Below are 144179 nucleotides of genomic sequence, written 5' to 3'. Positions count from 1 at the left end.
CCAATATATGGTTCACCGATAGGATATAATGCTCACCGTCGGGATATAATTCTCACCGGTACTTGCAATGACATGGAAGACACTTGGTAATGTCAAAGACATCATGTGGACACTTTATTTTGAAGTAATAATAATTGGTATGCTCTTATTTGCATATTTGCTTTTACCGGCAAATAGGTCCAAGTTATCTAGGGTTACACCGGCAGGTTTATCTTTTCCAGATCAGCATGGCACGCTATGGAGATGATTTATTATTGTTGTAAATGCATCAAGCCGACATGTTCAATCATTTATTGCATTAGATATTGTATTGTTTGTAAAATGTTTTTATTGTAATATCTTGTAGAGCCGACCTACTAAAATTGGTCCTAGGGTATGGTATAAATGTAAGATCTTATTTGTAAGATCAAGTGTGGAATGTGAAAAAGTTTTAAGGAAGGGTATATGCGAGATCAAGCAGGGATATACACAAAGACATCATTTGAAGGTGAAGTTAGGGTTTTGTAGAAGCATATCAGCATTACACTGGTACTGAATCCAGCATATGAAGATGCTATTTTGTGCAGTACATTCTCACTGGATTTAACCATCCAACTATAGTCAGTGTGACTCCCATTTATGATTGAGCAGTGAGCTCTAGGCTGTTGGCCTTTCTGCATGTGCAGACCCCTCTTTGTACACTTACTATCTGCAGTAGTATCATCTGATTATGGGTAAGGTTTCCCACCGTGGTTTTTCTCCTTATAGGGTTTCCACGTACAAATATTGGTGTCATTTGTTGTGGATAACTTTGTGCTTATGTTTCATGCATTAATTCTCACCGGTATAGCAATTTTCTGTTAACACTGTCTACCGGCATAATTAACTATCTTACTGGTATTAAGCATTAAGTTGGTTAATAAGTTTTTGGTTTGAATTTATTAGACAACTGATTCACCCCCCCCCCCCCCCTCTCAATTGTCTCTGGGACCTACAATTGGTATCAGAGCTTGGTCCTCTTTTTGTAGAAGTTTAACAACTTGAGGAGATCCAATGTCTACTAATTATTTCAGAAAGGATAGTCCTAAACTTGATGGAACCAACTATGGGATATGGAAAATCAGAATGGAGACTCATCTGAATTGCATTGGTAAAGACATCTGGAAAGTTACTAAGAATGGTTATACTGCTGTTGTAGCTGGTCAGACTGCTCCTACTACTTTAGCCAAAGATGAAGAAAATGACTGCAAAGCTAGAGAAGCACTCTTGAGCGCAATATCAGATCAACAAATCATGGGATTATCAAATAGATCCACTGCAAAAGCTATTTGGGATCATTTGGAAACACTGAATGAAGGAGATTCCACAGTCAAAATTGCAAAACTTGAAAGCTTCCGGGTCAGGTATGAACATCTGAAAATGGAAGAAGATGAAAGGATTTCTGCTTTTATGGAAAGAGTAAATGAAATTGTTTTGGGTATCAAATGTTGTGGAGGAACCTTGAGTAAAGATGAGATTTTTTCAAAAATCTTAAGAGGTTTGCCATCGGCATATAAAATGAAGGTTATTGTTATAAATGAGTTAAGAACAATGCCTAATACAGCAGTAACTAGGGATACATTGATTGGAAAACTTTCAGCTTTTGAAATTGAGGAATTTGGTCCTGTTACTACTATAAAAACCAATTTGGCCTTCAAAGCATCAACATCATCTACTCCATCCTTTGACAAATCAGACTAGAGAGCCTTTTATGCAAGAGAACTTGAAGAAACCAGGAAGGAGAATGAAGAGCTTGAAGAACTTGAAGCACTATTTGCAAGAAAAATGCCAAAAGGTCCAATTGGAAGTAAGTATGAAGGTAAAGAACCCTTTAAATGTTTCAACTACAATAAGATTGGTCATATGGCTTCAAGATGCCCTAATAGACATGCTAGACTAAGAGAAGAAGCTAGAAGGACATACAAACCTAATCCTGAATATCAGAGATACAGATTCAAGAAAAACAAAGATAAATCTTGTTACATTGCTGATGAAGGTGTGACTGATGATTCTGATGAAGATCCAGCAGACAATGGATGGGTCTTTGTTGCCATAACAGAAGATCAACCGGTACCTATTGCTCAACCGGTAGAACAAGCCCTAGTAGCTAAAGTTGAATCAAAGGATGAATGGATTGTTGACTCAGGATGCTCACATCACATGACTAGAGACAAAGGTAAATTCTTGAACTTTCAAGAATACAATGGAGGTTTAGTGAGATTCGGAGATGACAAAGCCTGTTCAATCAAAGGTAAGGGTTCAATATCTCTTGATGGTAAACATAACACTGACAATGTCTACTATGTTGAAGGATTAAAACATAATCTTTTAAGTGTTGGTCAATTAGTTGAGAAAGGTTTTCAGTTACAATTTAAAAATGGAAAATGCAAAATCATGAATAGAACTGGTTTGGAAATTGCAACCGGTAATCAGACTAGAGGTAATATCTTTCATTTGAATAACAGTGAAAAGGCATGCTTAATTGCACATATAGATGAAAGTTGGCTGTGGCATAAAAGACTATGTCATGTAAATTTTGATTGCATGATAAAAATCAGTACTTCTAAGGCAGTTAGAGATCTACCTAAAATTGTGAAACCTCATAATACAATTTGCAAGGAATGTCAATTTGGAAAACAAGTTAGAGCTAGTTTCAAAAGTATTCCTGAAAAATCCAATAATACTCTTGATTTAATTCACACTGATTTATGTGGTCTAGCTAGAACTAAAAGCTTACAAGGTGATAGATATTTCATGCTAATTATTGATGATTATTCTAGAATGTGTTGGGTTACTTTTCTCAGAGAAAAATCAGAAGCACTTGGGAAGTTCAAACTATTCAAAGCAATGGTTGAAAATGAAATCGGTAAGAAAATTAAATGTTTAAGATCAGATCAAGGAGGAGAATTCACATCTAGAGATTTTAATACATTCTGTGAAGTAAATGGAATCAAAAGCCAGTTATCAGCACCTTGGACACCACAATAGAATGGAGTTGTTGAAAGGAAAAACAGAACTATTTTGGATGCAGCAAGAAGTATGTTATCAAAAGAAAATCTACCACATGTGTACTGGAGAGAGGCAGTAAGGACTGTTGTCTATACATTCAACAAAGTTCACATCAAAGGTGAAACCAGTAAAACCCCTCATGAACTATGGTTTGGTAATACTCCTACTCTTAAGTATTTCAGAATTTTTGGAAGTAAATGTTATATTAGAAGAGATGAGTATATTGGCAAGTTTGATCCTAGAAGTGATGAAGGAATATTTCTTGGTTATTCATCTAAGAGTAAAGCATATAGATGTTTTAATAAAAGATTACAGAAAATTGTTGAGAGTACAAATGTAAAGATTGATGAACAATTCAGAGGAACTTCAAGGTATATAGACTGAACCGGTAACAGAAATTATGACAACCTACAATAAATCCACCGGTACAGAATGATGATCTAGTTACTCCGGTATCATCAGAGGATTCCATAGTAATTGAAGAACAACAACAGACTAAGACACCTCGGTATGTAAGACTGAATCATTCTGAAGATCAGATAATTGGAAGCAAATTTAAAGGAGTCATGACAAGAGGAAGATTGGCAAATGAAGAGGTATGTCTTATTTCTCAAATTGAACCATTATCTATCAATGAGGCATGTGAAGACAAATTTTGGATTAAAGCTATGGAAGAAGAATTAGGAAAAATTGAGAAAAATAATACTTGGACATTAGTTCCCCAACCAAAAAATAAAAATGTAATTGGAACCAAATGGGTATTTAGAAACAAACTCAATGAAGATGGTAAGGTTGTCAGAAATAAAGCAAGACTAGTGTGTAAGGGATATTCTCAGAAAGAAGGAGTTGACTACAATGAAACCTTTGCATCAGTAGCCAGAATTGAGGCAGTTAGATTATTCTTGGCCTTTGCAGCTCACAAGGATTACAAAGTTTATCAAATGGATATTAAATGTGCATTTTTGAATTGAGATCTTGAAGAGGAAGTCTATATTGAACAACCTGATGGATTTTCCTTGACAAATGACAATGATATGGTTTGCAGATTAAGAAAAGCTCTGTATGGATTAAAACAAGCTCCAAGACCTTGATATGCAAGATTGGATAAGTACCTTTTAAAGATTGGTTTTACTAAAGGAAATGCAGATAGCAATTTATATTACAAAGTAACTAATGATGATATCTTGATTATTGAAGTATTTGTTGATGATATAATCTTTGGAGGAGAAGATGGATTATGCAAAGAATTTTCTCTTGAAATGCAGCATGAATTTGAAATGTCTATGATAGGAGAAATAAAATTCTTTTTAGGATTGCAGATTTTACAGACTGATAAAGGCATATTTTTGAGTCAATCTAAGTACTTGAAAGAACTACTTAAGAAATTTGGGATGGAAAACTCTAAACCGGTAAGCACACCTATGACTACAAATGACAAATTATCTCAAAGGGATGAATCTACACCTGTCAATCCAACTAGATACAAATCTATGATAGGAGGTTTACTGTATTTGACACAAACCAGACCTGATATTATGAATGCAGTATGTATAGTTTCTAGATTTCAGAGTAATCCTAGGGAAAATCATGAATCAGCAGTAAAAAGGATTTTCTGGTACTTACAAGGCACAGCAAATCTTGGATTATGGTATCCTAAAGATGAAAATTTTGATTTATATGCATACACAGATGCAAATTGGGCAGGAGATGTGGATGACAGAAAAAGCACCACTGGAGGAGCTTTCTTTCTTGGAAAGAGATTAGTTTCTTGGTTAAGTAAGAAATAGAGTTGTATATCTTTATCAATAGCAGAATCAGAATATGTTGCCGTAGCAACAAACTGTACACAGGTACTCTGGCTTAAGCAAATGTTGAAAGACATAAAGGTAAAATGCAAGGAACCTATTACTATATATTGTGATAACACTGCAGCAATTGATATATCTAACAATCCAGTATTACATTCTAAAACAAAACATGTTTCTATCAAACTGAATTTTCTAAGGGAAAAAGTTGAAGAAAAGGAGATAAAACTAGTTTATGTGAATACTAAAGAACAGCTTGCAGATATTTTCACAAAACCTTTGCCTAAGGAAACTTTTGAGTATCTCAGAGATCAACTCGGAGTCTTACCTCCACCGGTAGAGACTTAGACAATTGATGATTGTCATCAACCGGCAGAATTAAATGGACAAATCTTTTATTTTGGTATTTGAAGAGGAAGCTACTTCCCAGGGGGAGTAGTTGGTATATTGAATTGGTTGGTATTTTGTATGAACTTGACTTTTTGTGACTTTGGCATTTGATGTCAAAGGGGGAGAGATATATGGAAAAACATTAGGGAAAGATATATGGAAAAATGCGTTATCTTTTTTAGGAGAGATTGGTATGTGAGATTGATATTGAAAATAAATCTTTGAATAATCACATGTTACTCCCAGGGGGAGAAATGGAGATTGTTGGTTTTTGTACTTGGCATTTCTGTTTTGGCACTTTGATGGTTTTTCCATCTTGTGTTGCCATCAATGCCAAAGGGGGAGATTGTTGGTATTTTGGTATGGTTTTGTCATTGATGTCAACACCTACTAAATACACCTACTTTGGAGATCCAGCAACATTCACCGACAAACAGTAAACTGTGCAATAGTTACCAGTATATGGTTCACCGATAGGATATAATGTTCACCGGTAGGATATAATGTTCACCGGCAGGATATAATGCTCATCGGTACTTGCAATGACATGGAAGACACTTGGTAATGTCAAAGACATCATGTGGACACTTTATTTTGAAGTAATAATCATTGGTATGCTCTTATTTGCATATTTGTTTTTACCGTCAAATAGGTCCAGGTTATCTAGGGTTACACCGGCAGGTTTATCTTTTCCAGATCAGCATGGCACGCTATGGAGATGATTTATTATTGTTGTAAATGCATCAAGCCGACATGTTCAATCGTTTATTGCATCGGATATTGTATTGTTTGTAAAATGTTTTTATTGTAATATCTTGTAGAGCTGACCTACTAAAATTGGTCTTAGGGTATTGTATAAATGTAAGATCTTATTTGTAAGATCAAGTGTAGAATGCAAAAAAGTTTTAAGGAAGGGTATATGCGAGATCAAGTAGGGATAGACATGAAGACATCATTTGAAGGTGAAGTTAGGGTTTTGTAGAAGCATATCAGCATTACACCGGTACTGAATCTAGCATATGAAAATGCTATTTTGTGCAGTACATTCTCACTGGATTTAACCATCCAACTATAGTCAGTGTGACTCCCATTTATGATTAAGCAGTGAGCTCTAGGCTGTTGGCCTTTCTGCATGTGCAGACCCCTCTTTGTACACTTACTATCTGTAGTAGTATCATCTAATTGTGGGTAAGGTTTCCCACCGTGGTTTTTCCCCTTACAAGGTTTCCACGTACAAATATTGGTGTCATGTGTTGTGGATAACTTTGTGCTTATGTTTCATGCATTAATTCTTACCGGTATAGCAATTTTCTGTTAACACTGTCTACCGGCATAATTAACTGTCTTACCGGTATTAAGCATTAAGTTGGTTAATAAGTTTTTGGTTTGAATTTATTAGACAACTGATTCACCCCCCCCCCCCTCTCAGTTGTCTCTGGGACCTACAATATGTGTGTGTGTATATATGTATATATATGTGTGTGTGTGTATGTATATATGTATATATGTGTGTATATATGTATATATATATGTGTGTGTGTATGTATATATGTGTATGTGTTTATATATATATATATATATATATATATATATATATATATATATATATATATATATATATATATATATATATATATATATATATATATATATATAGTTTAAATCTTAAAGAAGAGTGCATTCAAAGATATCCTATCTTTACATGCAGCTATTCAGGAAAGAAGAGGGCATTGAAATATTTGGGTCCATCTACATTTTCAGTTTTCCATTTGAGATCTCAGACTAGATAGACATATGTGGTTTCAGATGTTCAACGTGAGGTGTTTTAGTGTTTTGCATGTAATCTAAAAAGGGAAAGAGTGTGGCTAAAGTATTTGTGGAATATGTAGTTGGGTGCCTAACATTGGCTGGATCCATTGAAATTTTAAACAATGCATATGAATAGAGTCACATTTTAAATTCAGAAAATAATGTACATATAAGTATAAGTATGAATTGAACTAACTATTTATATGAAGGCAATGAATAGTTAATTCTAAGAAAATCAGTATATGTATATTTTTTAAAACAGTTTTATAGCAGATGGGAATTGTAAAGGTCTAATGATTTTCTTGAAACAATAAGTGAAAATCTTTGAAAAGAAGAAATATTGCAACAAAGAACAAAGTAGTATGCAAAGCATGGTGCATTTTTTGTTGAAAATTAAATGGAAACAAAATCAAAACATATAACCAAATAAGATAGTTAAACATTAAAGAGGACCCATCCATTTTGAAACAGAATTGCAAATTGAACAGACTATAAAAATAATGCAAATATACATGTCTAACAATATTTTTTGAGAATAATGCAGGTAATTACATGCACTCTTTACAATGAAATAATGTATTTTGAAAGCCAATATAGTTCACTAGACTGACAGCACATCAGGAAAAATTGTATAAAATAAATTTTGAAATAGTAGGACAAAATGATTTATATGGACATATATATCTGCAAATCTATTTTTTGGAAAAGGACGTAGATCAATACAAGTACTATCCAAAATACAATAATGATATTTAAAACTTGGAAATATAGCTATTCTAAGAGACAAACAGTAACACACAAAAATATGGTTAACTATATATGTGTGTGTAAATGTTAGTTTGTCTAGGCAAACAATTTTTTTTGTGTACCTACCTATGTTTGCATATGCTTAAATGCACATATTAGAAAAATATTATGTGTATATACGTATATATAAATCTATACATGTATATTTGCAATGGTATTAATATTGATTTGAAATGCTTGTTGAAATAAGATAATTAAACATTAAAGAAGACCTATCTAATTTGAAACAGAATTGCAGATTGAACAGACTATAAAAATTATGCAGATATACATCTCTAAAAATATTTTGGAAAACAATGCAAATAATTATACGGAACCTTTAAAATGCAATAATGTATTTGGAAAGCTAATACAATTCATTAGACTAATAGAACAATAGAAAATATGGTTTAAAATATTTTCAAAGAGCAGGATAGAAAGATTTACATGGACATATACATGTGCAAATCATTTTTTTTTAAAGAATGCAGATTAATACATGTTTGCTCCAAAATAGAATAATGAAATTTAAAATTTGAAATACTTACCTTCAGCTAAAGCTCAATAGAAATAACATTTATATATGCACATATACACATCACTTTACAATCAAACCTATATGCACCTATACACACATGCAGGCATATTAATGAAGGATCGGGTAGAAGTAATAATATAGCTATTTTGACACACAAACAGTAACACACAAAATATAGTTAAGTATATATATGTGTGTAAATGTTAGTCTATCTAGGTAAAAAAAAAATTTGTGTATCTGCCTATGTCTGCATATGCATAAATGCACATATTAGAAAAGATTGTGTGTATATATGCATATATAAATCTATATATGTATATCTACAATTCTATTAATATTGACTTGAAATGCTTGTTGAAATATAAGACTGTAATAATAAAAAGAGCCATGAAAATAGGTGTATAGCAAGATTAAGTATTGTAAGAGCTATTCGCAATCAAGCAAAACAATAATCAGTAATAGTTCTGAGAAAGCCCCAAAAAAATGTAAAGCAACGTGGTATTGATATGTCCTCATACTTAACAGTATATTGTTTTGAACAACCAAGAAAGAGCTTCCACGAACTAAATAGTGTGTAATCATTACAAATGCATAGAGAGGAGCTCCATAAAATGGAGGTTCCAAATTAAAATGTAGCTTTTCTACAGCATGGAATCATCTAGCTGCACCCATGCGAGCAATCTTTGCAAGTAAATTATTGCACTCAGCTTCAAAATCATCCTTTGCCACTTTGTTAATTGTTACTTTCAATCTACGTTCATAATTATATGTTTCAGTTGACACCAATAGTGTAAAGGTGTAGTGCATCAACATAGCTTTATCAATCATAGAACGAGGTGTTTTCTCTATCGTCATATCATACTATAGCATGTATAGTTCCTTGACAGATGTACCCAACAATTGTGCACCAACCTCATCAAATCCATTAGCCCAAAGGCTGCCTGTTGGATCTTGTAGTTTCATTTGTAAGATGTATTTATAATTGCGTTAAGGGACTTGTGTTTGGCATCTGGGGCACATCCATGAATTATCATTTAACTTAGTACATTTATTTTTACATTCTTTACCATTTATTTGCAATGGACAATCTGTATAATAAAAATGATCATCTTTTATGAATTTGAGTACAGTTGTAATAGTAGTTTCAATAATTTCTGGTGCAACACTCATGCGTTCAAGGATGGATGCAATTGTCATTCTACTATATTGGCTATTAATGTGATTTCTACATTCAAAGTGTGGGTGAAGGTATGTTGTTATTTCTCCTCTCGATCTTAGAGGTTATGTTTCAGGAATGCAAGGGTTAATATCTAGAGTTGTTGCAGCTGTCATATTGATAACCTTTCCATTGAAATACCCTATCAAGCATTCTGCACAGGAAGGATAACAAATGTTCCATATTTATGCATATTCTTCAAGTCCACACCTAATTCTTCTGATGTTGTTCCCCATAGGTTAACATCAATTATGAAAGTTGACATATCATTTATTTTAATTTTTCTCGTTTTCACGTTGGTCCCATCTTTTCTACGAATTATTGAAATCTCCCCAACGTTCACTATGACACCAATAACATCAACCAACGTATTGTTGTTGCAATTTATAACTTCATTAATAAGGGTGAAATGAGATTTTTTCTCTGATCCAGCAACATTAGATGCACAACACTTCAAAACTGAAGTTTCAGTCAAAAAAATCTCAAGATGGTTGTTCAACTTATTAAATTTTGTGTTTGCTTCTTTTAAGGAACCTTTTGAAATAACACAGTATGCTCCTTTTTCAACTCAGTGATAATGCAATTATGTTGTTTCATCAAAGCAAGTGACTCTAACTTCACACCCCTCATCATCTATGATATCAAAACTAAACACTTGCCCATTGGATTTTGATGTACTATATTGGTGCATTTTCCTCTTATCTATTACTCGCCCCTTTATTGTCCATTTATTTTGATAAGGGTTCAAGATTTTTATGGGACTTATATTATTAGAGGCATTGTTTTATGCAGATGAAAAATCTATACCAAATTTAAGAGCATGTTTAGAGGGGGGTGTTTCTCGTCCCAACATTTGTTGTTCTTGCTCTTTGAAGAGATACCTAGGTTTTCCAAGTAAGGCACAATTCATAATTTTCACTTCTAAAGTGAATATAATTATAGTCCCGTAAAAGGAACAAAGGGAATTATTGAATTCTATAAATGGTGTTTAAATCAGCAACAAAACAAGTAAAGACAAAGGAAGAAAAACATATTACATATCCTACCTTGTGTTCCAAACATATCTACAAACATAATTTGTCAACAATAGCATGGAGCCTATCTTTAAAGTCTCCATATGCAACATATTAGTATACTTGGGTTGCAAAACGGCCAATTGCATTAACGTACCATCAAACAAGACAATTTTGTATCTCTCATTCTCATCTTGATCACTTGCCATTCTCTCAAATGATAGAAGTTGGAGAAATGTTGAAGGGACATCATCTCCAGCATTGATAGATCGGATTGCATATGGTGTAAGCTCAAACTGTTGGTCAAGTCCCTACAAGGATAGTGCAGTAAACCTGAATACATATGCCAAGAAATTCTATTTCATATGGAACAACTCAGCGAACTTTAAATATGTTTTAAATTGGTGCAAAACATGTTCATATCACCAATAGAGATGTTGATATTTCTACATTATGAATATTGATATATGTATATCCAAGCTTATGTAAATTAATATATCTATATATGCATTTACATAAAAATGCTAGCTCCACATGAAGATTTGTATGTACTTTGCAATTTGAGAATGCATCTATGTATGTCCATGCCTTTCTATACAAACGTGTTTTTTAATATTGTATGGACATAATATATCTTGATGCATTGAAATATGCAAATCTTTAGAGCCATTCCGAGGGAAGAATGTACAAGTTTATTTACATATATTAAATGGGAACAATATCTTTAAAAGTAACTTAGTCAAACTTTCATAGAACTATTGTGTATTGTTCAAACACAAAAAACAATATTCCTAGCCTCAAATTTGTAAGGGCACACAATGTATTATCTTACCAATGATTCAGGAAGAGGCTATTGCGAGGCACCAGTAGAGCTTGTCGACGATGACATAGTGATTAAAACTCTTTAGAATTCAAGGAAGGGATTTTGTTCGACAATACACAACATCTATAGGACAATAAGAAGGATAAAAATAGTTTAAATATCAAATTCAAATAAATAAATAACAAAAAATGCAACATTAAAAATAAGCATTCATATATATTGGCATTAACATAGACATACACACACATTGTTTAACAAAGACAAAAACAGTAAACATATATACATATTATTCTCCTAATCATCTTTACATCAGAAAATGTTCAGTGTGTATGCACATGATATATATGTGTGTGTATCTTTGTTTGCACACACACACACACACACACACACACACACACACACACACACACACACACATATATATGCACACACACAAATAGCCAAGGCTCAAAGAGACTAGATAGATACATACATGTATGTATGTATGTATGTATGTAGGTATATGTCTATATATGTGTGTGTGTGTGTCTATATATATATATATATGTGTGTGTGTGTGTGTGTGTGTTTATTTATATATATGTGTGTGTGTGTGTGTGTATATGTGTGTGTGTGTGTATATATGTGTGTGTGTGTATGTGTGTGTGTACAAACATACATACTCATATGCATATATATACGACAATATAGATATGTATGTATGTATGTATGTATGTATATGTATATGTGCATATCTATATATATACAACAATATGTATATATATGTAAGTATATAATTTCAAACATGATTTTTTGCATATTATAAAGTTTACATCACCTATGGAGGAAAATTACTGGCCTAATATCGATTTTCCCAAGACAAGGCTCTCTTGTGATTTTGTGTGTGACATGTATATTTGTAACCAGGGCTTTAGGGTAATTTCTCCCTTATCATAGTTGTCGACTATTTTCTGCAATAGATCATAGTATGCCTCTAATATCCCACATCTTGTGTGGAATATTTTTGTAGTTTGTTGGGCCACCCATTTCAAATTCATAATTGTGTGCATACTATGCATTTTTACATGTTTGTTTAATTTCTTCAATGATCTTGTGACAATTTGTCAGAACACTTTTTGATAGAAGCTCAAATTTGACAAAATTTGGGCTAATCAACAGACACCAAATCTATTGTTGATTCTAGTTGCATCATGTGTTTCTAGGGTGGTAATGTACATGGATACAGTAAACACAAAATGTACCAAATTCATTCACAAAGGTAAAAGTAAGTGTGGTTGTCATTTAAGATTTGATTGTGTCTGTAGACGTATATATCTGACCATCTAGTTAAATAAATAATATTTATTTAATTCATTAAAACCACATTCCTCTATTAATTAAATTATATTTAATTAATTTCTCCACTTTCATCTATTTGGTTAAATAAACTAATCAATTTATTTAATTAAATTCATATAGCCAATTTCTAGCTTTTAATTAAATAAATCACTTTATTTAATTAAATCCCCTTCCCCTTTTAAGTAAATTCACATTTGATTAAAAATCCTCTTCCAATTTAAATAAATCAAAATTTTATTTAAATTAGGCAAATTGTCATCCACTTTTTGGAATAAATCACTTTATTTCAAAATTAAAATCTAAAATTATCTCCCACTTGCATTCTCCTAACAAATCCACTTGCATGATTAATCCTCTTCTACAACCTTCTAGATTCTTCTAACCTTCCTAATTAGCCTAATTCATCTCTTAAACATTTGCACATTCCTTAAGAGAAGTCACTTCTCAAAAATGTCTCAAAGTCTTTGAAGTGCATGGAAGGCTTTGTGTCCTCAGCAAGTTAACCTTCAAAGTCTTCCTAACCATTAATGGTTAATCCAACCTCAACTCATGGTTGGTGACTTTTTCTCTAACTTAACCCTCATTTAACCCAGAGGTCTCATCAAGCACTCATTGCTTTGACCCTAGTTATCTTATTAACCCTTGCACAAGAGTTTGCCCTTTGGGTAAAAGCTTTATCCATTGGTTAATCCTAATTAACCCTAACCACAATCTCCTATGGAGACCCTCATGTCTTCTTAGGAATTTAATGCCTCTTACATCTCCTCTCAAGCCACCTCTTGTTGACAACTATCACCATTTCATTGGTGAAAATTGTAAACATGGATTGAGTAACTTTCAATCCTATTCCTTGTTAAGATTATTGAATCTTAACCATCCATTCCTCTATTTTTTCTATAAATAGGACTCACTTTCCTCATAAGACATATCCAAGTTTTTATGCATCTACACTATAATCTAATTTCATCAAAGCATCTTGCCTCTCTTTGTTAGAATAGCATTTTAAACATTTAGAAGCATTTCATCTCATTCATATAGCATATCCATGTTAAGTATATCATGTTAGCATAAGTTTGTTAATATCCTCATCATAGCTTAGTATCACATCTTAATAATCATCAACATATCATATATATTTTAGATGCATTCTTGCATATAGATCATTTTTATCACTCATTCTTAGAGTTGTCATTCCTAAGTCATTTTCTCAATGATCTGAGAGTAACCATTGACTTGAGGGATCCTATGAGATAGAGAACAATGAGACGCATCTTGGGAAGTTAACTTGTTTATATTAGTTTAAACTTAGTTAATCTTTGTACTCAAAAGTTTCATTGGTATGTTAGCCTTTTGATCTTAATTTTCATATTTTGATCACACTAAATCTTGCATACATTTTTGGCGCCCACCGTGAGGCCCATCCCCAAATCTAACATCATTTTTTTACGCAAGTTAAAGACAACAATCATGTCAAAATACCAAATAGAACATCTGCAAGCTTCTATAACACATCTACAGCTTCCTTTAGCGCATTAATTGCATTGTTTAGGGCATAGAAAGCATATTGTAGTGCATACAAACTCCATTTTAGTGCTTAGCTCTATCAAATACTTCAACACGTAGGAACATCAGTCTAGCGTATACAAGTTTCAGGGTAGCACATAGGCTTTACCTTTTAGCACTTAGGAACCATTCTCTAGCACATATGTTCCATATTTTAGTGCATAGACCAGGCAGAGAGCAGAAAATTTTATAACAAAATCAGAAATCAAGCTTTTAAACCCCATCATCAGGATTGGATTTTTCTAACTAATTGTTTGCAGGTTCTAACAATTTTGTCCAGGAACAGGAATTAGTTTAGTTTTCTTTACTTTCTTTTTAAGTTGGTTAAAAAAACTCATCTTTCCTTTTTAAAATGAACCTCATGATTTCTGTTGGTGTCTAAAATGAACCTTATAATTTCTTTTGGTGACTAAAATGAACCTCATCTTGCTTGCATAGGTAAAAAGAACAACTCAAATCTTTCTTTTTATGCAAGTTAGGATCATATTTCTTTGGGCTCTAAAAAGAACAACACAAACTTTCCAATTTTTGCAAAGGGTTAAAATTGAACATCACTTTCCTTTGGTGCTCATTAAAACGAACCTCACTTTTATTTGGAAACTTAAAAATAACTTTCACTTTAATATTTCAAAGCTTTCAAATTGAAGATCGGTGTTGTTCATTTTGGTGAGTTTACTTTGGTTGACCAAGATTTCATTTATTCCAAAGTTTTGCTATCACAAACATAATGCTATCTTGGGTTAAAAAGAACCACGTCTATTTTGGAGCAACATCTCCAAGGTAGCTTTTAGAAAACAATTACAATATTGGATAAAAAGAAAGCATGTATTCCATGTTTTGAAGGTGTCAGGTATATGCTCTCCCCTTAATTGGGTGATCAAAAATCCAAACACACCATTTTCAACCTTTCTTTCAATTTAGCATTAAGATAAATCTTTTAGCAGGCCTTCCCTCCCAAGGTGCCTATAAGGCCAGTGTGAGGGGAACGACCTAAGCGGGGAACAAATTTTAGCCAAGTATTCAAACCCACTATAATCAAATGTGGAGGCTGATGAAAATCCCCTCCAATGGTTTTTCTCAGTGATTATCCTTCCCCCAGTATCCTTGAGATATGTAAAGCCTTTGTTCTAAAGGTTGGGAAGCCTCCTGAGGGAGTTTATCACTAAAGATCGAACAGAAGCCTGATTATGAACCCTAGAACTAGAAGCCTGGTCATGTCAGTTTTACCAAACATTTCTAATATCATAGTACAAGAGTGGGGAAGAATCTGTCCCCAAGACACTCACCGTATATCTCCCAAGAAAATGATCCAATTGAGGAGCAATCTTCTTTGGTTCAACTTCTGGACAAAGGCAAAAAAATGAGCACACCTTAGGGTGTGATAGGGTTGTTTGAGCTGACAGAGTATCAAGTGTGGGCTATTGATATTTTAAATGACCTTTGAGAATAGAGAGGTCTATCTGGTGTGTATTTCTTGTGCAAAACCATGAAAACAAATAAGGATTTGAAAAAATCTATTGAACATACACTATTTGTTTAGCATAGACAAAAAAAATTTCTTCTGTCTACTATTTTTTCAAATCATCTTTTTAGAAGATCGTCCAGGAAAACACTAGATTTGTTTCAAAAAATTTACAAAATCAGCAAACAGAGAAAACTAGGGCAGCATAGCACATTAGGAGTCCATATTAGCGCATTTATAAATCAATGCAACACATAGCTTTCATTCAGTAGTGCGTGCCTTTCAAACATTAGCGCTTAAGCAGACCACATTAGCACATAGAGAAAATAGCATTTTCACTGTCAACAAACATAAGATAGTGCATTCTCGGGGCAGCATAGTGCATTGGATTCATATTTTAGCACATATCAAAAGTATCCAAACACAGAGAGTAGGTTATCAACAGAATTGAAAATTTAGCACCTTTTCCAAATATCCTTTTGGGTCCTCTGTCAAAACCAGCTTGAACAAGAGAAATTTTATCAGAGCAGTATCATTTTGTGATTTTATTTTCACATTTCAACCATATTGATGTCACAATACTAAGTTAAGTTATCCAAAGTTATTCCAAACACATCAAGTTTCCAAAATTAAAGATATATTGTTCTTTATTAGGAAACTTTATCACATCATTTTGGGCATACTTGGTCATATCAATAGGGGCATATAGAATCGTTTGTTCAACTAAGTAAACTTAGATACCAAAAAAAAAGAATTTTGTCAACCAAAAACAAAACTTTTATCACTTGCATGACCACTTATCAACGGTTACAAAGGAAGAATCTTCATCAAAAAACTGATTTGAAGAGAAAACAACCAAGTCAAAAGGAAATCTTAAAAAGAAGAAAATTTCTCTACATTTACCGTAAAATCTTCTTAAAACACCGTGCTTTCTTACATTGCTTTCATAACTATCTACGTGGTAAAGGAACAAAGTTTGACAAGGAAGCTTTGAAAGCACGTGCCTTTGAACAAAAATCAGCATTCTCTCAACCTATCAACCAAGGAGGAAAAATCAATTTAGCTTATTTTTCTAAGGATCCCATCACTTGTTGAATCAACTTAAGTCATGCCCGCACATACATGATCCCATAAAAACATTGAGTGGGAAGAAGAGTTGGAATCAAGCATGGGACATAGAGAAGTTAACACTTGGAAAAAATACTTAAATATGGAAGAAGAAGAAATAACAGATGAAGTTATTGAAGAGGCACAACAAGACCCTGGCCTACACAAACTTCTTGAGAAACTCATCAAAACTGACAAACAAAAATACTTCCTCCTACTATCTAGCAAAGGTATCAAAATCCCTAAGGATTTTGACACTGAACAATCAAAACAAACTGAGAGCATCAAAAAGACAAAATCAAGAACACACACCTCTAACACTGATCATGACAATACACATGATCATAATGATACCAATGTTCAAGGTGACACTAATAATCAAGGTGATATCAACCATCGGGATACTAATATTGGAAACAATCCTCTCACTACACTCACGCAACAACTATAAGCACTTCAACAATAAATGGAAGACATGCAACAAGGAACTACCACGCGATATTCCTTGGATGATATTTGTCCTTATCCATTTGAAAGAAGTCTAAACATGGTACCATTCCCACCAAACTCTGAAATACCAAAGTATGACAAATACAATGGTAAAAGTGATCCTCGTGATCACATAAGGGAATTTTGCACAATGAGCTTGGAGTTTGCCCACAATGACACTTACATGATGATGTTATTTCCAAGGAGCCTAGGGGGACAAATGATGGAATGGCTTTCAAAAATCATACCTCCCATTAGATCATTTGAGGAGTTGGTGAACAAGTTTGTTTCCCAATATTCTTACAACATTCAATATGAGGTTACCATGCTTGATATTTTCAACACAAAACAAAAAAACAATGAATCATTCATGATGTTCTTGCAAAGATGAAGACGATTGATCTCTAGATATCCCCGCACCGTACCTAGAAAGGAGAAAATGGAAGTCTTCATAGACAATCTTAATGATGAGATGAGCTATCAACTTAAACTAAAATGTCTACTTAGTTTCAAAAAGTTGATCGAAAATGGCATCCAAATTGAAGAAGCCTCAATCAAAAGGGGAACTTTGAAGTTCTCTAAAGAAGGTGCTAGTTCATCAGACAACAACTATAACAATAATTACTACAACAACTCAGACAAATCCAAATTTTGGATAAGAAACAAGAATGGCTTCAATGATGGTGTAGTTGATGCTAACAATGTTAAAACAAAACAACCGATATTAAACTTATCTGGTATTACTCCACCAACCAACACTCAAGGAAATAGCAATCAAAGAACCAACAATCTAGGAAATAACAATCAAGGAAACATCAACCAAGGGAACAACAATCAGGGAAACAATACTAGCATGAAACCAACACCATATCAACAGAAGTTTGCACCTTTAGGACAAACCCTTGAATCGGCATTTTGAGAACTGTTGGCAAATAAACTCATTAAATTGCCAAACACAAGGGATTTTGAACCTCAAGTCAAACCATCATGGTGGAATGATGCGCACTACTATGAATATCATAGAAACAAAGGGCATCGCAAAAATGATTGCCTAAGGTTGAAGAATTTGGTTCAAGATTTTCTAGATAATGGTGGTATAATGGTAGATGGTCACAAAACCAATGATGAGCATGAGGCCTTCAAAAATACACTTCCAAATTATGACAAAGGCACATCATCATCCTCAAACAACAAAGGGGCTTGTATCAATCATGTATACAACAATTTTATCAATCACATATCAACATTTGACCATCAGGTCAATGTCATAAAGATCAAAGACAAACAAGAACATATTCTGGTCAATGTGACTACATGAGCTCAATCTAGATATGTATTGAAAGGGAGTGCCTCCAAAACAAAAACACATTCGAACACTCAATACAACCTAGTAGATCAATTAAAGAAGAAACCAGCTCACATATTCATATTAGAGCTTCTCAAAATCTCACCCACACACAAGGATATTGTGGAAAAGGCTCTTGTTGACATTACAGTTCCAAATAACCTGGATATTGATCGATTCCAAGCCATGGTGGGACATTTAACTATGCCTCATAATCAATTGTTCTTAGAAAATGATGATGTCTCTCTAAATCATCTGCATAATATTCCACTCCATATGAAAATACTAGTCTATAAACATCAAGTGAAAATATTACTAATATATGGAGGAGTCGGTCTAAATATTTGCACTCTAAAACTTATCTGTGCCTTGGGTTTCCCATAAACAACCATTGATCCTAAGAAAAAGATAACAATCAAAGCATATGATGATGAAGAAATGTCATCAAAAGGACTCATGGTATTACCTATTCAAGTAGGACCAGTTCAAAAGGATACTCTATGTCAAGTCTTGGACATAGACTTATCTTATAGTATACTTCTGGGTCATCCTTGGATCCATGAAATGCAAGAAGTACCCTCCACATATCATCAGTGCTTGAAATTATCATATGATGGACAATAAATTTCCATCACGGAAGACACAAACCCTTTTTCAGTATTGCAATAATCTTAAATAATTTTAGAATGTTCTTGTACCACACAACAGGGAAGCTCTCACTTCCCCATCATTAAACAGTAAGGATCAGCTCAAAACTCTATCTCTAGATTTTGAGAAAAATATGAAGTTGAAAGACAAAGGCATGGGAGAATACTCTTTTGAAACCCTATGTCTATCACAATTTCCATTTTCACCAAGGTCTCATGGGAAACCATCAACTTCAAGACAACAATCTTCACAACCTATCAAAATGTTTGATGGTATGTTCATTCAAGCAGAAATGCTAGCCGATGAAACAGAGGACAATGATGTCCTAAATTGGTCATACAAAGATGATGAAGACACATAAGCAGCAACTGTTGATATCACTCTCCCAACAAAACAATATGGCATTGGATCCAAAATCATGCAATGAATTGGATACAAAGGAAAGGGTCCCATCAGCAAATGGTAAGAAGGTATCACAAAACTAATTCAACCTCATTTACAGCAAGCCAAGGACAAATCAGGCCTAGGCTATGGACTACACAATCAACCACAGGATCAACAACAACATCATCAACCAAAAAAAAATTTAGCACGACAACAACAATCATCACAAGAATTGATACAAAATGAAGCAGAAGAAGAAACAATCTGCAAAAAAAAAGAAGAAGATGAACAACAACAGGAGGAGCTTGCTATCAAAAGGGAGGAGGCTACTCAGAATTTATATGAATAGATCCACAGGCTATATGCTAGCTCTAAGACTGACTCACATGAGTGGGAATGGGATTCCTCTGACGAAATATCTTGTGATGAAAAGGAGATCCTTATCATCCAAAGTTACACTCCAATACCCTATGATGGACAAGGTTCGGGAGCTAGACCATTTGAAGTTGGATCATAACATATCGATGACTCTAGTGAGGACGATCGGGTTCTGAGCAAAATAGATTTTGAAGAGGGTAGAATCATAGACTTTGACCTCACTAATGCCAACTTTGACAACTTATCCATCATGACCCTTACTATTATGGACCTTAACCCACCAAATGATCCCTTACCCTTAATACATCCTAAACTCATAGACAGGGAACAACCTAAACAACTCAACATACCTATCTTCCCAGATGATGACACTAGTGTCCAATACCTTTGTCCCATGAACCCGAAAACATATTCCACTAGTGAATCTCATAATGAAGTTCTCAATCAAGAGAGTGCCAAGTCTCTTAATCGCAAAATGAATAAAATCAAAAATCGATCTAATGGTGAAAACCATTTAATGGCAGCATTCAATCATAAAAAAGTAAAAATAAAGGACATATCCAATGGTGAAAACCTCTTTGAGTCTCCAGAAGATGAGAGACTTGACACTCTTCCTGAACATTATCAAGAGAGCTCACCAATTTTAATTGAACCCACTCAATTAATCAAAATCATCACTGAAGCAGCAACAAGAACCATACATCTGGCAAAGTCATTAACAGAACAAGAAATGTCTGATTTCATCAAATTCTTCAAAGAAAAGCAAATCAATTTTTTTTGGTCTTATACAATATGCCAGGGGTAGATCCAAATTTGATCATACACCACTTATCTATAGAACCAAAAGCTAAGCCCGTCAAGCAAAAACTGAGAAAAATGAACCCACATGTCGCCATATTGGTTAAAGCAGAACTGAAGAAGTTACTTGATGTAGGATTCATCCGGCCTATAGATTATGCAGAATGGATCTCTAATATTGTACCCATATCCAAACTAGATAAAATTATCAGTATTTGTATAGACTTTAGGGATCTCAACAAGCTTGTTTGAAGGGTGACTTTCCTCTACCTAGCATCAACACAATTGTAGATCTAACAGTAGGATATGCTATGTTATAACTCATGGATGGTTTCTTAGGCTATAATCAAATAAAGATAGACCCTGAGGACCAAGATAAAACAACATTTACATATCCATGGGGTAGTTACCGCTGGAATGTCATGCCTTTCGACTTGAAGAATGCAGGAGCAACCTATCAATGAGAAATGACCACAATCTTTCATGACATGGTGCACACATTCATGGGGGACTATGTAGATGACCTATTGGCTAAATAATTCACAAGAGAAGGACATTTGGAGATTTTGGATAAAATCTTTCAAAGACTAGAACAATTCGATGTACGACTGAATCCTAAAAAGTGTGTCTTCGGTGTAACATCTGGCAAACTCTTGGGATACATAGTCTCAGAAAAGGGAATCAAGGTGGACCCCATAAAGGTACAAGAAATCATGGAGATGCCACCTCCTATAACTATCATTCAATTAAGATCTCTACAAGGATGGCTACAATCCATAAGAAGATTCATTTCTCAACTAGCCGACAAGTGCCTTACGTTCACTCATCTACTCCACAAGATTGTCCTTTTTAGATGGGAAGATAGATGTGCAGAATCATTCCACCAAATCAAGAAATATCTGATGAATCCACCTATCTTAGTACCACTAATATCCAGAAAACCTCACATTCTTTACATATCAGCTACAGAAGTATCACTAGGAGCATTGTTAGCACAAGAAGATTTGGCGAGCAAGGAAAGAGCAATATACTACATCAGCAGGACATTGAATGGATACGAGCTCAACTACACATTCATTGAAAAATATTTTTTGGCAGTGGTATTCACTTCTCAAAAGTTTCAACACTATATGCTAACTCACATAATCAAACAGGTATCAAAGCTTGACCTGTTAAAATATCTACTCAGTAAAGTTGCTCTCATAGGGAGGTTAGCTAAATGGGTGATGATTCTAAGTGAGTTTGACACTCACTACACAGACAGAACGGCTATCAAAGGTCAATCAATTGTTGATCAGTTAGAAGAATCTCCATCAGAAGACAATCATCCAATCCATTTTGAATTTCCAGATACAGATATTCTCGCAATATCAAAAAAACCATGGGTCTTGTACTTTGGCAGATCATACACACAACATGGATCAAGAGTCAGTGTCCTATTCATCACTCCAAAAGGAAACACTATTCCTAAATCTTATAGATTGATGTTTTCTTGTACAAATAACATTTTTGAGTGTGAATATCTAGTAATAGGAATCAAAATGGTTGTAGAGTGGAAGATTGTAGAGTTTAAAGTCTTTGGAGACTCTCAATTAGTCATTAATCAGGTTAATAATGACTATCAACCAAAGGAAGACAAGTTGATTCCCTACAAGCGCATGGTGGATGACTTCAAAAAGTACTTTGTGGACATCAAATTTGAACAGATTCCAAAGTTGGACAACAAAGTTGCAGACGCCATGGCAACCATTGCCTCACTCCTGCAAATACCAGACAAACAAAATCATTATGATTTCTTGGTGGAAAAAAAAATTCACCCTCCTATGACAATTCTGAATTGCAAGTCATATGCCACATAGTCAGTTCCAACTCACCCCTCTATGGAAAGATCTATGCCTACCTAAAAGACAATATCCTTCCACTAGATCTATCCTGAAACTAGAAACACAACTTTATTTGTCAAGAAGATAGTTATACCCTAACCGCTGACACATTTTTCCGCTGAGGTCTTGATGGTACTCTTCTTCGGTGTCTTGATTGTAACGAATCTAAAACCGCCTTGCATGAACTTCATGAAGGTATTTGTGGCACACATTCAAGTGGTCCTACTCTCACCAACAAACTAAGGATGGGCTATTATTGGCTGACCATGGAAAAAGAATCATATCAGTTTTCCAGAAAATATCCAAAATGCCAAATTCATGTCAATCTTATACATGCACTGACACAGGAGCTGCAACCGTTCACTACATCATGGCCATTATGTCAATGGGGACTCGACCTAGTAGGAAAGATTTGTCCTTCCTCATCAAATGGACATAAGTTTATCATCACGTCCACTGAGTATTTTACAAAGTGGATAGAGGTCATCCCATTAACCACTATTACCAGCAAACAAATATCCTTTTTTATCCTGAATTATCTCATTTGTCCATATGGCATTCCTAGATCCATTATCACGGATAATGGAAGACCTTTCAAGAATCAAGATGTGAAAGATTTGTGTGAATGATTCCACATCCAGCATCATTTTTCCACACCATACTATCCACAAGAGAATGGCCAAGCAGAGGCCTCCAACAAAACCACCTTGAAAATCCTCAAGAAGATAGTGAACGAGGTTGGTCATGATTGGCATGTTCAACTCAACCCAACATTATGGGCCTATAGAACTAGCATCTATACACCTATAGGAGATACACCATACTCACTTGTGTATGGATTAGAGGCTATTCTACCCATTGAGGTTGAGATTCCATCACTCAGAGTATCACTGAAAGGACTCATATGGATGAGGAGTATCGGGTAAACAGACTGCAAGAGTTGGAGCTGCTAGATGAGCATCGACAACGTGCTTTTGATCATCTCAAAGCATATCAGCAATGCATGTGTTGAAGCTACAATCAAAAAGTAAAGCCAAGAACATTTCAAATTGGTGACTTGGTACTAAAGGAGAATCCACGCAATCAACAGGATCAGGAAAAGAAGGGCAAATTTGAACCAAATTGGCTAGGTCCTTTTGTCATCATATTTGGTTATGGATCGAGGGTATGTCAATTATCTACATCAAAAAGGGACCTATTTGACGAACCTATAAATAGTGTAAATCTCAAAAAGTTCTATACATGAGTTATCCAATGCATGGATAAGGGAAAAATACAAAAAAATCAAAAACTCAAGAAAAATACAAAAATAAAAGTGTGCAATAAAAACTAGTGAAAACCTAGCAACAAGCGCTATTTGTGATAGATCGACTCTTCCATCTATATGTACCTATATCATATCTTTTTGCATCCATTTGAACTAAGCCTATGGCCATCAAAAAGCTTTGTAAAACACAGCACAATCTTGGACACACTTAGCATAGTCACTATCCTTCATTATCCAAATAGTTATCCATATAAATCTCTCACCGCGGCTTGGTGATTAGTGTATATATCCACATCGAAAGAAGTGTCCATAGCTGGGGGCAAAATCCTGATCTCAGGGGGGCATTCCACTTTTGTTTTCATCAAACAGACAGAATTAAAGCAAACAAGGATCAAAGCATACCACAACGACAAATGTCAAAACCTAACCGTCAAACTTAAAATCAAAATCAGTTAGAATCAACACAAAAATAGAACGTGATGGATGATCTATTCTAAATCATGATTTGTTTAAATTCTTAGCATGAAGTTTGACTATTTGTATCTTCATTTTTGAGTTACTAGATCTCCTGAGCAACTCAAGGATGCATTGAGCTAGAGAAGCAAAGGAGTGATATTTTATTTGGTTTTCTATTTGGGAGGTGATCATTCATATGATGCAAATTTGTCTCGAGACATGATTGGAAATATATCATTGAAGACATTTCACATTTTGTAAGTAAAAATGATTAACTCGTGTCTGTGTTACACAAACAACACCTAGGTTGTATTGGTTAAATTATACCTTGATGCTTGTGTCATTTTGCAATATCAAAATCCATGTAAGTTGTACTAAGGTCATCATGGTTCAATTATACCATTGATGTTTGTATTAACTTCCAACATTTCAAATGCTCAATGATGACAAAAAGGATGCAAGCAATTGGCTAAAAGGAATGACAACATGACACAATTAGACTCACATAGATCATTATCATTTGTGCATTTAGTTGCATTCAGCATCATTATTATCATCACATCCTATATATATCATTTACCCATCACATAAATGCATTTACCATATCTCATATCGACATTTTTTTAATCAGGTAAGCATATATCAACTTCAAAACATATAGATAGCCATCATCATATAAATAACATCCATTGCATCCATACATTATCACATCATAAAAACATGCATATAAACACGCTATCAAGAAAATCTTTTGCATCCATACATCATCATATGCTCAAATCATCATAAAATCATCATAAAAACATCATAAATCATCATAAGATAGATCTCATCACATATAAACATCAATCATCATCATGGAACATCACATATGGACCAAGGGAAAATTGATGTCGTATCTCATATAATCTCACAACAAGGTCAAATTATACAAATAAATATCATGTTTGTATATAAGTACATCAAAAGTGATCAACATCACAAAGTAAGACAATCAAGTATGACTATCTCCAGAGGCAGAAGGTCTTGTAGCAGATGTCCTCGCTCCTGGGTCCCTGCCAGGAGGATCACGTCAAGTTCTGTCACACCTCTTCTCTTCATCCTGGAATGACTACATCCAGATCAGGTGGAAGCTATTGCGACATAGCTAGGTTCTCTCCGCTCTCGAGGGACCAAATCCTCGTATAAGCGTCGGTAATACTCGGCCTCCTTGGCCAAGTATTATATCTCCCTGAGTGTATCTTGAAGCAGGGTACATGCAGTTGCTTTATCTAATCTATCAGCAAGGGCCTCCACTCATCCTTGTCTCTCTATCACGGTATCTATCTCAGTTTGTAGCTGAGTAATTTGTCGCTCCTACACCAAAACTTGTGCCTGCAATTGTTGCACTGAGATCTGTAGAGCTCTAATTTGTGCATCTTGTTGATGAGAAGGCACTCTAATATGAACGGGAACCTAAGAGAAAGTCCTTGCTACACCTGTACCTATCTGAGGAGCCAGTGGAGGGAGAACGTTTGATCTCCTCCTCTATGTAGCCTGACTACTTCCCACTGTATCTCCCACTGCACCTAGCACAAGATCACCATGACCACCTCCACCACCCCCATTGTCACCCTCATCATTGTCATCCCCCTCATCATCCTCTTTGTGTCTATGTCCTCCTTGACCTTGCAGATGCTCATCCTCCTCATCATCAAAAGTTGGCATTGGCTCTGCTGGATTGGATAAACGGGCCACAGCATGTGCAATCCAATATGCTGAGTACTCCTCAGTCATACCTGCGTCTACCACTCTAGCTCTGTAATCCCAGATCTAGCCAGCTAGACTCATATACTTGGCCACTATCACAGCACTATCAATGGTAGGCCCCCACTCTGCTACATCCTACTGACGATGAGCATATAAACAGGGTCCCCATGATATCCCCTGTTATCGCCCATGCTGTCTATAGACCCGACTGTGCAAAAATATCTCAATGATAAAGGGCATCCACTCGATCAAGTACCTAGACATATATACATAGGACATCTCTAGCCCATCCTCTACCCATACCTCACAATCCATATATGACCTCCAGATGACCATGTCTATATCATCCAACACTCGATGCCAGTACTCTATTTTTCCCAACTTTCGCTGGACAACTACACCTGTGTATCCATATGCATAAGCTCAGCCAATTGGTCTATCCCTATATGCATGTGATCATGTTACCATTATATGCTCCCAAGACCACACCTGTAGCAATGTAACCCCTACCAATAAACTCGTGTATCCATGATACACGACCTGGTGAAGCTCCCTGTATAGGTGGACCAACATACATGACCCTCATGCAAACCTCCTACCCTGTGTCACCATATCCTCTAGCACCAAACCCCATCCAATGGTCAGTCCCTTCGACCTATGGTCGGGACATAAGAAACCACCAATGAAACCTACCAATATAGATGGTAGAGGAGCATAACTATCTGCTATCTCCTACCAAGGGATCTTGTAACCACTGATCTTCTCATCCTAAAATCCTTGTCATACGGCCTCAGTACCACCCTCCTCCATGTTCTCATATGGTAGCAAGTCTCCTACCACCAGAATCCATAGGATCCTATAGTAATCCTCAGGTGTTACTATCAGCTCCCCTGTCACTAGATGGAAGGTGTTGGTGTCGTTATGCCACCTCTCTGCCAAATTTGCCAACAAACCCTGATTAATGGTATATCGGGGCATGTCAAGAAGATACGATAATCTACATCTCTCAATAATCTCTTTTTCTACCTATGTAAATCGAGGGATCAGTCTCCATGGCTTCTGAAATCTCTCCCGAGACTATAGCACACCTAGTTTCGCCTACAAATCAAAACATATCCACTATTAGTCATCGATTTGATCACTTTTATCAATACAAATCAACTTAATCAATTACATTGCAAATGTAATACCAAGATCCCACTATCAATCTGAAACATACCAGTAAATCATATCCTATCAAAAGCATCATATAAGCAATAAACTTAAAGAATCTATATCAGAGTACAACATATTAGCAATTCCATATTAGTGAAACATATCAACAAAACATATCAGCGAAATATATTAGCAACATATCAGTGATTCCATATCAGTGAAACATATTAACATATCAGTATCCCATATCAGTATCCCATATCAGTACCCCATATCAGTGATTCATATCATGACTCATATCAAAACAATGACCCATATCAATAATCCATATCGTGACTCATATCAATGCACCATATTAGAGCAACATATCAAAGAAATTCGATCCACAGACCCATATCAGGCAAAACAACTCAATCAAACCCATATCAAGCAAAACAACTCAATTGGACCCATATCAACATCAAAACAATCCACACACTTCCATCACATCATATCTCAAATCATTCCAATTCAAAAATCATCTCAACAAACAAAAATTTCGCACTTTTCATCTCTACGTGCTAAAAAAGACCTTGAAAGCGCTAATCTTCTCTACAAGCGCTAATATTTTTCATTTAATGCACTAAAAATCATGGTGTATGTACCAAAAATACCCTATGTGCTAAATCAAACATCACATGCACTTTCTTGCACAACCTACATGCTTAAATATGTTATGCGCTAAATGTAAACTCGAATGTGCTATTATGTTTTGCGTTGTGATGTCACCAAAACGTATTGGTGGGTGAAAAATGTGTGAATGAGAGATCAAGAGGAAAACTACCCTTTCCCTCCAAGGAGAGATGAGAGTTTCACTATGAATTTTCCTTCAAACACTTTTCACCTATTACATTGGAAGAGGAAAGGAAAATTCACTAGATTCAACCTCCAAAGAAGAAGATAGAATTCTAAGTGAAATGGGAATGATAAGTTAATCCCCTTTTCCTATTTGAAATGGAAAGGAATTGATTAAATTATGCAGTGCACAAATGACAAAGAACTGATTATAACTTGAGATCAGAGTATGGGATGAAGTAGTGCACCTGGATCTAGCAATAATAGGTTGAGATGAAGTCGCCCTATGAATTTAAGGAAAAGTTGTCCGGACCATGACAGGAATGTACACGGTCCTCCAAAAAATCCATGAAATGAAAGGGGTTTTTCCGCCTCTACAAATCAAGCCAGAATCTAAAAGTATAGTTGCACACCTGCAACCTACACACAGAAAAGAGAGGAAAATGGGTTGGGATTGGGGGTTTGCCTTCAGGTCAAACCCCAGTTATGGAATTAACCAAGTAATGAAATAAATTACTTGCAAGTAGATGTAAATGAAAGACTGAAATGTAAATCACTTCAAGGGAGGTTGTGATAGCAATGTTGATAGAAATGCTTGTGTGGAATTGAATGTTGGAATCAATCTCATGTTCAATGGTTGAATCCTTGACTTGAATGCAACACCTAACCTTGAAGGGAGACTTGAGAAGGCTCAATACTGGAAAGGAATGCTTGAATGCTCTTGAATGCTTGATCTCAGTAAACTTCCCACTCATCTGACTTATCCAAACTTTTTTTCAAAATGAGAGGGAAAATGCAACTTAAATACATGTCAATTAGGGTTAATGATACTGATTTTCATCACAGGTCGATATCGAGGATTTTTTCCCATTCACTACACAACCTACAATGCATGCTTAGGAAAGGGTCCTACCCCAAAATAGGGCAGGGACAGGGGCGCGATGCCCCTATCCTGGGAGGACAAGAGTGCCATGCCCCTATCCTAGGGGGGAGAGGCCCCTATCCTGCCCCTTTCTCCAGAGCAAAGCGCAAACAGGGTGGTGTGGAGGCCAAAGGAGAAGCAAATTCCTAGGGTTGAGCAATCTCCGGTTTTTTATCTGGTTAGGGGATTCAATCTTGCATGTATGAGGCCCTAATGTGGTTGAAAATTGCTAGGGTCACAATTTTATGACACTAAATTTATCCCCCACTTTAGCGGGAGTATGAGCATACGCCAATACTGTCGGTAAAGTACAAGGAAACAAGATTGAAAGACTTTTATCACGTCAAGGAGGCAAGATCCGCCAAGCCCCCAGTGGACTTGGGATCTTACAACTTCGATTGACAAAGTAAAAGGGAAGATCAAGAAGGGGAGAACCATGACTGCAAGTAACAAAGTTCCCCTCACTATGAGTCATGAAAGCAAGGATACCAAAGATTAGAAAATGAAACAAAGTTCACTAAGTAATTCTAAGTATTAAGAAAGAAAATATGAGCGGAGTGTCCCATGTTAAAGCGATCGCGCATGCCTTATCGAAAGTGATTGCTTTAAGGTAGGATACACCCAAAAGAGAGAGAAGAGAGGGAGCACGTTATCGCAAGGATTTAGCCCCCAATCGAGGAATAAACCCAAGGATAATGAACAAAAAACATGAGGTAGTTTCACTTTCCTCAGGGTCAATATGTTGTATGATAACTCATGTATATCATATATGTATTTGCATATAATAATTGTCATTCCCCAAAGAAGGACACTACCTTAGAAGAAAGGGAAGAGAGGATGTCTTTTGAGACAACATGGAAGAGACCAAGAAAAGATCTTAATGCTTTGCATCGTCCCCAAGTAGACATTAAGGGAACAATAGAAGAACGGGGATACATATACAAGAATGGTCACAAAAAAGAAATAAAAGAGGGAGAGAGAGAGAGAGAGAAGATCTACAGTGCTAATATTGCTAATCTAGCATGACATCTTCCTCCCAATCTTGCTGATCACTATTTCAGGAAGGAGAGCAACATGCCAAAGGAGTGACATTGAGCACAGCAAATGGAGCTATCACAAGATCCAAACAAGGACTATGCTCATGTTTTAAGTCACTTTGTTTGATTCTAGGAGCTAGGATTAGGGTTTGTGAAAATTCAATTGATAAATGCTTGTCCACATCAACATATTCATACTCACTATCAGAAGCTCTAGGAGTTGTATATCCATCATGAATAACATTTGCACTCATTTCTTCATCAAAGTTTAGAGAAAGAGGAGAAAGAACATGAATAGGAGTAAAACCATCACATGTTTTGTGCATCTTATGATTAAATGAAGAAGATGGATTGCCCCCATGACCAATGGTTGTAGGAATGACATTTTGAGTTGATGTAGCCATGATGTTGGAGGTAAAAGTAGGAATACTAGTCATAAGAGTAGTCAAAAGAATTGAAGGATTGACTTGTGTTGAAGGTTGTGAATAACCTAGGGTTTAGGCACAACTCTTGATAGGCATGACATTAGAATCAACAATATGTGCAATGTCACGCAATATACCAATTCCATTCTTATCACTTTGAATCATGCGCTTAAGGCCTTCAATTAATGGAAGAGCTTCATTATTAGGGTATTCTTGGGACATCCATTGTTGAAAGTTATCAAATTGATTGTTCAATGTGGAAAGTTCATCTATAGAGACTCTAGTTAAAGCTTCTTCTTCATCATGGCATTCATCAATGGGGTGAATATGCACATGATTAAGATGGTAAGAATTAGCATGATCCTCATTAAAGAAGTCACCAAAATTAGGCTCCATCTCCTCAGTAATTAAACCTTTGGAGGCCTTAATTCTAATGCTTCATCTAATAGGGATAGTATAGGTAGGACTAATAGTGGTGAAACTCATGCACTAGAGGGAACTTTTGAATTTTGAATTTTGGAACAAAGCTTACAAAACTGATTAATGCAAAATTTAAGAAAATACTGATTAAACAATTTGAACTTTGTTGGAAGAAGAGGATGACACAATTTCCAAAAATAAAAAGAAATTGGAAGTTTAAAATTAGGGCCAAGGGAATACCACTTAATTTTAAAATCAAGGCAAACTATAATTAACCTCTTAATTTTAAAAAATTTCTTGAAATTTGAAATGTTGAATTTTGGAGGTATTTTCAATTCTAGAGGAATAAAAAATTGACAAAATCAGCCAATCTTCTAGATTTAGGCTATTAAATACAGTCATAACAGTCTCCTAAAATTTCGGGGAAAAAGTTGAGGACCGTGGTGGGAATGCACATGGTCCGACCAACTTTTTTCAAAATTTTATGGGATGAATATTATGATGATTTCAAAGCTAACCCCCAAAAATTGATGAATTTTACAATTTCTAAATGGCTGAAATTAAGGTTCAAATGTAAAAATAGGACCCTGTTAGGGTTTTGAAGAAAAAGAGGAATTGAATTGCAAATTTGAAAAAGGTCAAACCTAATGGATAGGGACACCTTGGAAAATGTTTAGAAATCTAAATTTGAATGAAATTGACTAAAATTTGCAGAAAATCCAATTAAATTTGAAAATTAGCGTTTTATGACCTAACCACTTAATTTTAAAATTTGAATTTTGGGAAAAAAGAGGGAAATTGAAAATTTGAATTGCAGGAATGAAAACAAGTCTGAGAACAATCAGAAATCTGAAAATTAAATGGAAATCCAATTTTTGCATAAGTTCTAGATGATTTTTGAAAATTAGGGTTTTAACAAGTAACCACTTTGTAAATTTGATTTGTAAATTGAACAAGACAATGAGGAAATTAAATTTGAAAAACACAACAATTTTCAAATCTAAGATAACCACAAGCAATTTTTACCAATCAGAAGTTCAATTTTAATTTTAAAACTAGGGTTTTTAATGATTTAACCACTAAGTTTGCATAAATTTGAAACTTGCAAATGAAAAATATACAATTTTGCTCAAAGGAAAGCATGCAAGACGTTGGGTTCACCAAAATGTAATGTCACCAAAATGTATTAGTGGGTGAAAAATGTGCGAATGAGAGATCAAGAGGAAAACTACCCTTTCCCTCCAAGGAGGGATGAGAGATTCACTACAAACTTTCCTTCAAATATTTTTCACCTATTACATTGGAAGAGGAGAGGAAAATTCACTAGATTCAACCTCTAAAGAAGAAGATAGAATTCTGAGTGAAATGGGAATGATAAGTTAATCCCCTCTTCCTATTTGAAATGGAATGGAATTTATTAAATTATGTAGTGCAAAAGTGACAAAGAACTGATTATAACTTGAGATCGGAGTATGGGATGAATTTGTGCACCTAGATCTAGTAATAATATGTCAAGACAAAGTTGCCCTATGAATTTGAGGAAAAGTTGACCAGACCATGGTGGAAATGCACACAGCCCTCCAAAAAATCCGTGAAACGAAAAGGGTTTTTTCGCCTCTGCAAATGGAGCCCGAATCTGAAAGTACAGCTATGCACTTGCAACCTACACATAGAAAAGAGAGGAAAATGGGTTAGGATTGGGGGTTTGCCTTCAAGTCAAACCCCAATTTTGGAATTAACCAAGTAATGAAAGAAAGTACTTGCAAGTAGATGTAAATGAAAGATTGAAATATAAATCACCTCAAGGGAGGTTGTGATAGAAATGTTGATAGAAATGCTTGTGTGGAATTGAATGTTGGAATCAATCTCCTCTTCAATGGTTGAATCCTTGACTTGAATGCAACACCTAGCCTTGAAGGGAGACTTGAGAATACTCAATGTTGGAAAGGAATGCTTGAATGCTCTTAAATGCTTGATCTCATGTAAACTTCCCACTCATCCGACTTATCCAAACTTTTTTTCAAAATGAGAGTGAAAATACAACTTAATTACATGTCAATTAGGGTTAATGAAACTGATTTTTGTCACAGGCCAACATCGGGGAAGTTTTCCCGCTCACTACACAACCTATAACGCATGCTTAGGAAAGGGTACTGCCCCAAAATAGGGTAGGGATCGGGGCACCATGCCCCTTTCATGGGAGGACAAGAGAACCATGCCCCTATCCTAGGGGGCACAGGGGTGCCACGCCCCTGTCTTGCCCCTTTCTCTTGAGCAGAGTGCAGATAGGGTGGTGTGGAGGCCAAGGGAGAAGCATATTTTGAGGGTTGAGAAGTCTCCAGTCTCCAATTAGGTTAGGGGATTCGATCTCACATTCGTGAGGACCCTAATGCGGTCAAAAATTGCTAGGGTTGCAATTTTATGACACTACATGTGTATGCGCTAAATCTAGTCTAAGCGCTAACCTATCCTTTGCATGCGCTAAAACCTAACCCTAGGTTTTTCAAGTGCTATTTCGCATTGCGTATGCGCTAAATCTCTAGTCCTACATGCTAAAACATGAAAATACGACCCTAAAAATTTTAAAATGTGACAAAAATCCATAAAATCATACAAAAAGACAGGGACTTTTGCAACTTACTGGTGGCCCATACGCAGCGGGTCTCTAGTATTGCCTGATGCGCTCAAAACAGTGAGAATGGTAGGGAATCAACATCATCTCGTCAGAGCTTCAAATGCACAAATCACAAGAAGATAAGTGTAAAATGAATTTTCTTTTTCACTTTTTACCTTTTTAGGAGGGTAAAAGGGAGGGTTAATAAGTGGGCATATATTTTTCCACTTTTTCACATTTATTAACCTAACCAACATCATTTTTTTCCGGAGATGCATCGATCGATGAATCTTTAACCAATTCGACAACATCATAAAATCATAAAATTCAAAAAAAAATTAAATTTTTCGTCAAAAATAAAAAATTCTTGATTCATCTCCCGAGGGGGAATCATCGCAATATCATTCATCAAATCCGCATCTGGGGCATTATATCAAACATTTTGACAAGCAACACCATATCGATAAAAAATTTGTAACATATCAAGCAATTTTTCTTTGAATCAACATGTGCACACACGTCACTTCAAAGAGGGGCAAAATGCAAACGTATAAATCTGACCATCTAGTTAAATAAATATTTAATATTTATTTAATTCATTAAAACCACATTCCTCTATTAATTAAATTATATTTAATTAATTTCCCCACTTTCATCTATTTGATTAAATAAACTATTCAATTTATTTAATTAAATTCATATAGTGTCCAAGGGGTTGAGCTTAACTAGTTAAAACACTGGGTTCTCATTGTGGAGACCCAAGTTCAATTCCCAATAGGGACATCTAAATTGGAATTCTAAGTTGTGACTCTTGGCCTTCCATGGGATGGGGAAGGTCTTGGGGTCAATCTAATCAAACATAATAATAATAATAATAATTCATTGATTTGTAATGGGGATGGGGCCCCCTATTGTGTCTCCACTGGTTCATAGCTCCGGTCAAGCTTTGGCCAATTACCTATCCAAAAAAAAATTAAATTCATATTAGCCAATTTCTAGCTTTTAATTAAATTAATCACTTTATTTAATTAAATCCCCTTCCCCTTTTAATTAAATTCACATTTGATTAAAAATCCTCTTCCAATTTAAATAAATCAAAATTTTATTTAAATTAGGCAAATTGTCGTCCACTTTTTGGAATAAATCACTTTATTTCAAAATTAAAATCCAAAATTATCTCCCACTTGCATTCTCCTAACAAATCCACTTGCATGATTAATCCTCTTCTAGAGCCTTCTACATTCTTCTAACCTTCCTAATTAGCCTAATTCATCTCTTAAACATTTGCACATTCCTTAAGAGAAGTCACTTCTCAAAAATGCCTCAAAGTCTTTGAAATGCATTGAAGGCTTTATGTCCTCAACAAGTTAACCTTCAAAGTCTTCCTAACCATTAATGGTTAATCAACCTCAACTAATGGTTAGAGGCTTTCTCTCTAACTTAACCCTCATTTAACCCAGGGGTCTCATCAAGCACTCATTACTTTGACCCTAGTTATCTTATTAAGCCTTGCATAATAGTTTACCCTTTGGATAAAAGCTTTATCCACTGGTTAATCCTAATTAACCCTAACCACACTCTCCTAGGGTGACCCTCATATCTTCTCTGGCATTTAATGCCTCTTACATCTCCTCTCAAGCCACCTCTTGTTGATAATTGTCACCATTTCCTTGGTAAAAATTGTAAACATGGATTGAGTAACTTTCAATCCTAGCCCTTGTTAAGATTATTGAACCTTAACCATCCATTTCCCTATTTTCTCTATAAATAGGACTCACTTTCTTCATAAGCCATATCCAAGTTTTTATGCATCTACACTATAGTCTAATTTCATCAAAGCATCTTGCATCTCTTTGTTAGAATAGCATTTTAAACATTTAGAAGCATTTCATCTCATTCATATAGCATATCCATGTTAAGTATATCATGTTAGCATAAGTTTGTTAATATCCTCATCATAGCTTCATCTTCATCATAGCTTAGTATCACATCTTAATTATCATCAACATATCATATAGATTTTAGATGCATTCTTGCATATAGATCATTTTTATCACTCAATCTGAGGGTTGTCATTCCTAAGTCATTTTCTCAATGATCTGAGAGTAACCATTGACTTGAGGGATTCTATGAGATAGAGAACAATGAGACACATCTTGGGAAGTTAACTTGTTTATATTAGTTTACACTTAGTTAATCTTTGTACTCAAAAGTTTCATTGGTATGTTAGCCTTTTGATCTTAATTTTCATATTTTGATCACACTAAATCTTGCATATGATGTCTAACCTTATTTTTTAGGATTGAACCTCCTTCACTTGAATGCTCATTTGAATCCTTCATTTAGTGTTTAAAGATGCTAGAATACGCATTCACAATTTATTATGAGGATTCCTGAATCTAGGCACATATATTTAATATTACAGAGTGGATTCAACATACAAGTCAAGCTACTTCAGTGCAGCAGTTAGCTAAACTATCAAGTAGAATAACAGAGCATCACTTAGATGAGTTAAAAACTGACAAAAATATTTCCAACTCCAGAGAAAAGAAGGAAAGAGGTAGGAAAATGAGGTAACACAGAAAAGATTAAATAAAATGCAATGTTATTTCTGGAGTGTATTCAGGCTGGTGTACTAAAGTAGCCTAACTTATATGTTGAATTTGCTCAGCAATATCAAAGGTACGTGCCTAGATTTAGGAATCCTCACAGTAAACCATGAATGCCTATCCTAGCAACTTTAAACACTAAAAGAAGGATTCAAATGAACAATCAAGTGAAGGAGGTTCAACTCTAAAAATTAAGGTTAAACACAATCAGATCTCAAATGATAGCCACACTTACTTTTACCTGTGTGAATGAGTTTGGTGCAACCTTTAATATCACCAACAACTGGCACTTTCCCTTCACTATCATTGACATTTTTAATATTAGTGGTGGTATATACATCTATGCAACCAATACAATTATATTTTAAACCATTTCTTCTGACACGCGTCATTTATTATATTTGTTCATTGTTATATTTGGATTTTATACATTTATTTATTCTTTTAACACTTATCTTTACAATATTTAATTTATTTAACAATTTCAAGGTTCATAAAATACTAAGACGTTTCTAGTTTAGTGATGGATTTGTCTCTTGTCAATATATACACCTTTAAATATTTTTTTATAAAAGATAATTTTCAAAGAGAAAATCCATCAAATTCATTTTCTTGAATTAGAATTTTTATTATTTTGTTGTAACTTGTAGCTTTGCTTATTCACCAATGCAGAATATGAAAATAAGTATTCAATTAGATACACTATGTATGTTTAATGCACCATTTATTTTGTTAGGATTTATATGCTCCAAGGATATTAGGTAAGGTTGCTTCTAGATTCAATTATGCTTGTTTTCTAATCCACATTCAATATCTTTCTTTGTGATGATAGATCATTGAATGTGTAATGATCAAATGATTGAAAAAAAATATAGTTGAATGCATAATAGATATTATGTAACCTAAAATCAACCAGAGAAAACTCATATGATATATTGCAAATTATTGTTAGAGTTTCTCAAGGTTACATAGTATCAACAAGAGCTATAAATGTAGAACCATAAATGCAAAGCAAAATAGAATAAGGACAAAGAGGAGAAATATCATAGATAAATGGCAAAGATAGATCTACAGCTCTTTCATTACATTCACAAAATTGAAGAAAATAGAGACCCCTATTTTGATTATTGCTACCACAACTACATTATTTTTCTAAATATTTTCTGCACTTTTTGTTAGACACATAAAATTATTGTATTATGATTGTATATACTCAACAAGCGAAGGAATAACCAAAGTCATTTAATTTCATTTAATTAGAAGTTTTAAAGGGTAATATTAAAGATATCACAATCAAGATTGTTTTCAATTTTTTGTTGTTTGCAGTGAAAGCTCATACATATGAGTATACTTGGATGATATGAACAACACAAAGAAAATAAGTCTATATTGCTTGACACACTACCCTTGTAGTTGTTGCATACTTTTCTTTATCAAATACTATCAAGCAGAATAACAAAACATTGCTTAGATAAGTTAAAAACTGACAGAAATATTTCTAACTCTAGAGGAAAAAGGAAAAGGTTGGGAAAATGAGGTAACACAGAAAAGATAAAATAAAATGTGGTGTCTCTGCTAAAGTGTATTTAGGGTGCTGCACTAAAGTAGCTCGACTTGTATGTTGAATTCACTCTCTACATTCATTCAAAGATTATTATTTTTTAGCAACATCAAACAACTGTTGCAAAATCTGAAAGGGTTGAAAAGAAAGCATTAGAACCTTAAAACAATCAAATAATTTCCTAATTGTCTATCAAGACAAATAGTTATCACATATTGGTCCTTTGACAGTGTTTCATTCTCAATACCTCAAAGATTCTTGAACCCCTCGTTGAATTTCAGAGTACTATACTGTGAACAGTAAATTATATATTAATGTATGCATATGTATCTGTGCATATATGTATATATACATATACACATATATACTCATATACATATATATAGTAACATGAATATATATACATACATATATACATATATATACATAGATACATAGATACATATACATATATATACATAGATACATATACATATATATATACATACATACATATATATACATATATATACATATATGTATACATATGTATACATATATGTATACATATGTATATATGTATGTATGTATATACATATATGTATATATACATTATACATATATGTATATATATACATATATGTGCATATATGTATATATATACATATATGTGCATATATGTATATATATACATATATGTGCATATATGTATATATATACATATATGTGCATATATGTATATATATACATATATGTGCATATATGTATATATATACATATATGTGTGTGTGTATATATATATGTACATATATACATATATATACATATATACACACATATGTGTGTATGTATATACATATAGTTATCATATATATACATATAGTTATCATATATACACATATATATACATATATACACATATACATAAATATATATATATGTATATATATTATATGTATATATACATATTTATATACATATCTATATATACACACACACATATATATGTATATGTATGTATGTATGTATGTATGTATGTATGTATATATATGTATGTATGATATATATTATATATGTATATATACATATTTATATACACATCTACATATACACACACACATATATATGTATATATATATGTATGTATGTATGTATGTATGTATGTATGTATATATATGTATGTATATATATGTATGTATGTATGTATGTATGTATATATATGTATGTATGTATGTATGTATGTGTGTGTGTACATGCGGGCATTTATGCCCAAAAAATTGTTAGCCTCGCTTACATTTTTTTCTCGGCGTAGTTTCCCGGGGAAGACGTGGACGTTTTCTAGGTTTTTGTTTTTTTATGGAGAGGACACTTTTTTCGGGTATTCCATTTTTCGTTGCAATGAAACATTGTATCAATTTTTGGCAAGTTGTAAGTAGCACATTCTTTGTGTATTTGTCAAGGAAGTTAATTTGACATTGATCTCGACTTGCCTTAAACATTTATGGATCATGCCTTGAACATTGATGGCTCTGCAAAGAGGGTGTTGAAAGGGTTTTTGTCATCTACACTTGTATATAAATGTATGCATATATATATATATACTCATATACATATATATACAGCAACATGTATATATATATACATACATACATACATATATACTCATATACATATTTATTTACGACAATATGTATATATGTGTATGTAAGTATATGTATATGTGCATATCTACACACACACACACACACACATATATATATATACAACAATATGTATATATATGTCTAAGTATATGTAATTTCAAACATGGTTTTCTACATATTGAACAAGCTTAGATGGGGTGATAAAATTTATGTGCATTAAATCCTTACAATTGTACACTCAAAAATATAACTATGGATGATGAATATAGAATGTGAAAAACTTAAGTTGATGCTTGAAAACAAGTTTTTTTTTGTGGATTTTTTTGTGCCAGAAGAATAGATTGTTGCCCCGTTCTAGTTGTCCTTGATGACAAAAAGGGGATTTGAACATAACAATGACATTGACAGGTATACATGTGTTTCATCTAAAGTTTGTCATTACAGTGATGACTCATTTTGGACATGATTTACAGTTGATTCCTACGGAAACATGATTGGTTTGTTTACATGACATTGATTATATGGTTTCATAATCAAGGGGCTTATGATAGAGTTTATGTGTTATTCAGAACGTCCCATTCAAGTTATATGGTGATCATGGTTAGTCACTTATATGGTTCATATATACTGGCTTACACCTTAAAATGCATGGTGATCACTTGATTTATATAGCACTTTATAGTGTTAAGTGAATATTATTCACTCATAGCATTTTGTTATGCTATCAGAATTGGTTTATAATTATATAGCTTTGATAAGCTATCAGGTTTCAATGTTATTTTAAAAATTTAAAAAGCACATTGCAAAGTACTTGTCCGCTTTATGAAGGTTATTATTTTTAAGTGCTAACCAAGCACTAGTCGACAGTTACTATTTTTTGTGACATGACATGTGACCCAACAGTCATTATTCCTTTAGATGATGTAAATGATTATGTTTTTTAAACAGAAAATGATGTGATTTGCAGTGTGTTAACTGGGCAAATTATGTGGCAATCATTTGCTCCAAGTTATGTATTGACCTTGCAGACTTGAGATGATTATCTACTCTAATTTGGGAATCGGGTTATAATATTTTTTTTCTTGAGCAAAAGAAAAGTATCATTTGCTGGTTTATGAAACCCTAAGGCCGTCGTCATGATGTTTTTCTTTTCAAGCAGTCATAGTGATTATGTTGGCTTGAGTTCTGATTTGGTTGCTAGGTATATTGGGCATACGATTGTGGAGATTCGTTTGGTGCCATTTTTTTATAGAAACACTTGCAGATTTTGTGGGATTTTGGGTAAACTTCTGGCATAGGTATTTTGGTTTGGTTGAGTTACTTTCAACAGGTAACGTTCTCATTCTCTCTCTTTCAACAGCAAATAAGTTAAAGATTTTTTTTCTTGTATGTTTTTTACAAATTAAAAAAAATGATGAAGATTTTATTTTTTTGAAAAAGAAAGAGAAAGGGTTTCGTTTTCTGCAAACGATTTTTGTTTATTTTGCAAAATGGAAATATTATTCAGTTTGTTTGAAAAAGGAAAATAGGGAATAGAAGTTTTTTGGATTTTGAATTCATTTTTTTCTTTTTAAATTTCCGAATAAAAGGAAAAAGATTGGAAAACAAAAGCAGTAAAAGATTATTGTAAAATTTGGTATATTATGTTTTCCAGAAAGAGGTTTTTTTCAACTTGAAAAAAAAACCCTAGTTAGGGTTTGGTGACTCTATTTGAGGGTCACAGTTGAAGACTTTGTTTCAAACAATACTGGGTATTTAAGGACATCTTTTTATGACAAAAGATGGTTACAGAATTTTTGACAAAAAAAATAGAGCATACATTTTTCAAAGATTTAAAAAGGATTTTAACTGAAATACATTTGATATTACTCTCTCTGATTGTATTACAGAGATTGAGATAGTTTTTGTATTATAGAGATTAAGATTACTCTCTTTGATTGAGATTGAGATTGAGATTGAACTCTCTAGTTGTATGATAGAGATTGAAAAAGGATTCATCAAATATCTTAAATTTAGTAATTTTATGTAAACTTGTACTTGCATTCTGATTATGTAATTATAAGGTTATATAAATTTACTTACAGTTATGTTGTATAAGGAGAAAAGGGGTTGGTGCTCCTGAAGTTGGTGCTTTGAAACTCATTGTACAGAGTGGTTGCTCTTGAATAATAAAAAGGAACTTTTGCCGAGTGGTTTTTCCACCCAAGGAGGGTTTTCCACTCATGAAATCCTAGTGTTATGTGTCAATTTGTTTCTACGTGTTTCATTAGTTGATATGCTCTGATACATTTGACTATCTTGTGTTGATGTTATGCAAAGCTTACTTCATTCACTATGTCTAAATCTACAAATTCTCATTGTTTTCAAAAAGGTCAAGTATGCAATTTATACATTGTTTAAAACAGTTCATTGTGCAATGTCAAGTTAAAATTTAAGCATAAAATGATTACTCAATCTATTTATATTGAATAATCAAAAACACATGCTTAAATAAGAGCTAGTGTATCACATGTTCTATTTTGGTAAAAGATTTTGTCAAGTTTTGGAAAAGTTTGAAAATTAAGTAAGGTGAGTTAAATTTGTTATTGACTTTGATTCACCCCCCCCCCATCTCAGAGTCAATCCACTTCCAACATAGACATATTTTCATCGAGTTCTAAAATAAGAAACATGAGCAAAGAGTTTCGTTGAGAGGGTTGTACTAGGGTTTAAGCCCTGCATATTTATCAACTATTTATTCACAATAAGAGCACTTTCAATTTCATATCTATAATAATTCGACAATGAGAAAATTTTGCAAACCTGCTTTGTGCAAGGATAAGTATTTTGGTGGCCATGAAAAAACCAGGTAGAAACTAAAGAAGTATGACATAAGAGTTCAACAGCAGAATGAACTGAAAATGGGTTTAATCTCCCTTCTTCACAAGAAAGTAAAATTCTAAACCGCGAAAACCCATATAAACGTTAAACACCATTTTGCGCAAATAAGTTTCAACAGAGGCTTAGTGACTGGGACGAAAATAGATATAGAGGAAGTGTAACCATAGCACCTAACCAGTGAGATATACAAGTTGCAGTTTTCATGTTTAAATCTATTTCAAATGCAATTCAATAAACTTAGCTTTTGAAATAGAACCTTAAACTGATGATGGCATACAAAACCAAACTCAATATATTTCTTCAAACTACAAAACCCAACTCAATAAATTTCTCTAAAGAGCCCAACAAACTACAAAACCCAACTCAATTAATCTCTCCAAACAGCCCATTTTTTTGCTAAAACCCTTTTAATAATTATCATCTTCAAAATAGAAATGGAAATTTTTTTCCCAAAATAAAACCCTGAACCAATGAAGATTCCTAAAAACGAGACAGTCGTTTTGTCTTAAAACCCTTATCTGCCCAATCAAGGAATAGTGAAAACCCACAACATATTGCACTCAAAGTAAAAGTTTTTGGCAAAACCATGGCTTACTTGTACACCTAACTCATGACCCTTTTGATTTAACCAACATCGAAAGTATCCAGCTACAAAGGAAAATAGTCGGCAACTATGATAAGGGAGAAATCACCCTGAAGCCCTAGTTACAAATAAACATGTCACACACAAAATTAGAAGAGATTAGTTACAAATAAACATGTCACACACAAAATCATAAGAGATTGTGCACCAAAAAGACATCTTACCTACAAAAGATAAAACCCCGGCTGGAGATATCCTTTGATAACACAGAACACAATTCCAATATACCTAACACTTGAAAACCCAACTCCACATAGAAGAGAAACCAATGAAACCCAAGTGCAGATTGCAAAAACCCTTTCAACACCCTCTTTGTAGAGCCATCAATGTTCAAGGCATGAGCCATCAATGTTTAAGGAAAGTCGAGATCAATGTCAAATTAACTTCCCTAACAAATACACAGAAAATGTACTACTTACAACTCGCTAAAATTTAATACAATGTTTCATTGCAACGAAAAATGGAATGACCGGAAAAACATAGAAAATGTCCATGTATTCCCCAAGAAACTACGCCGGAAAAAAATGACAGCGAGGCTGACAATTTATCGAGCATAAATGCCCACACTGAAGCCTATCAGCTTAATTATATTGTTGATATAATATATTCTAATGAAGGAAATGGGGCAGTTTTCTGTCAACATCTAGTTCTCAAGGGGAGATGGATACCACGGTTGTTACAATGGCAAGTGGTGCGCAAGGATCCACTTGGGACATACCCATCTCATTCACTTCACCCATAACAATCTTCGCCACTGGTATGGCATGCCTCTTGGCTTAATACCCACCTGGAATGTTCAATTATCTTTATATTCCTCCCTTGTTCTTCTTTCTCCATTAAGATTGCACATTCTCTCCTAACTTGTCACCCCTGAAAAAATGAGTATTTCAAAGGTATTGGTAGCTGTGAGTGTTGCTTCCATAAATATATTTAGAAATCAGGGCATTCACTTCGAACATCTAAATTATATGATGGATGAGTTTTCATTTGGTGTTGTTGTTGCTTCCTCTATTTTATCCCTTCACCACTCCGATGGAAAGAACTTTACAGAGAAGAAGAAGCAGCAATTAAACAGTGAAGAGTCGTTAAGACGTGTGATGTATCTCAGTTGTTGGTCTCCTTCATAAATGTTTCTTTTTTAAATGAATCATGTCCCCTCTAAACTATTATTTTTAATACCTACTAGAAGGAGAATGTCTGGGCATACCAATTACCATATTCCAATCCAGTCGGCCCCAATTTTGTACATGTTATTCTTTCTTTTAATGATAAGATTGCATCCATCTCACTTCCAATTCATTTTTGTTTTTATTGGCTCATATAATTTCTAGATATGTTTGCATTGATGGTGTGGATCGAACACGCAACCTAAAGGAATTTACTTAAAACTCTCTCCTATCACTGGCTGACAACTACCATTCTAGAAAAAGATTTTGTATTGGTTTTTCTAGAATTTTAGCCCCTGATGCATTATCTCAATTTAAAATTAATTTTGGGATCTTTGTGTTTCTATACTAATGCATAGATTTGCATCATCTCAATCTGCAAAATCTCCCAAGAATTAATAATAAGCACTAAAGATGGTGATTTGTATGAATAGGATGAAATAGATGAAAAATCCTTTTGTATGAGGTCGTGCGAGTCGGAATAATTCATTATGTGACTGCCCTATTATGCCAAAGCACAAACCAAAAGCAACATGGGTCAAAAAGTTATATCTCAATGCATGAACCATAACCACACCAATTAATTTAACTTCACTTAATACGAAAGTCAATGCTCCTATTCAAAATGAGATGCTTTCAGTTTCATTTGCCTGACTATGGGTTCTGACCTAGCTGTTGTGCCTTTTGAGGCACACCCAAATAAAGATGAAATATTGGAGAAACCAAAATTGGATGTTCATGAGACAGACAATGAATTGGTGGATGGATTAGGGATCGTGAACTTTGAGTGTATTAGTCAATCTAAATCAAAAAATTAAAGGCAAATATTACCTCTAGGAAAAAATAAGTTCGGAAAACAAACCAGCAAATAAGAGAAAAAAGTACTATGACTAGGATCTTGCATAAAAAAAACTTATTGCAGTGTAAGGGAAGAAACCCCTCCATTAAAGATCATTGAAGATAGTTGCTTGGAACATTAGGGGCTTAAATGCCCCTACAAAAAGGGCACACAACCAAAACCCCCTTTGAAACTCTACTAATCCATCTGGTAATATTTTAGGAACTTAGCAAGATGGAGGCAAAGTGTTTTCTCAATCATTGCAAAGGTTGGGATGGTTTGTTTATCGAATAAGTGGATGATGTTGGGGTTCTCAGATTGCTATGGAAATCTAGTTAGGTCAAAGCTAGGCTCATTCATGATGGTTTCTATATAGAGTCTTTATTTGGATCTCTCATAGATTTTGCTTAATGTTTATTACTTGACCAAGACTAACAATAAACTATGAATTTAGACTCAAATCTTTTCTTTCCTTGATCTTTGTCATCTGAGAAATGTTTAGTTATGGAGATTTCAATGTGATCCTATCACATTGATTTAAAGTCTAATATAAGTATAAATAGTTATAATTTAAAGTTGTGAGCATTTATAATTGAATCAAATATATTTTTAAATCTAAAAATAAGAAATCATACGATGTCACATCAACAAAGAAACAAAAAATGACTTAATATACAATTATTATTATAATTTAATGTAGAACTATATGATGTGAATTTACTTATTTCTTCTTAATATTAAACATGCCTAAATAATAATGCAAATCTTGTGTGTGTGTGTGTGTGTGTGTGTGTGTGTGTGTGTGTGTGTGTGTGTGTGTGTGTGTGTGTGTGTGTGTGTGTGTGTGTGTGTGTGTGTGTGTGTGTGTGTACATATATACATGTATACATGTATATATGTATACATATATATACATGTATATATATATATATACATGTATATATATATATATACATGTTGTAGCTAGGAATTTGGAATAACATCAAAGCAATAGATATTAAACTAGCTCAACCACAAAAGCTAAATTGCAATGATAAGAAATCCTAAAAACATTCCATAGAGATATGAAGACAATATAATCAAACCAAATGCAAACCATTACAAACGCGAATATCTCCTCCATAATTCTCCATTGTCCTTCTTTATCCTTCAAATTACTTTGTTTGTGGATCTCACCTACAAGTGCAAAAGCATAGTATGAAAGCAAGATTGACAAGATGAAATGACAATGTAAGGATACTAGAAGCGTGATTGATCGATGACTGAAGAAAATCATCCAATTTATAGACAAATTGGAGAGATGACAAGATTAGCATGAAGAGATTTGAAAGGAAATTTCAAATCAAGGATGACAAATATGACAAATTATGACAAAATTGACATTTTCTATGCAAGATTGATTGATTGACAAATTATGACAAAATTGACATGCAAGGTTGATTGATTGACAAATTATGACAAATTATGACAAAATTGAAATGCCATTCCCATGAAATTAGGGGAAATATTAGAAAAATTGAAGAAAATAAGAGAAATAGAAAATTAGGAATTAGGAGAAATTAGTAAATTGGAAAATTAAGGAAAAAGATGAAATAGAAATTAGATGAATTAATTAATAGGTTTTCATCCATTAATTAATTCATGAAAAAGACTTAGGAATAAATAAATAAATAGATTTATTTAACCCACCAAGAAGAAGAAAAGGATTAAATGAACAAATCATAAAACCCTAGAAATAAGAGGACAAGGAATTAGGTCAAGACACCAGGAAATTAATGTCGATTCGATCATGATTCTGATTAACAAAGGACCAATGCTAATAAATGATTGAGATTGGTTGACAAAAATCAATGACAAGTTGACCAAGATTGACAAGGAGATCAAATTGATAGGTGCCAATTGACGAGGAACAATGACTAATTGATCCAAATTGACATGATTGAAAAGGACAACGATCGATGATGAATCGATCGCAAAATGACAAGATTGGTCAGGACAAGGATCGATGACGAATCAATCACAAAATGAGAAGATTGACAACGACAAGTATCGATGACAAATCGATCGCAAAATGACAAGATTGACAAGGACGAGGATCGATGACAAATCGATCGCAAAATGACGAGATTGACAAGGACAAGGACCGATGATGAATCAGTTGCAAAATGACAAGATTGACAAGGATGAGGATTAATGACGAATTGATCACAAAATGACAAGATTTACAAGAGGACAAAACCCTAATTCTATCATCGATTAGGATTGACGATGTCCAAAATGATGATAAATGAGCACGCACATTGATGCGACAGAATAAGATCGACCAAAATCATGACTGAAGATTGTTATCGACAAGACCTAATTCGAAAGAGATAAAAATGAGGAATGCAGAAGAAGGACTCGATGCTCACAAATGATAAAGACCAAGTGGCAACATAGAAGAAATGCTAATACGACACAAGAACCCTAAAATGAAGCAATGCGCGAATGTTAAAGTATGACTCCGCAAGCGTTGACCATTTTTAGATGTCTACATTTTGTCGCTCTTTGAGACAATGTGATTTTAAGCGTTGTTTCAAAGAAAAATAATAAAAATGCCCCAGACAATAACAATGACATATGCATGCCCCCTCGAGGAATTGGCAGGAAAAATCTAGAAAAGAGGCCAATTGATCGATAAGAATGATAGAAAATGATAGGATCGAACGGATGAAAGATCGGAGGTCGGATACACAAATGACAAGCAGTGGAAGGTGCAAAAGATTGCGACTAGCATAAGATGGAGAGGATGCACGTCCATCTAGGGACTGATAAAGAGCTATAAATGAGACAAGGAGAAGGAAAAGAGCTCATTTGCACTAGCCAAAGTGGAGGAATTATTGCTCTGGAAAAGGACCCTTGCATAGAGATGGCGAACATTCCAATGGCAGCTCACCTCGAGGAACGTGTACGCACCTACAGATGACTGAACGACGCAGGAGCAGCAGTATGTAGCTCAAAAACCCATATGTCAAATTTCATGAATTTTGCTTGCTTGCGGGACATTGCGGGGCCCACAGAGGAAGGAAAAAGAGACTTATGCGCCTGTGTAAACAGGTTCTATGCCTGTGTAAGGTACACAGGCGCAGTTTGATACTGCACAGGTGCAGGATAGGGTACACAGGCGCAGTTGTGAACTTAGGACCCGAATTTGACCGAAAACAGCGCGCGGATGCTCCCAAAAAGGGGGATAAGGGTAGGATAGGTCAAAATAGATAAGAAAAACCCTGATTGGTACATGAAACAAGGAAATGCAGCCCTTAGGAGAAAACCCTAAAACTAACAAATGTATGCCCCAATTGTGATGCAGAGTCGACAGTATCCATTGACTACGCGGGAGAATAGACCCGACTGCTTCATGTTGCGATACAAACTCAAGAGTACTGACAAAGATACACTAGCAGGACTTGGATTATACTACATCATGTACATGCCCGAGATTAGGGCAAACATAGAACTGCTCACCGCATTAGCAGCGCGATGGCATTCAGAGACTTCCTCATTTCATCTGTTGACTGGAGAGGCAACAGTGACACTAGAGGACGTGTGGTGTATCCTCCGCATTCTGATTCATGGGGAGATGATAGTATATGACCCAACAACAGGGAGAGACTCATTGTGTAGATTATTTGAGTGCGATTTAGATGACCTTGATATCGTAGAGAGGGAGATCTGCTGGGAGACCATGGCAACAGAGTATGATCAGTGATATCTGGTGATAGCAGTGGTTATAGCATGCCTATTAGCAGGTGACAGATGAGGACATGGATTCCCTACTAGATGGGGAAGAGTGCTAGAGCGGATGGTGACAGAGGGGACTGTATACGCATGGGGACCATGTGTGCTTGCCATGCTATATTTTCAATTGCATCAGATAGCATACCAGAGGGTTCAGACTTTGAGCTGTGGGGTTACACTGTTACAAGTATGGGCATTTGAGCACATAGCCATATGTCGACCGATTGCAGAGAGACAGGTAGTACCACATCGACCATATGTGTACTATTATGGGGGTACGCTGAGACAGGGTCCATTTGGATACATACTGTATTGGCGACATGAGCTAGACAGATTGAGAGATTTCACATGGAGGCCATATCTTGATTGCCTTGGATGGTCAGATGATAGTGAAGAGCTACCGTATTGTAGATAGGAGAGATACCTGATTGGGCGACCAATGAACCGCCAGAGAGTGATTGAGATGTACCTACCAGAGAGAGTCAGACGACAGTTTGGAGAGAGACAAGATGTACCGATAGGGACTGCACACTTTGCCCAATCTCACAAAGAGACGAGTCAGTGAGGGAGGATGATTCAGCCACACATAGCATATACTGACTTCACACAACTACAGTGGAGATAGTAGGGTTGGAGATCAGATGTTGTAGATGTCGGGATGACAAAGGAGTATGAGCGATGGTTTGCACGACGACGGCCAGTGCCATTGACAAATCCTGATATTCTAGTACCTAGGAGACAGGAGGACTTCCCACTCACTGGAGAGGAGGAGAGAGATGATGAGGATGGATATGAGGATGAGGAAGATGATGAGGATGAGGAGAATGATGAGGAGGGAGATGATGAGGATGAGGGGGATGATGAGGAGGGAGATGATGAGGAGGGAGATGAGGATGAGGAGAGAGATGATGAGGATGAGGGGGATGATGAGGAGGGAGATGAGTCAGATCCGACAGATCACGAGGCATTGTAGGATATACCCATAGGGTAGGAGACAACGAGCATAGAGGAGATGTAGACATGTAGGGCCACCATAGCGAGTCAACATGATTACATTGCCACATTAGAGAGACAGAATGCTATCTTGAGGATAGAGTAGGATCAATTCAGAGCAGAGATAGCCAGACTGACAGCAGCTCGAGATACAATGATAGCCCAGGCACAGCAAGAAGAGCAGAGAGTGATCGAGTATATTGGGTTGATTAGGGATGCCAGTGCACATGAGATGGCACAAATGTTGGTAGAGACCGGAGATGAGATACGCTAGTTGAGGACACTATATGAGGGTGCAGTTCCACCAAAGTAGAGAGCAGCAACATATCGGTCACAGTCGAGGACAGAGAGCAGGCAACGTTCTCGGAGGTCAGTGAGCAGCATGGGGGTGAGTGGACCTAGGAGACCACCACAGCCAGGACCAGGGACAGGAGGGGCTTCATCTTTGAGACATGGCAGGGATGAGGAGGACAGAGGGAGCACCCAGTGACAGAGGCATGTGCTCCTTATGACAGAGACATATATAGTTTGACATTATATACTCAGCCTGCGGGCCATGCTTAGGACAGACAGTCCAATTTTGTACTCTGATATTGTTTTGATATATGATATGATATGCAGCTATATGATAGAATGCAATGTGTTATGGCTTATGTGTACTTTCCATGTATGGATGGCTTATGCACTATTTATGTACCATTGTGGAACATGTATGAATATATTTTTATGTGTTTTTGATGCATTTATAATATGAAATGGATAAAATGTTTTTGCATGGACTTGATATAATGCAAAGGTACTAATAAATGAATGCAGGATGCAACTTATGGTTTTGGAGATCGGAGAACTAGACTGAACTGACTGCCCAAACTGACGGAAGAAATGTTAGTAAGAAGAAATTAGACAGAGGACAGTTAGAGATGAAGAAAAACTTGCTTTCACCAATGCACAGAAGTTTGCAAAAGACAGACACATCGCACACAAGGAATGAGTGAAGCATCCTAGGGTGCATACATCAAGGGTCGAGGTATGTGCGGCGTTCACAAAATGAACGTACTTATCACAGACACCCAATGATATAGTTGCCCTAGTTTGTGACAAACATTCCACAAACAACAAACACAACAAAAAAGGAAAGGGACCATGAACCATCCCGGTCACTCTAAATCACTCAGTGACATCATCGAGCAACATAGGAACATGATTGAAGCCAAAGATAAATCAGTAAAAAGATAAGATGCACAAATTCGACCAAGTCAAACAAATAGTCTGATCGCCATTGTCAAAGGTGGAAAATAAGAATGATCATGCTATCTGGTTTCAGGGAATGCAGTACCCCATCTAAGACAAGACACAATCTGGTTTCGAGTATACCACACCCTGTATAAGACCCATGATAATAGTGACAAGGACAAATGATATTGATGTTGATTGATTGATATGACAATTTTGATCAGTGTGAATGTCTGGTTTGATTGAAAAGTTCATCTGTTAATGCGTGATTTCATGAAAGCACAATGTTTGATTGATTGTCGTTGGATGTATGCTCAGCGATCTGTCTACGCGCAAAGGGGACCTTTTATTGACAAAATGCAAAATGCCAAAGGAATTGTTTTTAGATTTCGATGTTTTGAAAAAAAAAAAAAAATTTGTTTTTTTAGGACTTTATTTGACTTTTTAGAGATTTTTTTTCAGGACATTATTTGATTTTTTTGGATTATTTCAGGACATTATTTGATATTTTTGGATTATTTCAGGACATTATTTGATTTTTAGGGATTTTTTCAGGACATTATATGAACTTTAGGGATTTTTCCATGACATTTTTTATTTTTTATGGATTTTTTCAAGACATTATTTGATTTTTATGGATTTTTTCAGGACATTATTTGATTTTTTTGGATTTTGTTCAGGACATTATTTGATTTTTTTGGATTTTGTCCCCAGTGTCTAGCAAGGCAAGGAATATGATAGGTCAATAAATAGGCTTGCTGAAATGTTGGTGGATAGAGGGAAGACAAAGGCCTTTTATCATGGAGACAATACGGATGCAATGCTTAAGGGCTATTGCGTGATGGGACAAGAGACTGGATATGACAATGTAAAGCAGTGACATGGCATGAGGGACATGTCAAGAGGTTTTTGAAACCATGTTTAAATTTTGTGTCCTTATGTCAGATCAAGATCAAGGAATGAAAAAGAGTGTATGGATAGTGATAAGATATGGATAGGATAAGCAAGACCAAGAATGGATAAGGGACATGGACTGAAGGTCGGGATAGGATACGAGATAGTGGCAGAAAGTTGCAATAAACCAGGGAATATGGATGAAAGGTTGTAATAAGCAAATGGATAAATGACCAAAAGCTATGATAGACTAAAAGCTGCAAACAAGATGCATGATGCTCATGAATATCCTCAGCCTTGTCAAGATCAAATGTGGAAAAGGGGATATGTGCATGAGGGAAAATAGGATATGAAGGGTAATGACAGGGGTTCAATAGGATAATGGAACAATGAAGGACAAAAGGATATGATAGGATAAAACCTATCCCCAAGTACAGTATGCAAGAAGTTCATAGATTACGCATGATGCCTGTTTGCCAGGTTTTCATCACGGTACTTGCCCAAGGCGCCTATTTGCCAGGTTTTCACCAGTGGACTAATTATTTTTGCTTTACTTTTTTTTTTTTCTTCTTTTTTTCACTTTTTTTTTTTGTATTTTGACTTTTTCAATAGAAGATGGACACATGATAGGGGATGGAAGAAGGACTCAAGCATCTTTTTTTTTTTGGATAGTAGCCTTGAAAAAAAAAGGACCACGACCTTTAAAAGTATGCTCAAAGACGTTGGTAGGATAAGGACATGGAAAAAGAGATGAAACTAAGGCAAGGATTTATGCAAAGGATGGGATCAAAGGGATCGAAGGATGGAAAATATGCATTGGATAATGGATAGGGTATTGGAAGAACTGTGCTTGAGTGGATAGAAATGTTGGCAAGATTGACATTGGCACACACCTTGAGGGGTGATGATCTGATGGAGGAAAAATGTATTTTGGATATTGAGATTTTGAGGAAGGAAAGGTTATGGATTTTGGGACATAAGGGCCCAAAATGGATGAAGAAGGTGATGGAGGAACAAATTTGAGAGGGTTGGATGGAGGAATAGAAACTTTGGATGCCAAGTTGGATGTTTCTTTAGGCTTTTGTGCTTCAAGGAGCTGCTTAGGGATCCATATGGTTTTTGATTTTTCATGCTTTTGTGGTTCCTTGGAGTGCATTGCTTGCACAAGGGATTTAGGAACCCATATATATTTTGACTTTGCTTTATTTTTCTCAGTGGGCCTTTGTGGCCTTTTGGGTATTTCTTTTTCTTTATAGATCATATTGTTCTTTGTTTTGACATGTCGATTATATTGAACATGTTGATCCTTGAATACATGTGGATTTCTAGACTTATGACTTTTATACTTGGTATCCAAATTGCTTGGAGGGGGAAAGGAATGCATGGATGGATATGAATGAAATGGACTTCTTTTGGATTGATGAAATTTACTCAAGGATGTGTGCCTTTGTTGACCTTGCATAGAGGAGGAAGAAATATAAGGACCTAAGATGGATGGAAAGTATGATGGGGAAGGTGTATGTTTTGATTTTGAAGGGATGTTGGATTTAGTAGGGGTACCCACATCTTGAGGAATTTCACTAAGGTCATGACCCTTAATATTTTCTTTAACATGAAGGGATTCTTTCTTATGGAGATCTACTCCTTTGCCTTTATGAATATATTGACTTGTAGGATACTCTTTTTTTTGGGAAGAAGACGCGAGTCCATTATGAGGTGGATATGATATGAGAGAAATAATGAGATCTTCAAGTGGATCGGATTGCACCAAAGTGGAAGAACCCATTATGCATGTCGAGGGTTCATGAACATCTTGCACTGACACGTTAGAATCATGAGGGGGGCTAGGATTGTGTAGTGGACATGGTTCAATGATAGGCTCTTCAAGAGATGGAATGGGAGAAATAATGGGATCATCAAAAGAAATGAGATCTTGGAGTGTATATGGAGCATTAAGACAAGGAGATGGAGGAACAAAAGGATCTTGTGGAGGATTTAAAGGAATAATTTGATCTTGACAAGGAGGAAGATCATTGGAATCCTCTTTAAAGGTGCTTTACTCTTGACTTTTAATGGGATCATCGGAAAGGATGGCAGGGATATCTTGATCTTTCTTAGGAAGTGGAATGCCAATGGGATTTGAAAGGACATTTATTTCATGACATGGAAGGGGATCGTTTGGGATTGGATGGACTAGGATATCTTGATCTTGCTCAGGGAATGGAGTGTCAATAGGACTTTGGATAGGATGGACAAGAATAGGGGAATCATCGTGAGTGTCTGGTAAGATGGGGTCATGGTCAACAATTGTATGGGATGATAAGGTTTCAGGATCTTGATCTTGATTTGTTTCAAGACATGTTTCTTCATGCTCTAAATTATCCTCTTGACATGGGGTTGGACTTTGGATATGCATGGGGGATTCTGACAAGGGATCAATGTTTTGGCATGAAGGAAATGCACTTTGAACATTTATGATGGATTCTGGCAAGGAATCAATGCTTGAGCATGAGGAAGAGGGACTTCGAATGGGGTCCTCTAAAACAGGTAATGGCAATAAAGTGCATGGTTGCATTGGGTCTAGTATTTCTAAAACATGACAAGGATGTGCATCATGAATTGGATTGTCTTGGCAATCAATTATGGATAGCCCTTGGATAATTTCATCCTTGGGTGTATTGTTTGATGAGGACAATATGGAGGGTTCTTGTGAAACTTCTAAAGGTGTAGGGATAGATGCCATTGGAGAGTCAATTTGTTTGTGGGGGGGTGAGGCATTTCTAGACATAAGTGTATTATTTTGATCTTCCTCAAAGAACTCACTTGGTAGTTTCCTTAAGATCCTTGCAATAAGGCCACCTTTCTTTCGAGGTTTTGACATAGTTGTATCTAGAATTTGAACTTGTTTGGAAAGGAGTTGGTTCTGGTCTGATGTCATGTTTTGATATTGGACTTGGTTCAATTGTTCCGACATGTTTGAAACTTGGCTTGGTGTGGGCTGCAACCTTTGTTTTTGAATGTTTGGTTGTGGTTGTTGACATTGATATGTTGGTTGAACTTGTTGATATTCCACCATTGGTTGTGTTGGTTGTATATGTTGGACCATTGGTCGTGTCTATTGGATATGTTGTTGACTCGAGATTTGATTGAATGAAATTTGAACAAATGAATTTTGATTTGGGACTTGATTGAAATTTGTGCTTGTTTTTTGAAATTGTTTCATCATCTCTATTTGAGAGATGAGAGCTGGTATGTCTGATCGTTCGATAAGAGCTTTTACATCAATTGGCTCAAATTTTGGGTTTGGACCTTGAAATTTTTTTAATGTTTTGGACATTTATGATCTATTCTTCTCAATGTTTTTCACTTTTTGTTCCAAAACCTCCTTTTCTTGAGCTAGTTTCTCCTCTAGTTTTTGTATTTGGACATTTACATCATCATGATAAGTTTGATCCAAGTTCTGAGACATGTAGAGATTGGATTGACATGATTGATGTCTCAATTGTGATGACATGGCTTCGTAAGAAGGTTGAGACCTCATTTCAACAAACATGTCACTATGCAATGCAACTAATGGGATTGACAAATGCAACCTAAAAGGATAACAATGCAACTTAATGTTTTTGGACTTTTTGAATTTTTGGAATGACAACTAGATGCAACTAAATGCAATGAAAATGTGACCTTGCTTTGGACCTTTGAGTTTCTATGGTTTGATAATGTTATGCAACTAAGTGCAACCTATTTTTTTTTTTGTTATTTTTTCAAGAATTTTTGGAAATGATATGCAATCTTAAGCAATGGTAATGCAATCTTTGTTTTTGTTGTTTTTCCAGGTTTGGACAAACTTTTTGGAATGAAAACCTAAAGACTCATCCTTGGGAAGTTGAAGTGAAGCCAAGACCTTAAAGGACAAAGGACCAAATGACGATAGGACAAATTGACAATGTCTCACCTATATGCTTGGATACTAAGCTAGGTTTGACACAAATGATATTAATGAAAGGACAAATTTTAGACAAGGTCAAGACTCCTTAACAACAACTTAGGGTATCATCCAAAGTTTTGATTTTTCAAGTCTGACAAACCAAATTTTTGAGACTAAATGCAAGAAGGCAATGATTATGACAATGACTTAGGATATGACATGAAAATGATCTACGGATATGATATGACAAGATGAAGCCAGGACAAGATGACAATACAATGATAAGGATATGCGAAGACCAATGACTTGGAATATACAAAATGCAACCTAGGCAAGACCTAATTTTAGCATGACAAGGATAATGCACGAATGTCACCTAAATGGAAATCTATCTTGGATATGACAATGAAATGCAAACTTAGGGAAATGATCTTGGACCTAAGTGCAAAATGAGGATGCTTGCAATGAAAAGGACTAAAATGAAAGGAGATGACAATATGCCTTAGGACCTAAGTTGGACTATGCAAAACCTAGCCTAAAGTGACATGAATTTTGAAACAAAGACATTCAATGTTTTGACAAGCCATGTTCAAATGTTGGATGAATACTTGGACAAATTTGGACTTTTGTTTGGATTTTGTTTTGAATTGAAGGTTGTTGATTTTGAAAATCCAAGTTGATTATGAGCACTTTTGAAAGTTTGTTTTTAATTTAACCTTTGACAATCATGGAAGACAAAATGTTTGTTTGACTTTGACTCAAGACAATCAAGCACATTTACAACAAATCCTATGGCTGGCAAGGGCAATATCTGTTGAATCCTCTAATCAAAATACAACACTCAGCCGGATAGCTAGACGCTTGGTAGCACTGGCTCCCCCTTACAGTGCACTTACTTCTCGGGCATACCAAGCTTCGAGTTCAAGGGGCATCACTTCCCAAGAACTTGCTATCTCTAACTAAGGAGTACATGAGAGGTGTCTTCGACATGCATGTATCACAACACCTGGGCCAATAGATAGAAGGATTTTGGCCTCTAAAAATAAGAGATTCTAGTAAGGGCATATGTTCGGGTGGGTATTGATCCGGCGAATAAATCGTCGCAATACCATTCCAGCACCCATTGTCTACAACTTTCATTGCATCCACAATTATTTAGAGTGGTTTGGAAGAGCTTGGCTTTAGCCCATCACCACTTTGGGTTGTTCCCTCTCACCAATGCCTATGCGAAGTGCCAGGCAGATCAGGAGGCAGGCCCAATTCTAAGGGTTAAAACATGCAATCAAACTAAAAGCAAACAAATCATGCATGGTGTTCATTAACCTTTAAGAAATTAAATGTTCAACTACTTTAAAAATCACAAACAAGATGTTTTAATAAAAGTCTTTGACCACGTCCTGCATAAGATTTGTTAGTAGTTTCATTTTCATGTCTTCGTCACACGTAACGCCAAGATGCTGCATAGAGAATCAGTACCAAGGAAAACCAGAATGCAAGAAACAAAATGAAAACAAAGTAATTTGCAAGTAAAAACACTGGTTTCACCTCTGTTTCTGGCCTTACATAGGCACAAAATGTCTCAACACAGGTGTAGAATGCCTTGACACAGGCGCAGAATGCCTTGACACGGGCACAGAAGTGTCCAGAAAGCTCTGAGTCACCCTGTTTCTTGATTTTTCACTTGCAAATCAGCTCAAAAGCACTCAAAAACATGGTTAGGGGGGTTAGTTCACGTCGGGTTCACCAAAAAATGTAGCTAGGAATTTGGAATAACATCAAAGCAATAGATATTAAACTAGCTCAACCACAAAAGCTAAATTGCAATGATAAGAAATCCTAAAAACATTCAATAGAGATATGAAGACAAGATAATCAAACCAAATGCAAACCATTACAAACATGAATATCTCCTCCATAATTCTCCATTGTCCTTCTTTCTCCTTCAAATTACTTTGTTTGTGGATCTCACCTACAAGTGCAAAAGCATAGTATGAAGCAAGATTGACAAGATGAAATGACAGCGTAAGGATACTAGAAGCGTGATTGATCGATGATTAAAGAAAATCATCCAATTTATAGACAAATTGGAGAGATGACAAGATTAGCATGAAGAGATTTGAAAGGAAATTTCAAATCAAGGATGACAAATATGACAAATTATGACAAAATTGACATTTTCTATGCAAGATTGATTGATTGACAAATTATGACAAAATTGACATGCAAGGTTGATTGATTGACAAATTATGACAAATTATGACAAAATTGAAATGCCATTCCCATGAAATTAGGGGAAATATTAGAAAAATTGAAGAAAATAAGAGAAATAGAAAATTAGGAATTAGGAGAAATTAGTAAATTGGAAAATTAAGGAAAAAGATGAAATAGAAATTAGGTGAATTAATTAATAGGTTTTCATCCATTAATTAATTCATGAAAAAGACCTAGGACTAAATAAATAGATTTATTTAACCCACCAAGAAGAATAAAAGGATTAAATGAACAAATCATAAAACCCTAGAAATAAGAGGACAAGGAATTAGGTCAAGACACCAAGAAATTAATGTCGATTCGATCATGATTCTGATTAACAAAGGACCAATGTTGATAAATGATTGAGATTGGTTGACAAAAATCAATGACAAGTTGACCAAGATTGACAAGGAGATCAAATTGATAGGTGCCAATTGACGAGGAACAATGACTAATTGATCCAAATTGACATGATTGAAAAGGACAACGATCGATGACGAATCGATCACCAAATGACAAGATTGGTCAGGACAAGGATCAATGACGAATCAATCGCAAAATGAGAAGATTGACAAGGACAAGGATCGATGACAAATCGATCGCAAAATGACAAGATTGACAAGGACAAGGATCAATGACAAATCGATCGCAAAATGACGAGATTGACAAGGACAAGGATCGATGACAAATCGATCGCAAAATGACAAGATTGACAAGGACGAGGACCGATGATGAATCGATCACAAAATGACAAGATTGACAAGAGGACAAAACCCTAATTATATCATCGATTAGGATTGACGATGTCCAAAATGATGATAAATGAGCACGCACATTGATGTGGCAGAATAAGATCGACCAAAATCATGACTGAAGATTGTTATCGACAAGACCTAATTCAAAAGCGATAAAAATGAGGAATGCAGAAGAAGGACTCGATGCTCGCAAATGATAAAGACCAAGTGCGCAACATAGAAGAAATGTTAATACGACACAAGAACCCTAAAATAAGGCAATGCGCGAATGTTAAAGTATGACTCCGCAAGCATTGACCATTTTTAGATGTCTACACATGTATATATATGTATATGTATATATGTATACATATACATATATATACATGTATATATATGTATACATATACATACATGTATATATATATGTATCTATGTATAGATATATACATGTATACATATATATGTATATATATATGTATATGTACATATGTATATGTATATGCATATGCATATGTATATGTATATGTATATATATATATACATTGTCATGCCCAAACTTTTGGGCAAAAACACAAACAACAAATTTGTTTTTTACACTAAATTACATGCAACCATTGCTTAAATAGTTGTGACAACTTATCAAGTTGTTCCAAATGAATTCTTAATTGATATTAAAATGAGTTACTAAAGTGAGCAATGTAATAAAGTTTAACAAGAAGCCTTAGGTCTCGATAAAACTCCTGGACGATAGGATTAAGAAAATTACTAACATAACAAATACGATAGCTCCTATTATCAAGTGGAACGAATAATTTTTAAAGGGGTAATATTAAATTCACTCATAAGTCCCTTTTATTTCAGTTGCAATTATTAGGACTTAATTAGCTCAATTGCTACTAAATAGACATTAATATAATTACTTGGTTCAATATCATTTATTTAATAAATATCAAGTTTCCTAACTAAATATGGCTTCTATTAATTCAACACTAATACTATTTTGTTGTATTAATATTATCTAATTGAGCAGATACAATTAAAGTGTCAAACATCATTATGATAGTTAGATTATCTGATAAAAGTATCCACTTGGGTTAACAAGGTTCACAATACTTAGTCCATTAATTTTATTTTAGAGAAAATATATTACGCCACTACAATATCCTCTTAAATATATAATTTAACTAGCTATATTAAATTATTCTATTTAATTTTACAACCCATTTAGATCTCTAAAATGTAATTATATAATTTAAATCAAGTTGTTATATATTACTTCTTCCAAACATCAACTATTAAATATTTCGTATTCAATATACACATCACCTCTTGCTTTAAGTTCAATCAATTAAACTTCTCAAATATATTTACCCAAATATAATAATATTGTAGAAAAATTCATTATAATTTCCATTAAATTCCAAACTAGCTTATAGAACTACATAATAACTCAAGTAAGCGACAATAATTTATAATTAAATTGCGGAATACTAAAAGAATTATTTTATTACCTCAAAAATTTTAATCAACAACTTAATTAAATCAAAACTCTCTAAAATAATTAACGAAGATAATATTAATCTCGAATAATCATTAATTGCTTTTAGAAACTATATGAATTAGTCCTAGCACTTAGCTATATTAATGCCTAAATTTTATTTTAACAATAATTAGAATGTAGTTAAATTAATTTGACTAAAGGGTCAATTAACCCTAAAAGATTAAACTCCATAATAATATAATTTTAAAACATTTTTAAATATATCCATATGTTTATTAAAAAAAACATATAACCTAATTTTTATTATAACTTAGCCCCTTTATTTTTTTATTCAATTTCAAATATACCCTAACCCGAACCGGGTTAAGGTTTATCATTTTCGTGCAGGTTAATCAAATTTTTGGCGGGGCTTTCAAGGAGGCGCGACCATGGAGGAGTGGAGGAGAAGGGCGGAGCTTCCATGGAGGGGGGAAGGGGCCCTTCCCGCAAGGACGGCCATTGTCGAACCTGCAGGTCGCGGCCCATAGCGGCAACGCCGCTGCTGTGGGGCACCGCCCACAAAGGGGGGTCGAAGCCTCCCCAACGGTGGGTTGCGTCCCACAGTGGCGGCTGCGGCTGTCGCTGGGGGTCGCCGCCCACTGTGCGGGGGGTGGGGGCGAGCTCCCCGAAACCCAAGGTTTTTTTTATTTTAAAAAAGAAATATAACATAATATATATATATATATATATATATATATATATATATATATATATCTGTGTGTGTGTGTGTGTGTGTGTGTGTGTTAAATATAATATAAGTATATATATATATATATATATATATATATATATATATATATATATATATATATATATATATATATATATATATATATATATATATATATATATATATATATATATATATATATATATTTTTGGTACATAAGAAAACTAAAGCTAACTTTACTATGCAGAAATATAGATGCTATATTTTTTTTTTGAAACTTTTTAAACAGATTGGTTTAAAATATTCTGATTTAAATCCATGTATATTTTTTTTATTTTAAATACCATAAACCAGAGATACCCTATTTGACTTTAGATTTATTTTCTGCAATTAAATGATTTACAGAATCCAATAAAGTTAAACAGCAACTATAGAAATATGATATTATTTAAATTAACTAGACTATTTATCTCTAGATTTTAATTTATGCAACAAATAAATGACAGAATGCAATAAATTTAAATAGCAACTATATAGATGTGATATTATTTAAATTTATCCTTAGAGATATGCATAAGGAAATAAACTGATCTTTTATTTTTGGAAGTCACATGCAAATTTAAACTTTCATTTTCAAAATACCATGTATACAATCAACATTATTTCAAGATCAATACATAACTTAAACTTCAACATAAATAATTCATTTTGCAACAAAATAATACTTTAATTAAACAAATAATGTATTTCCTTAAAGTATATTTAAATTACAATATAGTCAACCTTACAAATGGATCTCTCATTTCTAGCAAATGAGGACTTAAAATAAAATAGATATATTTCCTTTTCAAGGTAATTACAACATATAGTTTCCCTTTCACATTGATGCATCTTAAAATATAAAATACTCCATTCCCAAATCTTTTTCTACAAACAAATAAATCCAGCAACTTCTACTTATCCTTTTTCTTTTCTTCCAAACAACCTGCAAATAAATCATAGGCTATGACCATGGAGTGCTCACCTCCTAGCCTAGGCTTACTAGAAGCCACCCCCGAGCTTGGAGAACCAAGCCCTAGATAGATTACAGACATGCAAACACAACAAGCAAGGGAAAAATCACATAACAATCACTTTCCCAACCAAGGCTACACTTCATCACAACATGTGATGATTTCACATGGGTGGTAGTGGACCAAGTACCCCGAGGAGACTGCAAGCATGGTAGAACACAATGCCACCTCATGGCAAACAAAGTTATTTCATAAGATCGTTAACCCCACATTCCTTATGCCCCCCAAAGCATTCATGCCATACTTTCTCCCCTTATGACCCCCAAATGCACAAACTAGGCCATGCAGCAAGGGTCACAAATAAACCCCTTGAGTCCACTCTCATAAAGAGAGTCTCTCACTCGAGGGTTGTCAAACTTCTACCACCCGCAAGACCATTCTACTCTCTCAAGAGTAGAAGGCCTTGGTTACTCCCAAAACACAAAAATGCGTACAAGACAATAAAAGATATGTCACAAAGTAATTTTCACAATAGAAAATACAAGAAAACCATTTTTACATACAAACTAACTTTCCAACATAAACATGTAACATGAAAGAAACACAAGGAGAAGATAAACCAACCTTAAATCTGCCCAATGGTATACTAGAACTAATTTGAGGATGAGCTGCCCAAATCCGCAAATCTTCCTTCCACACTAAGACAACAAAAGATATGTCACAAAGTAATTTTCACAATAGAAAATACAAGAAAACCATTTTTACATACAAACTAACTTTCCAACATAAACATGTAACATGAAAGAAACACAAGGAGAAGATAAACCAACCTTAAATCTGCCCAATGGTATACTAGAACTAATTTGAGGATGAGCTGCCCAAATCCACAAATCTTCCTTCCACACTTAGCCAAAATCTCGAATCCAAAAACCAAACTTTTCAAAATGCATAGTCTCCAAAAATGGAGAGTGGGTGATTACCCACAAAATCTCTCATTCTTGCCTACGAAGACCTCAGTGAGAGTTCTCACGGGTTTCTAAAACTGAAAAAGGAAAAAGTAAGAAAAAGATCAAAAAGGATCTCTCATCAAAAGGGAAGGTTATCTAACCTAGATGGCACCTTCTAATTTTGAATTTTTGCACATCTTAGAAAATCCACTTTTTGGGATGACTAATCAGTCACATGGGAGTAGACACATGCCTAAAAATACTCCTAACCCATAGGTATACCTTATGAGGAAACACCTTTAAACTACCCCTAGGAGTCCATTTGACCCCTTATAAACCCATCTGAAGTTTATTTTCGGGTCAAACTTGAGTTGACCACTCCAAAGACTCTCTACCCAAGGAATTTTTAAAACCACATTCAAATGTTTTGAAAAAGCTATAGTTGAACAACTCCCTTCAAGAGACAAGTCAAAATTCAAGACATAAATCAACACATGTCAAGTGACATAATAAAATGCATTACAAAATTACACATGAAATTTGTCTCTTGTTGGATTTACACAAATTAATAAATTTAATTTAACACACACGCAACATTTACTTTCACAAATAAAATAGGATACATACGGGGTGTTGTATCTCCAAATAGGCAACCCCTGGCTTTACGAACGTACATAGGTCTAGGTTTGGTTCTCCATAATGTTTCCATGGTCACATGGATAATTTTTCCTGTGCATCTCAATTACACATTAGTAATTCCAAATAACCTCATATAATATTAAACACTTGAATATGAATACACATCAAACACTCTGCATACAATTTACATTTAAACAAATCGATATATCTTATATCCCAATAAATCCACATAAGCAATTATCATAATCCTCATAATTTTGATCCATACATAAGACATGCATCCTATTTCTATCTGTTAGGGTTTCAAGCAGATTCGAAGCAAATATGAACTAACAATTATATACAGATTTAAATACAAAAGATAAAGAAATAAAACAGGACACAGATAACATAGAGATTTAACGTGGTTCACCCAGAATGGGTTACGTCCACCATACACAGTCGTCCAATCTTTCTTATTATCCAGCAAAAATAGTACATCAACATTACAATGCCTTAAGCATCCCAACCGCTTATAACATGCATTTTTAGGGTTTTATTACAATGTCAGTTTTCATCAAAAAAAATACCCAAAAAAAAATTTCTCGGGGGCTCCCGCCCCCGAACCCCCGCTTTTCTTGGGGGCTACCACCCCAAACCCCTGTCTCAAGCCCGGCCCAGCCCCGGACCCTAGCAAGGATACATGCTAAGTGTACAATGCTTTGCTGATCAGTCACCACATTTCAACAATCTCCCACTTTGAGACTGATCAGGTTCCACACCGAGTAATCTCCCACTTGGAGACTGATACTACATGACACCATTGTACATGCAACATCCGCTTGATAAAACACTAGGACTCGACTGGTATAAATTATACAATTATCAATCAAGAAGACCAACAGAAACTGATGAAGAAATCATCTTTTCTTGTGGAACTGCCTTCGTGAACATATCGGCAGGATTCTCACTTGTGTGAATCTTCTCAAGCCGTAATTGACCCTCCTCCAAAACAGTCTGGATGAAGTGGTACCTGAGCTAAATGTGCTTTGTCCTTGAATGAAAAGCAGAGTTCTTCACAAGATGAATGGCACTCTGGCTATCAGTATACAATGGGCTATCCTCTTGTGTCTGACCCAATTCCTCCAGAAAACATTGCAACCAAATCATCTCCTTGCTAGCTTTTGTAGCAGCAACATACTCAGCTTCAGTGGTTGAAAGTGCAACAACCTTTTGCAGCCTAGAAATCCAACTGACTGCAATTCCCCCTAAGTAAAAACATACCCTGTAGTACTCCTCTGTGAATCAATATCACCTACCAGATCAGAGTCAACAAATCCACTCAGAGCAGCATTAGATCCTTTGAAACATAATGCCTTCGTAGTAGTTCCTTTCAAATACCGAAGAATCCATTTCACAGCATTCCAATGTTCCATACCCGGATTACTCATAAACCTGCTCACAACTCCCACTGTATGTGCAATATCTAGCCTTGTGCATACCATTGCATACATCAGACTACCAATAGCTGATGAATACGGGATGTTAGACATTTTATTAACCTCTTCCTGTGCCTTTGGGCACATCTCCTTAGTCAATTTGAAATGACTAGCCAAAGGTGTACTAACTGCTTTTGCATCCTGCATGTTAAATCTTTTCAACACCTTCTTTATATACTCACTTTGGGACAAATTCAAGGTTTTATTTTTCCTGTCCCGTGTAATCCTCATACCAAGAATTTGCTTAGCTGCACCCAAATCCTTCATAGAAAATGACCTGGCTAATTTCTGTTTAAGATTATTTATATGTTGCATGTTAGACCCAGCAATAAGCATGTCATCAATGTAAAGCAACAAGATAATATAACTGCCATTATCAAATCTCTTAAAATATACACAATGATCAGAATGACATCTATGATAACCGTGTTCAACCATGAAACTATCAAATTTTAAATACCATTGTCGGGGTGCTTGCTTTAGGCCATACAGACTTTTCTTCAACCTGCACACCAAGTTCTCCTTACCTTTGACCTCATATCCCTGTGGTTGCAACATGTAAATTTCCTCCTTCAAATCTCCATGGAGAAAGGATATTTTGACATCTAATTGTTCAAGATGTAAATCATCTATAGCCATAAGACTAAGTACAGTTCTAATTGAAGTCATTTTTACAACTGGAGAAAATATTTCATCATAATCTATACCCTTTTTCTATGCAAGACCTTTTACCACAAGTCTGGCCTTATATCTTTTCTGACCTCTTTCCTCCTCCTTTAGCCGATAAACCCATTTATTAGGCAAGGCTCTATTTTCTGCAAGTAAAGGGACTAAGTCCCAAGTCTTATTTTTCATCAAGGAGTCCATCTCCTCTTTCATGCCTAGCTCCCACTGTTGTTTGGCATCTACCTACATTGCTTCTTCATATTCTTCTAGTTCACCAGAATCGGTTAATAAAATAGAATACAAAGAAGGAGAAAATCTTTCAGGGGGTCTACTTGTCCTCGTAGAATGTCTAACACTTGCAGGAGTTTGTGGGACAATCTGTTGTTGCTGAGCATCAGGTACCTGTGGCATTTTATTTTTAGGAATCTCATTCAACACCACATATTCTTGTTTGTCTTGTTCATGCTTCTTTTCCTGCATCTGTTCTTTATACATGACCTTCTCATTGAATATAACATCTCTACTTCTAATTATTTTCTTATTTTCAAAATCCCATAACCGATGGCCATATTCATCTATCCCATATCCAATGAAGGTACATTTCTGAGATTTAGCATCAAGCTTGGTTCTATTTTCTTTATCAACATGGACAAAAATTTTGCAACCAAAAGTTTTTAGAAAAGAATAATTTACCTTTTTACCAGTCCATGCCTCCTCTAGAATACCACCATCCAAAGGGGTTGAAGGTCCTCTATTTATCAAATAGATAGCAATATGTACAGCATCTGCCCAAAAATGTAAGGGCAATCCAGCATGCAATCTCATGCTCCTCGCGCGTTCCATGATAGTCCTATTCATTCTCTCTGACACACCATTTTCCTGTGGAGTTCCTGGAACTGTCTTCTGCTTTCAAATCTCATTTAAGGAGAAATAATCTTCAAATGCTTTGCTACAATACTCACCTCCATTATCCAATCTGAGACACTTCAACTTTTTTCCTGTCTCATTCTCAACCAAAGCTTTCCATTTCTTAAAAGTTTCAAAAACATCTGATTTTTGTTTTAGGAAATATACCCATGTTTTTCTGATTGAGTCATCAATAAAAATAACATAATAACAAGAGCCACCAAGAGATGATACCTGAGCCGATCCCCATACATTTGAATGTACAAGCTCTAACTTCTCACTCTTCTTCTCTTTCCCAACCTTGAGAAATCTGACTCTTTTATGTTTACCATAAACACAATTTTCACAGAACTCTAAAGCAATCTTCTTTAGTCCTGGCAATAGATTTTTGGAGTGAAGGGTTTTCATCCCTTTCTCACTCATGTGCCCAAGCCTATGGTGCCACATTATCGAATCTGTTCTTGCAACATTTATTGTTGTTGTCCCTACAGTAACTTTATTTGTAGCAGCTAGGGTAGAGTAAGTGTTACTTGTACACAGATATAATGTGCCTACCTTCGCACCTTTAGCTATTACTAATGATCCTTTAGCGACCTTCCACATACTATCTGAGAGGGTAACTATGCAACCTTCACTACCTAGTTGCCCTGCAGAAATTAAATTTCTTCTTAAATTAGGAACATGTCTTACCTCCTGCAAAAACCAGTCATTTCCATTCTGCAATTTGATCTTTATCTTTCCTTTTCCAACAATTTGATAGGGCTCATCATCACCCAAATATACCTATCCAAAATCACCTTGAACATAATCTAGAAAATATTTTCTATGGGGTGTAGCATGAAATGAAGCCCCAGAATCTATTACCCAGGAATCATTAACATTATCCAAACATAAGATTAAAGCATCTTGTAAAGTATTACTTGCAATATTAGCTTCCTTACTGTCATTTTCATTTTTGTCTCCTTCTTTGTTTTTCCAAGACCAACAGTCTTTCTTTAGATGACCAGGCTTTCCGTAGTACCAGCAATCTTTCTTTCCTCTAGATTGAGAGTGTCCTTTCTTTGACTTCCCTCGTGACTTCTCATTCCTAGGGCCTTTTCCTCTGTCCTTTGATCTTCCTCTGTTCTCCACATTCAAAACACTACCCGATGATGTTGGAGTCTCACCTATGCTTTTCCTTCGCATTTCCTCACTTAGGATAACACCAATAATATCATCAAATACCAAAGTATTTTTACCAGAGACAGAGTTACTTACAGCCATAACCAAGCTATTCCAGCTTTCTGGCAAAGAACATAAAATCAAGAGAGCCCTAACCTCTTCTACAAAAGTAATTTTTACCGAAGACAATTGACTAGTAATTATATTAAATTCATTTAAGTGCTCCGCTATAGATCCTCCCTCACTCATTTTCAAATTAAATAGATACTTCATAAGAAATACCTTATTCGAAGCCGAGGGTTTCTCATACAACTTAGCCAATGTCGCCATCAAATCTACAGTCATTTTTGCTTTTGTTATATTGAATGCTACAGACGGTGCAAGGCACAATCGAATGGATCCCAATGCCTTTCTATCTAAAATGTCTCACTCTTCATCTGACATTGTGATCGGTTTCTTTGCCTTTCCTTCTAATGGCCGCCACAAATCCTTTTGATACAGGTAATCCTCCATTTACATTTTCCATAACTGATAATTATGGCTATTAAACTTTTCAACCTTGAATTTGGAATCCTCCATTTCTCCCACTCAAATCTGAAAGTCTTGCCAATTTACAGAAAACCTTGCTCTGATACCAATTGTTTGGGTTTCAAGCAAATTCGAAGCAAATATGAACTAACAATTATATGCATATTTAAATACAAAAGATAAAGAAATAAAACAAGACAAAGATAACACAGAGATTTAACGTGGTTCACCTAGAATGGGTTACGTCCACCATACATAGTCGTCCAATCTTTCTTATTATCCAGCAAAAATAGTACATCAACATTACAATGCCTTAAGCATCCCAGCTGTTTATAACATGTGTTTTTAGGGCAAAAACAAAGTCAGCCATTTTTAGGGTTTTATTACAATGTCAATTTTCATCAAAAAAAATACCCAAAAAAAAATTTCTCGGGGGCTCCCGCCCCCGAACCCCTGCTTTTCTCGGGGGCTGCTGCCCCCAAACCCCTGCTCCAAGCCCGGCCCGGCCCCAGACCCTGGCGAGGATACGTGCTGAGTGTACAGTACTTTGTTGATCAGTCGCCACATTTCAACACTATCATCATAGTAAAGTCCTGCAAATCCAATAATGACATACATCATCTCAAAGTTATCCTATTCTAGAATCATATAAAGTTATGTATCTATTACACATCAAAATGTACACCTCAAGGTGAAATGGTTCCGTAACCTGGTTCAATTACTTTTCTCACCAATTTATCTATCTAACATAGCCCATCCTATTGAATTATAGCATTTATTAGTAAGGTCAACCATGGTCAACTGAGTTAACCGGAACTTGATCGGGGAGGGGCTCTACATACATATATATATTTATATGTGTGTGTGTGTGTGTGTGTGTGTGTGTGTGTGTGTGTGTGTGTGTGTGTGTGTGTGTGTGTGTGTGTGTGTGTGTGTGTGTGTGTGTGTGTGTGTGTGTGTGTGTAATATACATACATACATATATATATACATATGTGTGTGTGTGTGTGTGAAGTATTTTTTGTAAAAATGTAAGGTCTAGAAAGGAGAAGAAGAATCTAGAGCTAGAAAGTGATAGTCCAAATTTATTTTAAACTTTCTAAACATATTGGAGTTATTACAACTAGCTTTAAAATGAATTGATAGATTACTTCAATACTAAAAACTATCAACTCCAAACTTAACTAAATAGTTTCAAAGTATGTAGAACCATCTACATATTATATCAACTTGGAATGGTGATTGTCAGGATGATATCCAAGACCATCCACCAACTATCCTAAAAATTGTTTTTATATTGTGATTACACCAAAGTATATACAAAGAGGTAAGGGGATAAAGGGTCCCCCTATCTAAGCCCTCTACCAAAATTAAATTGACTTATAGGATTTTCATTAACAAGAACTAATTTTTTTCGGGGTGTTGACATACTCACCAATCAATTTGACCACTCTTTCTTGTGAGAAAAAATTGTGAAGAACATGAGAAATAGTCCATCAACTCCTCTTTAGTAGCCTTCTCTAAATATTTCTTGGAATTCTTCTGCTTTTTTTTTTCTAAAATCTTGCAGCTCCTCCACAATGCCTTGTTTCATCTTCTATTTCTTGATCTTTGACTACCCTATAATTGTACCATAACAAATTTCTTCATTATCCCATAAGTGATTTTCACAATATTGCAAATATAATTTTTCATTTTATTTATTCTATCCTAATATTGACTGGGGGCACTATAAATATTTTTCCATTTATTGTTATACCTTCTTTTTTCTCTTGCATTTTAATTTCCATATCTCGCATTTGGTTTTGAGGACAACAAATTAAGTATTGAGAGAATCCAAAGAGTCTTATTATTCAATCTGCTTAGCTTCCTCATTTTTTCATTATGTTCATTCCTTTAGTTCTCCTCCATATCCTCAACATTCCTCTTTCTCAGAATCATAAATATACATCAACTCAATATGGTGAGATAAAGCCATATTGTCTTAATCCTCATCTTCCTACTCTTCCACATATTCTTCTTGAATTTCCTTATAAAATTCCTACTCTTCCTCTTCTTTTGTGTGTCCTTCCTTTTCTTCTCCCTACTCTTCTTCCTTAACATCCTATTGAGAAAATCATGCATTTATTTGGGTTAGGCTCTTCATTTTGGGGATGTTATAAAACCTCATCCTCCTCATTATTCTCATATTCATTATGCATCTTTACATTTTTACCTTTTTATCAAAATAAATTTTATTTTGAAAAACACAAGTCTTAGCAATCCTAGTAGACTTTCCCCCCAACTTTTTTTTCTCACTCTTATCAAATTGTTTATCACTCAAATATTCGTATCCCTGATTAGAGATATCTATAGCATCCTACCAAAGAGTCACATCATCATTCAACTCATTGGCATCCTTATTACCTTTAGGGATTTTAAAACCTTTCTTCTCTTAAGAACTCATAATATTTTTCTTTTGCAACTTAGAGTTGTCCTTAAAGATGATTGATGCTTTTCATTTAAGGATAGAAGAGGAAGCTAAAATATTATTCACACTTGACTAAATATCCAACAAGCCCATTTAATGTTTAGGTTATCTCACCCAAGCTAGGGTTTTATGGTTCGTAAAGGGATAGTTTCTCAATGAATCAAAATGATTAAGGCATTTATCCTTTAAAACCCTACCAAGAGTAGTAGAGCTACTAGTGTTCTCTTTTAAAAGTTTGATATAATTTTTTGGATTACTTTTTGAAGGCTCATTCTCTAAATTTTTTATCTTCATATTAGAATTCTTGATAGTATGGTTTGAAACAAGGATTAAATTCAAACTAAGCATATACAATGATAGAAATAACCCTTGATGTAATGGTAGATGCACACCATCTTCTATATACTTCTCAAAAGATGACATCAAATAAAAAGGAAGATTTATCAAATTACACACCTAAGATGGTCCAAAATAGGAAAATAAAAGACATTAAAAATTAGAAATCTAGCTTCAAGAGTAAAGTATTTCAAAACATGCAATTTACCATGGTCTACAATGTTAGAAAAATCTCCCTATTATACCCATTTAATACTTCACCTTTTCACCTTTTTCTAGAAAAGCATCAATAAAATTTTGATAGTTAGTTTTACTTCTCTTCATCACTTTGGCTCCTATATAATTTAGGCTTGTATCCCTCACAATAAGCTCCTTAGTCACCTTAAATCTTACCCCCCCATAGAAACCTCACCTGTCATCTAGGAGTTGACAAATTGTGATGTAAGTGTTGTAGACACCTAAAAATGTCCTTCCTTAATTAAATAAATAGTTATTATTTGTTTAATTATTTTACCATTATTTTCTTTATTAATTAAATAAATATTGTTATTTAATTAATTTGTTAGCTTCTTCCTTTTCATAAATTAAAAAAATATTTATTATATTAAATGTAATTGTTTTCACCTTTTTACTCAATTAATAAAATAAGTACTTGTTGGATATTGTTGAGAAGCTTGCTGGAATGATGTGTTGTCATTGATGTCAACATATTCATCTGTATATTCCAGTGTTGCAGTCAAATTGGATGAGTTGGTTTGGCCAATGTGTTGCGGTTTAATGGGTTTAGAGATACTTATCTCTAGTTGATTCAGTAGAAGTTTCAGAGGTTTGCATGATTATCTGATTGAGTTGTGAGATCCAGTATTGTGGTTGATATTCAATTATTTGTGTTATTCGGTATTTTGGTTTTTGCTCTGCATTGCTCCAAAATCGCTATATATTGGTTTGCGGATTTGGCAGAGTGTTTGGGACATTCATATGTGTCCTCAATTCAAATGGTTCGTGATTTGGAGATCCGCAAGTGAATCTTTCAGTTTGACAGTCAGTTTAGTGTGTGTTCTTGAGGTTCAATATAATGATGATGAAGATTCTAGTAAGTGGTGATGGTGTGGTTGTTGTTGTGGTGATTCACATTGCTTGTGGATGTTTCTAGATCATTTTCTATTCGTGTTGATGGTTCGCATTGATTTTTGTGCGCATTATTGATCATTTTTAGGATCTCATCATGTTCTTCATGTTATGCAACACTCATGATGATTGTAGCGTGTTGCAGATGTTCGAGGCGTAATTGTTGGAGGTGTTGCGTGTTTGCGATATTGGTTTATCTCCATACTATGCCTTAGTCAACATTGTTTTGGTCCACATGTATTGTTGTAGCGTGTGAGGTTATTGTTTTGTAATTTGTGTTGAGGGTTTAGCCAACCTTGAAATATAGGTTGATGATTTGTATAAAAATATGTAATTGTTATGTTGCATATGTATCTTCTTGGTATGTGCATGTGCGAACATTGATTTGATCTTTCACTAGCAAAGGAGAAGTACGAAAAAGTGTGAAGAAGTGTGGAAGAGCAGAGTTTGAGTATATGTGCTTAATCGAAACTGTAACCAGGCATGAGAGGATGTTATTTTATCAGTTCATGATCCTCCAAATGTAATCCAAATTCTTTTGTAAGGAAGTGAGCCTTCCTTAGGGTTGTAGCCCTTCTTATTTTGTGATTTGAGAAGTGGGATCTAGGCAGTGTGCCTAAATGCATGTGCATTCTCCATTATAATATTTACACTTACTCCTAACAGGGTATTATCTCATTATGGGTAGGTTCCCACCGTGGTTTTTCCCTTAGCCAGGTTTTCCACGTCAAAAATCTTGGTGTTATGTGTTACTGATGTGGTGTTGATTTATGCTTTTATTGTTTATTTTCAATTTTATATTTAAGTTTGAGATGTGTAGAGTTTGAGAGCAAACTAATTCACCCCCCCCCCTCTCAGTTTGTTGCATTGTTGCCAACAGTACTTTTATTTAATTTATCTTCTTTCTAATACTATCCCTCTATCTTGTTCACATGGATCATAATCTAAATTTGTAGTCATGTGACAAGTGTCCCACTTTGTTCTTTTTTCACATGTCTAGATACATTAAACTCAAAAATTCAACCCACCTCTTAATCTTAGCCCTTCATTCAAATTAACCTCTTAATATTATTCACTCTCATCCATCTCTTAATCTTATCCCCCCATCTCACTTTAACCTCTTAATCCTATGCATTCTCTGTTAACCTCTTAATCGTGGCCATTCATCTTTCAACTGCTTAATCTAAGCTCTTGATTCTTATTAAAACAATTAATAAAATTGTTATAATAATATTATTTTAAATTATTTTAAAAGGAGTCAATCTACATGTCATTAATAATTTTAATTTAATATTTATTTAAATAATTAACTTAATTGTTTTAATAATTATTGAATTAAATTATTAAAAGAGGGCAAATAATGAAAAGAATGCATGGAGTGAGGCTTAAAAAGCTTTCTTGATTTTCTTTAAATCATGTAAAGGAGAGGCTTTTGGAGGTGTTTGTGGCAGTTTTACTTCAATTAGACACTCTACATGCATGCACTATTAGTTGAGGACAAGTTACAAGCAGTTCACCTTCAGTTTGGATCAATCTTGCATGTGTTTATGCATGCTTTTTGGGAAAATTCGACCCAGGATTGGAGATATTTTCAAGAAGGATACTTTCAGTTCAACTAAGTTTCTTGGAGGTGGGAGGTGGAGTTCATCATCAGTTCACATTCATTTGGTTTGAGGGCTTCATTTCTATATATTCTTCTATTCTCTATCTTATTTGGATGGAGTTATTTTCTTTCCTCAGCATGATTGTAGACTGATTTTGGTCTCTTTCATGCTCAAGGATAGTATTGTAGCTCAATTTTTTGAGTTTGTAACAACAACAATTCCTTATTTTTCAATAAAATAGCAATTATTTTCCTCCTCAATATTGTGTATTTCTTATCATAGATGATTGATCTGATGATTTAGTGTGGTTTATGCTTAATCCTTTAAGTACGTCTCATTAAAATATGATTGGTGTAGGAAGATACATGATAGGTGAAGGTCTTAGGTTGTGTAGCTGATTTTAATAGCTTGCAGCTATGAAAACACATTGTTTTCCTCCAAGCAAGCTTTGAATTCAGTCCTTTCTAGGAAATACTAATGCATCTAATTGTTTAGTTGAGATGTGAGCAATTCAGGTCTATTTTCTTGAAGGGTTTTGTGAGTTAAGCAGGTTGCAGGTCTCAAATTAAATATTTTGTGCATCACCTCTTAGGATAGGTTTTTCAATTTAAGAAGCCTTTCTATCCTTTTCCCATCAAAAGAAGTTAGTTTGCAGGAGGTTTTCATCAAGGAACCAGCCCTCTCTAGAGATTCACCTTCAATTTGAGCAACCCACAGGCTCAAAGGTGTTTCCATGTTTCACAGGATTGCTGGGTTTTATACTTAGCTTCATGGGTGCAATCCTTTGTGACAACAATTCTCTTGGAGATTTTATAAAAGAGGCTATTTCCTCCCATTTCAAGACATCTACAACTAGTGTTTACACCTATTATTCTAGAATTTGTTTAGATCTTCCCTCATTTCTTTCAACATATCATTATTTCTTGCATCATCAATCAACTACATTCCATTTCTTTATGCCATCTTGTGCTAGTGCTTAATGTTGAGAGCAATACTATTATCCATAAGGTCTTGAAGGATTGGAGAAAATGGAGTCAAGCTTATCATGTGTAAATTCTAGGCTTGTGGTTAGGCTGATTAGAAGTTACAATAGGGTTACATTTCAATATACACATTTTGGCATGCCCGATGGGACCCTAGTCTAGTTTTTCTATGAATTTTGGTTGAGTTTTGATTGTTTTCAAAAGTTATAGGTCGTATCTGCACATTTGACTTCCAATTTTGCACTTCTATCAAATTTCGTTGTGTAATTACATTTTATTTCTACACATGTTAGTTCACCAATCCTATGCAATTGTCACCCAGATCTATGTTTTCATTTTTGCTTAGGGTTTTAATAATTTATGATTTTTTTGTACTTAGGATTTATATATGTTTCTATGCAATTGTTGCTTAGATATGCATATTTGTTGCACATACCTACATAATTGTCTTTTATTTATTGTAATATTCATCTATTTTTGTGCTTTTGTTGTATTTTGCTATGCGTTTGTTTTTGCCTCTGATTTTGCAGGGTTTTTTTTCTATGCATTTGAAGTATATTCTATGCAACTGCTTCCCAAATCTATGTAATTGTGTCCTCTATTTGTGTAGTGATCAAGTATATCTACATTTCTAATTTTTTTCTTGCACATTTGAAACAAAAAGTTTATTTTTTTATATTTGATTTGATTTTTTTGGCTAGCCTTTTCCACTAACCAAGTGGTTCATCTTGTCTTTCGTGTGTCTAAGGCTCGATATTGAGACTACTAACACATTGGTGGTTGCAGATTTTGTTTTATAGAATATTGTTCAATCAAATCTTGTATCTTTGATTCTTAGATTAGCTCACATTTGTATTTCTTAAGGTTAATGAACTTTTGTTTTCCATGTTTGATGTACTCACACATTTGTGTTAACCTAGGTTGTTGTGTGTGTATCCTCTCCCCTCGCATGCCTATACAACCTCGGGTGCAAGAGAAACACACAACAATCTCTTTTTATTTTTAGTAGGAGGCTTGCCAAGGGATTTCATCATGCTAGGTTCAACCTCAACAACATTTCTTTGTGGGTATATAAAGGGAGGAGAGTGAAATATGTACCTCAAGGAGTGTCTAGCATCATTCAAAGCTGAGTCACAAGACCCTCAATCTGTTGATACTTGTTTGGTGAGGAATAGGGGGAGACCCCTTTGATCTCAAGTTATTTCATTTGATCTCTCTATTCATGGTTGTCCCCCATTAAGAACCTTTGTTGTGGTAGCCTAGGAGCCTTTGTTCATTGCTTAATGTGGTGCAAGGGATGTGTATTGTACCTCGAAGTCACTCCTCATGTATCTTCTTGAGTAGAGATAGGAAACTAATTGGGTAAAGATATTAGGATCTCTAAGGAGAGGAAAAAGGTGAGCCAATAGTAAGTCCTTATACCACTGAATCCTTGTCTACTGACTCTTGTAGAATCAATTTCTTCCCACAGCTTCAAAAATTTTCATTGATCTCATTAAGGTATTCAATCTTTAGGCAAAGTGACCTACATCAAGTATACATACCCACTTGATTAACTAGGTTGTGCTTGTCTTATGAGTGTCTTATTTTTTGCAACCACTAGTGAATCCATTGGTCTTGTTTAGGGCCTTAACATGCCCTCCAAGTCAAGAGTCAAAACAACAATTATGTTTTCATTTGTTTGATGTGTCCTCTTGCCACACTCATCACTCAAAAAAAATCATATTTTAGGAAAAACATTTGGACTTTCAAGCCAAAATAATAGATTACAGCCTTCTTGTGCAATTGAACTTTGTTTCTGTGCATTTGATAGATGATCTTGCATAATTGAGCTCTATATCTGTGCATTTGCATGTTGTTCTTTTTGCATAATTCCTTTCTATTCATGTGCACTTGCTCTACAATCTTGCATAATTGCTTCACAATCCTATGCAATTTCTATGCAAACCTATGCATTTGACCTATCTACTTTCGCTATTAAATGAGTGAACTATTTACAACAATCTGTCACTTTCAAACATCCATTTAGCTATTGTAACTATCATTTCTAGAACCATAGATACTTCCTAAGCCTAGTTTTAACTAAGAATTTCACCTTTTAGGCTTAGTGACCTTGAGAAAACCAAGTGACGCCTTTTAGATTTGGACTCTTAGTTTTCAAACTCATCCTATGTAGTTGCTTTTCAATTTGTTGTGTTTTCCCATCTGTATAAGGTTTATTTCAATATTTTGGTGCATCTATTCAATCTTATATCACATTTTTTGCTTTATGTTGCTCATTTGTTGCTTGTTTCTATGCATTTTCCACCTATTATTGTGCAATTACCTATGTTTCCTATGCATTTACAACTTTTTGTTGCACATCTGCACTCTCTATCTACATAATTGATATTTTGATTCTTGCACATCTACATTGTCTATCTGCACTATTGTCCTTTGTTCCTACAAAATTTCTCCCATAGAGTTTATTCCTAGGTCGTGATCATTATAAATTTTTAATTTTGGACAATTCGAGTTGTCAATATATCACAACTTTCTATTCTTAGTCCTAGCTTCATTTTAAATCATCCATAGGGTCCTTGGAATTTTCTTTCCTATCTTATCACATTGCTTTCTCCTAAGCAAAATGCAAAGCCTCACCAATCAACGTTGTCATTTTAAAGGAGAAATTGTCTTTGGTTCTCTTTGATCTTGCATCTCTTTGACATTTATAGTTGGTCTTTATTGCTTGGGATCTATTATCCTTGAGTAGGAGATCATTTTAGTCCTCTTGAGTAGGAATAGATTGCCTTGGAGTTCATCATCTCCTTATTGGTTCACTCCCTCTCTAACCCATTGGCTTTTGACTATCCACCATAGTACAACTTAGGCCTTGTAATCACCTAGTTTTATCCTAAGATTATAAAGGAACTTTTGACTTCTTTTTTATGAATACTAAGAGGGGGGGTGAATTATTATGCCAAAAATCTTTGCACTTAAACACTTTGCAAGACTAACAGTAAACCAGTAAAATAGTTTAGCAAACAAACCGATTAACACACATGCAAACCAAATAGCTAATAATGCATTCACCCACAGAAGCAAAAACACCATAACACAAGAGATTTTGACATGGAAACCCAAATGGGAAAAACCACGGTGAGATGGAACTCACAAGTAACTATCTGCAGAATAGGAACCAGACTGGTTAAGGTCTTACAATGTTCTTTACCAGAATAGATCCTGTTAGGAATCTCAATCTCTGTTAGGAGATAAGTCTGATTAAAGACTACCTTGCTAGAGGATTTTAGATCCACAGATGTAAACCACCTTGTTAGAGGATATACAAAAGGCTTTTGGGCCTACCCGGTTAAGGGCTACAGACTTGTCGAATATGTGAGTAATCAACAAGTGATTGATCTAGCTAATAGCACAGATTGCTTGATTAGATCCTTGATAGCTCATTCCTAATGCATTCTAGCATTACTTCAGTCTTCTACACATTCATATTCTCTCCAACTCCTCAACCACCTTAAACCCTAGCTACAATATCAACTATCACAACAATAGCATTATCAACAACCTAAAACCCTAGACATTATGTCCTTATAAAGGAATCTGATTTCATGTCGGTCCAATAGGATTACATTACAATTTCCTAGGTTCAATGCATCTAGACATACTTGGTAACACAACACAAAAAGCACCATTAAAGTGTCGGCACTGTCAAACAATCGGTGGATGGTAACTCATCACAAAATGTCGGTTGGTAACTCATCACAGAGTATTACCGGTTCATACAAAATATCGGTTCAAGCAAAATGCCAGTTGTCGGTTTGACAAAATGAAGACTGGCAAAAATGTGTTGTGCCGCTTTAATTCCTCATACCGCTTGGGATCCACGAGCCGCTTGGGGTCAACATGTCGCTTCAGACCAGGAAACACATTCTGCAAAACACCAATAGTCTAAAGACTATAATACAACATACCAGTTGGAAAAAATACCGATTGTGCTCTAACTCATACATATAAAGGGGATCTCAATGCAAGTGTGTGTCCATCAATGACAATCACAACATAAACATCAAAAATGCCAACAATCTCCCCCTTTGGCATTGATGGCAACACTTAGGAAATTAAAATTTTGACATCTAAGTGTTTTACAACAAAATCATGCCATTAGCAAAATTGCTCCCCCTAAGCATATACACTATCCCTTTGACAATACAATGTATAACAATTTTGCATATAGAGCATAAACATTGAGATATTCAGAGCATATATCAAAATTTTGATTACCAGATACTTCTCCCCTATACTTCTCCCAAATAGAATTCTTCTCCCCTTTTGCCAACAATGACAAAGTACAGATGAACAACCCTATTTTCATTTGATATTAAAATAATAAAATTTTATGACAATAAAGAATAATACTTGTCAAAAATAGATTTAAAGTCCTGCAAGAATTGTTTCATAGATAAAGACTAGGAATCAAGTAGAGAGGTGGCTACTTCTTTCTCTGTCTGCATCTAGGAGACCTGTTCTTCCATAGCATCAATTGTGCTCATCTCCTGTGTCGCTGTTAAGGCATCCAAGTTTAGATAGCACTTCTGAAGAATTTGCAATCGTGGGAGTAGAACCAGTTGTAGCTCCTACAAATCTCTAGACCGGGTGCTGAGGTCTTGCTCCATTTTCACTGACTGGATGTGAAACCGGTGAACGATTTGCCCATAAGTTGTAAAGGAATCATAAGGCGGCTTGAATGTGCTCATGTAGGACTGCAAGTCTATTTGAAGCTTTTGCTTCTGAGCTAGCACATCATCATAGAACAGATGGGGTTGGTAGATATTGTTGAGTAGCAGATTCCCCTCATCTAGAGCGTCCCTTATATCCTTCTGTTCTTTTTGCAATTTAGACTGGAGCTCATTCAACTTCTTTACCAGAGTTGTATTAAGAGCTTTTTGATGCTCTTTCTTGACATTTGCCTCTGCTGCCTCTTCTAGGCTCTGCACCTGATCATCCACTACTATGTATAGGAGCTTAAGTTTAGCCAGTGATGATTCAGTGTTGGGAAGTTAGTATCGGGTATCAAACCGGTAAGAGTGTCCAGAGCCGCTTGAATTACATCCCGCTCCTTCTTCCTCCATATGTTTTCAAGCCATTCTTGGGCAACTTTGATGCTCTGCATCAGCTCCATTTCACTTGCAAACTAGAGGTCAATAGGACTAGTAAGGTCAGCCGGTTTGGCTTGACTATCGGTTGCCTTAGGTGTCTCCATCTGCGTGCTCTTTGCCAATTCAGCTTTCTTGTTCTCCTCTGCCTTCTTCTTCTTTTCTCTTTTCCTCTTCCTTTTCCTCCTCTACTTTCTTCTTTTCTGCTTCCTTCCCTTTCTCCTCTGCCTTATCTTCCTCTTCCTTCTTCTTTTTTGCTTCCTTCCGCTTTTCCTCTTCCTTTCTCTTCTTCCCATCCTCTTCCTCTTTCTTCTTCCTTGCATCTTCTTGTTTCTTCTTCTCTTCATTCTTCTTCTTCTTCTCCTCCACTTGCTTCTTTGCTTCCTCCTTTTTGTCCTTTGTTTCCTTTTTCTTTATTTCTTGTTCAGCCTGTTCTGTTACTTCCGATGGTGTACCCTGAGCAATATCTTCTCCATCCAGAGCATCAACATCAATAGTTTCGATCGGTTCAGTAACCGGATTTCCTTCATCATCAAACACTTCATCCGGTTTAGTTATTGTCGGTTCTTGATCAGCCTTCTTGTTGGCTTCAGCCACTCAGTGCATCTTCAAGGCATCTAGATCAAGGGTGTGTGTATTCTTGAGCACTTATTTACCCTTCCCTTATAGTAGCAGGAGTCTTCTTCTTCTCATGAAGAAGAGGCCTTTGTATTTGTTCATTACTTCGAACAGTTCCGAATTTGATACATCAGGAAAATGTTCAGCAAAAACTTTTTCTCTCATTTCTTGTTCCTGCTCTATGGAAATGCACCATTTATTGTCTAAGGATTTATACAAAGAATCTGGTGTCTCAGCTCTAATTTTTGAAGGCGACCAGTCATTAATACATAAATACTGAATAATTTCTTTTTCTACCGCTTCCTTTTCATCATCATTAAAGTCATCAAAACAATCAATTAAATCATTCAATACTTTTTTTCTAATGTTTTTGATAGTTCTTTGACAATGTGTCAAAGGTTTGTAGGAGGAGATGTCAATATTTACCGGTGCTGATGATGTCGGTTCATTCTTTGTCTTTTTCTTTGCTTGTTGTGGCTTCTTTGGTTTTTCCTCAGACACAGTTTCTTCTAAGTCTGGAGAGGTATTCCTTGTCTTCCTCTTTCTCTCGAACACTTTAGCAGGTGCCACTTCAGGTTTCTTTTTAGCCAGTGACTGCTTGGTCACTTTAGGACTGGTTGCAGTAGCTGGTGCCGATGCTGAGGGCACTACTTTTGCCTTCTTTACTGAAGGTTCTTTTCCTTTCTTTGTTGAGGGTTCCTCAATTGGTGTTATCCTTTCTAGGTAGGTGTCGGTTCTTTTTGCCTTTGGATCAAGCAGTGAGGCAATAAGGGTAGAGGCATATCCTTCCAGCATATCATTCATTACCTCATAGCCCATAGGTTCCACTTCCTCCTGTTTGGGCTCAATAGCCTCCATTATGCATTGATCCACTTTAATGGTGAAACAGATATCATCTTCATATTTCTTAACAATATCACCTGATATTCTCACCCTCTGACTCATTTTGTGTCTGAACTCATCAAAGTACTTGTTTAGAACTTCAGGGTAACCGGTTCCAACTACTTGAATGCTTTCCTTGATTTGCTTGGTTACCGGTTGGTCAGCAGACCATTGGGCATCACCTACTCTTGAAAAGTAGCCTTGGAAGTAAAAGAATAGCCCAACCAGTAGTTGTCCAAACTTGAACCTTAATGCATTATCCTATTTGATAGATTTCATATTCAATAGGAGTTGCCTTTGTATACCGGTGCATAGGTCAAATGATGCATCCTCCTTGATCATCCGGTAAGTGGCATTTACCGCTGCAGTAGATACAAAGTTAATTCTACTGGCTGAGAATGTCCGGTATCCAATCACCATACATGCATACTTCACCAAATCATCCTTGATAGAATTGACGGTCATACCTCGTGAGTCGCTCACTGAATCAGTGAGCTTGGACATTTTAATTTTGCTTACCGTCCTTAGGGCTGGCACTTCCCCTGTATTGCAAAAACCGGTGACGGCATGAATTGCTTGTGGTGTTATATCATGCGTTCTTTCCAGGTACATCTTGTCACCATGAACTCTGCTCAGAATGATCCTAATGTGATCATCTGTGAAATCCTCCAGGAAATAAACAACATTGTGGAGCTTCTTCTTCTCCAAGATACTATACTCCAGTTTGATCTTTTTATCTTGTCCACAGAACAAACCTAGCTGGGAGTGGATAGCTAGAGACCCTAGGTCTTCAATCTTGCAATCTATGTAATCAGAAGTCCCTTCTTCTACTATAACACCAGCCAGAACTTGTGATAGGACATTATACTTAGACTTGCGTTGAATAAAACTTGCAGACTTGACAGATGCACTACAACTGGTATGAGATGCAGAAGCCATGATAGAAACTTAAAAACTTGAGAAATACCTTTTGAAACACGTGAATTTAGGGCTTTCAGATTCTCTTTCACTTCACACTTTGTCGATTGCAGAATCACCGCTTTGCGTTCTTCACTTGGTTGTTTGCAATTTGAATTTGAATCTCCTACGCGATTTCTCAATTTCTCAAAATCTCAGCACAAATCGCTTTGTCATCACTCTGCACTCGAAAACCTCCTTCGCTTCGAAAACTGATAGTGAGAAATGATTTGAAAAATTCTTTTAAACACATTCCTCACCTACCGCAATTAATGCTCCATCATTAGGGCGTAAACCCTAATCTGCCTTTTACCATTTTCAGTCTTCCACCTATTGATAGGTATCGCATACCGATTAAGGTCTTTTACTGGTGTAAACCGGGGGTTCGAAACATTTCGCCGTTTTCTCCCACTAATCTTTTTCAAAGCTTAGTTTGCCGATTTTGTGATTTCCACACTAGGTGCAAAAACCGGTTCCTCTTGTAACACCACTGGTTTCTTCTTCCAGGTCTTGTTCATATCTACTTGAACAGTGTCAACATCAATGTTTCCTTTCGGAGTGACCGGTATATCATCAGATATGTTCTTTCTTGATCTACAGAATCTAGTAATGTGACCCGGTTTGTTGCAGTGATAGCAGACCAATCCAGATGCTCTCCAGGGTCCATTATTCGTGTTGTCATTCTTCCTCCTGCATGTTGCAGCAGTGTGACCATGACCATGATAGACCATACAGCTTGCTCTCCATCCGGTTGTCGCTTGATGGCCACTGCTTCTTGTCTGATGATTGAAGGCATTAAACCGGTTGTGGTTCTGATTCACAAAAGGTTCAGGACCAACTCCTTGGGTCCTCTAAGGATATCTTCCAGTGTTGTTCATAACTGACCTACATTCAGATGCTCTATGCCCATACTTGTTTCATGCATAACAGTTACCATTAAATCTATAGGATCTAGGCTTATTATTTAGGAAATAAGGAAAATTGTTGTAAGCCTTACTCCTACACACATTTGCAGTATGTCCTTCTTTAAGACAGTTAAAGCAAACAGGTTTAAACTTTTGTTTACCTTTATCCTTTGATGTTGGTTGTTTCTTTGATGTTCCAGCATTTGGACCAGAGGTCTCACCTTCCTCATGACCAAAATAACCAAGTCCATTGGTATTCTTAACCGGTTTGGCAGATTCAAGCTTTTGCTCTAGCTTGACAGTACCCTTGTTGAACTTAGCGAGTATTTCCTTTGACTCGGAGAGTTCTTTGGAAATAGCAGCATTTGTTTCCATCAAGTTTTCATTCTCAGAGATGGCAATGTTCAGTTCTCCTTGCATGGAGTTAAGCAGTTAGGGCACTGATCTCTTGTTTCAGCTTGGAGATCTCATGATCTCTGTCCTTCACCAGATCTTCAGCTTTCCTCTAGTTCTCAATCTCTTGACACATCCGGATAGTCAGTCCTTCCAACTCCTTTCTCAGGTTGGAGTTTGATTCATTCAACTTATTTACTTCTGCAATTAAGGCTTTCTTGTTTGCTTCATCTGAAGAACTATTTTTAGATAGCTCCATCAGCTTTTCAGCATGTTCTCTCCTTTTTGCCTGAGAGGCCTTATATTTTGCCATAAGTTCATCATAGGCTTGCTCAGACTGAGTGAGTCGGTGAGTAAGTTCCCTTATAGAGTATTCCCCCATATCTCTTTCCAAGTGGTTAAACTTATAAAAAGGTAGGCTCTGATACCAATTGATGAATACTAAGAGGGGGGGGTGAATTAGTATGCCAAAAATCTTTGCACTTAAACACTTTGCAATACTAACAGTAAACCGGTAAAACAGTTTAGCAGACAAACCGGTTAACACACATGCAAACCAAATAGCTAATAATGCATTCACCCACAGAAGCAAAATCACCATAACACAAGAGATTTTGACGTGGAAACCCAAATGGGAAAAATCATGGTGAGATGGAACTCACAAGTAACTATTTGCAGAATAGGAACCAGACCGGTTAAGGTCAAACCGGTTAAGGTCTTACAATGTTCTTTACCAGAACAAATCCTGTTAGGAATCTCAATCTTTGTTAGGAGATAAGTCTGATTAAAGACTACCTTGCTAGAGGATTTTAGATCCACAGATGTGAACCACCTTGTTAGAGGATTTACAAAAGGCTTTTGGGCCTACCTGGTTAAGGGCTACAGACTTGTCGAAGATGTGAGTAATCAACAAGTGATTGATCTAGCTAATAGCACAGATTGCTTGATTAGATCCTTGATAGCTCATTCCTAATGCATTCCAGCATTACTTTAGTCTTCTACACATTCATATTCTCTCTAGCTCCTCAACCACCTTAAACCCTAGCCACAATATCAACTATCGCAACAACAGCATTATCAACAACCTAAAACCCTAGACATGATGTCCTTATAAAGGAATCTGATTTCATGTCGGTCTAATAGGATTACATTACAATTTCCTAGGTTCAATGCATCTAGACATACTTGGTAACACAACACAAAAAGCATCATTAAAGTGTCGGCACCGTCAAACAATCGGTGGATGGTAACTCATCACAAAATGCCGATTGGTAACTCATCACAGAGTATTACCGGTTCATACAAAATACCAGTTGAAGCAAAATGCCGATTGCCGGTTTGACAAAATGAAGACTGGCAAAAATGTGTTATGCTGCTTTAATTCCTCGTACCACTTGGGATCCACGAACCGCTTGGGGTCAACATGCCGCTTCAGACCAGGAAACACATTCTGCAAAACACCAATAGTCTAAAGACTATAATACAACATACCGGTTGGAACAAATACTGGTTCTGCTCTAACTCATACATATAAAGGGGATCTAAATGCAAGTGTGTGTCCATCAATGATAATCACAACATAAACATCAAAAATGCCAACACTTTTCACCACCTAGCATTCATCCAACTTACTGGAGTCCTAGAGTCACCACTTTGACCCCCTACTTTACCACCTTCTTCTTCACATTTCTTAGGTCAAAAAATTTGTGTGGTCCAAACTAGAGCCCAAAAACAAAAGGAAATTGAATAAAATCAAAATTTTCAAGACCTCAATGCTCTCTTTCGTGAGAGAACCCTTGGAAATAATGTTCCCATAGTTGATGATTGACTCACACATGAAGACATAAGAGATACCCAAAAAGATCCAAAATTTAACAAACTCCTTGAGGCACTGTTGAACTCAAATCCAAATCATTATTTTTTGACACTTTACAAACAAGGTGTCAAGATACCCTTTTATTTTGATATGTCACAAGTTTGGGAGACTAACAACACAAGTGATGCTAGTCACAAGTTTGGGATACCAACAACACAAGTGATGCTAGTGCTAGTGGACATGGATTTGGGCATATTCTTGTACTCAAGTCGCCATCCTCCCTTTTTCAAACCACTACCATGAGACCCATTTATGATCGACATCAACAACAACAAAATGTTACCTTCCAAAAAATCAACAAAGTACAACCAACAATGTACCCAAGGGCCATGTCCTACCAATACTCAAAATGTTTGAGGTCAAACAAATTATCAATAATACAATTCCAGTCAAATCTTTGGTTATAATTATAGTCAAACCATTGGTCAAACCATGAGTTCTCACTACAAACAAATCCCCCATCACCAAACATACAAGAACCCAACCCATCACCAAAAACATTCAATATACATTGATCCAACAACAAATCATGGGAATGACTCAAGGGATCTCTTTACAACCACTAGATGCTTTGACACAACAAATCTAAGCCCTCCAGCAAAAAATTTCTAACACTCAATTGGGGGTTCCAACCCAAAAATACACACTTGAGGACGTATGTCCTTATCCTCTTGATAGAAACATACCAACTCCACCTTTCCTTCCCAACTTTGAGGTACCCAAGTTTGAGAAATATAAGGGAGAGGGTGATCTAAAGGACCACACGAGAGAGTTTTACATGGCTTGTCTAGAGGTGGTTCATAATAAAACTTATCTTATGTACCGCTTTCCATATAGCTTAAGGGGACAAGCTATGGAATGGTTTTCACAATTACCCTCTAGAAACAAGACCTTTAATGAGCTAGTAGAGAAGTTCAGAACACACTTCTCTTACAACATTGAACATGAGATCTCCATGATTTATTTATGTAATACTAAAAAAAGGAATGGAGATTCCTTTTCCTCTTTCTTGCAAAGGTGGAGACACCTAGTGAGTAAATGTCCTTATTGAGTTTGTGAGAAACAATTGGTTGAAATATTCATGCAAAAATTAAACTAGGAAATGGGCTTTCATCTCCAACTCCAATGTTCAACAACATTTGATGATGCCATATAAAAATGGTCAACTATTGAATGAGTCCCCATCACCAAATAGACCTCTCTTTTGGTCCAAAAAGAAGAACTTTATTAGTGATGAGTTTGTAGATGTCAAAACTATTGAAACCGTACAACTTGTATTGGGTCTTCTAGGACCTAGTACCTCAAATAATCAAGTCAACACCCAAAGGAATGCACTAAAACCTACAAACATTATTTGAAGAGAGTACATGCCTTGGGAAAACCTATTGAATTATCCTTTAAAAATCTAGGCGCATCCGATCTCATCACACTTCCTGAGGCTAGAGATTATGACCCCACAATCAAACCTGCATGGTGGAAAGACAGACTATTGTGAATACCAACAAAATAAAGGACACAATATGAATGATTGCAAGATACTTAATAACATTGTCCAAGACCTCATAGACCAAAGAGAAATTGTTGTAGCAAGTCACACATTCAATGAAGAACACATGGTATTTAAGGATCATCTACTTGACCCTGAGAAAGGAAAAGCCTCCCATTCAGGGGAGACTAGTGATAATAGTACCAATTACACTAATGTTTCTTGTAAATATGTTGCTAAGCATATCATTGAAGTGGGAACTCATGTTGATACCATCACCATAAAGAATTAAAATCTTGAGTGAAATGTGACCATACATTGAGGAAATGTGACCATACATTGAGGAAATGTAACACTCCATGGTACTACATCCAAGTCTACCTCCACATCCAATTAATACTTGACATCATTGACCAACTTTGGAAATCACCCACACAAATTTATATCCTTGAGCTTTTGCACATGTCACCTTCTCATAAGGCCATCCTTGACAAATCTCTCCAAGAAGCCTTCATACCTACTATAAAGGGGAAATTTTGATTTAGAAATTTGCAACATAGAAGGAGAAATCACCAAATCAATTTTTGCTTTGATGGGGGAGATGGCCTTTACATTCAAAAGAGGGGAGGAATCCACTACATTCGGTCACAAATCAGATAAATATTGAATGATAAGTGGATTAATTGATTATGAATGTGTTTTTCCCTCTTTTGTAAGTTGAAATGCTGATTTAGGGTTAAGTGTTGAAATTGAAGACAAAACTGAGAAAATACTTAGCTACAGATGTGGGATTCAATTGTGCACCTCGATCTGAGAAATATGAGTTGATTCGGATCTACCTTGTGAAAACTGCTCGAAATAGCAGGGACCGTGGTGTTGCCTCTTGGACCTCTGAATTTTCCACGTGTCGAAAGGGGTTGTTCCATCTCTACAAATAAAGAAAAATTCCAAAAGAATAGTTGTGCACCTATTTCCTACACATATAAAGAAGGGGAAATAGGTTGGGAATAGGGGCTTTCCTTCAGTCAAACCCCAATTTTGGAATTAACCATGAAATTGAGATAAATGTAAATGAAATGACTGAAATGAAATGTTCTCCTTTTGAGGGAGATGTTGAATTATGACTGAAAATTGAATGATTTTACCTCCTTGTGAATTTTTGACTCCACATGGAATTAGGGTTTCATCAAATAGGATGTAGATCTCCACTTCAATGCTTAATCCTTGACTTTATTGCTTCTCCAAGGCTTGAGGAAAGATTGAAAATGTTCAATTGATCTTGAATGCTTGAGTGCTTCGTGTGTATGTGTGCTCTTTCTAATTGATGGATGTTCAAATGAGAGGGGAAATCCTCTTTATATACCTTCTTGTTAGGTTAATTGACTAATTTTTTGACATAGGCCGACACGGAGAGAGAAATCGTGCTTAGATTTGAGATGGGAAAGAGGGTTCAAATTAGGTCCCATTTAGGAAGGATCATGGCACCACACCCTAGTCCTGCCCTATTTTGGGATAGGATCAAGGTGCAGGTTGAGTGCAAGTTTGAAAATTTTGGAATTTATGATGTGCAAGAGCATAATCAGACCGAGGGGCATAAACACTAAGGTGAAGACCCAAATACGGTTGAAAATTGCAAGGAGTGCAATTTTGGATGCTACATTTAGCCCCCACTTTAGTGGGAGTATGAAGTCAATCATACTCTCGGTATAAGTACAAAGGGTTCAAATTGAAAAACTTTCACCAAGTCGTCAAGGAGGCAAGATACACCAAGCCCCTAGTGGACTTTAGGATCCCACAACTTCAATGACAAGGTAAAAGGGAAGATCATGAGAGAGAAAAAGAGAGAACCATAACTACAATTAGTAAGGTTCTCTTACTATGCATCATGAAAAGAAAGATACCACAAATTACAAAGAAAAAGCTAAGTAACTTTAAGTATCCAGATATGCAATAGATAGAATCATTGAGTAGAGTGTATGCCCCCACGTTAAAGCGATTGTGCATGCCTTATCGGGAGCAATTTATTTAAGGTAGGATACACCCAAAAATACAAGCATGTTATCACAATAATTTAGCCCCCGAGAGAGGACAAATCAAAGGATAATGATCACAAAACACAAAACACGAGGTGTTTTCACCTAAATTTGGAGTTAGTATGTTTTTTATGATAGCTCATGTATATCATGTGTATATATATGCATATAATTATCCTCATCCCCAAAGAAAGGAAACCAACATGGAAGAAGGGAACACATGTGTCTTTTGAGTCAACATGGGAGAGACCAAAAAGAGGTCTCAACGCTTTGTGTCATCCTCAAGTAGACAACACTAGGGACAAAAAATAAAACAATTGGGAAACAAATAGAATAAACTCACAAACAAGCAAGAGAGGAGAGAGAGAGAGAGAAATCTACAGTGCTAATGAAGCTAATCAAGCACGTCATTCACCCCCTGACCTTTCTCATCATTATTTTAGGAAGGTGGACAAAACATAAGAGGAGCGACATCGAGCACAGTAGATGGAGATATCACAAGTTCCTAATAAGGACCATGCTCTAAGGATGGATCACTTTGTTCGTTACTAGGAGTTAGGATTAATGCTTTTGAAAATTTTTTAGATAAAGCATTGTCAACATCAACATATTCATATTCATCATAATAAATATTGAGATCAACATTTTCATCATTAACAACATTCTCACCTATTTCTTTATTGAGATCAAGAAAAATAAGAGATCTAATAGGAATAGAACTTGAACCATCATTTTTAAGCATTTTTTTTGTCTTGGAGAATTAGGTTGAACATCCTCATTAGGAGAAAATGAAACCATGTCAACAGTAGGTGTCTTGGGAGAAGAAATGGTTTGAGAAGAAAGTTCATGAGCTCGAGCATGACGTCTCTGTCAGTGTTCTCTCGCACAACAGTTTCGTTTAGTCTTAGTTGAAGGTTGTGAAGGTTTAGGTTCATCAGGAATAGGCTTGTTTTATTCTTTAAAGGGAGGATGAATGGGTTGAGGTCTTTTAGGTTGAACAATAGGAGAGGTCGTTTGCTTATCTTTGTAAGATGTAGGAGGTGAAACCACACCATATAAAGGAGGAATGGGAGGTGTGGGAAGGAGACTGAGTCCATCATGAGGAGGAGGAATAGGTCTACCTTTAGGAGGAATATCTTGACATTTGGGAGGAAGATAATTTCTATCCTTGGGAGGAAAATAAGACTCATCCTTAGGAGAAGGAATAGATTCCTCTTTGGGAAGAAGATTATTTCTTTCCTTGGGAGGAAGAATAATCTTATCCTCAAGAAGGGGTATATGAACATCAAGAGGAATGCTAAGTGTTGGATTTCTAGATTTACGCAATGATAAAATCATCTCATTTTTCTAATTTTGATATGATTTAAATAGAGCATCACTTCTAGGTTGAAGAGGTTGGAATTGTTTGGACCAAAAATAATCAAGACAAACATCTCCATGCCTTACCATAGGTTGATATATGCTATGATTAATATTTATGATTTTATCATCATTAGGAAATTTCAAGCACTTATGAGAAGTAGAACCAATCGCTTTCATGGAAGAGAGTCAAGGATGTCCCAACTTCACACAAACTTGATTGGATATAGGAATGATAGAAAATTTAATATCTAAGAATTTAGTGCCGACATCAATAGGAAGTGTGATAGAAGCAATAGCAGGACAAGATAAGTTATCAAAAAATTTAACTACCACATCAGTATCATCATATATCACTTCATGCAATTGCAAAGTATAAAGAAATTCTTTAGTTATCACATTAACCATGCAAGTTAGATCAATAAGCACCCCTCGAGAAGGTATGCCTTTGATTTTTGTAGTTATGTAAAGTGAGCCATCGGGTGCTTTAATAGTCTCACTAGGATTAAATGTAATGCTCAAGTCCGTAGGAGTGTCATTTTTGTCAACAAGGTTCATCACATTATTAGATTCAAGGCCAACATCATTGGGAGATAAGGAAAGATGATCAATCTCAATCACATTAGTGGAATGAGAAGGTAAAGGATCGGTGAAAATTTGAAGGTCTTGATTAGGAGGAGCTACTGATTCATTTCCTTTATCATTCACACTAGCCACAGATATGGTGTTGTTATCAATCATGTCTTGAATCTTACTTCTCAAAGAATAACATTTTTCAGTGTCATGATCTAGTTGACGATGGTATTGGCAAAAGGCTTTGGCATCATAAGGGGCTGGCAAACGCTTATTTGTATCAATTGGTTTGATAGGGGGAAGTTTCAACACATTCCTTTCTAACAATTAAGACATAATGATATGCAAAGATTCATTAAGAGGAGTGAATTCTTTTCTAAAGTATTTGGACAAAGGATGCATACCTATTGCAGCCGCCACTTGAGTGTTGTTGTTATCATTGAATTTGATGAATCCATTATTTGGTTTTAACTTTGCAAAAAAAAATTAATCACTTTCACCCTTATCACTCGGAGCCATTGAAGAGGATGATTGTTCCAATTGACTCACAGTAAGATGATAGTTTTGAAGTGTTGTGCACAACTGTGTAAAGGAAGTGACCTCAAAAAAGAGAAGTTTATCCCTAATGTTTTTTTGTAAATTAGCAATAAAAATATTTTTAATATCTTGATCAAACACAGGAAAAGAAATTTGAGAATACAAATGCTTATATCTACCAATAAAATCAGCCACTTTTTCTTTCACACCTTGCTTACAATGAACCAAATTAGTCAATGTGATCTTAGGACCAATATTATTGTGAAATTGTTGAATTAAAAAAGCATTAGCCAATTTTTGAAAAGAAGTAATAGAATACGGAGGCAAAGAATAATACCATTGCAAAGCTTTATCCCTTAATGTTCTAGTAAATAATTTAGCCAACAATCTTTGGTCATGAGCAAAGTTACTACACAAATTTTGAAATATTTTAACATGGGTCAAGGGATCACTTTTTCCATTATAAATCTCCAATTGAGGGACTTACACATGTTTAGGAGGGAAAGATTGGACAATTTCATTGGATAATGGGCTCGCTACATAAAATGTGGGCACATTATACTTAGATTGATTCATAGAAGCTATTTGTTGTTGTAAGGAAGACATTGTTTGGGCTAGACTATTGATGTAGCTTCGGTATAAGGATTGAAATTACACATGTTGGATTGAGAAGGAGGGGTAACATTGTTAAATGAAGGAAGGGGTTGTGAATAAGGAGGGATATTTTTATAGGAAGGAGGGGGTTGAGAATAAGGAGGTGGAACATTATGATAGGTAGGTATGGGAGAAGATTGGGTAACAAATGAAAGACTCATGGTAGGAGGAATGAAACAAGAGGAGTTGCCCCCTTGACTAACATTCATAGGTATAGGAGAATATTGGGTAACAAATGGAAGAGTCATGGTAGGAGGAATAAAAGAAGAGGGTTTTCCCCCTTGAATAACATGTATAGGTATAGGAGAAGTTTGGGTAACAAAGGGAAGACTCATGGTAGAAGGAATGAAAGAAGAGGAGTTTCCCCCTTGACTAGCATTCGAAGGTATGACATTTTGTGTAGAGGTAGCCATGATGTTTGATGTAAATGTGGGAACACTAGCCATAGGGGTAGTCAAAAGAATGGAATGATTAATGTTGCCTAAATTTTGCTACAGCTAAATTTGGTGGCCTATTACAGGCCTTACACATTATATTTGAAGAAAGCTACACAAAAAAAAATTCAAAATTTTCTTCATTGTGCACATCATGTTTTAAAAAATTGAAGTTTATTTCACATATGCAATTATTTCAAGCAAACAATAGTAAAATATTGCATAAAAATAGCTTTTGTATTACAAGAAATGTGTAAGGTGTCCCACACAAGCCGTGGGAATAGCTGACTAAGCTATAAACATATATTTTCATATGAATATAAAAACAAACTATACAATAGAAGAAAAGAATGAACATGAAAATAAGGTGACTTGTCATTGCCTGGAATAATGAGCGTAACTGGAAAGAGTTGTTGAAGCTTTTATCTGCTCATCCACTCCAACTTCTTTCGCTCCCATTCCAAGAGTACCTGCAAAATAGTTTACATTTTGAGTTAGAGAAATGAGGATCATCATACTTTCAAGTTCAAACTCAATGATAATATAGTTCATCTACAAATAAGATACCAAAATATATGCCTATAGCTATAAGAATGTCAGATTCATAAGCAAGGAATCAATGTAGAGAGAATGACATGAGATAACAACAAATATCATGTTTGTTTCATGTGCAGATATAGGTACAAGTACGTAGTGCATTACTAATTTATCATCCAAACATGTGGTGTAAAATGAGGCTCCCACAAGGGTTGAGTCCAGCATGGTAATATGTCAATATAGCTTCATTGAACAGGGACCCGTCATCCACAACAGTGAAACTTTCAGGATCACTGTTATGAATGATGCATGTTCCCAATGAAACCATATGGGCATATTAAAAGGCCAGACAACCGTAATAGGGTCTCAGAGTAATAATAACAGCTCATCAAGGGTACATGCTTCATAGTCCAAAACAAATCTGAAAATATTCTTAAGTGAGAAGATTGAGGTAGGTTTGCAAACAAGAAAGAGATTAGATCAATAAAAGGTAGAAAAATCATGAAGCAAACCCTTTAGAATCAAAAGATAGTCATATCATCTTTCTCAATGATTGAAGGCATCATCAAATACTGAAGGAATAGTCTATAGAGCACTCATGTCAAGTGGTGAACTTTTTAGAAGCAAAGAAAGAGGCCTCTAAGATTAATGAAGTCATATAGTGAAGAGCCCTAATCATAGTTCCAAAGATAGAAGATTAGCATGACATTCCACAAGAGAAGGCAAACCTAAAAGATAGCCCACACAACAATCACTAGAAAGCCAACCAGTATAAAGTTCTTCATAGAAAGCATCATCACAGAGAGCCATGTAAGAGCAAAAGACACTATTCATAGATAGTCATATGGCAAGAGGCTCCAATGATCACAGAAAGATAAAGACCTGTAGCAACTTCAAAGACACTCACATGCAATCAAAGGGTACTATGCATACTAGTGGAGGATTAAATGATTGTCCCAATTTTGAAGGGTAAATGAGCAGTCATAAATGAACATGGAAAGAAGCAATGACGGCCATTAATGGAGAATATACAGTGAACTCAAGAGGCAGTACTAACACACACACAACCATTAATGAAAACCTTCAATGTAGCATCGGAACAACAAATAACAATGAAGGCCACATTCATATGCAAGAAAAAGAACAGTGTAAAGGATGATAAGATCTTTCGTGGAATAGGTCTTATAAGTCCATGTAAGACAATATATCTCAGTCCACTAAGCATGTTACAAACACAATAAAGTCATGGACAATAATGACAATGTTCAAGCATAAATTAACAAGCAAAGGAAAGGTTTCAGTCATTGTTAAGGAACTACATTGAAAAAAAAATCTAGGTCACCACAGTGATTAATACAAGATTAGAATTGAAGGAAGACAAATGAGATAGGATTTCATTATCATGTACAACCAATATTATGTCACAATGCCACAACTACTTCATAGAAGACCTCAAAGACTCCAACATATTGTATGATGAACTGTCAGAAGAATACAGTGACTTTAGTACACACAAAGAAGTCAGGACAGTGTCAATAACATGGACCTATGATAGTGCACTAAACACTAGAACTTAGTGTTAATTCACAATAACACTGATTATCACAACATCCAAAGATAGACTTATTAATAATCACAAAAAGAGCATTTAAGGCATCATGCATGATTATAGTGATCCCAGCCCTTCCAAGACACACAAATGCAAAGGGTAAATAAGAAAGGACCATTGAAAAAAAGATGCATGAGAATTTATCAATGAAAGAGAAAGCATTCATTCATGATCAAGCAAAAAGAGATGAATGTTGCATATACAATTACAATATCATAACATTATCATCTCACTACAACAAAAGGCATAGATATCAGCCAAAGGATACAAAGAATAAATCAAATAAAGACCTTTGTTTTACTATTCAGCAGTACTATAAATTATGGTCAAGGTTTGATTGATACTTTTTGAGTTAATGATGAATAGGGTAGTAAGTAGACTACTTCAAAAGTAGTTAATTCTCAGTCATGAAAGAGAAGCAAAAGTTACCTTTTAATTCATCGACACAATGATCATACGCAGAGAGAATAAGTTTTTAGTCATCTGAGCTAGAGGAGCATTGAATAAGGAAAATCACCAAAGAAGAGTAGTCACAAAGATAAAAGGTGGTCCTAGATGAGGACAAAAGGAGAGCATTCACAAGTAAAGGAAGGTCTGAAATCATTCACAGAGCAATGTAGACCTCAAAAGATGATCAAAACCAAAGACAAAGAATAGTGTAACAGAGCTACAAGACAACTAACACTAGTAAGGAAGAAATATTTTTGTCTCAGATCAAAATACAATGAAAGATAGAAATCTTTCAACCCAGAGATAACTTCAACATTCATGAAGAAGGTTGTGTAATCAAGTTCATGTCAAAAAAAATAAGAGAGCAAATGCATTGCTCATATCAATCATGTATAAACAAGGAGTAGTAAAAGATAGTGATTTGTCACTATATTTGAAGACACCCATTAGAGCAACATCAATAATCAGAGCACATATCATGATAAATTTGCAACTAATAAGGAATTTAAAGGTCTTAGAGCAACATTTGTGGAAAGCTACCAAAGACAGAGATATTGGATTCTTTAGGAGTTTTGGGACAGTAAGATTAAGGAAAATCATATACAGTACAAAAAAATAAAGATTTGATGCTAGAAAAAATTCCTGGAGACAACCTACTTAAATTGAACAAGAGTATAAACAGCCAAAGGTCATAAATAAATGAAAAGAATGCATATTGACAAGCAGTCATAAGCAAGATCACAGTTCTGAGACAATAATGTTGATCACAGTCTTAGATCATTAGGTCTTCACCAAAGGTTATGAAAAGTTCTTTGAACAAGAGAAAAATGATGGTATAAGAGCAGTCCTAGTAGCACATCAGACACAATAATGAGGATGTCACAGTCATCTAATATACAAAGCACTTATAGAATGAGAGTCATAGACTAAGATTACAGCCCATACATGAAAAAGCACATACATAGTGACATAAAATGAGAATAATGATCAACTTTGGAAGCCACAAAGGTCCAGTCACCAAAGGGTTTTTATAAAGAAAGTCACCTCAAGGGATGTGGGGATAGAGAGTAGAGCTTCTAAAAAGAGTCTAAGATGCATTCAAAGATATCATCATAAGTTGTGTTTAATACAGTAACAAAAAGATAAATGCAATACATGGATTAATGTCCTAGCAGAGAAGAGGGCAGGGTTACACTTGCATATACCATGAGTCAGAGAGCTATTTTTATCAGCAGAGACTAATTTTAGCAGATTTTTGCATGCTTTTTATATGCTTTTTGAGGCAAATTCGACCAAGGACACTTCATGCATATTTTTCAAGAGGAAGCAATATAGCTAGCTATCTTTATCTCTCTATCTTTAGGAGTTCTCTTCTATATATTCTTCTCTTCTCTTCATTATTTTCTAGTTCTTTCCCTCCTCAGCATGATTGTAGACTGATTTTAGTCTCTTTCATGCTCAAGAATAGCATTGTAGCTCACTTTTTTGAGACTGTAACAACAACAGTTCCTTATTTTTCAATAAAATAGCAGTGGATTCCTTCTTGATACTTCTTGTGTTATTTGATGAATGAATGATCTAATGATTTTCTGTGATTTATATCCTCTAATTTGTCCCATTCAATCAACATTTAGTGTAGGGAGATACATTCTAGTTGTAGGTTTTAAATTGTGTTAGTTGAATTTGATAGCTTGAAGTTATGAAAACTTGTTGCTTTCCTTCAAGCAAGCGTTTAATTCAGCCCTTTCTAGGAAATATTTATGCATCTGATTGTTTAGTTAAGTTGTGAAACATCCAAAGTCTACTATTTGAAGGATTTTGTGAGTTAAGCAGGTTCAAAAAGATATTTGGTGCATCACCTCATAGGATAGGTTCAATTTCAATATTCCTTTTATCCTTTTTCTCAATAGAAATTAGTTTGTAGGAGATTCATCATACAGGAAGCCAACCTATAATCTAGAGGTCTACTTTCACGATAGGCATACCCACGGGCCTGAAATTATTCTCATGTTTCACAGTATTGTTGGGTTTCATACTTAGCATATTAGGTGCAATCCTTCGTGACAACAATTAACTTGACTAGGAGATTATGTATAACCTAGGGCTTCGACAAAACTCTTCATAGGCATAATATTAGAATTAACAATATGAGCAATACCACGCAAGATATCAACACCAAGTTTATCACTTTGAACCATTCTTTTTAATCCTTCAATCAATGGGAGAGCTTCACTTTTTGAGTATTGTTGACTCATCCATTGTTGAAGATCTTAAAATTGATTTTCAATCTTCTCCAATTGGTCAACAGAAACCCTAGTTAGTGATTCCTCCACATCATGAGAATTATCTAAATAATGAGGATACGCGAGGACATTTGTAGGATTGGAAGAACCACCAATATCCTCATGGAAAAAGTTATTCAAATTAGGCTCCATCTTCTCGGTAATTAAACCTTGGGAAACTTTATCTACAACTTCTCATAGGGACACTATAGGTTGGACTAATAGTAGTATAACTCATGCACCAAGGGAGGAAAATTGGAAATTTGAATTTTCGAATCCAAGTTGCAAAATAATTGAATAATGTAAAATTCTAGGGAAAATGATTACTCAATTAAATGAAGAAATTGATTGAAAGCACAAAGAGAAATAATGTAACCTCTTAGGAAATTAAAATTTAAAATTAGGGCTTTGCTAAAATAACCTCTTAATTTAAAATTAATTGTTAGAATCTCTGATACCAATAATGAACCAGAGGAAAACAAAGAGGGGGGGGGGGGATGAATCAGTTTTCCATAAATTAACAATTAATATAGATTATAAACTATTTATCGAAGCACAATATAAAAAACACAGTGAAAGATAAAGCATGAAAGCACAGATCACACAATACCAATATCTTTGACATGGAAAACCGAGTAAAGGGAAAAACCATGGTGGGAAACCCTACCCACAATCAAATAATACTTTTGCAGTAGTATGTGAAATAATTATAATGGGGATTGCACTTGTAATCAGGCCAACCACCTAGAGCTCACTACTCATCACAAAAGGAAGTCTCACTGACTTACATAAACATTGGACTACAATCTGAAGAAAATGAATTGTGAGAATAGCATCTCCTAATGGTTGATACAATTTCGATTAAGCACAAATGTCTACCCTACAACTCTAAAACCTTCGTAACCCTTCATTGAATGATATATCTCTATTCACACATTTACCTCTCTCTGATATTGTAGACATAACCATACCATGCACAAATTACATGAATAAGTCACCTATAAATACAAATCATCAACCTTGATAACAAGGTCGGCTAAACCCTAAACCCATAAACCATAATTACAAAATTTTCATCACATGATACCACCGAACCAATATTATAATTTACATTACATAGCATGGACCTAATTCAAATTCCCAAACAATTATATCCGTTGAAAACTCCGCTAAGACCTATATCAACATGTTTCGCCAACCAGAAACTCTTAGTGCAAATAACACAGAATAACCAACCGGATCCAAATAGGATCGCCAAATCATCATGCCAACCAATGTGAAGCCACCAAAAAATTGAGGACATGATCAAGAACACCTTCAGCACGTTAGGAACTATTTCTATAAGCCGAACCAAAATCACTTAACCAAATCATCAAATATCACCAACCGATACCAAGAATATCAACCGGTAATCTAGAACATAAGCGATAACTTCTGGAGCACCAAATCATGAACCAACTGAATGTGACAAACATATAACCATCCTGAATAACCATCCAAAACTGAAACCAATGATCTGATCATACTGGATCAAAAACATGCCAAAACCAAGTCCGACAGGAACAGGAACCAACCCAGATAGGTCCAACCGGGATATCAACAACCAATTGTGAAATAACCATATCCAACCAGAGCACAGTGTTGACATCAATGACAACACATAATCACTATTTCCAACAACCTCCCCCTTTAGCACTGATGGCAACACTAAATGTGAAAACATCCAAGTGCCAAGGAATTCCAATAATCTCCCCAAACAATCAAGAACCAACAAAATATCTATCCCCCTAAGATTTTTTGTTTTTCACATGAACACTATCTACCCCTTTGACATCAATGACAAAGGGTTGATGCCAAACCAAATAGCTGACTACTCCCCTTGAGTAGCATCATCATCCCATCAACTTGGATCAGAAGATGTTTTTGATAAGCTCATTGGATTGATGCATCTTTGCATCTCTAAGTCTTTGTCGAAGGGATGGTGACCCCTAGCTAATCTTTGAGATATTCAAAAGTATCTTTAGGCAATGGTTTTGTTAGAATGTCTACAATCTGTTCCTTAGTAGGAACATAAACCAATCTAACTTCCTTTGCTTCAACCTTTTCCTTCAAGAAATTATACCTTATAGAAATGTGTTTTGATTTGGAATGAAATACCAGATTCTTTGGCATATCAATAGCAGTAGTATTATCACAGTGAATAACAATAGGCTCATCATAACTTACCCTTATATCCTTCAATATTTGCTTCATCCATAAGATCTAAGTATAATTTGTTGCAACAACTACATATTCAGCTTCAACAGTAGATAATGAAGTGCATGATTGTTTCTTACTAATCCATGAAACCAACTTCTTCCCAAGAAAGAATTCACCACCTGTAGTTCTCTTCATGTCATCAACATCTCCTGCCCAATCTGAGTCTGTATAGGCACATAATCTGAAATCATCATCCTTTGGATACCATAACCCATAATCTGGTGTTCCTACCAAATATCTAAATATCCTTTTAACAACAATATCATGACTTCCTCTCGGATCAGACTAAAATCTAGAAGCAATGTAGACAGCATTCATTATATCCAATCTGGTTTGAGTTAAGTACAACAATCCACCAATCATTGATTTCTATCTAGATGGGTTCACTCTAGGAGATTCATCTTCCTTAGACAATTTGCAACCGGTCATCATAGGAGTACCAACAGGTTTTGAGTTTTTGAGACCGAATTTCTTAATCAATTCCTTCACATACTTAGTTTGACAAATGAAAATACCATTATCAGTCTGAGTAATTTGCAAACCTAAGAAAAATTGCATCTCTCCAATAATAGATATTTCAAATTCATTCTTCATATCATCAACAAATTTCATGCATAGATTTTCTTCTCCTCAATAAATGATATCATCAACAAAGACTTCAATGATTAGTATGTCATCATGCTCAATCTTATAATATAAGTTACTATCAGCATTACCTTTGCTAAAATTGAGTTTTGAAAGATATTTATCTAATCTAGCATACCATGCTCTAGGGGCTTGTTTCAGTCCATATAAAGCTTCTTCAATCTGTAAACCATGTCCTTGTCCTCTGATAATGAAAATCCATCAGGATACTCAATGTAGACTTCTTCTTCAAGATCTCCATTTAGAAATGCAAATTTAATATCCATCTGGTATACCTTGTAGTTCTTGTGTGCAGCATAGGTAAGAAATAGTCTTACTGCTTCAATCCTAGCAACCGGAGCATAAGTTTCATCAAAATCAACTCCTTCTTCCTATGAATATCCTTTGCAAACCAATCTAGCCTTGTTTCTTACAACCTGACCTTCCTCATTTAATTTATTCCTGAAAACCCATTTGGTTCCAATAACATTTTTGTTTTTAGGCCTAGGTACTAATTCCCATGTTTTATTCTTTCTATCTGATTCAATTCTTCTTCCATAGCTCTCATCCAATTTTCATCTTTAATTGCTTCAATGAATGATTCGATTCAATTTGAGAAATTAAAAATAACTTTTCAGCAACTTACCTTCTTCTTGTCATCACGCCTTTCCTCTTATCTCTAATGATCTGATCTTCAGAATTATTCAACTTTACATACCTGGTAGTATTTGAATTATCTTGACTTTCTGACTCTTTCTGCTCATCAACAGTCATTGTGGAATTTTTTGATGTTACTAGATCAATGCTCTGAACTGATTCTTGCACTACTAGTTATGATCTGACAATTTCATCTTCTGGTCCATAGTCATATGATCTGATCTTATTATTACCTTGCTCATCCACTTTGACATTTATGCTTTCCATTATCCTATTCAATCTTTTGTTATAACATCTATATGCTTTACTCTTAGTAGAATAACCCAAAAATATTCCTTCATCACATCTAGGATCAAATTTCCCTAATGCATCATCTCTTTTAGTATAGAATTTACTTCCGAAAATTCTGAAATATCTGATAGTAGGAGTATGACCGAATCATAATTCATAAGGAGTCTTACCAGTATCACCTTTTATGTGTACTCTATTGAAAGTGTATACCGCAGTATTGACAGCTTCTCTCCAATAGATATCAGGCAATTTGGCTTCCATCATCATTGACCTTGCAGCATCTAAGACAATTTTGTTCTTCCTTTTCACTATTCCATTATGTTGTTGAGTTCTAGGTTCAAAAAATTGTCTTCTGATTCCATGCTTCTCACAAAAGTTGTTGAACTCACCAGATGTAAATTCACCACCTTGATCTAATCTTAAACATTTTATCTTCAATCTTGTTTTTGTCTCAATCATAGCTTTGAAAATTTTGAATTTCTCAAGAGCTACTGATTTCTCTTTCAAAAATGCAACCCACATCATTCTAGAATAATCATCAATAAGCAACATAAAGTATCTATCACCTTGAAAACTCATAGTCCTTGCTAGTCCACATAGATCAATATGAATAAGATCAAGAATTTTATTAGATCTATCATACATTCTTCTAAAAGAAGTTCTAACTTGCTTACCCATTTGACATTCTCTACATACCGGATTATGAGGCTTGATAATCTTGGGCAGATCTCTGACAGCCTGTGTTGAACTGATCTTTACTGTGCAATTAAAATTCACGTGACACGTCCTCTTATGCCATAGCCAACTTTCATCAATCTAAGAAATCAGGCAAGCCTTCTCACCGGAGTTCAAATGAAAGATATTTCCTTTGGTCTAAGATCTAGATGCAATTTCCAATCTAGATCTATTGATAATCTTGCACTTTCCATCTTTGAATTGTAAATGAAATCCTCTATCCGCCATCTGACCTACACTCAAAAGATTATGCTTCAAACCTTCAACATAATAGAAATTTTCAGTATTAGTCTTACCATCCAAGGATATTGTTCCTTTGCCTTTGATCCTGCATGCCTTGTTGTCTCCAAATCTGACTAGTCCACCATCAAATTCTTGCAGAGTCAGGAATTTCCTCTTGTTGTCAGTCATGTGGTGTGAGCAACCACTGTCTATAACCTATTCATCCTTCTCTTCAATTTTAGCAGCTTGAGCCTTCTCCTCGATATGATTTGCATCAATGATAGGCTCCAAAGAATCATCCTTGATAGCAATAAAGACCCAATCTTTGTTGGAGCTTCCATTACCAAATCCACTCACGGGTTCATCATCATCATCAGTAATACCAAAATCATCATCACCAGCATAGTAACATGATTTATCCTTATTCCTTCTAAATCTAGGTCTGCTCTGATATTTTGGATTAGGTTTATAATTCCTCATAAATATTTCTTGTTTCCTAGTAGCTCTTTCAGGACATCTAGAATCAAAATGACCAATCTTATTGCATGAGAAACATTTAAAAGGAACCTTTCCTTAATACTTACTTCTAACGGGTCCTTTAGGGATTTTCCTGGCATTTAGGGCTTCCAACTCTTCAAGTTATTTGTCTTCTCTCTCAATGTCTTCCAAATCTTTAGTATATAACTCTTTCTAGTCTATGTTTTGCTTAACGGAGGCAGATGCTCTAAATGCAGTCTCAGTTTTAGTAGCACTCTGATCTCCAAGTTCTTCAAGTTCAAAAGCAATAAACTTCCCAAGTAATGTATCTCTAGTAACAGGGGTATTTGACATTGTCCGAAGTTCATTTATTGCAGTAGCCTTCATCTTGTAAGCCGGAGGTAGAACTCTCATAATCTTTGACATAGCCTCATCCTCATTAACATTTCCACCACAACATTTGATTCCCATGATAATATCATTCACTCTATCCATGAAAGAACTTATCTTCTCATCTTCTCTCATCTTCAAAGTTTCATATCTCACCCGGTAACCTTCAAGTTTTGCAATCTTTACTACTCCGTCACCTTCATAAAGAGTTTCAAGCTTCAACCAAATCTACTTTGCATTTTCTGGCTCTATGACATTCAACAACTTCTCATCTGATAGGGCACTTAACAATGCTTGTTTCACTCTAACATCATTATCAGCTCTCTTCTGCTCATCAGGAGGTGTCGGAGTTCTAGAATTAGGATCATGAGGTGTATACCCTTTCTCTGTTGTCTCCCAAACTTCAGCTCCAAGACATCTCAGATGAATCTTCATTCACTCCTTCCATATTTTGTAATTTGTACCATAAAATCCGGGAGTCTCCTTCCGGTAGGGATTAAAAGTAGAATTTGATGCCATCAAATCTCCTCAAGCGGTTAAGCTTCTGCATAGAGGACCTCGCTCTGATACCAATAATGAACCAGAAGAAAACTGAGAGAGGGGGGGTGAATCAGTTATCCACAAATTAACAATTAATGCAAATTATAAACTATTTACCAAAGCACAATATAAACAACACAGTGAAAGATAAAGCATGAAAGCACAGATCACACAACACCAATATTTTTTACGTGGAAAACCCGGTAAAGGGAAAAACCACGGTGGGAAACCCTACCCACAATCAGATAATACTTTTGCAGTAGTATGTGAAATAATTATAATGGGGATTGCACTTGTAATTAGGCCAACCCCCTAGAGCTCACTACTCATCACAAAAGGAAGTCTCACTGACTTACATAAACATTGGACTACAATCTAAAGAAAATGAACTATGAGAATAGCATCTTCTAATGGTTGATACAGTTTCAGTTAAACACAAATGTCTGCCTTGCAACTCTAAAACCTTCACAACCCTCCGCTGAATGATATATCTCTATTCGCACATTTACCTCTCTTTGATAATGCAAACATAACCATACCATGCACAAATTACATGAATAAGTCACCTATAAATACAGATCATCAACCTTGATAACAAGGTCAGCTAAACCCTAAACCCATAAACCATAATTACAAAAAATTCATCACACAATACCACTAAACCAATATTATGATTTACATTACATAGCATGGACCTAATTCAAATTCCCAAATAATTATATCCGTCGAAAATTCTGCTAAGGCCTATATCAACACGTTTCACCAACTGATAGAAACCCTCAATGCAAACAACACAGAATAACCAATCGGATCCAAATAGGATCGCCAAATCATCATGCCAACAAATGCGAAGCCACCAAACAATTTAGGACACGATCAAGAACACCTTCAACACATTAGGAAGCATTTCTATAAGCCAAACCAAAATCACTTAACCAAATCATCGAATATCACCAACTGATCAAGCCAACTGGTACCAAGAATATCAACTGGTAATCCAAAACATAAGCGATAGCTTCCGGAGCACCAAATCATGAATCAATTGAATGTGACAAGCATATAACCATCCTGAATAACCATCCAAAACCGAAACCAACGATCTGATCACAGTGAATAAAAAATAAGCCAAAACCAAGTCCAACCCAAACAGGAACCAACTGAGATAGGTCCAGCCGAGAAAGAACCATATCCAGCTAGAGCACAGTGTTGACATCAATGAAAACACATAATTACTATTGCCAACAAAAATTACCCACTAGGAGATAGAAATTTAAATTTAAAATTAGGGTTGAAAATGACCTCTTAATTTTAAATTTAACTTGGAAATTGTGATGTTAAAACCCCAACTTTGTTTTCGACCTTAAAATCAATATGATTTCACAAATCTCTGGATTTAAATAGTAAAATATTGCCAAAACAAGCTCCCTAAATTTGGGGAGAAAAAGTCAAGACCAAGAGACTGCCTCTTGGTCCGGCCAACTTTTTACCAAGTTTTCAGGGAAATAAGATATTATGATTCTAAAGAGAATTCCATAAGGATGTGGAAATCCAAGATGTCTAGATATGCAAAATCGGGCCTTCAAAGGTCAAACTAGGACATAATTAGGGTATTTAATGAAATGATTAATTGAAAGAATAAAATAATTAGGGGCACACTTAGGGTTAAGAGCCCACTTTTATGATGTGGAGGGGGATAAAAGAAGACTTCATATTTAATTAAATTAATTAATTAAATGCTTAAAGAGAAATTGAAAAATTGGAAAATGCCCAAGATTAATTTAAAATTTAAAATTTGAAATTAGATCCAAGATTGCAATTTGGGCTTTGAACAACAAATTTGAAGAGGGAATTTCAAAATTTAAACAACCCACAAGCTCAATTTTAATTTTTTTTTAAATTAGAGTTTTTGCAATTAACCACTTAATTTTCAAAATTAAATATAAATTTGAATTGCAAGTGAAAATTTTAATTGTAAAAATTGAAGAGCACTCAGATCTGAAACAATTAACCCAAATTATGCAATTCACAAGCTCAATTTTGAAAATAAAAATTAGGGTTTTTAGTGAAATTAACCTCTAAATTTTTAAAATTTGCAAGGAAATCAAGCTTGTAAATGAAAATTTGAATTTTAAATTGCATACACACTCAGATCTAAAAAAAAATCAGAATTAAAGGTTTAAGGAGTCAGGTTCACCAAAATGTAAAGGGGAAAATTTGATTTGGTAATTTGCAACATAGGAGGAGATATCACCAAATCAATTTTTGCTTTGATGAGGGAGATGTCCTTTACATTCAAAAGAGGAAAGGAATCCACTAGATTCAGTCACAAATCAGATAAGGACTGAATGCTAAGTGGATCAATTGATTATGAATTTGTTTTTCCCTCTTTTGTAAGCTGAAATATTGTTTAGGGTTAAGTGTTGAAATTGAAGACAAAACAAAGAAAATATTGAGCTATAGATGAGGGATTTAGCTGTGCACATGGATCTGAGAAATATGATCTGATTCAGATTTGCCCTGTGAAAACTGCTTGAAATAGCAAGGACCATGGTGTCACCTCTTGGTCCTCTAAATTTTCCGTGCATCGAAAGGGGTTGTTTCGTCTATGCAAATAAAGCTTAATTCCAAAAGAACAACTGTGCACCTGTTTCTAGCACACATAAAGAAGGGGAAATAGGTTGGGAATAGGGGCTTGCCTTCGGTCAAACCCGGGTTTTGGAATTAACCATGAAATTGAGATAAATGTAAATGAAATGATTGAAAGGAAATGTTCTCCTTTTGAGTGAGATGTTTAATTATGACTAAAAATTGAATGATTATACCTCCTTGTGAAGTTTTTCTTTACTCCACATGTAATTAGGGTTTCACGAAATAGGATGTAGATCTCCACTTCAATGCTTGATCCTTGAATTTATTGTTGCTCCAAGGCCTAAAGGAAGACTACAAATGCTCAATTTCTCTTGAATGCTTGAGTGCTTGATGTCGTATGTGTGCTCTTTCTAATTGATGGATGTTCAAATGAGAGGGGAAATCCACTTTATATACCTTCCTGTCAAGTTAGTTGACTAATTTTCTGACATAGCCCAACACAAAGAGAGAAATCCTCAAATTTGAGATGGGAAAGAGGGTTCAAATTAGGTCCAAAATAGGGAGGACCATGGTGCCACGCCCTAGTCCTGGTGAGGACCAGGGCGCTCTTTTGGGACAGGATCAATGTGCAGGCTGAGTGCAAGTTTGAAAATTTTGGCATTTGTGATTTGCAAGAGCATAATCAGGTCTTTAATCAAGCCGAGGGGCGCAAACACTAAGGTGAAGACCCAAATGCAGTCGAAAATTGCAAGGGGTGCAATTTTAGGACGCTATACCTACCAATCTTAATGTGGACCAATTTCAAGCAATGGTGGTCATCTTACTTCACCTCATTACCTTACATCCACTAAAAATGATGACATAACCACTTAACACCCTCATAATATAACCCTCCACATTGAAGCCTTTATCCATAAAGACCAAATCAAACTAGTCTTTATAGATTGAGAAGCGGGTCTCAATATTTGCACTTTGAAATTGGTTACAACTGTAGGGTTCTCTAAAAGGGTTGTAGACCCTAAGAAGATCACCATAAAAGCCTATGATGATGGAGAATGATCATCTAACAAATATATCACATTTCCAGTTAGAGTGAGGCTAGTGGTAAAAGACGTGGTTTTCCAAGTCAAGACCTTGATCTCACACACAACCTTCTTCTAGGTTGATCATGGATTCATGCCATGCAAGCCATTCCATCCACCTATCACCAATGCATAAAATTCTCATAAAATGGAAAGGAGGTTACTCTTCCTGGTGATCCTAATCCATTTATACATTTGTAAAGCGGAAAATCGCGATCGAACCCTAGTTGCTCTCCCCTCTTCCAACTCCAAGGAGAGAGAAGGGAGGTCACTAGGGTTGATGGTTTTCACTTAGGGGAGAGACTTTACATTCAAAAGAGGGGTTGAAACCCACAAGATCCAATCCCACACAATGCAAGATTGGATGCTAAATGTGTTTCAAGGGTTAAGAAAGCAAGGCTACCCTCTTTTGTAAAGAATGTTGATAGAAGAATTAAGCTAAGCATGCATAGAAAGTGATAAAGATTCGCTTATAAACTGAGATAGGAATATAGTATGAAGCTGCGGACCTGGAATTAGCAGTAAAATGTCGATATGGCGTTGTCCTGCAAATTTGAGCAAAAGTTGTCGGGACGATGGCGCCCGGCGCCACGGTCCTCCGAAAAATCCGCGAAACGAAGGGGGATCTGTTCGTCTCTGCACAAGGATTCCAGATCTTCAATTTCAGCCGCGTACCTGCAATCTACACACAGAAAAGCGAAGACGATTGGGGGGTTAGGGATTAGGGGTTTGCCTTTAGGTCAAACCCCGGTTTTGGAATTAACCAAGAAATGAGCAAGTGTTGTAAATGTAAATGTATATAAAACAAGTACTAATACCTTGTTTTAAGGATGTTTGTATCCTTATGTGCGAAGGTATAGATGTTGTATGTTGTATGTTGTAGCATGTAGTATGTGATCTCCTCTTCAATGGTTGAATCCTTGATTTGAATGCAACACTTAGCCTTGAATGGAGACTTGAAATGATCAATTGCTTGAAGGAATGCTTGAATGCTTGAATGCTTGAGTATAATTTCCACGCTTTTTCCATCATGTCGAATGAAAGAGGAAAATGTAGTTTATATACTTGTCATTTAGGGCTGATAGACTGATTTTCCCGACCTTAGGCCGACCAGGAAAGTTAATTTCCAAATTGCAAACAAAAAGACCCGAGACCCCTTAGGAGACCAGGCCCAAAATAGGACCCAGGGACCAGGGCGCTGGACGCCATGGTCCTGGGGACCAAGGCGCTGGGCGCCCTGGTCCTGAAGGACCAGGGCGCTGGGCGCTCTGGTCCCACCTCCCGAGACAGCAGGGTGCAAGGAGGTTCAGGCCAGGGTGCTTGAAAAATGCAGTTTTCGGTGTTGTGAGCAAGTTTCGGGGTCTCCATTCAGGTTGCATGTTGCGTCGCCATCGTGAAGACCGAAATGTAGTCGAAATTGCAAGTGTCGCAATTTTAGGATGCTACATTTAGCCCCCACTTTAGCGGGAGTATGTATGCTCATACTTCCGGTAAAGTACAAGGAAACAATATTGAAAGACTTTCACCATGTCAAGGAGGCAAGATACACCAAGCCCCCAGTGGACTAAGGATCTTACGACTTCAATTGACAAAGTAAAAGGGAAGATCACGAGGAAGAACCATGACTGTCAGTAGTAAGGTTCCCTCACTATGAGTCATGCAAGAAAGATATCAAAAATTTTCAAGGCAAGGCTAAATTTACCAAGAAATTTTCAAGTATCTTGAAAAGATATGAACGGGATGTATGCCCCCCTACGTTAAAGCGATCGCACATGCCTCACCGGGGGTGATTGTTTTAACGTAGTGATACACATAAGAAATGAGAAAGGAAAGGAGCACGTTATCGCAAGGATTTAGCCCCCCAGTGTGAGATAAACCCAAGGATAATAGACACAAAACACAAAGCACGAGGTGACTTCGCTTTCCTCGGGGTCAGTATGCTGTATGATAATTCATGTATATATATCATATGTATGTATGCATAATTGTTCTTCATTCCCCAATCAAGGAAGGTCACCTAGAAGAAGGGAACACATGTGTCTTTTGAGTCAACATGAGAGAGACCAAGAGATCTCAATGCTTTGCATCGTCCTTAAGTAGACAACACTAAGGACAACAAATAGAAGAATGAGAATAACATATAGAAGAAGTAACGAAAGAGAGGAGGAAAGAATCTGCTATGCTAATGAAACTAGTCTAGCACGTCATCTACCCCCCGATCTTGCTGATCAATGTTTCGGGAAGGCAGGGAACACGCTAGAGGAGGAACATCCAACACAGCAGATGGAGCTATCACAAGACCCAAACAAGGGCTATGTTCATGTTCCGAGCCACATTGTTCTTGTCTAGGAGCTAGGATAAGTGCTTTAGAAAATTCATTAGATAAATGGTTATCAACATCAACAAGTTCATATTCACTATCAGAAGCAAGAGGAGTAACATTTTCATCATGAATAACATTTTCATCCATATCATCATCAAGATTTATAAAAATAGGATCTTTAACTCGCACCGGATCAAGACCATCATGCATCTTATGTTTAGGAGATTTAGGCTCAATGTCCGGCTGAGGAGAAAATGGAATAATGCTTGTTGAAGGTGTTTTTGGAGATTGCAAAGTTTGAGCTCTAAGACGACGCTTTCGCCGGCGTTCACGTGCAGAACGATTTCGTCTAGTCTTAGTAGGAAGTGGAGAAGATTGAGGAGGAGGAATGTTCTCATCCTTAGCACTTGGGTGTTTAGGTTGTGGTCTCTTAGGCTGGATAATAGGAGAAGAAGAAGGTCTCTTCTCTCTATAAAAAGAAGGAGGAGGAACTGCTCCATATAAAGGAGGAATATTTGGTTTAGGGAGAAGCCCAAGTCCATCATGATGAGGAGGTATAGGTCTACTCTTAGGAAGTTTATTAGGCATAGACATAGTCACATCCATAGGGATGGGTTGGGAATCTTCTTGAGGAAAGACATTAGTTTTATCTTTCAAAGGAAGAACTTCCTTCTCAAGAATGATAGGAATATCAAGTTTAGGTGTTCTAGGTTCACTTAGAGATAGGATCATATCTGTTTTCCACTTTTGATAAGATTTGAAAAGATGATCACTTCGCGGAGGAAGAGATTGGAATTGTTTAGGCCAAAAGTAATCAATAGGAACGCTAGAAGTTCTTTCAGCTGGTTTAAAGAGACTATGATTGACAGTAACAACTTCGCCATTATGGGGAAATTTCAAACACTTATGAATAGGAGAAGCAATAGCTTTCATAGAAGATAGCCAAGGATAGCCAAGCTTCACACGAAATTGTTCGGCAGATGGAATAATAGCAAAGTTTACATCAAGGGATTTGTTATGGACCTCAATAGGCAATGTAATAGAACCAATTGCAGGAGATGAAAATGCATCAAATAGTTTCACAATCACATCTGTTTTGTCATATATCACTTGATTCAATTGCAAAGTAAAAAGGAATTCTTCAGTAATAACATTAATCATGCACGAAGGATCAATAAGCACTCCACGGCAAGGTGTATTCTTAACTTTTGCAACTATGTATAAAGGACCATCAGGTGCCCTAATGGTTTCACTGGAATCAAATGTGATGGAAGATTCTTTAGGGATTTCTTGCTTCTCTACAAAGTTAATCACATTCGGAGTCATAGACACAAGACCATCAGATGAGAGAGAGGAATCATTAGCCTCAATTGCATTAGAGGTATGAGAAGGCAATGGATCAGTGAAAATCTGAAGATTTTGGTTAGGAGGAGCTACAGATGTGTTGCCTTTATCATTCACTCCAGAAACAGAGATAGTATTATTATCAATCAAATCTTGAATTTTACCCTTTAAAGAAAAACATTTTTCAGTATCATGCCCAGGCTGACGGTGAAATTGACAAAAAGATTTGTTATCAAAATAAGGTGAAGTAATCTTTGCAGGATCAATTTGTCTTATAGGAGGAAGAGTAAGCACATTTTGTTCCAATAACTTATTCATAATACTATGCAATGATTCATTCAAAGGAGTATACTTTCTTTCTTTCTTGAAAAATTTAGAAATAGGAGGCACACCTGATGCTGCATTCACATTGTTGTTGATGATGTTTTCATTGAATTTGATGAAATCTCTGTTCGGTTTAAACTTCCCACATGGTTGTTGACTGCTATCACCCTTATCACTCGGAGCCATAGGATGTGATTGTTCCATTTGACTCACAGTCAGTTGATAATTGTGAAGAGTGGCACACAACTGTTGGAAAGAAGTAAACTCAGAAAACAGAAGTTTGTCTCAAATATCCTTTTGTAAATTAGAAATAAAGATTCTTTGAATATCATTGTCAGGCACTGGAAAATAAATTTGAGCATACAAATGCTTATATCTACCAATGAAATCAGTCACTTTTTCTTTAACACCTTGTTTACAATGCATTAAATCAATCAAAGTAACTTTAGGACTTATATTGTTTTGAAATTGTTGAATGAAAGCATTTGCAAGTTGTTCGAAAGAAGTAATAGAATAAGAAGGCAACGAGCAATACCATTGTAAGGCTTTGTCTCTTAATGTTCTAGTAAACAGTTTCGCAAGCAACCTTGGGTCATAAGCAAAATCAGTACAAATTGTTTGAAAAGTCTTAACATGTGTTAGAGGATCTCCTTTACCATTATAGAGCTCCAGATGCGGGATTTCAACATGTTTAGGAGGGATAGCTCGAACAATGTCAAGAGAAAGTGGGCTCGCAACATCAAATGTGGGCACACTAAACTTAGATTGATTCATAGAGGCAATTTGTTGCTGTAAAGAAGAGACAGTTTGTGCAAGATTGTTAATGGTCGCTTCAGTCGAAGAGTTCATATTAGATGTGTTAGAGTGAGATGGAGGTGTTATGTTATTGAAAGAGGGTAAAGAGTAAGGTAGTGGGACCCTATGATAGTCAACCATAGGGGATGATTGGACAGGAGGAACACTACAAGGAGGAATGGAATGGTTAAATGAACTGCCCCCTTGCGTCATGTTCATTTGTGGAGATATAATAGGAACACTCATTGAAGGAATGAATGAAGAAGTCGGATTGAATGAAGGAAGAGGATTAACTGAAGAAGAGGGATTGCCCCCATGATTGGTAATCACAGGAGGAATGTCTTGTATAGAAGTAGCCATGATGTTTGATGTAAAGGTAGGTATGCTAGCAATAGAAGTTGTCAAAGGAATAGAATGATTGACTTGTGTAGGAGGTTGTGTATAACCCAAATTTTCAGCACAACTCTTCATAGGCATCACATTCGAATCCACAATGTGTGCAATACCACGCAAAATATCAATTCCATTCTTATCACTTTGAAGCATATGTTTTAGACCCTCAATTAAAGGAAGAGCTTGACTATCAGGGTACTCATGAGACATCCATTGGCGAAAATCATCAAATTGGTTATCCAATTTCGAAAGTTGTTCTATAGAAACCCCATGGAGAGCTTCTTCATCATTAGGAGGATTAGAGGAATTACCCATGTCCTCGTTAAAAAGGCTATTCAAATTAGGTTCCATCTCCTCAGTAGTTAAACCTCGGAAAAACTTAATTCTACGGCTTCGTCTAACGGGAATAGTGTAAGTAGGGCTTATTGTTGTAAAACTCATGCACTAGAAAGAGAGAGAAGATTTTGAATTTAGAGGTAGCAATTTTCAATAAAATCAGCCAATCTTCTGGATTTAAGCTGTTAAATGCAATCACAACAGTCTCCCGAAATTTCGGAAAAAATGTCCGGGACCGTGGCGCCCGGAGTGCAACACGGTCCTTGCAACTTTTTTCGAAATTTGCAGGGATGAAAGGTATGATGATTTTAGAGCTAATCTGAAAAAATTGAGTGATTTTACGATCTATAGATAGGCCAAATTAAAGTTGCAATCTCGAAATTGAACCCTACCAAGATTGTCGAAAAATACAAAATTTGAATTTTGAAAAAGAGAGGGAAACTGAAATTTTTATGATTTTAGAGGGAATGTCAAGAGCAATGCAAATTTTGAAATTTGAAAATTGACTCAATTTCACGCAAAATTCAATTTTGAAAGCGGAAATTAAAGTTGTTGTAATTAAGCACTTAATTTCAAAAGTCACAAATTGTAAGAATTTGAATAAAGCACTGAAATTTTTAATGAATGATAACACACTTTTTCAGATTTAGGACAGTAAGAACACAATTTTGACACAAAATTTCAATTTCAATGATTTTTAAATGTTTAGAAGCCTTAATCCAAGCAATCACAAGACCAACTTTGACTGTAATTTTGAAGGTGTTATAATTGATAAAATCAGCCAAAATTCTGAATTTTAGCAGAAAAACACAGTAAGATCTCGCTCCCGAAATTTCAGAAAAAATGTCGGGGACGATGGCGCTCGGCGCCACGGTCCTCGCAACTTTTTTCCAAATTTTCAGGGATGAAAGATATTGTGATTTTATTGCGGAATCCAAAGTTACAGCTGATTTGGAGATGTTTTGATCAGTGAAATTGTCAGACAAAGGTTGAATCAAGAGGGTTTCAAAAATTAGGGTTTTGACACTTAACCACTTAATTTTCAGAATTAAAGCACAAATATGAATTGAAAATTTGTAATAGAAGGGCAGATCTGAAACAGGCATTAACATTTAGACATTTCACAAGTTCAATTACTAAAAAGAAAATTTAGGGTTTTTATGCAATCACCTCTAAAATTTTGCAAAAGATCAAACATGGAAATGTAATCAATTTTTTCAGATCTAAGCATGAAAAATCAGAAAGGATGTTCACGTCGGGTTCACCAAAATGTAAAGCGGAAAATCGCGATCGAACCCTAGTTGCTCTCCCCTCTTCCAACTCCAAGGAGAGAGAAGGGAGGTCGCTAGGGTTGATGGTTTTCACTTAGGGGAGAGACTTTACATTCAAAAGAGGGGTTGAAACCCACAAGATCCAATCCCACACAATGCAAGATTGGATGCTAAATGTGTTTCAAGGGTTAAGAAAGCAAGGCTACCCTCTTTTGTAAAGAATGTTGATAGAAGAATTAAGCTAAGCATGCATAGAAAGTGATAAAGATTCGCTTATAAACTGAGATAGGAATACAGTATGAAGCTGCGGACCTGGAATTAGCAGTAAAATGTCGATACGGCGCTGTCCTGCAAATTTGAGCAAAAGTTGTTGGGACGATGGCGCCCGGCGCCACGGTCCTCCGAAAAATCCGCGAAACGAAGGGGGATCTGTTCGTCTCTGCACAAGGATTCCAGATCTTCAATTTCAGCCGCGTACCTGCAATCTACACACAGAAAAGCGAAGACGATTGGGGGGTTAGGGATTAGGGGTTTGCCTTTAGGTCAAACCCCGGTTTTGGAATTAACCAAGAAATGAGCAAGTGTTGTAAATGTAAATGTATATAAAACAAGTACTAATACCTTGTTCTAAGGATGTTTGTATCCTTATGTGCGAAGGTATAGATGTTGTATGTTGTATGTTGTATGTTGTAGCATGTAGTATGTGATCTCCTCTTCAATGGTTGAATCCTTGATTTGAATGCAACACTTAGCCTTGAATGGAGACTTGAAATGATCAATTGCTTGAAGGAATGCTTGAATGCTTGAATGCTTGAGTATAATTTCCACGCTTTTTCCATCATGTCGAATGAAAGAGGAAAATGTAGTTTATATACTTGTCATTTAGGGCTGATAGACTCATTTTCCCGACCTTAGGCCGACCAGGAAAGTTAATTTCCAAATTGCAAACAAAAAGACCCGAGACCCCTTAGGAGACCGGGCCCAAAATAGGACCCAGGGACCAGGGCGCTGGGCGCCATGGTCCTGGGGACCAGGGCGCTGGGTACTCTGGTCCCACCTCCCGGGACAGCAGGGTGCAAGGAGGTTCAGGCCAGGGTGCTTGAAAAATGCAGTTTTCGGTGTCGTGAGCAAGTTTCGGGGTCTCCATTCAGGTTGCGTGTTGCGTCGCCATCGTGAAGACCGAAATGCAGTCGAAATTGCAAGTGTCGCAATTTTAGGACGCTACAACATTATAATACCATCATGCCCAAACTTGAAGAGATAGTACCCAATAATCAAGCAGCTACTTCTTCTACCTCCTTTTGACTAGACGAGCTTATGCATAAATTTATTTATGGTACACTCCAAATTACCACAATCTAGTAGCATTGCTAAAAACATAGAGGCTAGGTCGAAGTTCACTCTATAATGTCTATTGTCACTCAGATATCCATCATTGAGAACTATTCTAATCACATGTAGCTCCACCCCCATTTGGCTCTTAAACATCTCCATCAACCTACGCTCAAACACATCATTGAAAAAATCTATTTGGTATTTTTAGCTCGAAGGCATATTGTAGAGTTCATGCTTAAAGTCGCTTATTACATTGTGAAACTTTGCACTTGTGTCCATTTTAAAGGTTGGGCATAATGATAGATTAGTATAATGACGCTTATGATCATTAAATGATCTCCAAACCAGTGTCACCCATCTTGTTAAACTCGATGAAGTACATGATAATTCACAAAAATCACTTGCCTAGACTATAAACTGTGTACCACTTGTTGATTGAAGTGACCTTCACCTTTTTCATTGGTATATCAACTGACATCTTTTCCACCACATCATTGCCTTACTGGTATATGTGTGTGATGATATAATTATCGAATGAAATGAGGATGTCCAGTATCTACTTGAGTCATTCATCCAACTTCCAATTCAAGGTTTTTCCCACCTAGATTGCATTAATAACAATTTGTGAATCTCCCTCTATATGTATCTTCTTATGTCCTAGTATTCTACCAACCTTAACACCCATTGAAGCCTCTTGAAATTCTACTTTTTTATTCATGTGGCCATGCCTAACTTATTACCAAATATTCTTACAGTGTTGCCAAAATAGTCTTTGGTCATACATCTAGCTCTTGCCAACCCTAGATCACCTCTAGTTATATCATCAAAATTAATATTGACCCAACCCACATCAAGGATATTTCACATCCTTCCTCAATCCCTTATGCAAATAAACATGTCTAGCCCCATAAACAAGGAATTTTAAAAATATTTTAATATTTTATTTCTATAACTAAATTAAAATAGTAAAATTTATATGTTATATAGTTAAATAATAAAATATAATTATATATAAAAATATATACTCTATATTAATATAAAATATTTATATAATGTTAATGGGCCCTTCATCTATTGGTGAAGTTGAGTGGCTCCAAATGAGCCCACCAAGAATAAAGTCTTGTTGAGTGCAAGGCTCCAAAACCATAAGGGATGATGTTGGGATCATGCCTCGAGTGAATTTGATGGAATGGATACCACTGATTCCTTGGCTCTTAGTCGAAGAGGTTTTAGCCTATAGCCTTGTGCCCCCATATCGAGTGGCAAAAACTACTCTATGAATGCCCTCACTAGGTTGGTGTGCTTGTTGGCTTCATGCCCTTGTTGGGTTGTTGAGCTCACAAGTTGGGACCTCCATAAAAATATATATATTATATTCATTTTTTTTTGTATGGACATAGCTAAATTGTATCTAGGTACTAACCTCAACATATAAATCTCATCCACTAGAATCTCAATTCCAATTAATATTCCATAGAGTTTTCTTCTTGACTCTTATTTTTAATTAAATCAATACAAAATACATATAAAGGGAGAAGAAAATAGCGAGAAAGAACTCAAGTGATGATTTCAAATACAGTATATAGAAAGTGAAAAAGAAGGGCTTGAACTTTAGGAAAATAATATATACAAGATAACAAAGCACAAATGACAAGATTATGCCTCTATTAAATACTAATAACTTCTAATTTAATTCAAGTCAATTTAATCTTCTCAAAGTAAAAATGAAAAATGAAATTGCTAAATGGATTTTTTCCGACTATTCTCTCATTTCTTCTAAATTCATAATAATATTGTATTTTATATACACATCATGTCAATATTTCATTTATAATTTATGTGTATTTACTAAGGTCATTAATTGCAATATTGAAATTACTCAATTAATTTACTAGATATTTTCTAAAACCATGTATTGTAGTGATGACTATTTAATTAATATCAAATTTTCTTTAATCTTACTAAAGTGTCCAAAATTGACATAATTTTTTTGTGATTGTATTTTTTTCTTTCTAGAAATGTTGATTGATAGTAATTAACATCAACTGAATAATTTAGACTTTTTTCAAGAACATGGTATGGGAATTTGCATGCTGAATTACTCCATCTTTGTAAAAAGATAGAAAATGATTCTACATTCCTTTTCTTGTTGTTGCATACGTCTATGATGAAGACCTCAAGCTCAATGTTGTACGAGAAGTGCGCAATGAGTTTCTTTGCCAACTCATGGAAGGTGGAAGAACCACTCAATGGCTTCTCCTCCTAGACTTCAAGGGAAGAGGCACATTAGATTTGTGTCATTATATGCAACATTTAAGAAAGCAATGTAGAATATCCTAATATATTCTCGTGGCTCACCCTTTCCCTTATATTTGTTGAATTTTAAAATTTCAAAATGATGAGGGAAGGGTACCATTTGTTGGAATTGTGTTGTCATTGATGTCAACTAGTATAGGATAGCAATCGGTATGGGAGATGTGTGTGCAGTATTGTCTTTGATGCATATCGAATGATATGTCTTTGATGTCATCTAGCATAGCAGGTCACCGGTAAGGGAGAGAAGGTCAGCTAGCATATTGGCCTTTGGAGTCACCGGTACACAAGTTAGTGTTGACTTGTGTTGAAGACATAAGGACTGCAGACCGGTAAGTGACATGTTGGCAATACATAGTTGCCAACCAACAAGAGAGCAAGATGTTGGGCGGTTGATTGTAATGAAGAAGGGGAATGTTACCTAAATCACATCAACACCGGAGGTGAAGTATGTACAAGCCACCGGTATGCTCTGTGGATGTCAAACAATAGGACTCCCACCAGATAAAGTTGTAGTCACCATTTGCAGAGATGACTAACAGTGAATGTGCACAACTGGATCACATGTGCTAGATTGAAGATATGTTGCTCAAACAGGGAAGCCACATTGGTGCAATGTAGGATGCTGATGACAAGGATCCACTCCCACCAGTAAGTGGAGCTTATCTCCTATAATGCATGGAATGCATCATAGTCCTTTGAGATAAGACAAAAGAATTGCAAGCAGATGATTGAAGGCTCACACTGGATCAATTAGTGAAACTCTAAGTTGCCTTAGGTGCATGAGATCAGGGATGTGCACTGGATCAGTCAGGTTGACATGTTGAGTTGACGGTACAAAGATTGAAGGATATGTTTGTCACTTTCACAAACATGTTAATAGCAGAACTGGTCCAGTGGTGAAGAAAGGTGCTACCATAGATGCAGACAGATGGAGGTAGTTGAAAGTTGATAATATGGTGTTATCAAGATGTTTACCGGTAAGTATGTCCATCGGTAATACTAACAAAGTGCAGATGCAAAAGTTTCCCATCTGATGAAAATGTGAATGAGGTAGGTTGGCATGTGTGCTGACCGGTTTAGGCGTTCCACCAGAAGAGAAGTAAAGTGCAAGGTTGAATGCAGACCGGTTAGGGTATAACCGACAGAGTCTATGAACTGGTAGATGAACCCGGTTGAGTGGTTGGTCTGTGATCTTGTGTGGACCGACACAAATGACCTAGCAAAGGTGGATGTCGACAAAAGGGGCCACATGGAGGTGAAGTGGCATGCATGCACAGGTCGGTGTGATGTGTTGGTGAGGTCATTGGCGACTGCTCCAACATTTATGATGACTATGAAGCTCGAAGAAGAAAAGCAGAGGGTTGCAGCTCAAGATAAAGGAAACATCAGAGATCTAGTAAAGATTGGTCTTGCAGAGCAAAGAGGATAAAGGAAACTGCATCACATACATGATCGATCAGACAAAAGGCCGAAAAACATGCTACAGATGGCTAAAGAGAAGAAGACGTGTTTTGCAAGGTAAACAAATAGGCGATGCTCATTGATTAGTGTTGAACACCGATCAAGGACATGATATCAGATTGGATTTGATATGTCACAATGATCAGAGATCAGATCGGATGCTGATTCAGTGCATGGCAGAAACCCTAGCGTGCCAAAGTTCAAACTCACATCTTGGCGGGAAAATTTGGCTATAAAAGTGTGAGCCAAAGATATTGTTCGGGTTGTTACTGAATGATAGAGTGTTGCTGCTACATGTGAGAGCAAATCAGCCAAGTGCTCAAAGACAATCAGAGAAGAGATTGAGTGTGAGAGAGAATTGGGTTGAAGATTTCAACCGACAACAGTGAGGCAACCGAAAGATGATCATTAAGTATGATAGAGAAGTTCACCGGTGGTGACTAAATCGGCAGAGAAGAGTTGTAGAATATTGTAGAGAAGACAAGCTAAGAACTAGCAAGTTTCAAATGGTAGACATCTGACTAAGTTATCAAGACTAGTGGTGTATAGCAGCAGTGTGGTAGAGAGCTGAACCGACAGAGAGCAGAATCGGAAGAGAAGAAGAAGAGGTTGAACCATCAAAGGTGTAGCAGAGAGTGGGTTGCAGCAGGAGATAAAGTTCCTATAGAGAAAAGGCAAAGAGAGAACCGACAGAGATCTAAAAAGAGGAGAACTAGAGAAGAGATAAATACATGAGGGTTACAAAGTTATTTTGTAACAAATATATTACTTTTGTATCCGATATATGTTTATTGTAGATCACTGAGTTGGAGCTTGGTGCAGGGGTTGGTTCTCCTTGGGTTGGTTCCCTAAATGTTGTAATCGAGGTTTTCATTGTGAGGCTGGATTGGAGCAGTAGTCTCCAGTAACACTTCTCACTGAGGTTTTTCTCATCTTGGGTTTTCCTCATACATATGGTGTTATGTGGTGTCCCTTTTATGTGTTGCTACATTTGTGTCATTCTCCCTTCTAACCGGTAAGTTTGCTTTATGTTAAATCTATCAATCAGTTTACACACATAGGTTAGATAATGGCTAAGTTTAGAAATCACTAATTCACCCCCTCTCTTAGTACATCTAGTGCTCAATAATTGGTATCAGAGTCTGGGTTCCTTGTTGATAAGCTTTCTCTAGCTTGGGTAGATTCTGGTATTTGAACAAAATGGTTTTTTTTGTGTCAATCCCTACTCCTATATTTGATGGTTCAAATTTCTCTGTTTGGAGTTGTAGGATGGAATTCTACCTATCCTCTTTAGGGTTTGATGTGTGGATGTCATTTCTAAATGGCTACTCTAGTTAAGTCAGTCCTCCTACCGATTCTGATGTAGAAAGAAGAAACTGTTCTAATGATGTAGCAATGAAGGCTATACTCTATGGGTTATTAGATGATGTCTCCTCACAGGTGGACATATGCAGATCAGCCAAAAATCTATGGGACAGATTGAAGAAGCTCTATGGAAATGAGCCTACCACTATAGAATCGGTTGGTGTAGACAAGATGAGAAATGCATCTCATGTATCTGCAGATGATGAAGGCACATATGTTAGCAACCACAACAATGATGAAGAAGGAACCCACCTCTTCATGGCTCAAGAATCAGAAGATGAGAGGCACGCATCTGAGAGTGTTCATGCAAGTCATTCCCACCGGCGAGATGTGTTTGGCAGTGATAGTGAAGGTGCAGAAGAAGATGAAGCAGAAGTTGATCTTGAAGGAGAAATTGTAAGTGCACTCAAAGAACTTAGTAGAGTGAGGAATGAGTATAAGTTATTCAAGAATGTTGCAGTTGTGGAGAAGAATCGATTGATTAGATTCCTTGAAGAATCTGAGAAATGTATCTCAGAGTTAAAGACTCAACAAGCAGACACCAAGGAGTACTGGTGTAATGATCTAGCATCTGAGCTAGAAGCCAAGAATAAAAAGTATTAGCAGCTAGAAGGAGAAATGGAGATTCTTCAAAATGACCTTGAGAAATATTAGGATGAGCTCAAGTTGAGAATCCAGTTTGATGGTAGCAGTGGTGCCTTGGACAAAATGTTGAAAAATCAAAAGCATGCCAAGGATACCAGTGGATTAGGAAGTGGTGCCGGTGAATGCTCCACCAGCAAGAATGTCCCTCACAATGACATTTTGTTTGTCTCCTCAAATGGAGATAACAAGGGTCAAACCTTCACAGTTAGAGATACTCCCCAGAAGATGGTTGATCTAACCACAACCAATGAAGATATGAAGCAAAGGATGAAGACCAGTGCTGCAAGGAGGAGGAACAATGTAGATCCCAAAGGAAAAGAAAATATGGGAGATGGCAGCTTCACTGGAAGCAAGAATAGAAGGAGACAATAAAGAAGACCCCCTACTGGTAGAAGATAAGGAAATTATACCACCCACAATACAAAGTAATTGTGGGAAAAGGAGAGATCATATAGAAGAGTTGTAGAGCGTGGACAATCCAAGATCCATCCTCGAAGAAGCAGAAATGGAAATACTAAACTGGTAAGATCTCCACAAGCATGGAAAAACAAATTTGTAAGTTATGTGCCCCCTTTCTCTGGTTACTATTTTGCATGCAAAGAATATGGACATAGGGTAGATGAATGCAAAATGAAATCTAGGAATATACTATGTTCTTCCTAGAAATAATAATGTCATATGTTGGAGGTATAATGGCTTTGGCCATAAAGGTCATAACTGTACAAGGATGAACTTGCAGTCACATGACAACCGGTGTAGCAGCTATGCCTAACATGGAAATGGATATAGAGAATGTGAGAGACAAAATGTTGCATGGAACAAAAGTAGAAGAGGTTTTGTTCCTACAAGATCAAGTGGTCCACCGGTTCCGGTAGCAAGGCACAATGGCATGACCATAAGAAGATGGTCTAACTGATTTCACAAAAGGTCCCCCAATCATGTGTGTGGCATGAATGTTGTTTGCTTCTACAAAAATGTTTCCATTCATGATGTACAATCTGGTAGAGCAAGGACCAATTAGAAAAAGAAGGTAACACCTGCTCCCAAGACTGAAAATGGGAAGAAGAATTAGACCAAGCAGGTATGGAAGAAGAAGCAAGAAGATGCAACCATGGGCATGCATTGTGCATTCAAAGCACAAGTGATATCTCCTAAGGCTTAAAGGAGATGTAGGACCTTAGGGGGAGTAATACACTAACCTTATCATTCACCCCTTAGTGGAAGAGGACACATGGAAGAACAGGATGCTACCGATAAGAAAGAAGAAAATGAGATGGCAAGTGTGTGTAGTGGGTGTCTTGTCTACACACCTACAAATGAAAGATGGATCACTACTGCAAGTGTCAGTGGTTGGCAAATTTTGCATTGGGATCATATGCAAATTGACACAAGAAGACAGGAGTTTCAAGAAGGTGATTTGGTAGTAATGATGGACCGGTGCAAGAAACCGATATGTGCAGTATGTTACCGGTATGTATACTAACAGGTACTTGCAGGTTATCTAAGACAACGAGGTTCAGGATCATTGCATTAGCCCTGGTAGTATGGAATGAGGTGTTTATGTCTCAAGTGGTATTGGAAAAGACTTGAATGACATATAGTGGCTCGGTTGTTGATCATATATGCATGCATCCTTTGTGGGATAACTGGTTTGATTTATGGCATGATGATGATATTGTATGGCATTGTGTATGTCCAGGATCATGTCATAGGTTGTGGTAGATATAATGGAGTTGATAGATCATTAGATTGATCACATATGCATAGCTCAACCAGTATATAGTGTAGATTGGAGTTCCATTTTGGACATGACCGGCAATAAGGACCTGAGATGCATGACTCAGGGGGAGTTGACAGCCATGATTTCTGACTTGTATCAGATTTGCTAGACATAGAGGGTGTACAAGTTTCTATGGTTGTACCCATATGTTTATGTCTTTGGAAGTATCTGGGGTTGTGAGATATTTCAATACCTATTCAATTGAAATTACAACTGGACCATCGGGAGAGTTGCCTGAAAAGAGGGAGAGCTACCTACACAAGAGAACATGTATTTGGTATCGGCGAAGATACAATTGGTATCAGTGTTAGCTTCAACACTTGGTATCAACTTTTTGGGGTCAGAATGTCTTCTCCATATCAAAGGGGTGATGTACTAGTCTGGCCAGTAGGTATGTTGTACTCACTGACACACATGTTCCTTCAATTGGTTTCAGTTTTGTATATGCATGTGTTTCCAATTTGCATATACACTAGGTTGTTGAGAAATTGGTGTCAGTTGGTGGATGAGCTCTCCATCTCAAGTGCTATGACTTGAGAAGATGAAATGTATGATGGTCAAAGGAGGAGAATAATTCGATAGAGAAAAGGGGGAGAGAAAATTATGTCAGTACCCAGTAGACACAAGAAGGAGAGAAACCTTGTCAGTGCCCTTTGCCATTGTTGTCAAAGGGGGAGAGAGATTATGTAGTATGTCAGATACTACATGTGTTGACATCAATGCCAAAGGGGGAGATTGTTGGAATTGTGTTGTCATTGACATCAACCGATATAGGATGACAATCGGTATGGGAGATGTGTGTGCAGTATTGTCTTTGATGCATATTGGATGAGATGTCTTTGATGTCATCTAGCATAGCAGGTCACCGGTAAGGGAGAGAAGGTCAGCTAGCATATTGGCCTTTGGAGTCACCGGTACACAAGTTAGTGTTGACTTGTGTTGAAGACATAAGGACTGCAGACTAGTAAGTGACATGTTGGCAGTACATAGCTACCAACCAACAAGAGAGCGGGATGTTGGGTGGTTGATTGTAATGAAGAGGGGGAATGTTACCTAAATCACATCAACACCAGAGGTGAAGTATGTGTAGGCCACCAGTATTCTATGTGGATGTCAAACAACAAGACTCCCACCGGATAAAGTTGTAGTCACCATTTGCAGAGATGACTCACAATGAATGTGCCCAGCCGGATTACATGTGCCTGATTAAATATATGCTACTCAAACAGGGAAGCCACATTGGTGCAATACAAGATGCAGATGACAAGGATCCACTCCCACCGGTAAGTGGAGCTTATCTCCTATAATGCATGGAATGCATCATAGTCCTCCAAGATAAGACAGACGAATTGCAGGCATGTGATTAAAGGCTCACACCAGATCAATTGGTGAAACTCTAAGCTGCCTTAGGTGCATGAGATCAGGAATGTGCACCAAATTAGTCAAGTTGACATGTTGAGTTGTTGGTACAAAGATTGAAGGATGTTTGTCACTTTGACAAACATGTTAATAGAATAATCGGTCCAGTGGTGAAGAAAGGTGCTACCATAGATGCAGACAGATGGAGGCAGTTGAAGGTTGATGACATGGTGTCATCAAGATGTTTACTGGTAAGTATGTCCACCGATAATGTTGACAAAGTGCAGATGCAAAAGGCTTCCATCTAATGAAGATGTGCATGAGGTAGGTTGGCATATGTGCTGAACGGTTTAGGCATTCCACTAGAAGAGAAGCAAAGTGCAAGGTTGAAGGCATACCGATTAGGGTATAACCGACAGAGTCTATGAACCGGTAGATGAACCCAGTTGAGTGGTTGGTCTGTGATCTTGTCTGGACTGACACAACCAACCTAGAAAAGGTGGATGCTGACAAAAGGGGCCACGTGGAGGTGAAGTGGCATGCATGCATAGGTCGATGTGATGTGTTGGTGAGTTCAATGGTGATTGGTCCAACATTTATGACGACTACGAAGCTCGAGGAAGAAAAGTAGAGGATTGCATCTCGAGATAAAGGAAACAACAAAGATCTAGTAAAGACTAGTCTTGTAGATCAAAGAGGATAAAGGAAACCACATCACACACGTGATCGATCAGACAAAAGGCCAAAAAACATGCTACAGATGGCTAAAGAGAAGAAGACGTGTTTCACAAGGTAAATAGATGTGTGATGCTCATTGATTGAGTGTTGAACATTGATCAAGGACATGATATCAGATTGGATTTTATATGTCACGATGATCAGAGATCATATCAGATGTTGATTCAATGCATGGCAGAAACCCTGGCGTGTCAATGTTCAAACTCACATCTTGGCAGGAAAACCTGGCTATAAAAGTGTGAACCAAAGATATTATTCTGGTTGTTGTTGAATGATAGAGTGTTGCTGCTACATGTGAGAGAAAATAAGCCAAGTGCTCAAAGACAATTAGAGAAGAGACTAAGTGTGAGAGAGAATCGAGTTGAAGAGTTCAACCGGCAACAATGAGGCAACTAGTAAACGGTCATTGAGTATGACAAAGGACTTCACTAGTGGTGGCTAAACTGGCAGGGAAGAGTTGCAGAAGATTGCAGAGAAAGTAAGATAAGAATCGACAAGTTTCAAATGGTAGACATCTGACTAAGTTATCAAGACTAGTGGTTGATAGCAACAGTGTGGCATAGAGCTAAACCGACAGAGAGAAAGACCGACAGAGAAGAAGAAGAGGCTGAACCAACAAAGGTACAAGAGAGAGAAAGGTTTAGTAGAGGGTGGGTTGCAGTAGGAGATAAGGTTCCTATAGAGAAAAGGCAAAGAGAGAATTGGTGGAGATCTGAAAAGAGGAGAACCGGAGAAGAGACATACATGAGGGTTACAAAGTTCTTTTGTAATAAAGATATTACTTTTGTATTATATATGTTTATTGTAGATCATTGAGTTGGAGCTCGGTGTAGGGGTTTGTGCTCCTTGGATTGGTGCCCTTAAATCAGGGTTTGGTGCTCCTTGGGTTGGTGCCCTAAAGCAGGAGTGGTACTCCTTGGGTTGGTGCCCTAAATGTTGTAACTAAGGTTTTCATTGTGAGGCTAGATTGGAGCAGTAGTCTCCAACAACACTTCTCACCAAGGTTTTTCCCATCTTGGGTTTTCCTCATACATATGGTGTTATGTGGTGTCCCTTTCATGTGTGGATACATTTGTTTCATTCTCTTTTCTAACAGGTAAGTTTGCTTTATGTTAAATCTGTCAACCGGTTACACACATAGGTTAGAAAAGGGCTAAGTTTGGAAATCACTGATTCACCCCCCCTCTCAATGGCATCTAGTGTTCAACACCATTGCTATGGAATTGTCAAAGGGATGAGGATATATTTCCTCGAGTGTATAATTCTTTTTGATGTGTCTCGTTTGGATATTTGATATTTTTTGTTTGAAATATTAAATTTGTTGTGCCAAGTCACTTAGATGTGCGAATTTTGGTATGTTTATGGGATGGTTGGTTAGTGTGTTGTGACATTGTGAGATATAAGTGTTTGATGAAGTGGTGATTGATGATTGAACTTGGAAAAATTTTGTTCAAGGTTTTTTGTTTTGGGGGATGTATGCATGGTTTTGTGGGATGTAGGTATTTGTAGATATCATCGGTGTAGGTATTTGTAGAAATGGTTGATGTAGGTGTGTGTGGGATATATGAAGTATGTGAAGAAGCTTCTGGATTAGTCATGGGAATGGATGTAGTAGTGTTGTTAAGTGAAGTGTTTTGATGATATACGTGGTTTGTGATTTGTAAGGTGCATGGTGGAAGTTTAATGTTCATTTGATGTACATATATTTGGGTTGAGTTAGTTGGTACCACATATTGTCATATGTTAATGACAATTTATTGTAATGTGGAAGTGTTGTTTGGAGCATTAAAAAAGAAACTACTATACACCACATTCATCTAGAACACCTATATACCTTATTCCTGTCTACCAACATTCATCAAAGGCCATCAACTTGATAAAATTGGGTGTTGGCCAACGAGAACATCAAATGTCACAATTCATCGATTTCCTTGAGGTGTTTTCAAATATCTTCAATCCTTAAGACCTAATAGATAATAGCTACATTAGAGAAAACCAAATATCAAATGTACACATTTCATAAAATAAGGTCCATAGGTTATTGACAACTCTACATTGCATAAAATTAATCCACTCACATAGTTGACACGCATATAATTCCACATCAGCACATAGTTTCTAACAATTGGCACATGGAGTACACTCATTTTTTTATACTTAGACAATTGAATTACTATGCAACAACAAACTTATTCTTCATTATAACATTCTAAAGAGTTAAGTGCACCATTTTTGTGCATTTAATTTTATAAATTAGAATTTAGTAATCCGGATATTTATTCATCTCTACTATTTAGGTTAATTGTGTGCTTATTTATAACATTTAATTGATTAATACAAATAATGCATTTAAGTAAGTTGTTGGGATAATGGTGTCTTAGTCTTGCATTTACATAAGGTTACTATTTATAGTAAGTTTTAGTTTGAGCATGAATTGGATCGAAATTTTACCCAAAACTTCAGATTGGTTATATAAGCATGTCGGTAAATTTTTGTTGCAAGATCATAACTACATTTGAAGATTTTAAAGTTTTCATTTTTGGAAGTTGCAATAAATGTTTCATATTCAATTTTGAGGACTTTAGAGGATCCAAAATAGCTTGCAAATTTCTCATAACTAGTTCAATAGTTTCAAGGTGATAGAGAACTTCACGAGCTTTCTAGAGCTTCAAACAGTTCGTCAATCGGATACCCAGTTCACAAGTTATGGCCTTCAGAAGTTTGATCTCCTGAAATAGGAAATATAAAAATGCATTGGACACATAAATGAGCTGTAAAAGGGAGGTACGCGTGTTGATGTATATTTTGACACATCATAGGGCATCTAGATTGGAGAAAAGGTTTGTTCCACTTTATTGGATGGTTTCAACCCATGGTTTTGTAATATCGTTTGACGGTTTCATGTATTGTATCTCCTATATATGAGGTGTGTGAGATAGGCGTTGTGTGTAAGAGTCATATAGCTATTGAGTTACCTCTAAATCTCTGGTTGGTGGTACTCCTATGAAAAGATTTCTTTGAAAGTACATTGTAATTTGTTATTGATTTTTGAATAATATATTGGGCGGCTTTTAGAGTGTGGGGTTTTTCTCTCGAAAGGATTTTCCCCATGTAAATCATTGTGTTGTGGTATGCATGCTATTTATGTTTATTTGTGTTAAGTTTTTGTAATTGTTGTAATGATCTGTAAAAAATTTTGCATTACCCTCCTCTCAAGGTTAGTGTAGGAAGTTGTTCTGCTACTTAACTTCCCTACATAAGTAACATCTAAGAATCAAAATTCAGCGTATAAATTATTAAAGAACTATAATGTTTCATTTAATATTTCATAATTTTTTATATTATTTTTTAATGCAACTACTTGTTTATAATTTTTTTTGGTAAATCACAGTTGTAACGGTAATCTATTAATAATAAAAAAAGTTTTATAAAACCTACAAATGCAGCTCATATCTGCTATCAGAGGCCAAGAGCCCTATATGGCATAATCTACCTACCGCCATACTACCAAAAATTCATACACCAGCCGCCAATTATAGGGCATGATATTCTAAAAACATTCATGCTTATAGTAACAATATATGAGAGTCTATAGTGCCCTATATGGTACTTACAAGGAACAAGCCTGCCACATCTAAAGCATATAACTAAACAAACCATACTATCATATTATCAGTAGTAAAAACTAGACTAGGCCTTATCTGAGGAGGAGCCCCTAGGTGTTGGACCTCACTTTTTGCCCTTTCCTTTCACCTTCAGTATGCTCTGATCAACATAAACACAATCCTCATGAGGGGGAAGGGGTTGCTTGGCAACATGAATTGCCCCCCCTCTATAAATTATTCTGATTGGGCCTATCATGTCACTTCTTCATCTGGTGTTGCGAAACCTCCACAACATCTTCCTCCTCTCTGGATTCGGCCAACTTAGGGGACCAAGGCACATATCCTTTAGCAATCATATACTCCTTCCACTAATCACCGCCAAGAGATGATTTATGACATAGCCACATTTGTAGAAATTCAATATTTCTTGCAATGCTCGACTTCCTTTCTTTAAAGGTTGCCTCATCTTTGACAATGCGAATAGTCTGTTTAGGGATTTGTTGCCCAATTTCCTTTGAAACCCTTGGCCCATCTCTAACGATGTAATCTTCAGGATACGGGGCCTTCATTTCCTTATCAACATTATCTATTGCTAGATTAAGTTTGCCTGAAATCTTCTTTCGAAAGAGAGCTTGACAAAGCAAAGAAGCTTCAAATTTCTTCAAACCCATCACTAGGAGGATGCATACAAACACTACTGGGATGTCAGTGTTCACCTGAAAGTGGTGTTCTATCTCGATGAAATCATCCCCCAATATTTTCCTTATTGTCCTGTTAACAAGGTCATCCTCCAATTCTAGTATCTCCCTCCACCTCTTATCCTTGATGGGCCCAAGGAAAGACATTTGTCAATTTTTTGAAAGCAAGCGCAGAGTGGACTCCATGAAACCAAATGAATGAGAAAGAAAATTCTTTTACAAGCTTCTATCACAGCTCAGATATAAAATCTCTTTGGGAGGAAGGACACCATCTCACAATGATGAGAACAATCTCGAAGCGATCATACATATGTAGAGCCTCTACCAACTTGCTAAATTTAAAAACTAAGCCCACATGGAAATCAATCTGTGATCTATTGGGAATGATTACTACGTACACCTCATTTAATGTGAGTTTTAAATCAAGTCTTGGCAATGTCATATCAGGTTAATAACATTAGAATCAAGTCCACATTATGTGGAAAAGGGAGCTGAAGTGGCAGCCACATCATCCATAACTAAATTCTCACCATCCACACCCTAATTGGCTAGATTGTCAGCTAATCTATTCGCCTCTCGATAAATATGATGTATTGTAAATTCTTGGATTGAGTCCATTATTTCAAGAGTACGATCAAGAAGACCCCTAAGTTTCTAGTTAGGGATATCTTATCATCTAACTGCATTAATGATAATAGTCGAGTCTCCTTCAATTTCCACCTTTGAGATGCCTAGTTGCTTACATAGTAAGAGACCTTCAATTAGGCCTTGGAATTTAACAAAATTATTAGTGGCTTGACCTAAGTAGACTAATTTATATGCAATATTTTTTTCCCCATGAATGAATGATGCAACCTGCCCTTGACATTGTTGGGTTATCTCTAGAGGCTCCATTAAAATTGAGCTTATATTGACCATGCTTTGGTTTAGACCATACGCATAGCTTCCTCACTGCATGCTTGTCCTCACTACTTTTGATGAAGAAGGGGGGATACAGAGATCTTGCCAATTCTCCCTCATTAGATTATCCCATTCCAAGAATTTTTAGTCTTTCCTAACATGCTTAAGGTTTCTACTATTTACCACTTCCACAATGGAAGCCACTATCTTGCTAAGGAGCTTATCAACTTCTAGCTCTTTATCCTTAAAAGTTCTTTTATTCCTCTCCTTCCACACAACTTCCATATCAAAATTAAGGGACTACTAATCCAAAGGTTTTCAAACATACTTGATTTATAGATAATTGGCCAACCATTGAACCATTGGAGAATGATTGAGGATAGTGCAGTTGACCATCCTCATTTGTTAATGAGCTATCCCCAACAATATTGGGCATAAGGGCAAGTTAGAAATAGATGATTGGGATTTTCTTTTGCCTTTTTACATAAAGCACACCTTGATGGGCCTAAAAATCCAATTCTTTTAAAGTGATCAGAGGTTAGTATCCTACCTTGGATGGCAGCCTAGGAAAAGGCTCCTCCTTTAGGTAAACATAGCTCGTCCCAATAAAGAGATATTGGCAGGTTATCTCTGATTTGCTGAACCTCCTTGTATATCACTTGGAAACCATCCTTGGAGTTATATTGGCCATCTCTTGATTTGGTCCATATAATTTTGTCACATCCTTTTCAGAAGACCAAAGTTCTATGAGAAAGAATATATTTCAAAATATCCTAGTTAGCCTTACTCATATGAGCTAAGAAATCTTTCCATCTCCAGTCTAGAGGGGAATGATAAGAATCCAACTCTACATAGCAGTGAAGATTTGAGCCCCAAAGATAAATGAGGAGTTCCTTGAATGCTTTGGTTTCCATCAATTTGTCAATTGGGGGAAGGCCTCCCCATGATTCTTCCCAAAAGAGAGTAGTCTTGCCATAAAAAATGTCCCATGACACATGATAGAGAAGCACCTTCCTACTATTGAGGATGAGATTTCATATTTTGGAACCTTTCAGGGGGTTTGCTACTCTGAAAATCTCTTCCTTGTTGCCTGAATTAAGATACTTTGCTTGGATGACTCTGACCCACTTGAGGTTTGGCTGTGAGTAGATTTTACAAGAAAGCTTTTCCCCCAAAGCCTGATTTTGTCAAATCAAGTTTTTGATGCCTACACCCCCATCCTGCCTTGATCTACAAATTTTCTCCTAAGAAATTAAAGATACTTTCTTCTTTTTTGAGATGCCCTGCCAGTAGAACTTTCTCATACATCAAATTAATTTTCTATTTGCCCCAACTGGGAGGTCTAGAAAAGACAACATATAGATTGGCAAGGCTGACAAGAGTGACTTGAGAATCACTAATCTCCCTACCCAAGAGAGTCATCTCCCTTTCCATGAGGATAATCTTCTTTCCATATTTTCATTGAGGGGTTCCCACGATTTAAAATTTTGAATGCCTCTGTCCAATTAAATTCCTACGTAAGAACAGGGAAGCTTACCTATCTTGAACCTCAACCAATTGGCTATCTCAAGTTACTTCCTTGGGTCCATATTGAAGAAGAAAATTTCAGACTTCTCATTACTCATTTCTTGTCTTGATGCTTTTTCATACGGCTTAAGGATCAACCTGAATTCCCGAGCCTCCTTTTTACAACCCATTGCCATTAGTAGAGTGTCATCTACAAATTTTTGATGAGTGCATGGATCTACCCCACTGGTGATCTATATGCCTGCAATCTTGCCTAGCCTTTTTGATTCTGAAATGCCCCTACCCGATGCCTCAACCATGATTAAAAATAAGAAAGGGGATAAAGGGCCTCCATGGCTCAATCCTTCAGATATTTCAAAGAACCCTTCAAATGTGCAATTTACAATTACAGAGAAGTGAGGAATTGATATACAAAAGAATATCCAATCTATCAATCTTTTTCTAAACCCGAAGGCCTCCATGCATTTACATAAGAAACACCAGTCTACTTTGTCATATGTCTTTTTGATGTCCACTTTGATTATCATGTTGGGCCTCTTTTGATTCTGAATTAAGTGGATGGCTTCTTGGGCTAGAATCATTCCATCTATAATTGATCTGCATGGGACAAAACTAGTTTTCTCATCTGAGATTATGCTAGGGAGCACCTTTTTTGGTCTGTTAGCCATGATTTTAGCTAGAAGTTTGCAAATCATATTACACAAAGATATAGGTCTAAATTCTTCCCACCTCAAAGCATTCTCCTTTTTCAGAATAAGGGCTAGACAAGTGTTGTTAATCTCCTTTAGAAATCTCCTCACTTTTTGGGCTGCAATTATGGCTTCCACAACATCATCACCAATGATGCTCCATCACTTCTGATAGAAGCCTGCTAAGAAACCATCTAGACTTGGCACCTTATCCATCTGGAACTGAGAGAGGGAAGCTTCAACCTCAGACCTAGAAACTATTTCATTAAGTATCTGATTCTACTCCTCAAAAACTAAATTAGGGATGTAATGAGTGCATTTTCTTTGACTGTCATATCCGAACCCTCCAAGTTATTGAGAAAATTATTGAAATACTCTACCACACTTTCTACAATCAAGGTAGGGTCTTCCAAAACCAATCCATCCTCTTTGCATATTCTTTTTATTTTATTTACTCCTCTTATTTGTTTGACTAAATTATGGGAAAATTTTGAATTTTTATCCCCATCCTCAAGCCAAGTCTCCCTAGATTTCTGCTTCCAAAATACTTCTTCCTTAGCTAAAATGTCTTCATACTTATGGAGGAGATTCTTCTCAAGGATGAAGCTCTCCTAATCCATCCCTAGTCGTAGCACTTGTTCATTCAAGATTGACATCTCATTTTCTATTCTTATCTTTTCTGAGAAGATGTCCTTAAACTGCTCTCTGTTCAATTTTAGCAGTTTACTCTTGGTGGCTTTGAGGTTACACATGAGGCAAAAGAATTCTTGAGCCTAAAAATTGATCCTCCTTCCACCAATGTTGAAGATTATTAAAGAAGTCTTTATGTTTTAGTCACTGTAGTGTCATAAAATTGTGACCCCTATAATTTTAACCACATTTGGGGTCCTCACCTTGGTGATGGCATCTCCTTCCCTAACTAGGACCTATTTCTGCATTTCCAACCCTTCACTCTTTCTCCTTCATGACCTGTGTCTCCTCTAGACCCTGTTTGGGCCCCAAAATAGGGTAGGACATGGGCATGGCGCCCCTATCCCCCTAGGACAGGGGCATGGCGCCCTTGTCCTCACCCCTTAGGGTGGCCCTATGTTACATCTTCTCGGTCTCCTATGAATTATTTGTCTTCGAGGTTTGCAATTCCTCTTTGTCGGCCTTTGGTGGTTGAATTTTAATCCTTGAGGAATGTATGAAAAGGAATTCAATACCCTCATTCATGGACGAATGGATAACAGAAAGACAGATAAAGAGCATAAGGAGAAGATACAAGATTTCAAGGTCATCATCAAGCATTCAAGCATTCAAGTCTTCTTCATTCATCCATTGGAGCAACATTACAATATTTATTGGCAAGCATGTGTGTGTGTTAGGGTTTTGTCATGTTACATTCCATTTCATACAACATTTGTGGTTACATTCAAGAAGCAAAGCAATCATCATCAACAAGTTGCAGATTACAAGGTATACATTTCCATTATTTACATTCAAGCATTTGCAATTACTTTCTTTCAAGGTTGATTCCTCAACTGAGGTTTGACTGAGGCAAACCCCTATCCACAACACCCCTTTCTTCTCTTTTTTGTGTGTAGGCTACAGGTGCGTAGCTATAATTGCAGGTTTGGGCTTCATTTGCAAAGACAGAAGAACCCTTTTCGTTTAGCGGATTTGTGTTGGACCATGTACATTCCCGCCATGGTCCTGACGAATTTTCTCCAAATTTGTAGGGCAGATCCGCGTCAGTTTAATTAGCTCAGATCCAAAGTTACAACGCGATCCCAAACTAGTAGCTCCTCATTTCACTCATTTCCTCTCTCTTTCCCACATAGTCAACAAGTCAACTTTCTCATTTACAAAAGAGGGTAAATCACACTTCAACCACTTGCAATCCACTCATAATTCACATCCTTGTTTCCCTTGGATTTGGATCTAGCGGATTCAACCCCTCTTTTGAATGTAAATTTCTTCCCAATTGAAAATCATCCTAGTGGCTTCCTTTCTCTCTCCTAGGTGGGGAGTCACTAGGATCCAATTTTCCACTTTACATTTTGGTGAACTCGACATCTTACACATTAATTCTGATTTATCATTCTTAGATCTAATTAATTGCAATTTGAATTTCAAATTTTCATTTTCAAGTTTGATCTACTTGCAAATTTTAGAGGTTAAGTACATAAAAACCCTAATTTTTCATTTTGAGAAAATTAAGCTTGTGAAGTGTAAAATTTTAATTGCTTGTTTCAGATCTGATTTCTATTTCAAAATTGCAATTCAAATCTATCTCTTTATTCTAAAAATTCAGTGGTAAATCATAAAACCCTAATTTTTAAGATTCTTCTATTTTTTGACCTTTGACTGCAAGTTTGACTGATCTAGACATCTCCAAATCGACTATTTTTTTTGGATTCTACATTGAAATCATAATCTCTGTCATCCATGAAATTTTCAAAAAAAGTTGGTCGAACCATGTGTGCTCCTGCCACGGTCCTTGTCTTTTTTCCCAAAATTTTGGGAGATGGAATTGGCTATATTTTTCTGCTCAGATCCATAAAATCGGTGTACTTTACCAATTTTAACACTCTCTAAGGTTGAACACAAATTCAAATCTTAAAATTAATTTTCATAGAAAGGTCCTAATTTTAGATCTGCTTTTCCAGCAAATTCAGATTTCACTTAAGAGACTTTTAATGACAATTAATAAATTGGATTTACTTGCTCTTTCGCATGTGATTAAATGAATTTTTGCATATATTTATCATGTGTCAAATAAGAGTTTATTCCATTTCTTGTTGCCTCTTTCTTCGTAACACTTGGCATATTGTATTGTTAGGATTTCCAAATTATTAGATCTCAAAGCTTTCATGTATCATTTATGTTGCATTATGGTGATGTTGTTAACAACATGCATTTTCTATGTTAATCACCTTAAAGCTTTTGTAGATCCTAAACCTAAAGATCCTAACTCTTGTACCTCTCCTAGAGTATCTTTTGTGAAAGAAATGAGATCTAATGCTTTGCCCAATGATCTTTCTATAAGAAAGAAAGCATTGGAAAGTAATATGGATACATCTTCTTCTTCTACACACACCCTTGAGCAAGGGGGGCAATATGACAACATCAATATTCTTACATCTTTAGATCCTCCTTATTATCCTAAGACCTATCTTCAACATCAAAGTCTATGTAGAGAGGATGATGTCATGCATTTTATTCATGACATTTATCCTCGCATAGAAATCATTAAAAGTGAGCTTTTAGATGATGAAGATGTTCTTCCCCAATCTTCCAAAAAGGATAAGCTTGATAAAGGCAAAGAGAATCTCATTTCACATGATACTCCTCCATCTACAAATCCTTTTCTACCTCCTTACACATCAGATTTCAAAGAAATTCATGATACATTTCCTCCATCTAGTCAATTGCAACATTCTTATAGTTGTGGCTTTCATATAATTACAAAACAAGGTTTTAAAGGACAAGGAATTGGGAAATTTGAGCATGGAATTTGTGTCCCTATAAATCCTCCTACACAAACTACTACAAGAAGCCTAGGAAGTGGTACCCCTCTTTCTATGAACGAATTCCTTAGACTTCAAAACTTTCACGATTACTTTCACAAACAACAAATCAAGAGAGCCCACAAGAATGCTTCTTCTTCAAATCATCCTTTTTGTTCATTTCATCAAACCCATGACCATAATGCTGATGATTGCCCTAATTTTCAAAAATCTATTCAAGATGGCATAAATAGTGACAAAATTAGAGTTGTGGATAATGAAACTTCTTCTTCTAGAAACCCCTCTTCTTCATGGGAAGACAATATTTACCATCCTGATAGATTAGCTGCAAGAATCTATTGGAGATTGAAATATGACAAGAACATTTCCTTTCCTCCTCAAAATAAAAACAAAAATTTTAAGCAAATGAAAGGTATTGAATATTTCATTTTCCATTATACATATTCACATTCTCTAGGAAAATGTTATGCATTTAAGAAATTTGTTCAACTGCAATATGATCTTGCACACATTTGTCTCACATAAGATCTAGCTATATTTCTTGGTAAAAATATTGTGCCTTAGCACTTCTTTTCCCTTCATGTTGCTCTTCACCCTATGGCATAATTATCCCATCTAACGGGAGCTCTTTATCATTAGTGGTGGTATTGTTTCACTTTAAAACACATTGGGGCAACAAAGTGAAGTCCATTTTTCTTCTTCTTTTTGGCATGTATCTCTATCTTGGTGCATTATTCATTATTAAGATCTCTTTTCTTGCATAGGATTATTCTCATGTGAGCATATTATTGTTCTTTGGTTTTCCTTTTTTCTTGGAGAGGGGCATCTTTAATGAGTACTTCACTTCTTCTCTTTCCTTCATTCTCTTGGAAATCTTACCTCTTCTATGGTTTTGATTATTCGCAAGTATGATATGCCCCTTAGCAGGGAATGATCTCTTGAGAAGTATGTATCCCTTCCTTGAAAGGATTTGTTCTACTAGGATGACAAGTCACTTGAAACTAATCACCATTAGAAAATTTGTAATGTTTCTCCTTGTTCTCCTCACTTGGGGGGCAAGGATTTTCACTCCTTTCCCTTTCTTTCTATCTCATGTATCATTATTTCCATTAGGGGCTACATTTTTCATATATGATTATCATTTCTTACAATGGTATGCTTTTATGACTAATCCCCCTTGGGGAATGTATGATGCTTTTTCTCTCTTCTTTTTGAAGATTACCACTTCCTGAGATGTGTATTTTGCATTTACTAATGTCTTTTCTTGCATGTGTTCATGTAAGTTCATTGCACATTTGCTTATGTTTAATCTCTCTCTAGTAGACTGTGTAAGTTCTTTTCATTGTTCCTGTAGACGTATAAATCTGACCATTTTCCTAAGTAAATATTTAATATTTATTTTAACCCCATTCCTCCTATTAATTAAATCTTCTTTAATTAATTTCTTCATTTTTCATATATATGATTAAATGATTTACTCAATTTATCTAATTAAATTCACCTAAACCTTTTCTAGCCTTTAATTAAATAAAATCACTTTATTTAATTAATTCCCCTTTCTCCCCTTTTAGTTAAATTTACATTTAATTAAATTAATCCTTGAAAATAAATAAATGTAATTTATTTATTAAAACCCCCACTTGTATTTATGCAAGTTGCATCTATTTTAGTTGAAATAAAGTAATTTTATTTTAATTAAAATCCTTTTCCCTCCAGATTGCATTTTCCTACATCTCCCACTTGCCTCCTAAACCCCTTCTAGATTCTTCTAATCACTTCCAATTTAGCCTAATTCATCTCCTAATTATTTTCACATTCCTAAACAAAGAGAAGTCACTTCTCAAAGCCTCCAAAGTATTTGAAATACATTAAAGGCTTTATGTCTTCAACAAGATAACCCTCAAAGTCTTCCTAACCATTAATGGTTAACTCAACCTTCTTGCATAGTTAGAGACTTTCCTCTAACTTAACCCTCATCCAACCCAAGGGTCTCATCAAGCATTCATGGCTTTAACCTTGGTTATCCCTTTAACCCTTGCACAAGAGTTTACCCCTTGGGTAAAAGCTTTATCCATTGGATAACCCTAACCTAACCTTAACCCTTACCTCCTAAGGTAACCTTCATGTCTTCTCAAGCATTTAATGCTTCTTACATCTCCTCTCAAGAAACCTCTTGTTGACAATAGTCACCATTTCATTGGTGAGAATATTAAACATGGATTGATTAACTTTCAATCCTGGCCCTTGTTGAGATTATCCAATCTTGACCATCTATTGCCCTATTTTCCCTATAAATAGAGCTCTCATTCCTCATTTTCATAATCTCCAAGTTTTCATGCATCTACATTATAGCCTAAATTATTAAACATTTAGTCTCTCTTTGTTAAATCATCATAATAGTATTTAGAAGCATTTAAATATATCATAGAATATTCATGCTAGGATAGTATATCATTTGCTAGGATAATATGCTAATCTTTTATCATATCATCATCTTTATGCTAGCTTAATCATCATAGTTTCAATATCATACATCTTAGAATGCATTCATGCCTATAAATGAAACATCACTCATTCTTGGAGTTGTCGTTCCTAAGTCACCTTGCTTAGTGATCTGAGAGAAAAACATTGACTTTAGGGATCCTGTGAGATAGAGAACAATGGGACACCCCTTGGGAAGTTGAATTGATTGAATCAATTCATATACTTGCACCAAGAGTCACATTGGTGTGTGGGTATTTTAGATTTGAGTTATTCATTTTCGTCACCATATTTCCCCACATACATTTCTAGCGCCCACCGTGGGGCTCATCCTCATAAATAACATCATTATTTTGTGCTGGAAAAGGATTACAAGCACACTGGAATACCCTTTTAGCGCATCCAGAGTATACTTTAGTGTATTTGTGACAAACAGTAGCGCCTTCATTGCATTGTTTAGAGCATAGGAGAATTTTTGTAGCACTTTGGAGCTTACTTTTAGCACATAATATTTTTTGTTTCTTTCTTGCGCATCAAGGTATCAATGTAGCGCATTAGGAAATCAACGTAGTGCTTAGGAGTCATACTTTAGCGCTTTTGTACCTTTCTGTAGCACCTCTGTGCAGAAGTTCAGTGCGTGACTCTGGCAGAAAGAAGGGATAATTTGTAACAAAGTTAGAAAATTAGGCTTGTATAAGCTCACCAAAGGCCTTAATTTTTCACTAACTTTCATGTGTTGCAGGTTACTAATCATTTCTTGCAAATGGGAGGAGTTAGATTTAGGCATTTGATTGTTTTTATTACTAGCTTTTTCAAGTTAATTTAAAAATAATTCATTTCCTGTTAGTTAAAAAGAACCTCATCACTTCTTTGGTGCTTAAAACAAGACCTCACTTTTACTTTTGCAAAAGGTTAAAAAGAACTACAAACAAACCTTTATTTTGCAAAGTTAAAAAGGATCTCACTTTCATTTTTGGTGCAAAATAAAAAAGAACTTCATTGATGATTGGTTGCACGATTTTCATTTTGTTGACCAAATACATGATTTAATTTTGTTAACCAGGTTTATTTTTCAAAGTTTTTGAAACACACATTTTTCTATGAAAGGCTAAAAAGAACACCATGTTTGTTGGAGCAACATCTCCAAATAGATCTTAGCAAATCATTGCCTTGAAGTTAAAAAAAATAAAATATTTGTTTGCCTTGTCTCGAAAGTGGAAGGTATATGCTCTCCCCTTAATTGGGTGACTAAAAAGCCAAACCACTCTTATGCTTTATTTTTACTTAAAGTATTTAAATCCTTTAGAAGGTATGCCCTCTCGAGTTGCCCTTAGGGCGCCATTAATGGCCAGTGAGAGGGGAATGACCTAAGTGGGAAATGACTTTATCGCCAAGTGTTCCAACCCACTATAATCAAATGTGGAGGCTGATGAAAGTCCCCTTCAATAGTTTTTCTCAATGATTAGTCTTCCCCAGTATTTTTAAGATACGTAAAGTCTTTGTTCTAAAGGTTGGGAAGCCTCCCGAGGGAGTTTATCACTAAAGACCAAATGAAAACCTTATTAAAAACCTTAGCATTAGAAACTTTGAACCAAGTCAGTCACCAAACATTGGCAATATCATAGTGCAATGGTGGAGAAGAATCTGGCCCCAAGATCACTCACCATATATCTCCCAAGATAACTACTCAACTGTGAAGCAATTCACTTTGGGTTAATTTCTGGCAAAAGGCAAAAAATGGGCACCGCTATGGGGTGACAAGGTTGTTTGAGCTGACAAAGTATAGAGACTAGAGAGCTACAATATTGTTGATGACCCTTGAATAAAGAGTTTGCTTGATCTATCTTTTTGTAATCCAAACCTATGAAAACATTGGGGATTTGAAAACATCCTCAAAAGAACATACACTACTTGTTTAGCATAGACAAAATTGTTATCTCTTCTATATATGTCATGTTTTCAGGTCATTTTCAAAAAATCATACATCAAATCACAAGTGTTATTTTTTAACATCACAACAAAAGCATCAAACAAAAAAATCAAGACAGTTAGCACATAGGAGCAACATCCTAGCGCATTGCAAGCATTCAATAGCACATTTGCACCAAAACTTAGCACTTTCATCACTCAACCTAGCACATAATCAGTATCATACTGGTAAAATTTCAGGTAGCGCTTATCAGCATCATTGTAGCGCATTCAAGACATATTATAGCATCTTCATATAAAAAATTAGCGCATAACTAGGACATATTAGCGAATAACCCATCCAGCCAATTCATCATCAAACAGTCTGAAGTAGCACATAGGGAAGGCAACATAACACATTGGGAACATTCAATAGCACTTTAAGAGCATCTTTTAGCGCATCGGATCTCTCTCTTAGCGCATGATCAATATTAGGGAAAAACAGAGAGCAAATCACTCACTTTGGGAAAATTTTATCAACAGTTTCAAATACCCTTTCAGGTCCTTTAGCAAATCCATCAACAAAACTTCAAATCCGATCATCAGTGAGAAAATTTCCAAATCCAACAAGGCACTCTTAGAATTATTTTTTCAAAACTTTAACTAGCTTGAGATCAGACTTCATCCAACAAAATTAGGGAGTATCAGAACAGTGATCAAAGTTTTACCATCCAGTGGATCCTATCAAAACAAATACCTAGTTTGGTCCTTAAGTTGTCAAATCAAGTTTCCATATCGAGAGACTTTATACATATCATTTAACACACTTTGTCATGGAGGTGAATCAAATTAAACCTCTACTTGATAAAGTAAACTTGAGTTTCTAAATGAAGTATCCAACATCAAACATCAACATCAACATCAACCTTTGATCATTCATGTATGACCACTCCTCATATTTTGAGAAGAACAAGTCTTCATCAAAAAACTAAGTTGAAGAAGAGACAACCTAGTTCTAAGACACTTGTTAAAAGGAATATTTTTTTCTATATCAATCGTCAACTCTTTGCATCACATCGTGCATTCTTGCATCATATGTGATTGTATATCGAAGGAAAAACAAACGAGTTTGATAAGGAGCCTTTGAGAAGTAGGGCTTACATTCAAAAAGCGACATTCAACCAACGTCTAAATCATGGAGGAAGGATTAACCGTGCTTTGTTCCCAAAGTTCTTAATCACTTATAACAAAGCTCAACCTGAGCCACCAACTCCACCAAGAACCCCAATAGAAGAAGAAGAATTCATCAAGGTAGAAATATATTAATGCTCGTTGTCACTCGATCTCAGAGAAATAAGCAGAAGGAATCACAACCAAAATCAAGCATGGGTCATAGATTGTCCAATCCTTTTGATGAGTATGCAAATGTGGGAGAAACAGAGATCACTGAAGAACTTCTCCAAGAATGTCAAGAAAACACAGCTTTCCAAAAACTCATGGAAAGACTTATAGAAGTAGACAAGGAAAAATATCTACTCATGCTAACTAGAAAAGGAGACAACATTCCTGAAGATTTTGATATAGAAAACTTAAGGAATATGGATGAGATAATTTCAAGAACAAGGTCAAGAAATTATGCCTATCAAGAACAACGAAGAGAAGAAGAGACACGTGATCCAGAAAACATACGCAACCAAGATTGCACCCGCGAACAAGATAACACCCACGAGAAAGACCATGCCCGCAATCAGGATAATCTTAATGAATGAGGGGAAGCTCTCCCTCAAAGGACAAATACGCCCATGGTTGCTCTTGCACACCAACTCCAAACACTGCAAAGACAAATGTAGGACATGCAACAAGGAACTATAGTATGATACTCCTTGGACAAAATATGTCCTTATCCTTTTGATAGGAGATTGAACATGGTACCTTTTCCCCCAAATTCAGACATACCAAAGTATAACAAATACGATGGTAAAAGTGATCCCTGTGATCATGTTCGGGAATTTTGTACCATGAGCCTAGAGTTTTCTCATGATGACACTTACTTAATGAGATTATTCCCAAGAAGTTTGGGATGGAAAACAATGGAGTGGTTGTCTAAATTTACACCTCCCATCAAATCATATGATGAGTTGGTAAACAAATTCATAACACAATACTCCTATAACATTCAACATGCAATCACCATGCTAGATGTGTGTAACACAAAACAAAAGAGCAATGAAACATTCATGGTGTTTTTACAACGGTGGAGATGCATGGTTTCAAAATATCCTCGAGATGTGCTTGAGAAGGAAAAGATGGAAATCTTCATCGATAATCTAAATAGTAAGATGAGTTATCAACTCAGACTCCAATGCATACCATCTTTTGCCAAATTGATAGAAAACTGAATCCAAGTAGAAGAAGCGTGCATCAAGAAAGGAACATTGAAGTTCTTTAAAGAGGGTGTTAATTGGTCAAGCACTAACACCTTTAACAATCAAAACAATAACAACACTTTAGACAAATCCATATTTTGGAAAAGGAACAAAAACATTTTTAATGATGGGGTAGTTGATGCCAACAATGTGAAGTCTAAACAACCAGTGTTGGCTTTATCAGGTAACCCACCATCCAATAATGATAAAAAAAAGTGTTAGTCAAGGCACTAACACTTATCCGCGAAATACCAATCAAGGAACTTCAACATCAAACACCAACAAAAATCATCAAGGAAACAACACTAACCAAGGCAACAACATTAACCAAGGGAACAACACAAATGAGAGAGGCAACACCAATACTTTCCCATATCGACGCATCTACATGCCATTAGGAAAAACCTTAGAATCAGTGTTTTGAGAACTCTTGGCGAATACAATCATCACATTTCCAGCCACGAACAACTTTGAGCCCCATGTCAAACCACCTTGGTGGAATGACTCACATTATTGTGATTTTCATCGAAACAAAGGACATAACATAAATGATTGCATGAGGCTAAAGAACATAGTTCATGACATGATCGATAGGGTGATTTAACATTTGGTGGTCACAAAACAAATGGTGACCATGAAGCCTTCAAAAATCCTCTTCCAAATTACGACAAAGGAGGAGCTTCAACATCAAACAATACCAAAGGAGCTCATATCAATCACCTATACGAGAACACCATCAATCACATATCGACATATGACAATCAAGTAAATGTCATCAAAATCAAGGACAAACAAGAACATGTGTCAATAAAATGTGACAACCAAAGCGCAAAAATACGTCTTGAAAGGGAACACATCAACATCCACAACTCTTCCCAAGACTCAATATAATTTAGTTGATCAACTACAAAGAACTCCCGCTCATATATCCATACTTGAGTTACTCAAACTCTCGCCACGACACAAAGATATCTTAGAACAACCACTTATCGAAACAAGCGTTCCAAATGATCTGCACATTGATTGATTCCAAGCCATGGTGGCTCATATGACAGGCCTGCATAACATATCCTTTTCCGAACACGATGATGTCTCCTTGAATCATCTGCATAACACCCCACTCCATATCGAATTCTTAGTCTATAAACATCGAGTAAAAAGAG

The sequence above is a fragment of the Cryptomeria japonica genome, chromosome 5 (genome assembly GCF_030272615.1).
Source record: "Cryptomeria japonica chromosome 5, Sugi_1.0, whole genome shotgun sequence".
NCBI classification, from domain to species: domain Eukaryota; kingdom Viridiplantae; phylum Streptophyta; class Pinopsida; order Cupressales; family Cupressaceae; genus Cryptomeria; species Cryptomeria japonica.
Note: the sequence above shows the minus strand (reverse complement) of the source record.